This window comes from Myotis myotis, unplaced genomic scaffold, assembly GCF_014108235.1.
Source record: "Myotis myotis isolate mMyoMyo1 unplaced genomic scaffold, mMyoMyo1.p scaffold_m19_p_10, whole genome shotgun sequence".
In the NCBI taxonomy this organism is placed as follows: domain Eukaryota; kingdom Metazoa; phylum Chordata; class Mammalia; order Chiroptera; family Vespertilionidae; genus Myotis; species Myotis myotis.
In genome coordinates, this window is record NW_023416314.1 from 40,222,450 (window position 1) to 40,361,401 (window position 138,952).

At 53.8% G+C, this 138,952-nt stretch overlaps 3 protein-coding genes and 1 pseudogene across 13 annotated transcripts in view; 3 read left to right on the plus strand and 1 right to left on the minus strand.

The window, feature by feature from the left end:
* Positions 1-2,747: 2,747 nt before the first annotated feature.
* Positions 2,748-25,518, plus strand: STARD10 (StAR related lipid transfer domain containing 10). Of its 2 annotated transcripts, none has more exons than XM_036325078.1 (7): positions 2,748-3,001; positions 3,371-3,681; positions 22,024-22,171; positions 22,789-22,892; positions 23,455-23,572; positions 24,824-24,876; positions 25,112-25,518. In XM_036325078.1, the coding sequence occupies exons 2-7, from the start codon at positions 3,475-3,477 to the stop codon at positions 25,355-25,357; spliced, it is 876 nt and encodes a 291-aa protein (XP_036180971.1). In that variant the 5' UTR covers positions 2,748-3,001; positions 3,371-3,474; the 3' UTR covers positions 25,358-25,518. The 2 variants fall into 2 exon arrangements, with proteins under 2 accessions (XP_036180971.1, XP_036180970.1); XM_036325077.1 differs by having other exon boundaries at positions 2,755-2,792.
* A 1,418-nt stretch (positions 25,519-26,936) lies between these two features.
* On the plus strand, positions 26,937-97,051 carry ARAP1 (ArfGAP with RhoGAP domain, ankyrin repeat and PH domain 1). 7 transcript variants are annotated; one of them, XM_036325079.1, is made up of 35 exons: positions 26,937-27,061; positions 52,451-52,522; positions 58,067-58,616; positions 69,834-69,997; positions 70,600-70,667; positions 71,276-71,403; positions 71,517-71,672; positions 72,041-72,110; positions 72,401-72,521; positions 72,926-73,128; positions 73,608-73,714; positions 75,572-75,771; positions 77,488-77,573; positions 78,827-79,009; positions 80,125-80,299; positions 81,480-81,614; positions 83,756-83,891; positions 84,161-84,263; positions 85,072-85,267; positions 85,482-85,533; positions 85,628-85,791; positions 85,925-86,137; positions 86,471-86,576; positions 86,961-87,108; positions 87,197-87,283; positions 87,366-87,434; positions 87,749-87,866; positions 89,242-89,355; positions 89,588-89,733; positions 90,221-90,253; positions 93,818-93,900; positions 94,647-94,697; positions 94,883-94,946; positions 96,054-96,203; positions 96,444-97,051. In XM_036325079.1, exons 3-35 carry the CDS (start codon positions 58,096-58,098, stop codon positions 96,459-96,461), a joined length of 4,368 nt encoding a protein of 1,455 aa, XP_036180972.1. In that variant the 5' UTR covers positions 26,937-27,061; positions 52,451-52,522; positions 58,067-58,095; the 3' UTR covers positions 96,462-97,051. The 7 variants fall into 7 exon arrangements, 6 of the variants coding, with proteins under 6 accessions (XP_036180972.1, XP_036180974.1, XP_036180975.1 ...); XM_036325080.1 differs by lacking the exon at positions 26,937-27,061 and adding an exon at positions 48,097-48,126; XM_036325081.1 differs by lacking the exon at positions 90,221-90,253.
* LOC118664082 lies at positions 73,995-74,993 on the minus strand (annotated as a pseudogene).
* Positions 97,052-106,825: 9,774 nt separating the features above from the next.
* PDE2A (phosphodiesterase 2A) overlaps positions 106,826-138,952 on the plus strand; it is an 87,949-nt gene continuing 55,822 nt past the window's right edge. For 2 of the 4 annotated variants that reach the window (XM_036325088.1, XM_036325086.1), the window contains exons 1-2: positions 106,826-107,114; positions 132,916-132,982. In XM_036325088.1, coding sequence (XP_036180981.1) covers positions 132,964-132,982 — 19 coding nt within the window. In that variant the 5' untranslated portion in view covers positions 106,826-107,114; positions 132,916-132,963. Of the gene's footprint in view, positions 107,115-132,829; positions 132,983-137,673; positions 137,817-138,952 lie in introns of those variants that run through there. The other 2 variants (XM_036325085.1, XM_036325087.1) reach the window with 2 other exon arrangements.

The following is a 138,952-nucleotide window of genomic DNA, read 5'->3' on the forward strand; positions in this document are numbered from 1 at the left end:
GGTCTGTGGCTGTGACAGAGTCACCAGGAGTGAGGATGTGGGTAACTGACTGTGTATCTCTCTGTGACTCTCTCAGGCTCTAGCAGTGCTCCCTCAAGGCAGCGTTAGGGCTGTGGGCTGTTTGCTGAGGGAGGCCCAGCAGGGGTAGGAGGCCCGCCCTGGGCAAACACTTAGATCCGGCTCCAGAAGGGACTGGATGCAGAGCCTGTGGCCACCAGATTGTAAAGGACATGTCCTCCTCAAGGCCAAGCCAGCCCTGGGGGCCTTAGAGTACTCTGCCCTGGGCCTTTCAGAGAGGCCTCTGGAACCACCTCTCTACTCTGCTACTTCCTGGTGACATCACACAGGTCATTGCACAATCTTCTAGAACAGTGCCCCCAGAATACTGCCTTGTTGCCCTAGGCAACCTGGAAAATTTCTCCACCCAAACTGGCAGGCCCAGTTACCCTGAGGAGGTGGTGAGGGTGGGGAGGAGTCAGGGGGGGCCTTCTCCTCATGTCCCAGAGGGAGATCCAGGCAGCCATCCATATGTCTGACTAGATGGTGAGTAGGAGGGGGTACACAGGAGCAAGTCAAGACTGGGTTGGGGCCCAGGGTGGGGGCTGAATCTTGAGGCAGAGAGGGAGTGGGGACTGTGCCAAGGTCACCCCCAGGGTAGTGAAAGGGGTGTCATATAATGGGGGACAGGAACAGAGTCTTGAGTTAAGAGCTGGGAAACCAAGATTATTATTTTTTAATATATCTTTTTATTGTTGACTAGAGGCCCGGTGGGGCAGTCCCTCAGCCCGGCTTGCACCCTCTCGCAGTCTGGGAACAGCGCTTTCCCTGTGGGAGCGCACTGACCACCAGGGGGAAGCTCCTGCGTTGAGCGTCTGCCCCCTGATGGTCAGTGTGCATCATAGCAACCGGTTGTTCCACCATTCGGTCGATTTGCACATTAGGGTTTTTTGTGTGTTTTTTTCACATTAGGGTTTATTATATAGGATAGTAGAGACCAGGATTCTTATATCTACTTTGTCCCTCCTGGCTGGGCTGGGCCTTTATTTCTCTGTCTGTACAGTGAGGGGCTGGGGCCAAATGACAGTAGTCTAAGGTATTAGTTCAACCCAGTGGGGGAGATGAAGGAAATGTTAGGGACCAGGTCTTGGGTGACTCCAGGCCAGGGCTCTGCCCCTGCTCCACTGCCTTTCAGGGACCAGTAAGCAAAGTCTGATGTGAATTTCTCCAAATGACCCCTGGGCCCCATTCACAGACCTGAGGTCCCCATATGGGCTCTGACTTGCTGTGTGATTTGGGAATGTCCCTGTGCCTCTAGGGGCCTCAGTTTCTCTCTGTGCGAGGGGCACATGTAAGACCCAGATTCCTCACTGCCAGACTGTGGGAAGCAGGGGTGGCTGAGTCCTAGACTCCTCCCCCACCTACCCCCTCCCAGCCTTTCTGGGTTCACTCCTCTGCCCTCGAGCAGACAGGACCCTTTTCTCTGCTGCTTGGGGGTGCTTGAGACAGCATATGAATATACTTAGGTGAGGATTAAATAATCATAATAATAATATATATTTTTAAAATCTCAAAGTCCTAAGCATGTCAGGACTATATTTGTGAACCCACAGAGACAATTCCTCGTCTTTCTCTAGTGACTTTAGGAGAAGCTGTTCCATCCCAGAGCTCTAGGATGGTGAGGCTAGGAGGTTATACATTCTGATTTCCTCATTTTACAGATAGGAAACTAAGGCCCAGAGAGGATAGGAAGCCAGAGCAGAGAAAGGAACCCTGGGATGCGAGGAGGTTGAGACCTGGGTTTGGACAGGATGCCCATGTACTCACTGTGTGACACTGGGCAAGTAGTGGGCACTTGTGGACCCTGTTAGCTGCCCACCCAGGGGAGCTCACCACGGGCCCTCCCTCCTGCTCTGTGGTCAAGGGCCAGTCCCCGGGGTCAGTGAATGTTCAGTCTTGTGCCCTCTGCCACACATACTGTCCTGGCCTCAGGGAAGTTGAACTATTGGCCTCAGTGCACACAGAGCAACTGGAGGCAGAGCTGGCACCAGGACCCAGAGGGAAGGTGGCAGCCTCTGGGGGCTGGAAGGGGTGATTGGGGTGCTGGTGGACATATCTCCCCACGGCCATGGAGCCTGGCCAGCTCTGCTTAGGAAGGGACAGGGAGCCCCAGTGCTGTGGAGCCAGATGCTTTAGAGAGCCAGATCTAGTCCATGGGAGATGTGTGGACACACACATGGGTGCTCAGAGTGGGTGGTGACGGACAAGAGCCAGAGTCTAGGGCTTGGGGGGGGGGGGAGGGGGGGAGGGGGGGCGGTGTCGGGCGGGAGCCTTGTTACAGCTCCCAGCTGGGAGTGGAGATTTTGCCCAAATCTGGCCAGCCTGTGAACCCTGCGGCTAGTGGGTGGTCAGGGGTGCAAGCTGCAGGCAACTCTGAGTTGCTCTTGATTGTGGTGGGGTGTGTGTGCCCATCTTCGGGTCTCTGGGGTGTCGTTTGTGCGTAAGTAGGTTGTTGCAGAGGTGCGTACCTGTGAGTGTGGGAGGGGGTGGAGAGGCGGGGTTCACAGTTAACTTCCAGAAGGACTGTTCTAGCAACCCCTCGCCCCTCCAATCAGAGCCCACTCCATCTCCGGGCCTCTCCCCGCCCGGTCCCGAGCGCTGCCTGGAGACTGGTCCCTCCCGGGCCAGGTCCCTTCCCGGCGGGCGGGGCGGGCGCTAGGACCCTGCGGGCGGGGCGGGGCGGGGCTGGGAGCCGGTCGGCGGTCCCTCCGCAGCCTGGAAAATACCGAGCCCAGGCGAGCGGTGCCCCCGCGCCCCCAGCCTGCCCGGAGGGAGGGAGACAGGGCGCGCGGGGCGGGGGCACGGGGCGGCCCGGCCGCGGGACCCACTGTCCTTCCCCTCGGAGCCCCCGCGCGGCCCGGTCGGCGGGGCAGCGGCAGCGCGGCGGCGGCGGCGGCGGCGCTCGCACCCCGGCCCGGCGGCCCCGGCGGAGCAGTGGGCACAGGTGAGCGGCGGCCCGGCGGCGTCCGCCCCGCGCCCCGCGCTCTTCCCGCGCCGGCGCCGCCGCCCGAGTGAGTTGAGCGGGTCCGGCCAGCTCTGCGCGGACACCGCCCGACTCTCCTCACTTCGGGTCCCGGCCTCCCCGGGACCCCTCGGGCTCGCGCGCGCCCCCCACCCCCGGCGCGCAGCCCGCACCCCCCGCCCCCGGGAGGTCCGGGGCGCCCCTGGGGGATGCCCCGTGACCGCCCCAGGCCGGGGGACCTCACCGGGGGCCAGCCCCCGCCTCTCTCGAACTCCGCACCCGCCCAGGACCCCGGACAGCCCCACCCGCGCCCCCAGCGCACTGACTCCGGTCCCCAAACCGGTCTTGCAGGTCCCGGGAAGGTGGCGTCAGCATCGGCAGCCGCGTCGACGTTGTCAGAGCCTCCGCGGAGGACCCAGGAGAGCCAGACGAGGACCAGGGCCCCGGGCCTCTCCATGGAGAAGTCTGCGGCCTCCACAGAGCCCCAGGGGCCTCGGCCAGTCCTGGGCCGCGACAGCGTCCAGGTGCCCGACGACCAGGACTTCCGCAGCTTCCGGTCAGAGTGTGAGGCCGAGGCGGGCTGGAACCTGACCTACAGCAAGGCCGGCGTGTCTGTGTGGGTGCAGGCTGTGGAGATGGATCGGACCCTGCACAAGATCAAGGTAGGGCTGGGCACCGCACATGCAGCCTCACCGCCTCGGACAGGGGTCTCCTGGTGCTCCCGCCGAGCCCCTGCCACCTGGTTGTGCATTTCAGTCTCTTGCCAGGAACTAGGTAGAGGCACAGTTTGTCCTGCAAGCCCCATTACACAGATGGGCCAACTGAGGCCTGGAGAAGGTGTGTGACTCTGGCTCACTCTTCTGCATGCCCCTGCCTGCTCCAGGGAGGTGGTCTCCCCTCAGGGACCCTTCTGCCCCCACAAGCCTTCCCCTCCTAACTGATTTGAGTCACTCAAGGTGGGGGATTGAGCCCTTCTCTTCCTAATTCCTGGTTCTCGCAGCCTGAGCCGGGTCTCTTTCCCACTCTCTGCACACTTGGGTGGCAGGGACCTGATCCCTTCCTGCCTGGTGCCCTGCTCTTCCCCCCTTCTGTCCCTGGCTGCTCCCTGAGTCTGCTGCAGGGACTCAGGATTGTGGCTGGCAGATCTCGAAGGCAGGGCGTGGATGTCCCTGCCTTACGCAGGGCCAGGCTGGTGGTGGGTTGGGAGAGGAGGAGGCCAAGGGAAGCACATCAACCCCTTGACAGCCCTCAACTCCATTCATTATAGCCCCATGATTTTTCTTTCTCTGCCTTGTCAGGGCAGGCTAAGGGTGTGGGACCCCATGAGCTCATCTCCGTTGGGGGCCTAGATAGAGCAGAGGCTGGTGAAGACTCTGGTCTAGAGGCATCAGTAGCTACCCCTAGCACCTCGGGCATTGTGTGAGTGCCACAGTTCCAGGGGGTAGGGCTCCCTTCAGTGAGCTCCTGGCAGTAGGCTGTGCCCTTTCCCCTCCCTTCCCTTTCTCTTGCCTTCTCCTTCTGCTGTCCTTCTGGAACTGTGCAGATGTGGATTCCTGTTGCAAGGGTTGGTGGATCAGGGCACTGGACTCAGAGGGCCACCTGCCCGCTCCCTCCCCCCCCCCCCCCCCTTGCCTAGGCCCTGCTCTCAGACTTAGCTCAGGCACCTTGGCCTCACACCAGACAGAGCCAGAGATGTCTGACGTTCCGTCTCTGGCCATGTACCTTTCTGCTTCCCTTTGTCTTAGTCATGTACAGCTTCGTCCATCTGTTCCCATGTGGCCTTCTGGCTCACCCTTTCTGCCCTCTATCACTCTCTGCATCCTGCCTATCTGACTTTCGTTTTCTCTCAGAGTTTCCATGTGTCTCCCCCACTGGGACTCTGCCCAGACCTGAGGACAGTGGGCTAGGGGGCTTCCGTGGGGGCCTGACCTGTGTCTAGCCTGAGGTGCAGGGAAGGGAAGGGCAGCTGGTATGTCCAAGCTTGGTGTTCCCCTGCACCCAACACAGACAGAGCAGGGATGTTAGTTGAATGAAGGTTGTGAGAACAAGTTTGTTTCCCTGACTGTGACCTGGGAAAGGCTTAAGGATGGCTGCACAGTGGGGTGGGAAAGTGTAGTTTCCCTACTGAGCTGGCCCTCCAGAAGGAAGGGAGGGAAAGATCTGAACGGAGGCTAGTACGCCCATCTTCTGTCAACAGGGTGGAGCTGCCTCCTCCATCTGGCTTGGTTAATGGATAAACTAGCCCTGTCCAGGACTGGGGTTGGTGGGTCTGGGGGCCAGACTGCCACAACAGACTTCTTGTGGCCACATCAGACTTGTCTTGTCTGATAGTCTTCCTTGGGAGTGGAAGGGACTTGGAAAAAATGGGCTTGTGGGCTATGGTTAGGGCATACACTCTCCCTGGCAGCCGGGACCCTGCCCCTTCTTCCCTCTCAGACTGAGCTGATATTGGAAGTGCCAAAGGGCTCCTGGCAATTCCTATTTCATATTCTCCCCCCCACCCCCTCACTGAGGCGCTAATGAGGACACTGAGACCCAGAGAGGGACAGGGGCTAGTCCAGGGTCACCCAGCCAGGTGCCAACAGAGTGGAGCTTGGAACCTAGCTTTCTAGCCTCCCAGCCTCACCCTCTCTGTCTTATGTTTCTCCCTATTGCTGCCCTCCGGGTCTGCTCCCCGCAGTGGAGTGAAGGTTGGGGATAGTAGGTGAGCAGAGCTGGGGCCCAGGGAAAGTCTGGGGCCTTGATTATAGGCATCCTGTACCCCACTCCTGGTCCCCTCAGCACAAGCTCTGGGAGATGGGCAGAGGCCTCTGAGCTGCCCACCCCTCAAATTTCAGGAATACCATTTCTAAGAGCCCCTGCTTTGAACCAAGCATTTACCTCCATCATCTAACTTACCCTCAGGCTAGTCTTGGGCAGTAGTAGGCTTGTCTCCATGCTACACACAAAGAAACTGAGGCTGAGGGCAGTGATATTACTTGCCTAAGGTCACAGGGCAGCTGCGTGGAACCCAGGCCAGCCTGGCTCCAGAGTCCCTGCCCCTCTCCACTCGGGCTCACATTTTGGTCAGTGTTATGGCTTGGACCCCATCAATAACTCTTTGATGCCTTGGTGGTTCAGTTGGTTGGAGCATTGTTCTGTACTGGTCAGGACACATACCTAGATTTCGGGTTCATTCCCGGTAAGGATGCGAATGGGAGGCAACCAAAGGATATTTCTCTTTCACATCGATGTTTCTCTCTCTCTGTAAAAATCAATAAAAACATATCCTCAGGTAAAGATAAAAAAAAAAACTCAAAACACTCTTTGAAGGACATGGTGTTCTCATCATCCCATTCTCCTTTGATGCATGAGAAAGCTGAGGCCAGAAAGGGGCGTGGCTTATTAAGGGGCACAGCAGGGCTGAAGCCAGAGTCCCAGAGGTGATTGGGTCACTCCTGGAGGCAGGAACTCAAGCACAGGTGTTTGTTGAACTTCCCCCTCCCCCACTCCTGCCCCAGCCTTCTGAGCCTGCCCCCTGAGGAAAGGCCAGCTGCCCCCTGGACATGCCCTGTGCTTGTGATCACAGGGTGGGGGTATGGATCCGGATCCGCCTATCTGTCTACCTGATTGATTTTCTCCGCCTCGTCTCCCTTCCCCCTGACTTATCTTCTCCCGCCTCTGTGTCCAGAGGTCCCTGATAGCCACTGTGGCACTGGGCCCAGCATTTGGTGCCAGGACAAAGGGAAGGGGCTGCTGGAGGCCACCTCCCCCCTTTCCCTCCCTCCTGGCCTCCAGCCCAGCCTGGCCCCAAGCCTGCATTATAATGCTCTGGGTACTGGAGAGGAGGCAGACAGTGCCTCCTGAGAGGATAAGTCCTGTCCCAGAGGCAGATGCTGAACATGCATCCTGGTCCAAGGCAGAGGGCAGCTTGGAACCGGAACCCAGGCCGCTCAGTGTCCAGGCCAGGCTTCCCTGTGACGCCTATGTGATGTGAGGAATGGGAACCCAGAAGGGCTGTCAGTCGTTCAAGCAGTGCCAGCTGGGCAAGAGGCTGGGGTGTCCCTGGCTATGGTGCCCTCTTCTGTGTGTGTGATCGTGGGCACAGTCCTGCCCCTCTCTGAGCTGTTTCTCTATCTGTGTCATGGAGCTCTCTTGGCTCCAAGAGCCTCTGGACTCAGTGCTTGTGCTGGGGCCCATGGGAACAGAATAAGGATCGGGCGACAGAAAGCAGGAGATGACATGGCCTGCGCAGCCCTTCCCTGGATGCTCATGTGCTTAGGTTCTCCAGTGCTGCTGAGTGTCTAGCCTGGTGCTTGGCTAGCCATGTGAGAGGCAGAGGAGGAGGCCTGGCCCGTGTCCGCAGAGGCTTCCAGACCCAGGTGGAGAGAGGATTGACAATTCCAGGTGGCCCCTGTCTACTCATGGGACAGATGTTCATAGGCAGACCACTGTGAAGGGGCCTTGAGGGGCTTGGTGGCTGGAGTAAGGCAGGGAGATCTCTTGGGGGAGTGTCTCTGAGAACCTGAGGTTTCTTTTGCCACAGGAAGCTGGGGGTGGCAGTGGGGACCTGTTTTCTCTGACTTCCTGCCCTATGGCTCCTCCCCTTTCCCTTTGGGGGAAAGCTCTAGTGGCCCCCCACTGCCCTATCTCACTGTCCACCTGCTTCCACACCGCAGCCCTCCACCTCCCCTCCCTGGGTTCCAAGCTCTCAAGCCAGTGCTCAGGCCTGTCCCCTCTCAGCACCTCATTCTCTCCCCCTTTGAAGAGGGATCAGGGAGGGGATCATCTCAGGGATTTCCAAGGGCCCTTTTCACTCTTAACAGTCTGAGGGACTCAGAAGGTCATGGGGAAGGTGGGGCAGGGCAGGGCCAGGTGTTTTGCCTTCCCACTGTGTCTTCACAACTGTCCTGTGGCATGAGTCTTACTAAGCCCATCCGAACAGATGTAGAAACTGAGGCTCAGAGCAGGAACTTACTTGTGTAAGGCCAAACAGGAAGTGGTAGAAGCAGGATTAGAACACAGGTCCTTGGGTTCAAGGCTGAGACCTCTAAGGCTGGGATCTCTCTGCCCCCTTGGGCCCGTCTGTCTCCAGGACCCCATGGCTACTCATAACTTACCTCTCTCTGCTGACTTGGGTCTTGCTGTGCTGTTTCATTGTGGGAGGGCACCCTGGAGGGGGTCCAGCCGGGCAAGAGGCCAGTCCTTGCTATGTGACCTTGGGGGTCATTTCACCTTTTAGAGTCTGTTTTCTTATCTGTGGTGGCAGGGGTGGAAGTTAATTGGTTTTAGGGCTTTGGATTGGGTGAGTTCAGGTGCAGGGTGGGCCTTTGTCCCTTCTGGGGCTCCATTTCCCCATTTCTACAGGAAGTTGCTGGGAAGGTGGTTTGTAGAGGCTGTGCTGGTCTTAGGCCATGGTGGTAGGGGATCTGGACACAGAGTAAGGGCAGATAACTAAGGCCTTGCCAACCTTCAGGTGGGGGTGCTCAGAGAAGGGAATGGTCAGAAGTGGCTGGAGGCTTTAGGGAAGGCTTCCTGGAGGAGGTGCCTGGGTTGGCCTGAGGCTGTAGGTGAGAGAGTATAGGGTCCAGAGTGGCCATAGGTAGGTTGCTGTCCCTGCCTGGGCTTTAGCTTCCTCATCTGTCAAATGTGGATGGTGGTGCTGCCCTGCCTGTCTCAGGCACTTGATTCATTCACTCACACATTTAGTGGTCGTTCACTGATAGCCTCTCTGCCTGGCTCTGTGCTGGAGGTTGGGGACAGAGAGGGGAATTAAACTTGAGCCCTGCACTCAAGGAGCTCCCAGTTGGGTGCTGAGACAGACACTTGTTTCAGGAGCTGTGGAGACCCGGAGGGAGACTCTGAACCAGCTGTGGAGGCCAGGGGAGGCTTCACAGAGGAGGAATGCGTAGGTGATGCCTTTTGAACTGGTTAGAGAATGAGGCATACAAGTTTGATAGTGTTGGGAGCTGTCCTTGGGGAAGAACAGCTGTGCAAAGGCCCTGGGGCAGGAAACAGGGCAGTGCATTAGGAGAACTGTAGGTGTTCAGTGTGGGGCTTGGAGCTCAGGGGGCTGGAGGTGTTTAAGGAGCTCGACTAAAAGCCTTAGGACTTGGGTCCTGGAGGTCTTGAGGTGTCAGGGGAGGGTTTTAGATAATGCAGATGGCAGGAGGAGGCTTTTGCTATATTGTCTGGACTGAAGGACGGAGGCCTGCAGTAAAGGAGGGACTGTGAGGAATGGAGCAAGGAGTTGTATGGATAATGACTGGGACATGGTGATTACAGAATAACCCTTTGCAATGTGCAAATTGTGGTGTGTTATTCAGGTTGGGGTGTGGATGTGCAGCCCCCTTGGTGCCTGCCCTGAGGATAAGGAACCTTGTGAGTGGGAGTGGGGTGGGGTAGGGTGGGGTGGGTGCCTCCAGTTAGTGTGTCCCTATGGTTAAAAGAGCCCCCAGCTCCCAAGCTGGCTCTGTGCCCTCCACGCCCAGCTCCCCAGGCTCTGGCTTTTAAACTTTAACGAGTCCGAGCCCCAGCTCAGTTTCCAGTCGAGAGTCTTTAAAGTTTCAGGAGATGAGAGAAAGGAAGGAGTCCTGGAGACAGATGGGTTTTATTTCTTCCCCCGCGTCCCCACGCCTGGCTAGGCCACCTGGAGCCAGGCCCCAGGCACCATGACCCCACACACCTGGCACTCTTCAGGGATCTGAGACCTCCCTGGGTCGCACTAGCCAGTTCCTGAGGGACCAGTGGCCACAGGCCTGTGCGCCAGGTGCCACCGAGATAGACAGGGATAGAAACCCTATTGAGCCATGACCCCTGACCTGGGCAGATCAGCATAATCCAGCAACAGGTGGGAGGAAAAATGCTCAGGCCAGGGGTCAGGCTTGAGGTGCCTGCCCTTACCTCCTCTGGCGTGCTTGGGCTGGCCCCTGGAGCTTCAGAAGCACAGGCAGTGGAAGAAAGTAGTAGGCCCAGAATTTAGTGGTGGGTCCCACGCCCAATGCAGGCTCCTCTTACTTGTCATTAAAGAGAGCCTGGGGCAGGTGGCACAGGGCAGCTGGAGCAGTTCTCTGTGGCTATAGCCTGTTGCCTCCCTGCCTCTCAGCCTGGGCTCCCTGGAGGCAGGTACTTGCTACCTCTGATGTCTCCAGAATCCTTATGTCCTGGGGCAGGTGAACAATGCCTGCACATGTGCACCCCCAGCCCTGCCCCCATAACAGGGAAGTAGGGGGAGTGAGTACCCATGCAGTGTCCAGGCCTTTTAATCTCATCCTGCATCTTCCCCTGATTCCCCGAGGTTCCCCTCTACCATTTCCTGGAGTCGCCTCTCTGTCTTTGGACCCTTTCAGATTGCCTGGGATCTGGTACTAGACCAGGGAGGTGATGACTCTTAAGGCACAGGCAGAGGGGATGGTGTTCCCTGGTATGTCTCCAATATTCAGTCATTCGACACATATTTATTAAGCACATCCTATATGCCAAGGTTTGTGTTATATCCAGGAATTTAGTGGTAAAACAGATTAGGCCCTGTTGTCATGGGTTTATATCTTGAGGGGGAGATAAGCAAAATAGAAGCAAGCAAATAAGTAAATAAGATACCGATGGTGGTTGTGTGTTATGAGGACAGGATAATATGTTGGGGTTGTCTGGCCTTCTATGTGTGGGCCTTCTGCATGGAGCTGGATTGTGGGTGAATGCATGTGGATGCGCCTTTAAGGTTGTGTGTGTGCCTCTGAGTGTGAAACTGTATGCATGTTTCTGTGTCTGGTGTTACTCTGTGTGTGTGAGTCACTCCCCCTCACTGTAGCAGAGTTGTCTCTGATCCAATTATGTCTCCTCAGCTGTCTCCTGGCGCCTCCTGCCTCCTGCCCCCTGCCCCCTGCTCAGCTCCGGCTCTGCCATGGTTTTCCCTCTCTGCCTCCATCCAGCCTCCTGGCCTGGCCTCTGGGCCTATCTCCAGGTCTCAGAGTCTCCCCTTAGGGTGTGTTTCCTATTCCTGTCTCAGATGGTTACTGAGCCTGCCTTAATGTTGCTACTTGTCTCTTTTCCTCAATTTTTTTTTCCTGTCCCAATTATTTATTCATTCAACAAACTTCTCATGCCTCCTACTTACTCTGTCAACCACTGTGCTGCTGCTGGGGACCAGAGATGGATCAGACCCAGGACCTGCTCTCAAGTCCTAGGGGGAGACTGATGGAGACAGTGACAGCCCTCTGTGAGAACCCAGGCTGAGGGAGGCCAGGGCTGGCAGCATGGGGGGGCGGGGGCCGGGTGGCAGTGTCTGGGGGGCCAGCAGGAGTCAGGCACCAAGCTGAGAAGGTCTTGGCGAGTCCCTCAGGGAAGCAGAGGGATGGGCTGAGAGTGAGAAAGGAGTGGAGGCAGAGCCTGAGTGAGGAGGACGTTGGAGTTAGGATTTGCTGAAGGCAGAGAGAGAGGCAGCAGTCTCTCCCAAGCTGGTCAGGGCTGTCATTAGCTCTGGGTTTCTGAAAGCTCCCTGGCTCAGGGGACAGCTTGTCCTGGGAACCATGAGCTGAGGATGTGGCTGCAGTACTCGAAGCAAAGGTGGTGAGGCCTGCCTGGGATTGGTGAAGAGGAGCTGTTGGGAAGGTCCTGGCTGAGCGGAGTCCCAGGGTTGACAGTGAGGGATGAGTCCAGACCTTGCCTGGTTCTAGGCACAGGAGCGGAGCAGAGGGGAGTGGGCATTGAGGCGACAGTGGTGGCCGTGGTGCGTATGCAGGTGTGTGGGCTGCCCAGGGGTGATGCCCAGCAGGCTGTTGAAGATGCATTGTGGAGTTTATCGGAGGCCGCTGTGGTCGGTGAAGCCCAGGGGGGCGTTTATCCAATTTGCCTTTGTCTTGATGTCTGTGTGTCAGGCCTGGCCTTGTTTGGTCTCACTGGTCTCCCGTCACCCCCTCCCTTTTCCCAGGCCCACCCACACTCTGCTTCTCCTTCTCAGCGCCCCCTCCTCTGTCTGGCTCCTCCATCTCCCCCAGGGCTGGAACAGAGTGGCGGGAGCTCCAGACCAGGAGGTCAGCTTCTGAGATGTCAGCAGGATGTTCCTGCGGCTGCAGAGCTGGGGCCTGCTGCTCCTGAGCCTGGGGGTGGGGGTCCAGAGAGGCTGCTGGAGACTGGGGGGAGGGAGGAGGGAGGAGGCGAGCAGCCATGAGTCATTTAGCCCTGGATGGAGAGCAGCAGAGGGCCCAGCGTGGTCTGCCTGAGCAGACTCGGAGCTCTGTCTAGGGGAGGCGTCACAGCACCTCCACTCTCCACCACACTCTCAGGGGGGCCCCTCTTTTGGGAGAAGATGGGTTGGGCGTATCTGGTTTTAGAACCCCTTCTCTTCAGAAGAGAGAGCACAGGATTCGTCTGTCATTTTGCAGGTGGGAATACTGAGCCTGAAGGTGGGGGAGGGGGACCCTGTGTTGGGCGCACCACCCCCACGTGCTCTCTGTGTCCCTCCAGCTCCCCTTGCTGCAGGCAGAGCCAACAGCCACAGCTCCTAGTGTGGATGCCCAGGGACGGTCCTCCCCTGGCCAGGTGCTGGCCCACCTGGCAGCCCTTGGGTCCTCCACAGAGCAGAGCCAGGTTCTTGGGGAACAGCCTTGGGGGTGGACTTTGGGTCACAGTGGGTTCCAGGTTAGTTCCTTCACTTTACCTTTCTGAGTCACCATTTACAAATGGACATAATCTTCCCTGCTAGGTAACTGAGAGGATAGGGTTAGACGAATTTGCTAAATCCCTAGCACAGAGCATGGCACAGAGCTGGCCTACCATTCACATTTGTTGAATGGATGAATGAACGAACAGGCTGAGGTACCCAAGGGACAGCTCCATTTCCTCCGCCTCCATCCTGCTCACTCAGGTTACCTCATGGAATTGCATGAGCCCTCTCCTTCCTTCAGCCCTTCCAGGCCGTTTCCAGTCCCCAGGCTCATACCAGCACCTCTACCAGGAGCCTCTTCCCCATCCTTACATCTGGGTGCCATCTACTTTCTGTTCATCCATTAGGACTCCACTTAGGTGCCCCTCCCTGTACCTTCGTCCCCAGCTTCCCTCTGTCCCTCCCTGACTGCCCGGGGTTCTCATGCCTATGCCGCAGCCCGAGGCAAGGGTGGAAGGGCCCTGAGTGTCCTCTGGCTCCACTCCCAGCACGGCCACACGGCTGGAGCATTTCCAAGGTAACTCAGCACCAGCATGGGCAACCTCAGACCCCATCCCAGCTGAGTCCCGGCTTCCATGTCCAGGGAACAAGAACCTTGGGATTCTGGACAACACTCTTAACTTAGAAAAAAAATAGATATAGTTTCTATATCTTATAGAAACTGTATTATATCAACAGTCACAAGAACCCAAAATGAAAAATCTATCACCCAGCGCCTCAATTCCTGAGTAAAACTTTTCTTTGGTTCCTTCCAGCTCTCATTCACAGGTATAGATAATTTATGCTACGTTTAGACCAGCGATTTCCAACCGGTGAGCCACAGGAATTCTTAAAACATGCAATACATGACTATTTAGTCAGGGGCACGACCTCTTTTCCCTTAGATTGTCAAATAAAAAATATGACAACAGTCAATACAACAATAGCCCTCCGGTGCGAATGACTAAAAATTATACTTTTTTTTTTTTTTTTGTCAGATCAGCAAAAAAATACACATTTGTTGCAGAATTTTAGTAATTAGTTATTTGTGCCATGAGATGAAAAAGGCTGAAAATCGCTGGTTTAGACTATGGCACTGGTAGAAGTTAATATCCTCCTTTGTTCATTTAACATTGCATCCGTGGAAGTAGCTCATATTGCTACAGGATTATTAATTCACAAACATTTCCGGCAGCTGCTCCCTGCCAGGCCTATTCTGGGTTTTGAGGCCTGTTCTGGGTTTTGAGGGTTCAGAGCCAGCTCAGCCCCTGCCCCTGGCCCGGGGGAGCCCACAGGTCTCCGTAACTGGCAGTCATTATCAAGGTGAGATGTCATTCTTAACCCAACCCGGTCCTGCTGTTGGTGGTGGTCCAGGTTGTTCTCCAATATATTTTGCTAATTACAAATGCAATAATATAGTCATGAATATTGTAACAGGACTTTTTTCTTACTTTGTATTTTTTTTCCTGAGTATAAATTTCTGGTCCTGAGTAACAGGAACTAAGTTGAAAGATACATTTTTATGATTTTGAAAATATTTGCCAGCCAGGAGGAGCTCCCACAGCCCCTTTGTTGGCTCACCCATCCTGCTGTTCCGGCAACAGGCCTTTACTAAGCTGTGCCAGGCCCAGGGGATGCCAAGGTGAACGAGGGGCCACAGCATTGCAGACAAATCGATGCACGGCAGTGCGTGCTGATGGAGGGAGGCACTGGGGGCTGAAGGGTAGACCCCAGCCCAACCTGAAGAATTTAGGGACGGGGTCAGCCAGGCTGAAGTTTGAAGACAAAATAGAAAAGGAGCCGGCCGAGGGAGGTCCTGGGGGGGCCAATCAGATCTCTTTCCTGGACCCCTGTGTCAGAATGTCCTGACACTTGTGCTGCTATTGGGATTTCGGGGAACATGGAGGAAGGTCTTAGGGGGTCTCCCTTCTGGCGGCCCCGGAAACCCAGATGCAAGGGCAGAGGGGCTCTACCAGCTTGTCTCAACACTGGCCCTGTGGGCTTTGGGAGGGGTAGAGGGGAGGGCCCTGAAGACAGCAAGCTGGGGCGTGAGCAGGCCCTGGGAGGAGGGCCTGGTCTGACATGAGGGCAGCATCTGGCTGTGGTTTGAGGGTGGTGTGTGTGTCTGGGGGCATTCGTGTAGGGTCCTGGTGTAAGGGCCACCTGCCCCTCCCGTCCATCTACCCTGTGGAGAGACAGAGGGCATTTTTGTTTTTCTAAATGTTGTTCCTTGTCCCTGTATATCTTGCATGACCTTTGGGGACTAGCAGGAAGGTGCTCCCCTGGGCCGGGCCTGAGAAGTCAGGGAAAGCTGCTGGGCTTTATGTACGAGTCTCATATAATCCTCACAGTTCCACTCTGAGGGGAGGATTACCCTGTTTGACAGATGAAGATACTGGGCCTCAGAGCTGACATCCTTTGCCCAAGCCAAGGCCACACCGGTAGGATGTGGCCAGGGCAGAGGCCTGTCTGACCCAGACAGCCCCTGGAACTGCTGAGTCAGCTGTAAGCCTGCGGGGCCTGGCTGGGTCTGGCAGGGCAATGCAGGACCGAAAGGTGCTCCGAGGGGGCTTCTGGGTGCAGAGCCCCAGTGCTGGGTTTTGGGCAAGTGTGACCCTGCCTTTGAGTCCAGTGAGATCTGAGGATGCAGTCAGTGACCTCATTCAGAGGAAGAACCTCTGAGCTTTGCCTCTCTGGTCAGCAAGCCCTCTGAATCCATTGAAGGCTGCATACTAACCATCAATTAACTAAGACAGTCTCCAGCATGTTTGTTTTAGCTGGGCCAGTCTGCTTCCTTGATGAAAGTAGCAGAGTGTCCTGACACTTTGGGGTCAGGCACACCCAGGCTCTGTTCCTCTGCTTCACCACTGTTTAGCCATGTGGCCTGGGTCAATCATTATAACTCTCTAGGCCTCACTTTCTGCATCTCTAAGTGGCGATGATGATACCAATTGGGGGTTGGGAAGGTAAGAGTCCATTTCTGCACAGGATGCAGTTTGGTGTCCTTGACTATTGGCAGAGTCGGTTTGACCTAAATTTTAGCCCTGGGGTTCCATGGTCTGGGTGCTGCTATCTCCTTCATGGGATAATAAATTAGTGATTTGAGCAGATGATAATGGTTATTGAGGTGGTGGCTACTGTTTGGGGCTATGACTGATTTGATACTTAGTGCCTAGGAGTAATTCCTCTGATTTGAATGTGGTTCTATTGAGAAAGGGCCGTTTGCTTAACAGTTATTCCCTTTACGGAACTACTAGAATGCAACATGGTGAGAAGGCGGCACAGCCTGAGGGATTGAACCCAAGTGGGCCTCAGTTTCCCCAGAGGTAATCTGAAGAGTAGTGGTGAAAGAGATCATCTCTTGGGCCCCACAAATCCTGTGGGCAAGGATATTGGAGACCTGCTGAGTGAGGTCTTGGGGCGAGGGCCAAACTTGGGTTCACCCGTCTGTGTCTCAGTTTGCTTGTTACTGCTCTGGTCTTTGCCATCAAGGCCGTACCACAGCTCTGTGCAGGCGGCCTGATTTCTTTTCCCTTGTCTCAGGGAAAAGGGTCCTGGGAGACACTGCTGCTCCCCCCTGCTGGGCCCCCCCCCCCCAACACTTCCCTCCTTCCATGGAGATTCCTCCTCTAATTGCTGAGCAATGGGAAGGACTGAGAAGCACAGGCAAGGGGTAGGAGAGAGGAGAAGGGGAGAGTGAGACACAGTCTGGACTCTGTGCATATTTAGTTAAGCCTCCAGGCCGTTGAACCCACCGGTCTGGCTGCCTGAAATGCCCCATCTCCCCTTGTGGCAGTTGGGCTTCCTCTCCTTTTGGGCTCCGTCACCCTCTGCGCCCACAGTTCCTTTACTTTCACTCCCCGTGCCCCAACACTGCTCACTCTCTGCTGGGATTCTGTGTCCCTGTCTTTCCTACCACCCACTGGATGGGGCTCTTTTGGGGCAGGGCCCAGGTCTGAGTTGCCCCTGGGTCCCTGCTGCCCAGTTGCAGGCCTGGAACACAGCAGACTCCAGAAAGTGGCGAATGGATGGGCAAAAGGGCAGGGCCAGGGTGAGGGAAGAGCGGTGCCCAGGGCACAAAATCTAAGGAAGCACTTGCAAATGGACCTAGTCCTGGCCTGTGGAAGGGTGAATGGCAGCTGGAGGAAGCCTGCGGGAGTAACGACAGCTACTGTTTTTTGAGTATTTGCTATGTGCCAGGCATATTGTATACGTTACCTCATTGAATGTAATCACAGCATCTCCATTCAATAGGTACTATTAGTATCCGCATTTTTCTTTTTAAAATTTATTGATTTGAGAAAGAGAGAAAAAAACATTGATTTGTTGTTCCAGTTATTTATGCATTCATCGGTTGATTCTTGTATGTGCCCTGACCAGGGATCAAAACCACAACCTTAGCATATCAGGATGATGCTCTAACCAACGAGCTACCTGGCCAGGGCAGTATCCCCGTTTTTCGTATGAGGAAACAGACTCAGGAGAGTTAAATCTTGTGCCCAAGGAGAGGATTGGAATCCGGGATTGCAGGAGTCTTTCCTGATGGCTTTCCTTAATTGTCCAGTCCTTTCTGATCATGGCTCTGTGGAACTCAGGGTGTTGGGGGGTGGTGTTGGACCCAGGAGTTTTGGGCAATCCCAGTTCTCCCTGTCATGGGGTCTGGCGGGGTCGTAGTCTGTATTTACCCTGGGCCTCAGTTTTCTCAGCTGTGAAATGGCTGCATATCAGGCTCCCTGTGGTAACCAGGATTTAAGGGCATTGTAGCCCAATTTAGCTCCTTCCCTTCAGTTCTGGGAGCTCCCAGATATTCACTGAAGTGACTGACTCACCCAGGGCCCAATGAATATGGGTTCCAGTCACAGACCCGCCCACTAGGTATTCTCCAACGACATACCCCTACCCCTCTCAAAGCCTCTTAGTATTACACCTTGCTGATGTGGCCCCTGGCCCTGCAGGCAAGAACATTGCTAGATGTAATTTACCGGTCTTGGCGAAGCCATACTGCCTCCTGGGGGCGGTGGAAAGAGCTGGGCTGGGAGCCAGGCCAGTCGCTGTGGGTGCTATGGGCCATGAGGCCCATAGATGCTCTCTGTTCTCCAGATCACCACCCAGACCTGTTTTCTCACCTGGAGGGTCACCACAGCCAGGGTTCTTACCTTCCCAGTGCCCTCCTCCCAACCGGGCCCTGCTGATGGCCTTCTTCCCTAAGAGTCTGCTAAGCTGGGAAGCCTTTGAAGTTTCCAGCTGTATCTGGAAGATAAAATGGTATGCAGAGTTTGCACTGTGTTGGGGCTCTGTGTGCTCCGCCCACTGTCTGCTGTCTCGAGGGCGGCCTTTGGTTCTGAAGCCACAACAGTCCTGATCCAAAAGGCTGAGGGAGTATGGGCAAGGTCTGGGCAATGTGAGCCCCTTCCAGTGTGGCCCCTCCATACACTCACTGTCTATACACACATTTGAGGACTTGCAAAGCCAAACCAGCTTCCACACGTGGATTTAGAGAAGTTCTAGTTTCTTCAGAAGCCACACTTCAGTGCTCCTTGATGGTTAGGACTACAGCAAGACCTGGTTTTGTTTTGAATCCCTGCCAGGCTGCTTTCTGGCTGCCTGATTTGGGCAGGTTGCTTACTCTGCTGAGCCTCAGTTTTCTATTTTGCAGCACAGGCATGACACCAGCTCTAAATCTGGGTTGAAGAGAGTGTGTGTGTTGAATATCTGGTGCAGCACCTGGATCTCCCTATGGCTGCTGAATAGAAAGCTGTTTGGATGTTCCTGGTGATGGCAGATCTCGTGTCTGCCATCTCCTCCCACCCCCTTTCTCATTGTCACATCCCTCCCTCCCATCATGTTGTTCACTCACTCATTCATTCACTCATGTTTCATTAGTCTCCTTCAGTCTGATATAGTTCTTGAGTCTTTTCTTGACTTTCATGACCCTGACACTTAAAGGCTAGTTATTTTGTGAAAGTTCCTCATTTTGGCTTTGTCTGATTTTCCTAATGATTAGATTTAGGTTATACATCTTTGGCAGAAATACCACATAAGTGGTGCCTGTATTCTTTGGTTTTTTTAAATATGTTTTTACTGATTGGAAAGAAGTGGGGAGGCAGAGGGATAGACAGACAGAAACATCGATTGGCTGCCTCTTGCTCTCCCCCCTCCTGGGGATCAAGTCCACACCCCAGGCATGTGTCCCTACCAGCAATTGAACCAGCATCCTTTTGGTGCATAGGAAGACGTCCAGCCAGCTGAGCAACACCAGCCAGGGCATGCCTGTATTTTTTTAATTTTGTCCTATCAGGCAGCACTCAGTTGTAAATTGTTCCATTACTAATGATGTTCACTTTGATGGCTTGATTAAGGTGGGACCTGCCAGGCTTCTCTACCATGGAGTTACTCATTTTCCTTTTGTAATAAGTATTTGATGGGAAGATACTTTGAAACTATGCAAATACCCTTATTAAAATTCAATTTATTTATTCATACCTGTATATACCTATTTTACTCAGTGGAATAGAACTTGTTACTTTCATTATTTGTATTAATCACAGGTTGTCCCAGCTTTAGCCCATGGTAGGTGGCCAGCTGCCCTAGTTTGCCCAGGTCAGAGGGGTTTTCTGGGATGTGGATTTCAGTGCTAAAACTGGGGAACACTTCAGGTAAACACTGATGAGTTGGTCAACCAAAGCAAACCAGTGGAAGCTCATGGCGCTGGCTCCTGTGTTCTCTGGGCAAGTTCCCTAGCATTCTGTGGTAGGTCCTTTTTTGTGTGCAATAAGATGTTCCAGGCTCACCTATACTTACTCTGACCTAGTCCCGAATCACCTATTTCTCCAGGGAGATCTGGAACCAGGACCTTTTAAGTATTAGGCTGTACCACACCCTGGGAACTGGAGCAAATGGAACTCATTCAGCTTTCTACAGGCCACACTCTCATCTCCTTGGTGCCTGTTCCCTGGCGGTTCTTTCTCCCAAGGCCACTTGGCAGACACCTACCTTCCAGACGGAGCTTCTCCATGGAGCCTGACTCCTCACCCACATCACAGAGCTGACCTCCTCTGTGCCCCCACTGGGCAGTTTAGGGCACCTTCTTATTTTCAAGTCGGTCTCCTCTCTCAACTGGAAGAAGCCTTTCAAGGACAGGCCCCAGGTTCATCTCTGACTCTTGTGAGCTCCACGCGGGGCTGGAACCGGGGGTTGTTAAATGATTGGATCTAGTCATACCCCCTCCTGAAGCAGGAAAGCAAACAGAGGGAGAGTGACATGTTCGGGGTCACATGAGTCCGCAGGCTGGAGTCTGTCCTTGAACTTCGGTTTTCCTAATTCTGAAATGGGGCTGATACCTCAGACTGTGGCTGTGAGAATAAAATACTGTAATATGTATAAAGCACTTAGACTAGTACCTGGCATGTGGTAAGTGCACCTCTCAATATCTCTGGGGGAACTTTAAAATATATAATATATATAATTGATTCCACAGAGAGGAAGGGAGAGAGAGAGAAAAAAAAAACAAACATCAATGATGACAGAGAATCTTTGATCGGCTGCCTCCTGCACGCCCCCCACTGGGGATCGGTAGGTAACTGGGGCATGTGACCTGACCAGGAATTGGATCCTAACTTCCTGGTGCATGGATCAGCCCTCAACCACTGAGCCACACTGGCCGGGCATGTGGGGGAACTTTTTATTTAATTTTTTTCATTGTTATAGAAGCAGTACTATACATTTTAGAAAATTAGAAATACAAACAGCAAAAAAAAAAAAAAAAAAACTCAACCAATAACAACCAAAGCCCACCATATTCTCATCATTCAGAGATCACCACTGCTAACACCTTAGTGACTGTGCTTCCTGAGCTTTTTCTGTGCACGTATCCCCCCCACCCCGAATGAGAGTACACCATGCATTCTATTTTGTAATCTGCTTTTTTGTTTTCAGGCAGCTATCTTCACCATTTGGATTCAGCACATTTTCGGCACATCTAACACTCAGTTCATATTCATATTTCTCCAGCTGTCCCAAATGTCCTTTATAGTTGTTGTGTCCAAGCCAGTGTGCAATCCAGGAACACACTTTCCATCTGGTGGTTGTGTCCTATAAGTCTCTCAGTCTAGCCTAGTTCCTTATGTCATTAATCTGTAGAAGAGACTGGACCAGTAACTCTGCAGAATCTCGCACCCTCTGGCTTTGTCTGGTTGTATTCTCATGGTAACACTTAGCTTCTCATGGTAATACTTAGCTTGTTCCTCTGTCCTCTTTATTTTCTGCAAAGTAGGGCTTGATGACTTCACTGGTTCCTAAAATACCCAATAGGTAGTGATGTGTCCTTCCTGTGGCCTCTCATATGGTTAGGAGCCCCACAGCCTAACCCAAGATTAGGGGGAAGGCAATGTGACGCCGCCCTCATATGGTTGCATGTATCCCCTTTTCAGTAGAAAGCAATGTGTGTGCCTCCCTTGGCACCGTCTGAACACCAGTTCTGGGAGACCTTTATAAACGATGCAAGAAAATTTGTTCACTTGCTGAGAGGAACTTGATCCTGGGGATTGGGCTCTTGGGTGAGAAAAAAAAAAAATCACAGGACAAGGCTATGGACTAAGTTTCATCTTGCTGAGTGAAAATCTGGCGAAACCTCATTCTGTTTTTACTGGCTTTCCAGACATGTGATCTGGGTTAAATCCCATATCTCTGCTACTTTCCAGCTCAGTGACCTTGGGCAAGTTACTTTACTTAATCTTTCTGAACCTCAATTTCCTCCTTGGATTTCTTGTGTGGCAGAGTTATTGTAAGGGTTAAATTTTTAAAAAGGTATCTTTGGCGGCTCTTGTCTCTGCTGGACAGAAAGCTCTTTGAAGACAAGGCTAATAAATAATAAGAGATCCAAAGATGCTTGTTGGATTAAAAAAAAAAGTGGTATGGCCTGGTGATAAGGTCCCATGGAGGAAAGAAATCATCTACTTAGGCATTTGTTCGTTCATGCTTTCGTGTCAACATGTAACCATACCAGGTTCTGTGTTGAAACAGTTGTGAGCCTGCGACCATGAAGTTCAAGGGTCTGAGAGGGCACAGATCTAGAGACTCAACATATGGCTGGATAATTCAGGAAGGCCTCCTTGAGAAGGAAACAGGGTCAAATGGGGAGGTTTGTTGGGAGTTAAGGTGGGGGGATAGTCTTTGGATATAGGGGCTGCTGTCTCCTGGCACAGGTGGCTTCTGGGAGGGCTGGACAGGACTCGTGGCAAGTGGCGAGTCCATGTTGGCTTTAGAAGTCGCTGTTCCTTTCTGTCCTCCTCCTTCTCCTCCCCCCTTTGCCTGTTTGCCCTCCGGACCCCTGGTACCAAGGCTTTGAACCCTGTGTGACCCTGACAACCCATGTGTCTATCTGCAGTGCCGGATGGAGTGCCGCGATGTGCCAGCCGAGACACTCTACGATGTCCTACATGACATTGAATACCGAAAGAAGTGGGACAGCAACGTCATTGAGACTTTCGACATCGCTCGCTTGACAGTCAATGCTGACGTGGGCTATTATTCTTGTGAGCAAGCCCAAGCACACTCCCCTAGCCTCCTGCAGGCCTCTACCAGGCTTCCAGCTGAGGCTCCTCCTCCCGTCTTCCCTCCCTGTGGTCACTCCCACGCCAACGTGCTCAGAGACCTGAGTGCTGAGATGTTGGGCTGCCCTTCCTGACATCCCTGTCCACTCCCAGACAGTTGTGAACACACACACACATACACTAAAACACATTATGCACTCCCATGTTCATGTATGCACATTCCACACAAACACGTGTACACATGTATACAACCCACAGCCATATGCCACGTATTCACAGTCACATGTTTTCATGTACCTACATCAAGTAATACCGTGATTTTCCCATACACTCACATATACAAACAAGCCAGGCCAGCAAGGTAAGGGCTGTGTGAGGTTGTGAGGAGCAGGGGTGGCTGGAGACAGGAGGGGAGAGGGTTGTGCTCTGTCTCTTTCCTAGTTTCAGTTCTGGGACTGTGGTGTTGTGGGTACCTGTTTGGTTCAGGGGGAGCTGGCAGTTAACTAGGCATCCCTGTGTTGCTAGCCTCTGCCATGCCCTCCCTTGCAGTCAGTCAGGCAGGCCAGTGGTCTGGCTGAACTGTCCCTTGCCCTCCACAGGGAGGTGTCCAAAGCCCCTGAAGAACCGTGATGTCATCACCCTTCGCTCCTGGCTCCCCATGGGCACTGATTACATCATTATGAACTACTCAGTCAAACATCCCGTGAGTTGACCTGCCTTCCCTGCTGGGTGGGCAGGGAAGGTGCCAGGTAGGGCTGGGCTGGCAGGCCTAGCCTAGGGAAAGGACCCTGGTTGCTATCGTGACTTCCCTGTGACTTCAAGCCAGACATGAAATCTATTGGCCCTCAGATATGCTGAATTCCATTGGTTGGGCTCTGCATGGTCTGACTAGGAAAGGGGGGAGTGAGGTCAGGGTTCCCTGACCTTCCTTGAGGCTGGGCCACTTTGATCTCCATGACAGGTAGGACAAGCAGGTACAGCTGGCCTGGGCAAGGACAAGTGCACGCGTATGTGTGTGTAGGTATGTGTGTGCTCGCCTGTGTGTGCTCATGAACCCTGACCCTAAAAAGGGTAAAGATAGCCTAGTCTGACTCTTCCTTTTCTCCTTACCCCAGCAGCAGGCCTGGCCTGGAGTGGACACCAGGAGATATGAACTAACTCTGTGTGTGTGTGTGTGTGTGTGTGTGTGTGTGTGTGTGTACTCACAGAGACACCTCCTTTTCTCCCACCCTGAATCTTAACCTCCCTGTGCCTTCTGTCCCCAGAAATACCCGCCTCGGAAAGACTTGGTCCGAGCTGTGTCCATCCAGACGGGCTACCTCATCCAGAGCACGGGGCCCAAGAGCTGCGTCATCACCTACCTGGCCCAGGTGGACCCCAAAGGTGAGAGCTTGGCCCTGGAGCCTACCATGGGATCCTCTCCTATTTCCCAGGGGATGGGACTTGATTTACTCAGAATCCAGAAGGGTTTTTGTTAGGAGTTGTTTTATATTTTGGGGCATATTCATCGAAAACATATTCATCATTTGACCCATGGTTTGAGACGTCACAGCGGTTTGAAAAGCAAGGGCCAAGGTGGTAGCCACTGTCCCATGATGAAGCTTAGAGCTCCCTTCCTAGTGCTCACACTCCTATACTCTGACTTGCTCCCTGCTCACTGGCCGCTCTTACACATTCCCACCTCCCTGTCTAGGCATCCTAGAAACACCTCTTCTCCCTTACTCGTCCCTCCAGATGTCATCACCTCTATCCAGAGGAGTCGCTGGCTCCCTGCTCTGTGGGCCCATTCCCCTCTAGCAGAGCACTTGGCACACTGTTGGGCCCCCCCGACAGTGAGTTCCTTTCTGGGTCCCCGAGGGTGGGCATCACTGAGCGAATGTGGAGTGCGTGAATGAATGGATGGATGACTCAAGGATGGGTAAGCCCCAAGCACCTTTACCTGGGAATGCCCTGAACCCCACTGAGGGCCCAGTGGCCAAGGCCCTGGGCTCCCCAGCATCTCACTGAGTGAATGTGTTGAGTGTCAAAGGCAGAGCAGACACTTGGGAATGAGACAGGGTGGAGAGCTGGGCTGTGGATTCCAAGTCAGGCCAGGCTGGAGTGTCCAGCCAAGAGGGATGTGCAGCAGCTAGGCTTTCTGGGGTACAGGCAGAGGAGGGGCTAAGCATCAGGACTATTTATTCCCCATAGAGGGACTGGGTATGAGAAGGGATGTTAGTGTGAGTGGAGGGCAGGCAGCAGGCAGGAGCTTGCTGGGTCAGCGGTTCAGTCCATCTGTAGCCTGTAATCACCTAGGACCCTGCAGTTTTCTTCCCTGCAGCCAGCCCTCTGGGGCTTAGCAGGAGGGGGCAGGGACACAGAGGTAAGCCTAATGAATAGACACAAAGGGAATGGAATATGCCCATATATGGAGAAAAAGCTAACATTCCCCTCTAGCAGAGCACCTTGGTCTGAGATGGAAAGAGGGTAAGGATAATAAAGTCTTATGGGACTTATCTCACATCCCCCCCCCCCCCCCCCACTCCCATGGAGAAGTGAGTGGCCTCTCTGGAAACCTCAGACTGGAGGCAGGGGACTGGGTGCCTGAGGCTGCTGCTTCCCTTCTCTCCTCACTCCCCTTCCCTGCTCTCATAGGCTCCTTACCCAAGTGGGTGGTGAATAAATCTTCTCAGTTCCTGGCTCCCAAGGTGAGTGGCCTTGGGACTTTGGGGGTATGGAGGTTGGTGGAGAGGGTTCTGGGCTGAACGGGTGGAGTGGGATAGAGATGGGGAGTCAGGGCTGAGGGGCAGAGTTATGAACTTGGGGCAAGAACTCAGGATGCTGGGAGTGGGGGGCTGAGTGGCTGGAGAGCATGAGAGGGGATGTGGTAAGAAACTAGTCCTGTGCCTGCTCACTCCTGACTCTGGTGCTGCGGGTCCACAGGCCATGAAGAAGATGTACAAGGCGTGCGTCAAGTACCCTGAGTGGAAGCAGAAGCATCAGCCCCACTTTAAACCGTGGCTACACCCAGAGCAGAGCCTGTTGCCAAGCCTGGCGCTGTCGGAGCTGTCTGTGCAGCATGCGGACTCGCTGGAGAACATCGATGAGAGCGCGGTGGCAGAGAGTCGGGAGGAGCGTATGGGCGGTGCTGGCGGCGAGGGAAGTGACGATGATACCTCGTTCACCTGAGCGTGGAACCATAACAGGGACTGAGACAAGACAGGGCAGAGCCTGGGGGTGGCTTTCTCCCCTCCCACACCCCCTGTGCCTCCTGAGGACGTTGGGCTCAGACCCAGGTTGGCACTGTGGCCTTGCTGGATATAGCCCTAATAAACCATCCCACAGCCTCAGCCGGCTCACTGACTCCTCGCTGTACCTGCTTCCCACCTGTCCGGGGCACAACTGCCACTCTTGGTCCCCTTGCTCTACAGTTTATTTTGTTAATTTTATCGTTGATTGCCTGACCTTTATTTCTTTAGGCATCCTCTTTCCTCCCCATGGGTAGCTGGGGGGTTGGGTGGTTAGCTTTTTCTCCATTTATGGGTATGTTCCATTCCCTTTGTGTCTATTCATTAGTTCACTCTTCATCCACCCACCTGTTGGTGGTCATTCTGCCATTCTCTCCAGGCTATATGACTACCTTTCACTGCTCTAAGAGAAGGAGTAGCTCTGGCTAGAGGCCCTGGGTCAGGGGTCAGAGGGTGGGGTTTTTTGGTATGACCTTCAGCTCATTGGGGAAGTGGGTTTCTATTTTGTGACCTTCGGCCTCATAGCGTCCAATCTATGGATTGGGGGACTGATACTCTCTAGTCATCAGGGAAGGGAGATGGAGAGGTCCCTGGGTGTCAGGCCACAGGGCTGTGGGCCTCAGAACTGAGGTTGGGGGCCTCAGAACTGAGGTTGGGGCATCACGTTCTGGAGGAGGGAGGTTGGGGTTGAGGTGAGGGCCATCAGACTCCAGGGCACTGGAGGGAATGGGCCCTGTGATTTGAGCCCTCCCTAGGTCATTTTGAAGACCTCCAGTGAGGTGTTTGGCACTGGGCCTGGCATGTAGAAGGTGCTCAAATTAATAACTCCCAATCTCAGAGTAAACCCCCGTGCCCCACCCTGGTGAGAGCTGTTCTTTCAAATGACTCCACGGGGTATTTGGCGAAATGGAAGCATAAAAAAGCTAAGGTTTCTGCTTGGCTGACCCCAAAGGTGCCCTGGACACAGGAACCAGGAATGCCTGCCAGACTCTGGGCCTTCATCCGTGTGTGCTTGCAGGATGGTAGAGAACTCCCAGGTGCCGGAACCTTAGGCTGCAGCCTTCAGCCGAGGGATCTTTAACTGGGCAGGACTCCTCCCAACCACCCCGCCTCTGGGGGAAGTGGCTCTGGGGAGAAGTGGGCTAAACTCAGAGAATGGGGTGGGGAAGGACTTCCTAGAAGAGGAGGTCAGAGACCTTGGTCGTCCTGGTTTTTACACCCTGGGCGGTCTGGGCTCCTGGGGGCGTGTGGCTCATCCCTCTGGGCACAGTCACCAGAAGAAGAGTAGCAAGAGGCAGGGAGACTCCGCGGATGGGGGTGGTAGGCTCAGGAGACAGAAACGGACCTTCCAGCAGGCAGAGGAGCGGGAGACACAAACGGGAGGCACACAGACCCACCATCTGCACGGCGAACCCGAAGACTCTGACTGGGCGGGGTCACCGGGGGCGTGGCCACGTCACGCCCCCGCCCTCGGGCGTGGTCACGCGCAGACCCCGCCCTCCCCTCCCAGGGCGTCACGTGGGCGGGCGGAAGCGCCCGGTGGGGTGGGCGCGCCCGGCCTGAGGCTGCGAGTTCGCTGCTGCGGCGGGAGCGTGGCGGTGCCGGTGTCGGAACCGGGTCTCCTCGTGGTCTTGGCTCAGAGCAGGTCAGTGAGGCTGCCGGGGCATCCCCGTCCCCGCTCCTTCCCCAGGTGTGGCCCGGAGTTTTCCCATTCCGCAGAAGGGAACGCCGAGGCCCCGCGGCGATGCTGTGCCTGACACCTACTTCCGCGGGTGTTTCTGCAGGTTGTGTTATCTGTTCTCCGGTCTCGCGGTGGGGGTGGCGGTGGCTTCTCGACGGTGCGCCGTCGGGCCAGAGACCGTAGAGAGAAGGGCGAACCGGCGGGACAGGGCTTCCAGCCCTCACCCTCTGGCAGGAAGGCTCTCGGGATCGGAGCTAGCCCTGGTCGGACGCCTTGCTTTTCTCATCTGTGAAATGAAGGCTCGCACCTCGTTGACCGCGGAGACCCCGACAGCTCTGCACATTGCTACGACCCTATGCCCAGGACCTGGGCAGTGACCTTGGGAAGACTACTTCCGGTCTCTGCCCCAATTCCCCACCAGTAAATGGTGGCATGGCCTCCCAAGAGCCCCTACCTGGCCCAGTTGTTGGGGAAAGAAAGGAGGTTTGTGTTCACATTGAATGGGGTCACGCCTGGAGTGGGAAATTGGGCCTGGAGAGAGCAGACTTGGAGTGCAGCCTGGGGGGCATGGGGTGGGTGTTTGGTTTCAGATTGCCAGAGGTGTTTTTGTTGCTGGGGAGCTTAGGTCAAAAGCCATCACAACATGACTTCTGGCATATGCACCCCCTCCCCCAAAACTGTCCTGGAATCCTTCCCTGATCCCCAGGCTTGGGGGGTGGGGAGGGCTATAGGGTCCGATGTGTAGAGGTACTCAGGGAAGGATTTGACTGAGCACCCAGGTCCAGACAGGCACCCAGGACGCCTGTCTCAGAGAGCAGAGTGCCAGGCTAGGGGAGACCTCCCAGTAAGCTCATTACAGGGTAGAAGGATACCAGCAGAGTCACAAAGACAGGTCTAGACTGGCACTGAGATGGAATGAGGGACTGGAACTCTTGGAGGCCCAGGGGGAGATGACTGGAATGGGCCTCAGCAGTTGTGTCAATTCACAAGGATAAGGACCCCCCAGAGGAGGGCATAGCTTGTGCAAGGGCAGGAACTTGCATGGCATATTTGAGGAATGGTGAGGAGATGGGTATGGCACGAAGGGGTAGCAAGGGCAGGGTGTAGAGAGAACTCATGCCCGTGTCCCATGGGTTTGGGATTGTCCAGATTCTGACCTGGGAACTCTGCCTCCCCATTTGCCATTTGCTCACAGGAGTAGGGCAAGAGGGGGCTGATCCAGGCAGAGTACTGACAACTAGGGAGGTGGAAATTGGCAGAGGCCACCAGGGGCCCAGATTGTACCCAAGCTTCATTGGGGCATTCCCCACTTGACCCCAGCCTCACCTCCACCACCTGTCGGGTTCCAGTCATGCTTTTCCATACATCAAGCCTCAGCCCTTTGTTCAGGTTGCTTGTCTCCCCACCATCCTCCGTCCCCTAAGTTTTCACCCCTCCAAATCTCCTAGATCCTTTGGGACTTCACAGGTGGGCTGCTTATTGCTGCCCAGCCTTTTAGGCCTGTGTAGTGGCTCAGCTTAGCAAGGGCCTCCTTGGAGCTCTGTGGGGAAGGGGTTTGCAGAGATATGGGAATGTCAGGGATGTGAGGCAGCCCCTGTGCTGCCACCAAACCCTATGTTAATAAAGTAACAAGTCCCCAGACTTCTTAGTTCCTGGCTCAGTTCCTCAGAGCCTTCATTTCCCCATCTGTAGGATGGGGTGATAGCCCTGGTCCCATGCTCCAAAAAGAGCCTGGTCGTGGGCAAGAGCTGGGCCTGAGTCTAAATCCTGCCCCCAGCAGTGAGTGTTTGAATGAAGAAACGGCAGAACCTGGGGGAAGGGGTCAGTTTATAGGGGTAAGGGACCTCTGAGAGTCCTAGGGGCTAGTGATGGACTTGCCCATTGGCTGGAAGAAGGGAGTCCCCTCTGCTCTCCAGGGCCCTCTCCCCTCCCCACCCCAGTCTCCCTTTGGCCAAGCTCAAAGCCAGCCGGCTGATGCCCAAACAAGTAGCTTCTGTTCCCAGGGTAGGGGGAGGGGAGGCAGGCCCTGGGCTCCAGGCCTCTCCCTGCCTCTTCCCCACACCCCCCTTCACTCTGGATCTTAACCCTTGGAGGCCTCGAATGGGCCCTGGGCTACTTGAGGGCTGGTTCCCCATTGCCCACCAGCAGCCTCTTTAGGGCTCCAAGGGTTCTCTTTGCAGTAGGAGGGGATGTAGTGGACGTGAGCTGGAAATGGAGAGGGAAGGAGAGAATGGAGGGGAGAGGGAGGCTGGAGCACATATGGCCATGGACAGTCAGAGACCACTTGGCCCAGAAGCTTTTTTCACAGGTGGGGAGACTGAGGCCAAGGGCCAGAGACAGGACACAGAGAGCGCTGGTGGGGGTCAGTCTTGACTCGGATTCATAGTCTGGCTCCTCTCTGGGAAAGGAGAGAAAGGAAGGGTGCCCTCCTTGATTTAAGTACTACAGTGTGCCTGACACCACGCATTTGTTACTTTACCAGCTTTACATCATTCCACGAGACAAGCTCACTCTCCAGTAAAAGGGGAAGAAACTCAGAGCGAGCTGAGTAATGACATCAGCAAGGATGACAACGTCAGCAAACATGCACACAGCGCCGTTGCTGGCAAATTTATGTGTGTTAACCAGCCAGCCAACCTTAGGAGTTAGGTTCCAGTCTACAGATGAGGCCCAGAGAGGCAAAGTCACTTGCTCAAGGTTACAGCCAATCAGTGGTAGAAGCAGGATCAGGATCCAGGATCCCCTACTTCCAGCCCCCGCCCCCGTCTTCAGCCTGATTTCCCTTCCCATAGCCTGACCTCACTCCTTGAGCTCAGTCCAGGGTCCCAGTCAGGAAGGGGCTTTCCCCTGGTCGGTGTCCAAGGCAGCAGGGTATGACCTCAGCCAAGCAGACCTGGCCCCTCTCCCTCAGGAGCAGAGTCCAGTCCCTTGGGTGGCCACTTTCACCCCCTCCTCTGGTCTCGGGCAGGCTGGACTCATCCCTTCCAGAGCCCTGCACAGAGGAGTGTTTGATGTTTCAGGAAGGGGTTCTGCACTAAGGGTGGCTCCAAGGGTCTGAATAGGAGGATATGGGGGCCCTCAGCGATTCCCTATAAATGCACTCCCCATAAAACACAGGGCTTGCTGCTAACTCCTGAGTGCCCCCAGCCCTGATCAGAGAGGACATCTTGTCCATTTAGCCCACCCCTGTTAGATCCCCAGACCTGTACATTCCAACCAAGGCTCTGGGGAGGATAGTCCTAACCCAGGGAGACAGATGACCCCAGGTGTCAGGGACGGCCTGGGGGTGGGGGGCAGTACATGGTTGGTCTTCTGCGTGACCTTTCTGTGGAATTTCTCTCTGGCTCATCCTTTGGAATATGGTCAGAAGGGGGAAGTGTATTCTATAATCAGGACATCTATTCTAAACCATTGGGACAATCAGAGTAGCGGGGAGGGGATGTGGAGTTAAGTGACCAATTTAATAACCAAATTATTATTTAATAGTAGTAATGATAGTAGTGGTAGCTACTGTTTATAAGAAGCTTTGTGATGACCCACGTCCCGTATGGTTCAGGTTCGGGCTCTGGAAAAGGGCCATGTGCAAATGACAGAGACGAGACAAGAAATAATAATTTGGAAATTGGGGGGCCAGGCGGGAGCCCAACGCAAGAGGAAGGACTCCACTTGTGCTCAGGTCTTGCCATCCTTTTATTCAGTTTGGGATACTCCTATACCCCTTAAGCAGGCAGTTCTAGTAACAGGCAGACTATCTTATCAGTAAGGATTTATATGACTATCTGGTCGGGAAATTGCTTCAGCTACCATTGTCTTGACTTTGCCAGGGCTCAAGGTTCACCAGCTTTCTGGGCTCCTGGTCCACACCTCTCTGCTAGTGAAGACAATGGGCAGCTTTCAACATCTCCCCCTTTTCTTTTCCTTAATAAGTCTTAAAAAGTGAATGCCGCCTAAAGGGTTCGAGTCCTTTTAAGGCTCTTCATTCTGCATCTGCAGGCTAGAAATAAACATGAGAACAAAAATGAGACAAGCAACAGTGGTTATGCTGAGAGGCTAATGCAGGGCTATCCAGTGGAAGGGGTTAAATTCTTTCATGTCCTTTTTAAATTACTGCCAGGTATCCAAGGAATTAGTTTGTAAGTTTGCCTGGGATAATTGTACAATATGCTGCTGTAATTCTAAAATATCAAGGGTTGTGTTACCTTTACGCCAAGCACCAAGAAGGTGATTTTTTATTGATTCCCAAGGGTGCAAGGTATTATTATAGGGAATGGGGGTAACACAAATCTGGGAAAAATTATAATGACACTGCAAGGATATTCTTTGCTCTAAGCTATGGATTTTATCACCCATTCATAAGACTGTAGAGTTTAGTGCCGACAATTCAATCTCAAACTGGCTGTTAATTCTTTTTTGCATAGACAAGGTCTTAGTTACATTTTCCTTAACATGTAGTACAAACTGAGAAGGTTGAACAGTTTGTACCATGGATGAAGCAGCAATGCCCACAGAAGTAAGTAAAATTACGAGGGCAAAGATTCTTGCAATTAACATTCCAAGAAATCTTTTTTGTCTTTTTAATATTTTTACCAGATCATGTATCAGTTGGTAGGTTTAATGAGATTCCCAAGGCTCGGTTAGGTTAGTAGGAACCCAAGCGAAAGCTGGTTGTTTTAAAATCATGAGGAAATACAATGGGATAGTATACAGCCTGTGCATGACACCTCGTACAGATGGCTTGTAGCATTAAGGCACATCTGGATGGGGCCTGAGAGGAGTACAAACGGATCAAACACACAGGCGGTGGCAAATACTCTCTTATTGGGAGTTCCCCATAAGGTACGAATGGAATTATCTGAGCTATAATTAAAACTATACCATTTAATAGGTGCAAGTGCAGCAGCTAATTTCCATTGCGTATTTTGTAGGGGCCAGTTGTCATGTTGTAATTGGGATCCAACAAGTCCTCCTCCATGCCATGAGATGGAGTGATTTGCATCAACATATAGATAGGATGCATTTCCCTTCCATTTTAGGGTGCAATTGTTACTATACGAAGACCCATAGGGGCTCTAATCCACAAAGGAAAACCTGTTACTAAGTTTGCTGGTGGTAGGGTAATCACTGTAACAGTCTTGCCAATTAATTTCTTCCTCGGTGGGGTCCCATTCACAAGACTTTTTACATAATGGCTTAGTCTGGGGGTGGTGGTGTCTTAGTACAGTTACATTTTCTGCACCTCTCCCTGGAGCAAGTAGTGATAGTAGACGTATTTGGGCTTTTGCCTCCCCATCCTTTGGTGTCCATGCAAGCCAGAAGCCTCTCTTTAATTTTACACACAAAGGAGCAGTGGTTTGATTCTGTGTCATACAAAAGGGAAGCACCCACGTAATTATACTTTGCCCATATACTTTCTTGCCCCACCCATGGTCCTCCTGGATGACCAAGGTGTTTGGTATTATTGGTGACTACATTAGGCAGGGGTCTTACCCATGGAGGGTCAGGAACATAAGTCCAAAATACTTCCCCATTTGCCCCTGGTAAAATTACCGCACAGCATGGCAAGGAAGACTTTCTCAGGTGTTCTTGGGTTTTGGTCTCCTCACAAATTCGCTCAGCTTTCTGGACCGTTGTCTTCAACATGCTCCAGGTGACCTCTGGACTGTTTGCCCTCCGCCTCGTCGTCCTCCCACTCCTTATCTTCAGAGGGTTGCCCGGGGTTGCTGTTATCTGTGGCTGAGATTGTCGGAAGCTACAAGGTGTGGCTCCAGGTGCAGGGTCCTCATTAACCTGGCTAGTCCCTCCCTCGGATCCATGTTGAAGTTTAATATTTCTTGCGGGAGTCCACACAGGCTTGGAGGGGTTTTTTGGAAATATACAAGCATATTCTCAACCAAAGGTTAATAAAGGAATCTTTTCTATAAACTAGACTTGGGATCCTTTCCTTTCATTGTGCCCAAACCATTTTCCTTTGGCTTATTTTGACACCAAGTTTGTTTTCATGGGTGTCTTGTTTTCAGCATTACAAGTGAAAAATAATTTTCAAAGTAAAAAATTTTCTTGATGTAATTTACTCACAGGGGATTATTCCACTATCCCCCTTCTTCTTTTTTATTTTTTTTTTATTTAAATAATATTAAAAGGCTTTTGGAAATCCTGCAATGCAGTCTTGATAGCTTTTAATTGTATGCACAGAAATATGACTGGTTTGGATTCATTGCATATTAAGCAAGTTTACTATGAGATGAACCATCAATAAAAACCTAGTTAATGCTTAAGAACAGTTAGGAAACTAAATTTCGTGAATATTTATTTATTTAAATTTGCCAATTTAAATTAGTCTGAAATAAGGCTTATTTTTAAATTTTACTTGTCCTTGGCTGTGGACAATAAATGACACTACCTAAATTTCTGCTATTAGTCTTTGAGTAATTTTACATAAACTTTGTTTAGGGAGGCAAAAATACAAATATTTACTTTTCTTTTTGAGGCCCAATATATTTACTTTTAATTACAATTCTTCAGATATTTGAAGGGGACCTCTCTTTACTTCCTTCCAGAGTAATTTTTAGGCCACACTTAGAGAGTTTCTTTTAAAAATCTTTATCTTTCTTTTTTACACCAAACAACAAATATAACAAACATGGTTGCTTCTTGATGCTTACTAATACTGCCAGGCCATGTAGTCATTAAACGACTTCCCTTATAATCATGGTGACTACTAGTAATGATCAGATTTAGTGCTTGAATAACAATTTTCAGTTAACTCTGTAAATATTAGTGGAAGAGATTTCAAAATTTTAAAATTTCTCCGTTTTATTAAGCTTAGAATTTTACTTTTAAAGAGTATTCCCTTTGGCTTATTTGCATATACAGGGATTATGGGAGGTCTCAGTAACTTTCTTAGAAGACTTCACTAGGATCCAATTGCTTATAAAAATATTGGCTTCTCATTTAGCTGAAATTATATGAAACCTTGGTTATAATTTAAAAAGCTAATTTGTAAAGTAATTAAAGTAGGTATCTTTATTAAAAAGGCAAAGCAAGTAAATTTATATGTTTGATCCATGAGGCACATATGTCGCCCCACCCCCAACCTATTTAAAATGGAGGCTGCTAGGGGCTTTTTGTCTTAAAATTCTGTTTTAAAATTCTGCTGTTGAATTCTTTGGCTTTTACTTAAGAATTAATTTTGTTTTGCCCTTCCTCGGAGGCCAAAACCTTCATAACGTATAAAATATAGGTATATCAGTAAAATATATTTATTAATTTTTATTTGATAAAGCTTTCCACGTAATTTCAAGTATACTAAATTGGCTTAATTTAAAAATATTTCTTTTAAGAGAGAACAAACCTTTGAAAACATTTCAGGGCCCATGAAATGTCCGAAAGTTATTCTTGGTTAAAGTCTTAAAATTTAACTTGGAAAGATCATCAAATATATATATGTGTGTGTATATATATATATATATATATGTGTGTGTGTGTGTGTAATTTAAAGATTATATATTTTTATAATTATCTTAAAAGATATCAATTATATTTAAGCTGGTTTTTGTATTAAAAATTTGGTTCAGATCGCAGAATTAATCCTCTTTTTTTTTTAACTAGATTAGGTTGAAATTTTACCACAACTATATGGTTTCTCCCAATTTAAGTTGAATTTAAAATTTTTAGAAGTCTTAAATTTTATGGTGGCAAGTTAAATATTCAGATTAATAATAACTTCATATATTTTTTAAAAATACAAGACATATTTAATTAACAAATTCAATTCTATCCTCTACATTTTTCATGAGTCAAATTTAGATTAACATTTTAGTATTTTGTCATTTGAAAATACCTACATATTTAAAAATTTTATTATTTAATTAATTTAGTCAACTCCCAAAGTTTTTCTTTTTAATTAAATCTTTATTGTTCAGATTATTGCAGTTGTTCCTCTTTTTTCCCCCCATAGCTCCCCTCCACCCGGTTCCCACCCCACCCTCTGCACTCACCACCCCACCACTGTCCTCATCCATAGGTGCACGATTTTTGTCCAGTCTCTTCCCGCATCCTCCTCACCCCTTCCCCCCCCAAGAATAGTCAGTCCACTCCCTTTCTATGCCCCTGATTCTATTATAATCACCAGTTCATTCTGTTCATCAGATTCTTTATTCACTTGATTTTTAGATTCACTTGTTGATAGATGTGTATTTGTTGTTCATAATTTGTATCTTTACCTTTTTCTTCTTCTTCCTCTTCTTAAAAGATACCTTTCAGCATTTCATATAATACTGGTTTGGTGATGATGAACTCCTTTAGCTTTTTCTTACCTGTGAAGCTCTTTATCTGATCTTCAATTCTGAATGGTAGCTTTGCTGGATAAAGTAATCTTGATTGTAGGTTCTTGGTATTCATCACTTTGAATATTTCTTGCCACTCCCTTCTGGCCTGCAAAGTTTCTGTTGAGAAATCAGCTGACAGTCGTATGGGTACTCCCTTGTAGGTAATTGACTGTCTTTCTCTTGCTGCTTTTAAGATTCTCTCTTTGTCTTTTGCTCTTGGCATTTTAATTATGATGTGTCTTGGTGTGGTCCTCTTTGGATTCCTTTTGTTTGGGGTTCTCTGCGCTTCCTGGACTTGTAAGTCTATTTCTTTCACCAGGTAGGGGAAGTTTTCTGTCATTATTTCTTCAAATAGGTTTTCAATATCTTGCTCTCTCTCTTCTTCTGGCACCCCTATAATTCTGATGTTGGTACGCTTGAAGCTGTCCCAGAGGCTCCTTACACTATCTTCATATTTTTGGATTCTTTTTTCATTTTGCTTTTCTGGCTGGGTGTTTTTTGCTTCTTCGTATTTCAGATCTTTGACTTGATTCTTGCGATACTCTAGTCTGCTGTTGGAACTCTGCATAATATCCTTTATTTCAGTCAGTGTATGCTTAATTTCTAGTTGGTCCTTTTTCATAACCTTGAGGGTCTCACTAGATTTCTTGAGGGTCTCACTACATTTATCGGCGGTCTCACCAGACTTTTTGAGGGTCTTACTAAATTTATCGGCGGTTTCTAGAAAGTTCTTGAAAAACCTTAAAAGTGTGGTTTTGAACTCTATATCCAGTCGTTTGCTTTCCTCCATTTCTGTCATTTGTGACCTGTTTCTTTGTCTCCAGATTTTTTATGCTTCCCTGTGTTGGTAGAGTGGCTTTGTGTGCTAGGTGTCCTATAGGGCCCAGTGGCTCAGCCTCCCCAATTACTTGAGGTGGACACTCTTGGTGCACCCCTTTGTGGGCTTTGTGCACAGTCTTGTTGTAGTTAAGGCTTGATTGTTGTAGGTATCATTAAGAGGAATTGACCTCCAGACCAATTGGTTGTGAGAATCAGCTGTGTCTATTGTGGGAGAACTTCTGTGCTGGAGACACCCTTATGAGGCAATACTTCCTTCAGTGGAGCTTTGGTGCTCACTGACTCTGCCCCCTGAGTGTGCCCCTTGTGGATCTGAGGAGTTGTAATTGGATGGTCCCACTCTGACCACTGGGTACACTGGCTTTTGGATCTAAGGAGGTGCTAATTTAGCCTCTGCCTGAGGCTACCCAGCAGGAGCTACGAGGAGATCTGCAGATTCCCCTTCCTTGTTTTGGATTTGAAGGTGCCCAAATGAGGCCCAGCTGTGAAGCAATGCAAGCTGCTGTGGGGCCTTGGGCCTTGGGCCTTCTGTTGGAAGTTCTGGGTCTGTCTGGCCCAGCTGCAGTTTGTTAGGTAATTTTCAGATTGCAAAGGGCCAGGGCATTCATATGCAAAAGCCTCTGCTGCAGCCTGGGTGGGGCAGGGTCTCAGGCCGGAGCAAGCAGCTATGGCTGATCCTCAGCCCTTCCAACGGGCCTGCGTCTCAGTGTCCCGGTAATCGCTGCAAGCACCTCTGAGAGAAAGCCGCTCTCGAGTTCCGAGTTCTGCCTGCTGCCAGACAGTCCAGTTTCTCCCCGTATGAGTCTGGGTCCCCAGAGACTCACCCGGAATTGGAGTTCAGAGCAGTCAGGGGCTTGAGACTCCCTCCCAATTCAAAAAGACAACTGTGTCCTCAGTTGCCAGCCCTTGCCGTGTGCGCCTCCGTATCTCTGCACTTTGGCATCTCCTCTGAGTCTCAGTGTGCTTTTCTCTTTCCTTCTAGTTGTAGAATTTCCACTCAGCCAGCCTTCCTGTGGTGCTGAATGATGTCCGTTTTGTCTTTTAGTTGTATTTTTGAAGTTGTTGTGGGAGGCAGCAATTTCCGGTATTTACCTATGCCACCATCTTGGTTTCTCCCAACTCCCAAAGTTTTAAGCTGCCAAACAAGTTTGGAGGAAGTCTGTAGTCATTCAAATGCAAATTAGCTATATTCTTTCTGCTGGTTACTGCTGCGGGGAAACTAGTGCAATTTAAAACGACCACATTTTTTCTTTAAGAGGTCTCCACGGGGTGGGGGGTGGGGGGTGGGGGGTGGGGGGGCGGGCAGAAAGCTTTGTCCTTGGCTGGAGAAACAGGTTTGACCTAGCCTGGTCTATTTATTTATTTATTTTTATTTTTAAAAAAATATATTTTATTGATTTTTTTACAGAGAGGAAGGGAGAGGGATAGAGAGTTAGAAACATCGATGAGAGAGAAACATCGATCAGCTGCCTTTTGCACGCCCCCTACTGGGGATGTGCCCGCAATCAAGGTATATGCCCTTGACCAGAATGGAACCTGGGACCCTTCAGTCCACAGGCCGACACTTTGTCCACTGAGCCAAACCCGTTAGGGCTAGCCTGGTCTATTTAAATGTCAAAGAGCGAAGCTAGTTTCCCCCTGGGCTATTGGACCTTCATATTTATCTGTGTTTTAACAATTTTGAGTTCTAGAGCCAATTATAATTATTTAAGGCATTTTCTTTAGCAAGTTTTATAACAGATGATTTATTGATTTTTAGCAGTTTTAATGTTAACTTTTGAACGCGGTCCATTATTATTTAAATAAACTACTTTTTATTATGGAAATACCAATCTTGTTGCTAGAACCAGTTGGTATCTTTCTTTTGTGTCCTTTCCGCCATCTTTCTCTTGAGAAAAAACATTTTGGGTTTGATTCTGTACTATTGCAAAGAGAGTTAAGTTTAGCTCAAAAATCTATCTAATATCCGAAATTGGACGGTTGTGCACATTTGTTTTTAAGCTAGCCTTTCTCCTTACGAGCACAGAAATCCCAGACGCATTTCTAAATTTTGTAAAACTTTTCATGGCGAGAAGGAGACTTTTCCTAGCACACTCAGGAGTTTATGTTACAGGATCACCACGTGTTTCCCTTTCCCCACCTCCTGATTGCTTTGGGGGAAAATTCAGTAAGTGGTTCTGCCACGTTTCTCTTTCCAGTTAAACTAAAGGCATGTTTAATCAGTAAGCACATTAAACCAAATAAAATGACAGACTCTGAAATTTTTTTCTATTTTGCTTTCCAAAGTAATGACTAGCTCTTAGAATGATTTTTGCCAACATTTGCTTATCCCAACGCATTCTTCAGTAATTTTTAAACAAAGCATTAGAGAATTTTTTTGCGGGGAGAGCTGATAGCTCTGCCCTCTCCAGCCGCCTTTTAAATCAGAAGTGGTGGATCCCGCGGCTTTTTAGAAATTATAGATTTTCGATCCTCAAAACAAATTAGGTATTTTATGATTTGAACAAGAAACCACATTTTTAAATATGATAATGGTACTTTTTCCTGAGCCTGATTTTGCACATCAATATACTGTCCCAGTCCTGCCAGCATTTCATAAGTTATTTGAGCATTCAGCCTGCAGTTTGCATGGGCTTGCTCCTGACATTTCTCCAAAAATTCTCCCTTCCATAGTAAATAATCTCCTCCATCCAGAGTTGCACGAGCCAGAGAATACCAATCATAAGGAGCTAATAATGCTTCAGAAATGTTGTTCATCATTTCTCCTGTAAAAGGAGCTGTCGGACCGTTCTGAAGTATGCTTTCCCGTAAGGCCTTTATCATTTTAAAGTCAAGTTTTTCATGGTGTTTTATTATCTGATTTGGAAGCTGTGGGTCAACTACCTGTATAATAGGAAAAGCAAGTCTTTCTTCCACTGACATGTCCTTCAATCCTTCTCTGATGGCTCTTTGCATAGGTGATTCTATTAACAGCGAATTAAATGTTTCAGGATTAGGACAATGGAGGAGGGGGCCATGAAGGCCATTCCTCCAATTTTTCTTTTTGCTCTTCTTTAGGAGCAGAGGGTGCAAGGGGAGGAGGTTTATCCTCCTTAGCCTCTTTAAAAGGCTCTAGCAAATGCAATACCATGTTTCACAAGGAGAAACAGTTTGGAGGCAAAATTTTCCCCTGCTGCTGAGCTTTTTTCAAATTTTGACCCAGTCTTTGCCAACATTCAAGATCTAATGTACCTTCTTCAGAAAACGAAGGGTTATGTTCTATAACATCAAGCAAAAACTGTAAGAGAATACCTTCTGAAACTTTAATTCCTTAAGCATGCAAACCAAAAGTCTACAATGAAGTTTCTTACTTTTTAACCAAATTCTGCCCCATTAACCTGGCTCAAAAAAAGACGTTCCAAAAAAAAAAAAAAAAAAAAAAAAAAGACGTTCCCACCCTACTTACAGATCGCGACTTCTGCAGCTGACTGTGGGCTTTACATTCGGCAAATTTCCCCACCTATACGGTGAATTCTTTCCCACCTGTCTGGTGAAATCTTCCCCACCTTGCCGGTGAAACTTCATTCTTTGCTCTAGGCAAAAATCTTCTTCTCCAGAGGCCCCATGTTTCGTGCCAGATGTGATGACCATGTCCCGCATGGTTCAGGGTTTGGGCTTTGGAGAAGGGCCGCATGCAAATGACAGAGACAAGACAAGAAATAATAATTTGGAAACTGGGGGGCCAAGCAGGAGCCCAGTGTAAGAAGAAGGACTCCACTTGTGCTCAGGTCTTGCCATCCTTTTATTCAGTTTGGGATACACCTATAGCCCTTAGGCAGGCAATTCCAGTAAGGATTTACGTGACTATCTGGTCGGGAAATTGCTTCAGCTACCATTGTCTCAATTAAACAGTTGGTTCATAGATCTGACCTTTGCCAGGGCTCAAGGTTCACCAGCATTCTGGGCTCCTTGTCCACACCTCTCTGCTAGTGAAGACAATGGGCAACTTCCAACAAAGCTTACTTTGTGCCTAAATGTTTAGGCACTGTGCTAATAATATAATTATTTCATTTAATCCTCAACAATAGTCTTATGGGGTAGACTATTTTACAGATGAAGAAATTGAGGCCCAGAGAGGTTAACTGATTTGCCCAAGATTATCCATTCTGTAGTAGAGCTACGGTCTGAATTTCTATTTGTTCACAGTAAGAACCCTGAACACTCCTCTGCCAGAGGAGATCCAAACCCTGTTCTACCTTGGGAACTCCCAGTCGGGGTGACAGGCAGGGATTGGAGGGCCACCTGGTCAGGTGTCATTGCTGGGGCCGACTGTGGGGATGGGATGCCTGCAAGGGCATCCTGCTTGCAGACTGGACTGGTTGCTGCCAAGAAATGAACTCGCAAGGGCTCAGCTCTGGGATGAGCACCTCCTGAGGTCTACTCCCTGTTCTCATCCTGTCTGCTCGGCTTTGCTGAATACAGTAGTTCTCCCAGACCCCCTTTTGCGAATGAGGAAACTATCGTCAGTAGAAGTGACTTGCCTGTAGTCCTTTAGCCAAGGAAAGGGAGAGCTGGGACCGCACCCAGTCAAGGCCTCTGAGGTCTGCGTTCCACCTCCATGCCTCCTGGGACTTTGATACCCTAAGGTTCCTTCACACACTGCCCACCTGCCTTGTCATAGGGCCCAAGTCTTTCTCCCGGATTCCTCGAAAGGTGACTGAGATCAGCTATAGCTGGGTGTCAGTGACTAATTGAACAAACCTGGAAACAATGGTTCCAGAGCTAAGAGGGCAAGAAGCATAGACCAGCTGTGATCAAGAGTGTGGTGCTCAAGGTGAGAGGGATCCAGGGGAGGATTCAGGGTCAGAGAGCCCAACCCAGGCGGGAGGGATGTGGCCAAATCTTCCACCTTCTCATTATCTTCACTGTGAGGGTAAAGATTGTGAGCCAAAGGTGGGGAGGGAGAGGAGGATTGGGACCCCTCAGCCACTTCTTGTTTCCATTCTCAGGGGCAGGGAGCCGGAGGACACCTGGAATCTCACCTGCCCAAGCCCCTGGGGGAGCCTGACCTATACCCACTTCTGGCCATGCAGTGCTGGGGTGAATCAGTCCCCAGGACAGGGAGCTATAGCATATTTTCCACACGGGTGCCAGGGTCTCCTCTGGCACCTTCCCTACCACTCCAGAGGACATTGCCCTGCGCCTGGGTGTCCCCCCCTCCCCCTTCCTTCCTATCATAATTTGGAGCCAGGGCTCAGTCAGGCCTGGAGTCAGGAGCCCCTGGTATGTCAGTGAGAGGCCTTGGGCTGTCACTTACTTTCAGTGGACTCAGCTTCCCCAGAGCTTCAGGGAGGGAGCAGGAAGCAGCAGCTCCTGGGACCTCCCAGGTTTGGGTTTACCAGCCCCAGGTGTGAACAGCAACCAACCAACAGGGCAGGTGAGAGGTGAGGCAGATTGAGGTGGGGGGCTTCTCCACCCTCTCCACTTCTGCCCTCCCTCTCCCCACGTTGAGCAGCTGCAATTTTAGGATTCTGAATCTGAGGTCCTAGGCATTAAGGATTCAACCAATTCCCAGCTTCCAAATTTCCAAAAGTGGATCCTGAGTTTAGAGAAACAGAGATTCTGTGCCACACCTTGGCTGCTGGTGCCAGACAATGACTGGAGAGTTCCTCAGGGCTGCTTGGGGGTGAGTGGCCCAGGTGCTGCCAGGCTCCGTGTGCTCTCTGCACCCACCACCCCAGCATGCACACCCAACTGCCCCTTTCAAGAAGTCTGAGAACCAGGCCCTGCAACGGACTAGGAAGTAGCAGAAGAGACAGCCCCCTTGGTGGGGAGTGGGGAGAGGACAGACAGGGGCCTGGCCTCCTTTTCATTTGATGGTGGTGGGGCTGCCCTGGTTCCCAGGACAGGATTGATGGGAGGCCCCAGGAGGGCTGGTGGTTGGCTGGGTCACAGAGCAAGGTCTGGGCCACATTGCTGGGCAAAACAGGTACTCCAGGGACAGGATGTGGTTCAGCAGGCCCAGGGCCAGCCTTGGAGGGTTAGTGTAGCTAACAGACCTGAGCCTGGGATCCTGAAGGGGAGACATTGCTCCTCCTCGAGGGGCAGGGAAGCTGGGCCTTGGCTGGAGCCTTGGAGTGTTTCACAATGCCTTCCCCCACCTCCTTCTGGTACCCACCTGGGCCTGTGGGCACAACAGCTGCCCTGAAAGAGCCCTGGGCATAGAGCAGGACCTGCCCATGGGAATTTCCTTCCCATGAAGGAATCTGCCCCCTTCTGGAAGACTTCCTGGCTGGGTGAGCCCCTTCCAGCTCCGCATTCCTCTGGGGGTGCTATGAGTGTGCTTGCGTGTGTGTGCCTGTGTGCACATGGACCCAGATGCATCCTTGAAGGTCCTGTGCTTTTGCCTGTGTGTGGTGTGATCAGCATTCCATGTCTCACTGAGTTGGGGTAGGAGGTGCTTGGCTCTGCACCCCTTGATATGTAAGCTGGGTGAGGCTTTCCCCCACTTGAGTGGGGTCCTTCTTCCAGATAGGCCGCTTTGTGGGTCTGCAGCTAAAATTTGACAATTTGTCCCCAAAAGCTTCCCTAGCCTGGTGGGGGAAAAGGGGCCTCCGTGAGGGCAAGGTTGGGGACTGAGCTTTACCAGATGACAACAGAACAGCTCTGGAGTAGGGTCTCTTGCTTGGTGAAGGGGTGCCAGAGCCCCAGCTAAAGGCCTACCTCTCCCCTCAAATAGGCCTGTTCCTGCTCCTTCTGTCTTCTTAGAAGGTAGACCTGCTAAGCCTAGGGAGGCTGAAATCCAGGGAGTGTCTAGTGGTTCTGTTCCAGGACATGAACTAGGACACTCATCTGCCTCTACCGCTTGTGGCCTGAAAACCCACATTTCTCAGTGCAGGGCTGCCCTAGCCGGCTCACCTGGAGGAGGGGAGTTGCTCCAGCACCTCTGAGGTCACCTGAGAGGAACTCCTCCTCCCCGGGGTGGGGGCTCAGGCTGAGGGTTCCTGGGCCCTGGTCTTGACTTGTTGTGTGACCCTGCTTAGGTTCTTGAATCTCTCTGGGGCTCACTTCCCCTCTGGAAGTAGGAATGGTTGGTTGAGGTGATTCCTATATGCCTAGGGAGCAAGAGGTGGGGGGTTCCAGGCAGAGGGCACAGAATAATAAGTGAAGTCCTGGAGGTAAAGTGTCAGACAGTGGGGTTGGGGGGAATGAGACTGGAGAGGAGGAGTAAGCTTCAGGAACCAGAAGGTGGAGGCCTTTGAACCCCATTGGATAATGGGGAGCCATGGAAGGGGCAGACAAGCAGGGGAGAGGCACCTGCCTCGAATTGGGGGGCGGTGTTGGTCTCAGAGACTCCTGAAAGTCTGGGTGGTTCTGAACTCTGGGGAACAGTTGAGGGGTGGGCAGCTTGAGGGGGCCTGAGAGTCAGCACTTTCCTGTGTGGGTGAGGCCCCCCTCTCCCCCCCCCCCCCTGCCCCCCAGCAATGTTTATCGGCCAGCACAGCAGGAAGTGGCTGGGGCGGCCACAGAGGTGAAAAGAACTGTCAGGCCCAGCCATGGAGGGTGCCAAGGAGTCTCTGAGTTGAATCTTTGAGTCCTATTGCCTCAGCCAACTATTTCTCTCCCTACCCATGTCACAGGCCCCTGTCCCAAGCTCCTAACCTGGGTGAGCCAGGCCTTTGTAGATGTCCATCCATCCATTCCACCAGTGGCCGGACATGGCTAGTCACTGGGGATAGAGCTGTGAATGAGACAATATCCCGGTCCTCCCGTTGAGACGGACAGTGAACAGTGTTCAGTAGTGATACATGGGATGCTGGAAAATGATACAGGGTTAGGAGACTGATGGGGGTACTTTTTAGGTAGAATGGTCATGGAAGGAAGGCCTTGTATTTGAGCAGGTGCTGGGAAAGTATGGCAGTGAGTCCTGTAGATGTCTGGAAGAGCTTCCAGGCAGAGGGAGCTCCAGTGCGCAGCCCTGAGGTGGAGCACAAGGAGAGGGTGGAGGAACAGCAGGGAGGTGGGAGGTGGCAGGGAGAGAGCTAGTGGGCCGTGCATGCACTGTCTTTGACTTTCTGTCTGAGGGAGGTGGGAAGTCACCGGGGAGTGAGAACTGGTCAGACTTGGAATCTGTGTTGAAGGCATACATTTATTCCTCCCAAGCTTGCAAGGTGGAGCTGTTGTAACACCCATTGTACAGATGATGAAACTGAGACTCAGAAAAGTTGTCTGAATTTCCAATCTCACAGCAGTAGGAACCCCTGCCTGCCTACCTGTCTGCCTGTCTGCCGCCCTATACTTGGTCCCCAGAGGACCCTGCTGCCCTTCATGGCTTCCTGTTGTCTGAACAGTGAGGGCGAGTGTCTTAGCATGGCCTTCAAGGCCCTTCTCAGCCGGCACTCATCCTCCCTCTCTTGCTCCCTGCCTGTTTCTACACTGTCCCCTCTGAGGACATAGAGTGGAAGGAGGGGCCCAGGTAGCTCCTGGTTCAGATTCTGGCTCCTGTGTCATTTTGGGCAAGTTACTTCACCTCTCTGAGGCTCTGTTTCTTCCTCAACTGTAAAGTGGGCCAAAGCTATCCACTTTCTAGATTGTCTAGAGAATTATATGAAATAGTCCATGTAACATGTTTAGCACAATGGCTGGTGAGCCCTCCATATTCATGACCTTTAAGCAGGGATGGCTGGATCCGATAAGTGGATTAGAATGTTCCCTATGAGCTGGAGAGGAGAGGCCTAGGAAGGAACCTGTCCTATCTGTCATCTGATAATATAGTGGAGGACGCAGAGGTCACACAACAATTGCAGGCCTGAGCCTGTGGGGCTGGCCCCTCATCTCCTTCTCCCTTCTGGCCCCTGCCCCGCCCATCTGGTCACCTTCACCCCAGCAACAAAGGCAGCTTCCCCTTTCAGATGCCAGCAGCATTGGGCCGCTTATTTTCTGGTTTCTCCATTTCAGGGGGCACTAGTGAGGGGGCAGGTTTGGGTCCCTGTTCTCTTAGGCTGCTAGTTCTGGGGTGCAGAGGAACCCTCCTAATCTCTCCTCCTGGGTGAGCACATGTCAGGTTCCTGGTTAACTCAGAAAGGATGGAATCCAGCAGCCTTCTCTTCCCCTCCTCTGTCAGGGCTCAGGGCCAGGAGTGGCCCTCAACTCCTCTGGTGTGTGGTGAGGGTCTCAGCATGTGACTGGTTCTGTCCATTCCTGCTGCCTGGGAGTCTGTTGTCAGCCCTGTGGACTCCCACCCCCCTTGTGGTTAGCCTGTTTCTTCCTGTTTTTGCCTCATTTACAGTGTTAAGAGCCCCCCACCCATCTTCCCAAGGCGGTCAGTGGTCACAGAAGATCTTCCTGCAGTTACCTCTAGCATCTCAGGCCCCCCCTTGGCCAACATCTTACAATTTTTATTTTATTTTATTTTATTGATTTTTAGAAAGAGAGGAAGGGAGGGGGGTCAGAGAGACAGAAACATTGATGAGAGAGAAACATCATCGATTGGCTGCTTCCTGCATGCCCCTTATTGGGGATCGAGCCCGAAACCTGGGCATGTGCCCTGACCAGGAATCAAACTGTGACCTCCTGGTTCCTGGGTTGATGTTCAACCACTGAGCCGCGCCAGCTGGGCTTGGCCAGCACTTTCGATGGGGGAGACACTCGCTGCTCTGCCTGGGAAGTCCCCGGCCCAGTAGGATGTGTCTGTGACTGACGGGCAGGGGACCAGTCCAGAGACCCAGCGGGAATGCCCCAGGTCTCCACGGGTGCTGTGGGGCTGGTGGGTCACACATTAAAATGGGAGGGCCTGCATGAGGCCTGAAGAGTGGATGGGGGAGTAGGAAGGTGGATGTGTGTCAGGGCTGTGGGTTTAGGGTTCCGGCTAGGAGCTCTGCCTTGTGGCAGGTTAGAGGTATAGGCAAGAGGGTGCCCTGGCCACAGGTGAGGGAGGGGCAGGAGGCAGGGAGGAAAGCCCAGGGGTTCAGGCAGGCTGAGGAGGCCTGGGGTGATGGGGGTAATGAGGTTGGAGAGCAGGGTGATGTGTCAAAAACATAATGAGGAGGCAGTTGCGGGGAAGGGGAGGGCGAGGTCCAGTGTGATCCATTTGGAGGTGGGGATGCGTAATAGAGCCAAGGGGGATTCTTACGTCATGTTTGCTAATGGATCTCGGTCTGTTTCCCATCTGAAAGCCCATGGGCTGCTCCCCGTGGCTGCCCTCTGGGTCCCTGGTGAGGGGACCTCATCTGATAAGCTGTGTCTTAGATCTGTGGGAGGATAAGCCAGAGGGGGGAGGGAGCGAGCTTTGGGTCTCGGTTTCTCATTCTCTAGTCCAGATGGCCCAGGAAACGAGCAGTTTTGTACAGTCGTTCTCTTAGTAGTCTATCCGTGTTATATTTAAAATCATAAAGCTACCTTATAATTGACAGTTTGAGGAACAAGCTGGAACAAACTCAATTCTAATAGACTTAACTACTTTTATATATATTTTCCCTTCTAATTATACAAGTGATACACAACTGTAAAAACTTTAAAAAGTATAGACATGAAGGTTGTAGAAAGTGGCAGTCTTTCAAGAGTGGGGTGGGAGTTAAGGCTAGGCTGAAATTGAGGTCAGGGAGGTCCAGGGCCACTTAATCTTTAAGGTCCCTTGGTCATTAATAAAACGGGATTTACTGCTCCAAGGAGGTTGTTAAAATATTCCGCCCGTCACCAGTCCGCTGTGTGTGGGTGTGCACACTGCGTACTGCCTAAGGGCCCCTGGGGGGTGGGGACCAGTGGAGAGCTGGGAGAGGACTGAAACCCAGCTGTCCTCTTTGCTTAGCTGCAAGCCCTGACCTGGGGCTCCTCAGGGAGGAGGCATTTAAGTGTCATTTAAATTAGCCAGGGTGGGAAGAGGCATTTTTTATTTGCTCACAGTCCCCGTGTAAGTTGGAGGCAGCCTTACTTTATCCAAGAGAGGAGCTGGTGGGTTCATTGTGGGATGGGGAATGTGTGGTGCCCAGGGCCACCCCAAAGAAGTCCAGGGGCTAGTGGGGTGTCTAGTCTAGAGCCCTGCAGAGGGACATGGCTGGAGGCTGGGGGTGGTAGTCATTGGTATCAGAACTCCAAGGTGCAGGTTAGAGCCTGGCTACAAGACCATCACCAAGGGCCCCTTTTATCAGGAGCAGCAAGGCCTTGGTACTAAGGACTGGAAGTGTCTCTCTTCATAGCCCAGGAGTGAGCAGATGACCCATGTGGCCTCTAGTATGCATATGGTGACATGTCACAGTCATCTGGATGACAGCCATGCTTTGTGGAGGGAGAAACTGATGCTCAGAATGTGGCATGACTTGTCCAGGGCTTTAGGCAAGAAGTGGTGGAGCCAGGAACCTGGACTTGCTTTGTGTCCTGTAGGGAGGGGCTCTGGCCTGTGGCCCCAGCTCCCCAACAGGTGGCTGAAGTGGCTCTTTAGGCACCTAGGCCCTGGACCCTCCTACTCAGTCCTCACTGGCCTGAGGGCTGCTCCTTGGCAGCCCCCACCACTCCTGGGACACCAGAGCACAGACCACACCGCAGATGGGATGGGGCAGAAAATTGGTGGTAGGGTGAGTGACAGGGCAGAGATTCAGGGCTGGAGACTCCAGGGTGCCTCCTTGGTACCAGTATGCAGTGGCCACCACTCCCTGAGAGACAGAAAATAGGCCCCTGGGCCCAGGCGAGTGAGCTGTGCACCTGCTGCCTTGTCTGAGCTGGAGGGAGCTGGCTTCTGCAGGGGGGCGGGGGCCACTTCTGCACCCTCTGAGCTGGGAACCCAACCACCGCCCAGTTCCTCATATCTAAGGGAAGTGTCTCCAAGGCCTCTTGCCTCCATTAGTGGAGTCCTGAGAACGCCCTGCAGACCGAGGGTGGCCCTGCCCATAGGTATCCCCTGGTGACTGGGCTGGGGGGTGGGGGTGGGCTTAGAGGGTGAGGGGTATTGGGCATTGGGGGGCTCTGAGGCACTTGTACATAGCCGAGTTATTGGTGGGGAGTGTGGAGACTGAAGGCTGTGTGTGTGGTGGGGCAGATCTGTGTGTGGCTGCTAGGTCCGGTGGGAGGTATGTGTCCCTGGAGGTAGTGTGAGGTGTGCCTTTGTGGTATGGGTGGGGTGGTTTGTAGACCGGGCCTGTCCAAAGCTGGATGGGTGGGGTTCTTGGTTCCTGTGTCGGGAACTCTGAGGGGTTTCCTGGGGTCCGGACACAGGGGTCCCTGCCCAACCTGCCTTGTGTGGGGGGCTGTGCAGGGGAAGAGGAGGTAGGGTGGGTAAGCTCAGACCTGAGGTCTGGACACTGGGGTCCCTGCCCAACCTGCCTGGTGTGTGTGTGTGGTGGGGGGGAGGGCTATGCAGGAGGTGGGGAGGGGTAGGTAAGCTCAGGCCTCGTGTCTGGACCCCTGGGCCTGCCTTTTCCCTCTTCTGCTCTCCCACACCATTGGGTCTCCCTCTGCAGCTCTGTGTAGAGGGGGATCTGAAGATGCAATCAAGGAAGGGTCTTGGCTGAGGGGTAGGACCTTCAAAGGCTGCCCTGCCCTGGGCCTGACTAACTCATGCAAATGAGAGTGCAGTGGATGCTGACATCCGCATGGTCAGCAGCTCTGTGGCCACCCAAGGGAGGGTCCCCAAACCTCTCTGGGTGTCACTACTATCTTTTCACATTTCCTGTTCCTGCTCCACTGAAATCTCCCGTCTCTGCATCTGTCAGGTCCAGTCCCATCCCTTGGCCTTGCACACTCAGTTTCCTTTGCTTGGAAGGGCAACCTCCCATGTATCCTGCAAGGCCCAGTTCAGGAGTGCTCTCTGGAAGCCTTGCCGAATCCACCAGATAGAAGTGGTCACATCTCCTGAAGGCCCTGTTGGCCCTAGCAAGTGACCTGGGCAAGTTTCCACCTCACACAGCCTCCATGAAATGGGGTAAAAATACCAGGCCTTGGGATTGTTTGAGGAGACTGAGATGAAGGTGGGAAACTGGCAGGGGCTGGGCATGAAGTGGGCACTTAGAAAATGAAGGAGGCAGGAGTGTACCTGTCCTTGAGCTCTGGGCCACTTTCCTGCTAGATTGTCGGAATTGGTGCCCCTCGTCAGTAGTGGCCAGGGATGGCGCGGGGGAGATGCTGGGCTGGGTCAGAGAAGGAGCAGTGAGATTTTAACTCTGCCCTCGGGGGTTGAAATGGTAGAGGACAGAAGGGTCACAGCTTTTGCTTCAGTAAGAGGGACTCAGGCCAGACCTAAAAAAGGACTGGCCGCCAAGAATTAGAGATTCCAGATGACCCTTACTTACCTCTGGACTGAGTGCCCTGTGAACCTAGTTAGGTCATGAGCTCTATAGTGGAGGGCAAGGGGCACAAGAAGGGGTGTAGACTTACAAGGGCACCCCAGGTCAGGTTGTAGGTTGGGTGGAGATGGACCCCCACCAATGGAACAACCGAAGATAGAGCAGAAGCAGTTCTGAGCTGCATGGCCCAGTTTCCAAAGCCTAAGAGCCTGAGGGTGGTCTAGGAGCTTGGAGTGCAGAAGGCGTAGGACCTTCAAGGCTGTCCTGCCCTAGGTCTGACTAACTGCGGAGGAGGCAGTCTGGAATCAGTGCCTGAAAGTGGGGAAAATTTGGGGGGCTCCCAGTGCCAAGCTGGTGCCTGATGCAAAAAAGTGAAGTGGAGGCAGTTGTGGGCCAGCCCAGCTGGCTGGGGCTCAGGGCATGTCACGGGCAACTTGGGCAAGTCACTTCCTCCCTGTGGGTGTTTGTTTCTTCATCTGTAAACGTCAGGGCTGGAGTAGGTCCTATGACAGGCCAAGCAGCTGAACTTGAGGGCACGGGGAACACAGAAGGGCTCTGAGCAGGGGTGGGATGGGGGTTGGCACAGCAGAGAGGTGCTGGAGGGAGACAGGGAGAAGCAGGGGCAGGGTGGAGTGGTGGGGTGTTGAAACCTGAGTTGGGTCTTTGGGTGGGAAAGGAGGGGAACCCCCCAGCTTTTAGCTATGTTGTCGCAACAGGATGACGCTCCCCTCTGCCCTGGTCCCTGTTTCCTGGGGGTGGAAACTCAATGATTTGTCATATGTCATAGCAGCTGAAGGGCTTAAACCTGGGGCGGGGGATGTTTCAGGATTAGGGTGGAGCAAATGAGGCACTTGCCTTTAGTGCAAAATGAGGGGGGGTGCGTAAAAAGTTAAGAAATCAAGATAAATAATGTATTTTTAAAAAGCAATATTAGTGAAAAAGTCCAAGATAAAACAAATATCCAAATTTTATTAAGTATATTTTTATTGATTTCAGAGAGGAAAGAAGAGGGAGAAAGAGATAGAAACATCAATGATGAGAGAGAACCATTCATTGGCTGCCTCCTGCATGCCCCACACTGGGGACTGAGTCCGCAACCTGGACATGTGCCCTGACCTGCCCTGACTGGGAATCAAATTGTGACCTCCTGGTTCATAAATCAAGGCTCAAGCACTGAGCCATGCCAGCCGGGCAAAATATCCAAATTTTAAATAAAGAGGTTCAGTATTGGCGATTCTTTCTTTGCCTCAGGCTCTAGCATGGCTCAGCAAGGTACTGCTCTAAACTTTTTTTTTAAAAGGAGCTGCCTCCTCCAGGAAGCCTTCCGTGACCCCTGGCCTGGTGAGGGACATGTAAGCTGTTTCCACTGGCTGGGTGTTACCTGACCCCCTCCAGCCTGAGGTTCCTGTAGGGCAGGTTTGAGGTCTGGCTCATGCGTCCAGTGCCCTGAATGAAGCTGTCCTAGAAGGTTGTGAGTGTGAAGTCCTAGAGCCGGACCTTGATGTGAAGCCTTTAGTGTAGGAATAGGAACTTGAGAGAGGCCCAAGATGGGGTTGGGCCCTTTGCAGAGACAGAAGTGGGTTCCTGTTTTCCAGCCCTGGTCATTCCCTTAGGGTGGTTGGGATCATTACCAATCAATCCATGTTGAAGCCTTAGAATATGGCCCAACCTGTAGAGCAGGGGCTCAGTTAATGTTCATCATCACTTTGTGAGAGGCAGTGAGCAGCGAGGTGGAGAGTCTACAGCTGCACTATCCAACAGAAATATAATTTGAGCTATAAGTGCAATTTAACTTTTTCTGGTGCACATTAAAAAGAAACATGAAGTTAATAATATACTTTATTCAAATAACATGAAGTTAATAATATACTTTATTCAAATAGCCAAAATAGTATAGCAATCCTATTACGTAATAAATAGAAATTTATTGAGATATTTATATTCTTTAAAAAAAATCTTTATTGTTGAAAATATTACATAGGTTCCCCTTTCTCCCCGATGATATATTTATATTCTTGCTTTTTGTACTAAGTCTTCAAAACCCAGTGTGTATTTAATGCAGCACACTTCATTACGCAGCCACATCTTGAGTGTTCAGTAGCCATATGTGGCTGCTACCGGCTACTGTCTTGTCTATACTATATTCAAGCTGCCCTTTTCCTAGCTGTGTGACTTTGGGCAAGTTATTTAATTTCTCTGTGCCTCGTCCGCTTCTTCATCTTAAAGTATGAAGTATATATTTCATAAGGTTGCTGTGAGGATTAAGTAAGTTAATAAAAAGTGATTAGGGCTCTGGCTGGTGTTGCTAACTGGTTAGAGCATTGGCCTGGAGACCGAAGGATTCCGGTCAAGGGCACATACCTGGGTTGCAGGTTCGATCCCCAGCCAAGTGTGTGCAGGAGGCAACCAATTGATGTGTCTCTCTCACATCAGTGTTTCTCATCTCTCTCTCTCCTTCACTCCCTCCCTTCCACTCTCTAAAAAAGTCAATGGAAAAAATATCCTCAGGTGAGTATTAAAAGATAAAAAGTGATTCCCTCCTCTCCTTTCTCTTCTTCTACCCTCTTCTATGTCTTCCCATTTGTTCAGGTGTCCTTTTGCTTCTCAGGAATGCTCAATGTTTTCCCTCCTACTGATCTTGCACATTTCTCATGAAGTTTATTGGCGTTTTATATTTTGTGATACTATTGTAAATGGGGTCTTTCATTCTGGTTTTTATCTGGTTATTGCTTATAACTGTCGATTTCTGTTATATTACTTTTGAATCCAACTCACTTTCTTCCCTCTCTTTCCTTTTCCCTATCCCTCTCCCCTTCTTCCTCAGCCTTCTTCCCTTCATCCTCCGTTCCCTTCTCATCTCCCCCTCCTCCTTCTGGCATCCCTCTGTTCCACGTGGCCTAGCCTCATGACTTTCTCTTCTGTTCCTGTCCTTGCAGCTCCCACCTCAGGCCAAGATGAGCAGCTGTTCAGAGTAACTGGGAGGACCAGTGTCCTGGGCAGCCCAGCAGGTGAGCCGGGAAATGGGGAGGTGAAGGGGGCTGGGTGTGGCAGGCTGAGCCCCAATATTGAGGTCAGGGAGTAGGCTTCATGGAGGCAAGACCTGAGGTCCCATTGTCCATTTTGAAAACTGAGGTTGAGAGGCAGAGAGAGGGTGAGGCCCAGAGACCTTGAGAAGAGCCTCCCAGGAGGGCTGTGAAAGGTGGGGGCGGGGGGGGGGGGGGACAGGGACCAGCGGGTGGGGTGTGTGTGTGTGAGTGTGTGGGTGTGTGTATCTGTATATCTGCATATTGGATTCCCTTCTGTGCCTGGCGAGTTACCATCTTTCTCATTCCCAGATGATCACGTTATCTTTTAAACTGTATTCATATTTTTGAAAAATGGCACAAAATTAAAAAGATACAGAGGATTTAGTGAAAGGTAACTTTCCCTCTCTTGTCCTCCAAGCTGCCAGTACTCCTCTGCAAAGGCAGTTTCTTGCAAACACATCCAGAGGTATTTTTGTGTATATGGGTGCTATATAAATATGTGTTTCCTTTTTCTTAAACTTATTGAGGTAACATTGGTTAACTATATAATTAGTTTATAATTACTTAAATTTCAGGTGTACATTATGTTTTGATATCTATATACTCTATTGCATGCTCACCACCCATTACCATATATTTGACCCCGCTTTACCCAATTCACCCTCCCCACACCCTCTTCTCTGGTAACCACCATTCTGTTGTCTGTACCTATGACTTTGCTTTGTTAGTTCATGTGTTACGTTTTTTATGTTTCACATGAGTGAAATCGAACAGTTTTTGTGCTTTTTCTTCTGACTTTCTGCACTTAGCATAATACTCTCAAGATTCATCCATGTTGTCACAAATGGCATACTTCCTGTTTTTTATGATTGAGTGCTATTCCATTGTACATATCTACCACATCTTTATCCATTCATCCATGATGGACATATAGGTTGTTCCCATGTCTTGGCGATTGTAAACAATGCTGCAGTGAGCATAGGGGTACATATGCCTTCACGAATAAGTGTTTCCATATTTTTGGGTAAATACCCAGAAGAGGAATTGCTGGGTCATGTGGTAGTCTTATTTTTAACTTTTTAAGGAACCTCCATACTTTTTTCCATAGTGGCTGCACCAATTTACATTCCTACCAGTAGTGTACAGGGTTTCCCTTTTCTCCAGCACTTGTCATTTCTTGCCTTTTTAATAATAGCCATTCTACCAAGTGTGAGGTGATTATCTCATTATGGTTTTGATTTACATTTCCCTGATAACTAGTGATGTTGAGCACTTTTTCATATACATTTTCCTATGAAACAGTTTTACATTATAAAACACTTTTCTGCACCTTGCTTTTTCACTTAGCAATAAATTTTTGGTACCATTTTATATTAACTTTAGACTCTGGGTAATTTTAGTTGGGATTGTGCTAGCCATAGTGTAATTAATTCTGGACGAACCGATGTCTTTATAATGTTGAGAGCTGGCTTATCTAAGACATTGAATGTGTTTCTGTTTGTGTCTTTCTTTGGTCCCTCAGTAACCTTTAAAAAAATATTTGCATAGTTAAAACTTTAGGTGGGAGAAAAGTTGTGGTGTGGAAAGGCTCCCCATCAGCCAGAGGTGGGTCTCAGGGAGTTGATGGAACTTGATCTTCAGGCTCCTTCCAAGACCCAGGGCGGGGCCCAGGCAGTGTGTGCCCGTGGTCATGTGTTCTTGTACATTTTTACAAAAGTAAGATATTCTTGTTTTTTTTTTTTAATTAAAAGAAAATTTTAAATGGGATATAATTGACACACTACATTATATTAGGTTCAGGCATACAACAGTGTTTCAGTATTTATATATATTGTGAAATGATAAGTAAGATATTTTGTATTCTTAAAGAAAACATCTGGCCCTAGCCGGCTTGGCTCAGTGGATAGAGCGTCGGCCTGCGGACTGAAGGGTCCCAGGTTCGATTCCGGCCAAAGGCACATGCCTGGGTTGCGGGCTCGTTCCCCAGTGGGGGGTGTGCAGGAGGCAGCCAATCAATGATTCTCTCTCATCATTGATGTTTCTATCTCTCTCTCCTTCTCCCTTCCTCTCTGAAATCAATAAAGAAATATATTTAAAAAAAAAAAAAGTTCGAATCATTAAAAAAGCACCTTTAAAAAAAAAAAAAAGAAAAGAAAACATCTGAATTGGATAAGCGTCAGGTCCCGAGAAGTCTGGCTTTCGATCTGCTCCCTCCTTGCCTTTCAGCCTTCGGTTTTCTTTCTCAGAGGCAATCAGGCTTAGTGCAGAGGGTCTAGGCAACCCAGTCTCCTGTGTATCTTTTCAGAGATATTTTCTGCATTTACTAGTAGATGCAGACTGATCTGTTCCCTCGTTTTTCTTTCACATAAAAGGCAGAACATTATATATACTGTTTTATATTGTTCTTTCGTCACTTAACATATCTTGGAGGTCTCATATCGATAAGAAGGAGTTTCCTCTTTTTGTACAGTTGCTCGGTATTCTACTGTATGACTACAGCATAATTTAGTTAACCATTCTCTGGCTTATGGATGCTTTGGTTATTTCTAACCTTTTGTTATTTTTCACAGTGTATAGTCATAACCGTCTCTGTATGTCTTTGGATATGCGCCAGTAAGACTGCAGGATAAGTGTCTAAGAATGGCTGGATCAAGGGCAGCAGTACTTGGGGTTTCCACCCTGCTGTGGCCTTGCCCTTCCAGAGGCATTCTAGCCTGCCAGGAGAGGAATGCCTCACCTCTCACCACTGAGTATGGGGAGGTGTTCTCTTCACCTGTTTAAGAACCATTTATATTTCCCTTCCTGTGAATTTCTCTGTTCATATCCTTTGCCCATTTTTCTTTTTTAGGTTATTGATCTGTTTCTTTATTTTTAAAAAATATTTTTATTGATTTCAGAGAGGAAGGGAGAGAAAGATAGTAACATCAATGATGAGAGAAAATCATTGATTGGCTGCTTCCTGCACACTCCCTACTGGGGATAGAGGTCGCATGTGCCCTGCCAGAATCGAACCATGATCTCATGGTTCATAGGTTGACCTCAACCACTGAGCCATGGCGCCTGGGCCTGTCTCTTAATTTTAGGCGCTTTTTAGTTTTTAGGAAAGTTAGTCCTGTGTTTGGGATGTGAATGGCAGATATCTCCTAGTTTGCCATTTCTCTTTTGGCTTTGCTTAGGGTGTTTTTTTTTTTTTATCATGCAGGAATGTTTGATTTTTATATAGTAGAATATTTCACTTTTTTTTTTATTCTTCTAGGTCTGTATCATTTCCAAAAGGCTTTTGCTCTCTGCAATGATTTTTAAAATCCTTTTATGGTTTTATTTTTTTATAATCAAAACTTTGATCCTTTGTAATTAGTCCTATTGTAAGTAGTGAGGTAGGAGTCCAACTTAGTTTGTTTCTAGATTGCTCCCAACAACTTAATAATCCATCTAGTTTGAATTCCTTTTATTGTATACTAAATTCTTATATGTAGTTGGGTCTATTTTTAAATGTTCTGTTCTGTTTAATTGATCTGTCAAGATGCTGGTAACATGTACAGTCATCCCTCGGTATCCATGAGGAATGGGTCCCGTGGATACCAAAATCCACGGATGCGCTAGTCTCTTATTTAAAGTGGCATAGATTAATTAATGCATGTAGTCAGCTCTCTGCAACAGTGGATTGAAAATATGGAGGACTGACTGTACTATTTTAATAACCATGACTTTATATGTTTTAATATGTGGTGAGGCTGATTCTTACTCTTTACTCTTCCTTTCCCTCACCCTCTGCTTCCAAAATTTTTCTGGATCTTCCTGCTTGCTTGTTTTTCCACATGGACTTTCAAGTCAGCTTGTCTAGCTAAATAAAAGATCCCATGTGTACTTACAGGGTTGTGCATATTTATAAATGAGAGAGAGTTCTATCTTTATGCTGTCTTCTGTCTGGGAGCATACTGTATTTTTCCATTTGTCCAGGTCTTCTTTTCGCTTCTCAGTAACACTCCAAATTTTACCTCCTACAGATCATGCCCATTTCTCATGAAGTTTATTGGTGGTTTATATTTTGTGATGCTATTGTAAATGGGGTCTTTCATCCTGGTTTTAACCTGGTTATTGCTTATAAGTTTCGATTTCTGTTATATCACTTTTGAACCCAATCATATTACTAAATTCATTTATTTTTTGTAATAGTTTCTCAGTTGAGCTTCTTGGATTTTCCAACTCAGAATTCATATTATTGGTAACTAATAGGTTGTTTATATCTTCCCAGCTTTTATTTATTTATTTTAAAATTTTTATTTATTGATCTTAGGAAGGGAGAGAGAGAAACATCGATTTGTTGTTCCACTTATTTATGCATTCATTGGTTGCTTCTTGTGTGTGCCCTGACCAGGGATCTGAACCTGCAACCTTGGTATATCGGGACAACACTCTAGCTAACTGAGCTACCTGGCCAGGGCCTTCTTCCCAGTTTTTATTTATTTTTAGTCTCTAGAACTTGCAGAGCAATGTGATTAACAATAATAACAGTAGTAGTGAAATGGATATCATTGTCTCATTTCTGACTTTAAAGGAAGTTTTTCTATTGTTTTTCCATTAAGCAAGATGCTGGTGTCTGTTTTAGTTAAGTATCAATCTATTCTTATTTTAGTACGATTTTTATTTGTTTAAGTACCCTGAGTATTGAGTTTTATCATATGCCTCTTTTGTGTCTGTGGAGATAATCAGATGACTTTTCCTGTTTGATCTGTTAATCATCTCTTTGCGTCAAATATTTCTTGCTCTTACCTGGTCAGGAGCTCTTGAGTTCAGGGATGGGACCTGAGTCCCCATTGCCCAGTGCAAGACTATTTTGAATGAACAAATGAATGAATGGCCTTTCCTATATACATTACTCCTTTCCCCTTTGGTAGTGGGAGGACCCCACAGGCTGTGTGATGCTGGGTTGACTTGCCTCCTGGGCATTCTACTTCCTCCAGGGGCATGCAGATGGGGTGAGGCTCAACCCCTAGTCTAGGCCTGCTGGGGGACCAGTCCTTGGTATCCTTCAATCCCCCCATACTTGCTAAGCCCCTGGGCCTAGTCCTCAGCTGGGAACTGGTGCCTCAGAAGGAATTGGGCCTTTACCTAGGTCTTGCAGAGGGAGGAAGTGTGTGCATGTGTGTGTGTGTGTGTGTGTGTTGTGTGCGCTGTGCGTGCATGCGCAATCATTGGCCAGCCTCGCAGTTGTGGCGGAGGCTGTGGATGGGGTGAAGGGTGGTACCATTTCTGGAGGTCCTGGAAGGCCCCCTAGAGGAGACATGAACTTGGTGTTAGGCAGCCACAGGGGTGGGGTGCCTGGTTTCAGGTAGAGGGAAAAGCCTATGTGTTCAGAGACCTGGCAGTACCTGGCCTTGCCTGGCACATGCGGCATAGGGGAGAAAGCTCAAAGATAGAGCTCAACCCCGTGGCATGGGAGAGCCACAGAAGGAGGCTGGTTGGGGAGCTACACCTGGGCAGCCATGCTGCTGCCTCTGACCTGTGCCCATCTATCTATTCCAGGTCTGGACAGAGCCCTGCTGGCAGGAACCATGACAGAGGCTGGGGATGCAGCACTGTCAGTGGCTGAGTGGCTGCAGGCACTGCACCTGGAGCAGTACACCGTGCTCTTTGAGCATCATGGACTGGTGCGGGCCACAGATTGCCAAGGCCTCAGCGATGCCCGCCTGGTGGACATGGGTGTACAACTTCCTGGCCACCGCCGCCGCATCCTGGCTGGCCTGCTCCGTGCCCATGCACCTCCAGCCCCAGCACCTCGCCCTACCCCACGGCCCGTGCCCAGGAAGCGTAATGTCTTCCGCCCACTACCCTCACCCACCACTCCACCTGAGCCACTGCCCACGACCAGAGAGGATGAGGGACTACCCACTGCCCCACCTATCCCACCCCGGAGGAGCTGCCTTCCTCCTGCCTGCTTCTCTACCCCTTCCACAGCTGTCCCAGACCCTGCGCTGCCCCCTGTGCTGCCCCCGCTGCCTGCCAAGCGGCATTTGGCAGAGTTAAGTGTTCCACCTGTGCCCCCTCGCACTGGGCCCCCCCGTCCACCCGTGAGGTGAGTGGATGCTGTCCACGGAAGGAGGTACATGGGCAGAGGATCACAGAGGATCCCAGAGGGTGGAGGGGGAGTTTGTGGCTTTTTAAAAATATATATATTTTATTGATTTTTTACAGAGAGGAAGAGAGAGGGATAGAGAGTTAGAAACATCGATCAGCTGCCTCCTGCACACCCCCTACTGGGGATGTGCCTGCAACCCAGGTACATGCCCTTGACCGGAATCGAACCTGGGACCTTTCAGTCCGCAGGCCGAAGCTCTATCCACTGAGCCAAACCGGTTAGGGCAGTTTGTGGCTTTTGGCACTGCAGTAAGAAAGGCACTTCAGTGGAGGAACAGCATGTGCAAAACCCAGGTGGGAAGCACCTTCTAGGTTGCTCTGGGCAGACACTGTACTTAACTGTTGGGTGAGTGAGGGTGAGGCTTGTGGATGGTGCTGGTGGGATGTGCTGTGAAGGCCAGGTGGACAGCCAGGAAGGTTTGAAGCAGAATGATCTGATGAAAGCTGAATGCTAAAAGGATCTGGCTGCTGATGAGGTTGATGGGGGAGGAGGCACAGGGCCAGGTGAGGGCCCCCCCCCCCCCCCCCCCCCCCCCCCACTGACAGTGTGAGAGAAGTAGGCAGATTGGAGTGAGATGTTTCTGGAATGGACAGGACTTAAGGACAGCCAGGGTGTGAGTGGAGAGGACATGGGGAGCCACAACAGCATCCAGGTTTCCATCTTCGGTGGACAACGGTGCCATCACTATCTGGGGACCCAGGGACAGCAGTTAGTGTGGGAGGAAGTCTAGAATTCAGGGTGGGGCCTGGTAAGTATGAGATACTGTGTGTGTGTGGGGGGGTGTCAGGCTATGTTCTGGAGTCAGGAAGTAGTGTGTATAGGAAACGGGAGCCTCGGGTGACGAGCGTGTGGGGGAGCAGGGACGGCCCAGGGTCTGGTGCTTGTGCTCTGTCTCTCCCCTTGACACTGAGGGATGCTTCTTAGGCCTCATCCTACTTGCCCTTCCTCCTCAGAACTGTTTTCTCCCCTGGCTCCTGGTACTCCTTGTTTTCTTAAATTTCCTTCTATTTTTGTGGACGTTCCATTTAAATATTCTTCACATGTGCCCTTGCTTCCTGCCTTTGCTGGGGCGCCCAGCCTGAGGGAGCATTCCCAGCTGGGGCTGGATGTTTGTTTGTTCAGGGGTGTAATGGAGATTTATTGTAGCCCTCGGACCTAGCAGCCTAATCTGGGAAGGCTTCTTGGAGGAGGAAGAGATGCACAGAGAAAGGTCTCCTGGTCCCTATTATTGTTGGGCTCTGTGCTGGGTGTTTTGCTTACATGATCTCATTTGAGCTCTTCAGCAAGCCTGGGGGATTTGTGTCCCGTTTTCAAGCAGAGAAGCAGCCTCAGAGAAGGGAGGGGAAAACTGGCTGGATACATGCCAAGTACATTCTCAGGGAGCCCCTCTGAGGAGGGTCTGGGAAGTTTTCCCTGTCCAGAGAGAGTCACTGAATGAGGGGTCTTGAAGGCAAGCTAGGACTGTGCTGTTTTGAAGTCTGATTGGTAGAAGCATAAAAAGGGTTTGTGCCTTTCCTGGGTTCATACAGCTGGGGACACTACTAGGGTCCCCCAGGAGCCTGGCTTGGTGTTTCCTGGTGTCATTGCACCCTCTAGTGGCCCTCGTCCTCCATGCAGGAGTAATTTCTATTTTCTTTAATGCCGTCATCAGGGCGTGTGTGTGTTTCTGTCTGTCTGTCTGCCTGTCGGGGGTGGGGTGGGGGGGTGAGGGGGGTGGGGGGTGGAGGATAGGATTGGGTAAACAAGGACAGAAGATAGGTCCCTGTTTACAAGGAGCTCACAAAGGCTGAGGAGGCAAAACCCACAGTGGGAGAGTAGAGGTCAGGATTTTTGCTTGGGAGGCAGGCCTAGCTAGCTTTGTGACTCCCATTAGGAGCTGTTCTCTGTGTGTGTTTCCCCCTCCTTGGCTTTTAATGGTCCTTCTGGTGCTGACAGCTGAGTTCAGGAGACTTGCTGGGTAGAGCTAAAGCCTGTGCACTCCCCAGGGTAACAGCCCCTGCTCTCAGAGCCTGTCTGAACTTAACCCCTTAGCCAACCTCTGGGGGACGCCAGGCTTCCTTGGTTAGGAATCTGGCCCCTTGTAGTGAGCGGATCCGAATTGTGGGCATCTGTAGTCCTAGTGCTCCCAGGATGTACAAAGTCATTGAAGCCCATTAGTAGAAAAATTCACGACAGCTGAGCCTTAAGTATGTGTGCCAGGCGAAGGCCAGGCAGGGTAGGAACCAGGATGGGCCCTGATTGGCTACCCCATCCCCTCACAGCTCCTGTGAGAGGCATGGTGGGAGGCTTCTCAACCTGGCCTGTCCTGTCTCCCTTGCAGGAGTCCCCGCTTCCTGATCTTGCTTGCACCCTCCAGTGATGGGTATCTCACTCTCTCAATCTTAGGGCCTTTTATACCAGATCCTGTGAACATTTCTGGCCTGGTTCCAGCTCATCATCAGGCTCCCTGGCAGAACTTGGGGTTTTCTGCTGGGTCTGCATGTGTGTATTCTTGAGATGGTGACTCCTTTGTTCAAGGTTTCAGGGTGGTAGTGTGTCTGTATTTACACATCCGCACAGGTTCTAAGGGGGATGATGTGTGATCTTAATATGCCATTTCAGTGGTGACTTGCAAGTTCACCAGGGCCCTGTGCACATACATGTGCCTGTGCATGTTGTCGTGGTGGGGACTCCAGCATACCAAGTCCATTTTTGAGGGCTCATGCTGTGGGTGGCGAGTTGGCAAGTGTAGTATTAATGTACCGTTAGGTATGAGCCAGTGTGTGTACGTGTGCGCGGCTGATGTCAAGAAGAGTCCACTAGAATGTCAGCTGTAGGGCCGAGAGCCTTGTGGTTTTGTTTATCGCTGAATCCCTATCATCTGGAACAGTGCCAGGTGCCTAATTGGCCCTGAGAAAGCGTCTGTTGTGTGAGTGAATAGAAGCCGACATGAGCTTCTACTGTTGCCCTCAGTGCCCTGAGCTCACCACCCTAGATCCCTTCCCAACGCCCAACTCATGCCACCCCAGATGTCTTGGACAGGCAGAAAACCAGCAGGGATGGGGTCCCTTCTGCCTCGCCCCAGCTGGGCCAGGACTCTTAGAACCAGGCTCAGTATTCTGTTTGGCCTGGGAGGACCCCACTTTACCCCAAAGGGTCTGTACTCCTAACCTTATTTAAAACTGTAATAGGGAACCTCCTGATGAGTCCAGAGATACTGAGAGATTTGCTCAGAGTTACATAGCCCAGCAGATGGAAGCCGATATTCAGACTCAGCTCCTGGTCTGGGGCCCAGTCTACCGGGCTCCCCCCCAGTCTACCCAGCTCCAAGTCTCATAGATGTGAACCCTCTGAGCCTGCTTCCCTGAGAATGTCAGAGGGCTCATTTCTGATCCAGGGTTCCAGGGCCACGCCACCGAGTCTCTCCTGGACTGACCTGGGCCTCAGTTTCTTCCTCTGATACTCGGATGCCTGGAGATACCTTGGAAGATGGAATATTTGCCAAGAGAGGGCAGCTGCCAGCTGCAGTCACACTGCAAGGCCCCCTGCCTGTGCCCTGCAGCTCAGCCAATCCCCATCCTCCTGAAGGCTGATCACTTGTTGCCGTGGCAGAATTTGCTCCCTTCAAAGAGCCTCTTTCCCAGCTTCTCTGAGCTTCTTTGTGGGGTGGGGAGGGGCCAGCCAGGGCCAGGACTTCCTGGGTGTCCACACAGTAAGTCCCTGCTAGATGGCACTGGGGTGGTTTGTCTCATTCCAGCTTGGGATGGGGGTGTGGCGGGGGGGTGGGGGAGCACTGGGGCGGGGAGGAAGTGTCTGCCCCAGGGGATTCTGGGTGACTTTTCTTTCTTTCTCAGTTAGTGTTTTCAGGAAGTGTGTGTTTTGGCCAGGGCTGCAGGGGTGGGGAAGGCAGAGAGCAGGAAGCCAGGGCTGGATGCAGACACACACACACACACACACACACACACACACACACACACACACACACACACACAGGCACTCACTCCACAGTTATACACAGAAACACACACACAGACAAGTGATCAGAGATACAAATCACAGGCGCCATACCTGGACCCAGATTTAGCTTCAGACATACCCAGGGAACAGGTGCCAAGAACTCTGCGAGACCAGCCCAGGTTGGACACGGACTGGCTGGGCAGGCACACAGCACACTTGAGCATACGCTGGTCCCGCCTGGTCAGAGCTGTGGGAGTCCTCAGGCTCGGGACCGGCAGGCATCTGAGGGTGAGCAAGGGGCAGCCTTGGGCTGGGCTTGGGGGGAGAGGGGGGTGGTTAGGCTCCTCCTGAGGGCCTGGGAAGGCAGGAATCCCTGTTTGTCTGCCTGTCTCTTCTGGGCTGTTTTTTTCTGTTGTGTTCTCCTCCCAATTCCCCCCCCCCCCCCTCTTTCAAATTATTCTTTCACTTTTCCCACATTTTCTGGTGGTTTTTTTTTTTTTTTTTTGCACTTTCCTGCTCTCCTTTTTTCTCTTCCCTCCCTCTGCCTTGAGATTTCCAGTTTTCCATCTCCCCACGGGCCTCTCTCCTGGGTCCACCGGGTGCCCATGGTACCTGTTTGCTAGGCCACACGGACTGCTTCTCTATGGGGTCTCTGCCCTTTAGGTACCTGGTGCTGATCTCCTTAGTTCTAGCTCCCCACACCCCACTGAGGATTCTCTCAGGAGGCTTAGGTGGGCTTCTCTCAAGTTCTAGTTCAAGGGTGCTGTGACTCTGGACAGCTCCTACCTGAATACCCTTCTCCCCCCCCCACCCCCCGCCCACCCCGAGTCCAGGGTGATAGGGAGACCTGCCAAAGACTGGCATTTAGTTGCCTGGTTCTTATCCCTCCCTCTAGGACTGGTAGTGTGGTGGGTGCCTATGTTGTTGGGGGCAGGGCTGGCCTCCCCTCCCCCGAATTGTTGTGTTTTTCTTATGAACTCAACAACTCTGTGCTTGGGCCACTGGGGATGTAGAGATGCTTCTAACCAGGTCTTGTCCGTGCACCCAGCCCTGCCCTTTGTCCTCGACTCATCTTCCGTAGGGCTCAGCAGACATCTGCATTTTCTCCTGCCAGGCCAGCCCTGGGCTGGGCAGTTGGGGTCGGGGGAAAGGCTCAGTACAGTGTGAGCTCCCTGAGGGCTAAATTTCCTCCCCCTGCTCCCCTCTAGAGCCAGCACAGGGCCAGGCCTGGGAAGCGTGTACAGCTGCCATGGGACCCAGGCCTGTGTCTCCTCCTGCCCATACAGCAGGACTGGCCTATGAGGAAGCTCAGTGTTGACCTGGTGGTAGATGAGCCATGAAGGCACAATAGGCTGTGTGAGCTTAGAGAGGGGGGCAATTGGGTGGACTTCTTGGAGGAGGAGGTGTATCCCGAGCACAGTGGAGTTGATGATCTGGATCATTGTGGGGATTAAATGAAAAAAAGGCCCCCAGCAGAATGCCTGGCACATCGTGGGTACTTAGCAAGTGGTAGCTCTTGTTCCAGAAAGAAGTGTTAAGGGCTCGGTGAAGCCTTAGTTTTGAGGGTGGATGCCAGGTTAATTGGGCACTGCTCTGTGGAGGAGTGGGAAGCTGCCGACCTCCTCCAGTGACCTGGAAGTGAGAGGTGGTGGTTATTCAGTCACCCAGCACACTCACTGAAGTGCCCCTCCGTGTTGGGTGATGCCGTGGCACGGAGAGGGATTGGCCTGAGGGGCCTCACAGCATGTGCAAAAGCTAAAGATATTACATCTAAGCAAGTGAAATGCCAGGAAGGGCTTTCTGTGCTATGGCCTGAGCAGAAGTAACCAGAACAAACACAGACTGGAGGGGGTGACCTTTGTGTCTCAATGGAGAAGGAAGGACAGGAGCAGCTGTGGAGGAAGCAAAAGCATAGGACTGAAGCCTTGGCCTTGCATAGCCAACGAATGAGGAAGCGGGCAGCTGGGGAGGCCTTCTTGTGGGAAGGGGGTCAGGATAGGAGACAAATGTGTTCAGATTGCTGGGCCTGACCCTACTTCTTGGCCCTGCTGGTGAGAGTCCAGGAGCTGGGATTGGCCTGGATCCCTCCAAGGCCTGTGTGACACTCTAGGGGGAAGGTCCTGACTATAGGACTGGGTGTAGGCCTGGGTCCTTGGTTCTCTGTCATTCAGTGAAGCAGACATTGACAACTGCACTGAATGGTTAGAAGCGTGGAGGCTGGAGGAGCCCCATGGGGCCCCATCCCAGCTTGGGGCATAAGAAGAGTCACAAAGTGGAGGAGGAGGATGTATGATTTGGGTTTCTTGAAGGAGGAGTAGGAGGTGGCTGGATGGGAAAGGTATTCCAGGTGGAAGGAACAGCATATGTAGAGACCTGGAAGTATGCATTTATGGAATGCAGCTCAGTCAAGGGTGGCTGGAATGTGAGTGGGGGATGAATTCAAGGCCAGCCTGAGATATTCAGACTGCCCTGCTCTGCGGCCCACCTGCCCCTATGGGGAGACTTAGTTCCTTTTGCCAGAGACTGATGTAGACAGAAAGATATGAAGGGAGAGTCAAGGGCCACCCTGAGGGAGAAGGAGACTATGAAGCAGGTAGGTTTCTGGCCCAACCTGTAGGGCCTGAGCCTCCTTCAGCCATAGCCAGGGTGAGAGAGTTGTGCTGATGACATGTGGGGGTGGCTCTCCTTACTGAATGATCAGTAACCTCAGGAGCAGATCAGAGAGGAAACTGAAGCTCGGAGGTGAAGTGACCTGCTTTGTGAGGTCACAGACTGCTGAGTGGTCAAGCTGGGATTCCAGCCCAGGTCTGCTGGCTCCAAAGCGCTGTTAGCTAGAGCGACCACACACACATCTCATTTTCTGCTGCAGGCCCTGTTTACATCTGTTGGCATGACATAGTTAATAGTGCCTCTCGGAAATGTTCTGGTGTATGCAACTAATTATATGGTCCTCCTACTCTTACCCATTCTGGCTTGGGACCCTCACGTGTGTCCCAACCCCTACGTGTGAAGTAGGCTGTGTGTATTTGCCCTAATCCAGTAAGACAAACCTTAAACATAGACTGAGGGCCCAGGCTGGGGTGGATCAGCCCCTGCCCATGAGTGCCCAGTCTTGCTATGGGCATAGTGGGGAAAGCAGATGGGTCCACATGTCACTTGGATAGAGGAGAAAGGGGCTGACAGAGCAGGGGAGCCACGGGTGGGGGCCGGGGGAAAGCAGCTCTGCATCGGTATCTTGGAGGCTGCCTAGAGGCCAGGCCTGTTGAGCTGTGTTTGCGTTTTGTGTACAGATGGGCTTTCCATGGACAGAGATGGTAGGGAGAGGGCAGTGAGGAAGAGGGAGCCATTTGAGCAAAGGCGTACCAGTCGGACACTGAGCAAGAACATGCTTAGGGTTGGGGCTGATCTTCCGGTCTGTGGGTCAGCGGTCAGTGGGAAACATTCCAGCTGGGCTCAGCTGCAGATTGGAGCTGGGGCTGTTCTTGGGCCTGCAGGCACGGAGTGGCCAGGATTCCAGCTGGGGCTGGAGCACTCTATGGACTCTGTCCCTTCCCCTGGGGTTTTCCCACATGCTGTGCTTTCCTGGCACCACTTCTCCTTTTCTGGGCCCTGACTCAGCACAGCCTGGTTCCTGTGGTAGGCAGGCAGGGGTGAGCCAGGAGCTTCCTGGAGGAGGTGGCTAGAATGAAGTCTGGAGGTTCATGAGGGGCCCCCTTGCTTCTGCCTTCTTGGCACATAGTCCTTTTCCTGTGAAGGCTCTGCTGGAAGAAGAGCCCTTTGCACCTGTTACCTCTCCCTTCTTGCCGTGGTCACAACAAGTATCAGAGCTGTGATCACATTCTCTCTTTGACCAAACATCAGCTCCAGAGCTGCCTAGATTCTGAGTTGGGATGGAGCGTCAGGAGGTCAGCCTCAGAGAAGCCCTCAGATTCTGGCTGTGGCCTCATTTGCCTCACACTCGTGATTGAACTTGCAGGCTGTGATGCTAGACTACCTGGGTGTAAATCCCAGCTGTGGGATGGAAGTCAAATTACCTTGTGTCTCTGTGCCTCAGTTTCCTCAGTTGTAAAGTGGAGAGAACAGTAAGCCATACCTTGTAGAGCCCTTGTGATGAGTACCTGAATTAATTCATATGAAGTACTTTAAAGACTGTTGGGAATACATATACACACACAATAAGAATTAATCCAGGTGTTCACTTACTTCCTAATCCCTGCTGAGTGCTGGGCTCACCATAGTGCATAAAGTAGTGTGGCATTTGCCTCAAGGAGCCCACATGCTGGGGAGGCCTCAGATGGGCAGATGGGCAGGATGGTGATGGGGGAGAACTGGGGGCCAGAGGTGTTAGGACCGAGGCTGCTTGGGCTCTGAGGATGCTGTGTTGCCACCACCTTCCCCTCAGTGCTGGCTCTCAGTCCTGGGGGAGGCTGGGAAACCAGGCCCACTCAGCCCTGCTTGGCTGGAAGGGGTGGAACCTGTCCCCACCTCCTCTGGGCCAGTCTGACTGGTCCTGGCCTGACAGCTTGGAGTTCTGCTCTCAGCTAATCAGGCCAGGCCCTCAAGGGCCTCTTCTTAGAGTCTGGGAGGCTGTGTGTGACTTGCCTGTCGAGAGGTCAAGGGCATTGCACCCTTGGGCCTTTAAGGACTCACTCAGTCTCTTGGTCATCATTCGCCCTTTCATTTGCTTTCCTCCCAACCCTCACCCATCCATCCTACCTATTCACCCATCCATCCATTCACCCACTTACTCTGTTGTCCATTCATCGTCTGTCTGCTCACCCACCCACCCATTCAACATGTTCTTGTTGCTGACTCAGCCACGCCCTGTACTGGGCTGTGAGGATAAAGAAGTCCAATGCTGCCCCTGCCCTAAAGAGACTCAGGGTAAAGTTTGAGAGATGCCTGGTGCAGTACCCACAGGGCATCTTCTCAGGTCCAGCTGAACATTCATGCCCATAAGACTAACATAAGCCCCTGTGGCATCAGATTCCCTGAGAAGCATATAGGAAGGGAACAGCTAGCCACCAGGGCAGTGGCAGGTTTTCCTTTGCTGTGGGGTCCTCATGGCAGTCAGTGCCACTATTCACACAGCTGGATAGGAGCCATTCTCTGTGACCTTCTAAGGGACAGCTCAGGGGGCACTGAGACTCACAGTGGACAGGTGTGAGAGCCACTCTGGCTTAGAAAGTCTTGCCCCAAGGGGCTAGTATGTCTTGTAAAAACCCCACTGGTGCGGGTTTAGGTCTCTGCATGGGATGTGCCCAGTACAATCCACCACATTCAGAGGAGCCCAAAGCTCCTGTGTCTTCACCGTGGCGACCACTTACAGTTTCTCCCCATCCAGTGCGGCTCCTCACTCAGGCCACCTTCGCCAGCGGCAGCGTCACCTCAGAACAGGGCTGACATGCCACCTTTGGCAGGTTTCTAGGGGAGCAGAGTAAGGAAGGAAGCCAGCTGAAGGTCAGGTTCTCACACAGAAAGGAAGAGTTTCATTCATTCTTTGCTCACACATGGAGAAGAGACGGTTAGTGGTGATGCGGCAGTAGCCATGTGTCCTAAGAAGCACATAGACTGGAGATTCAGGGGTCAGTTCCTGGCTGAGATGCCAGCACGATGGTCTAAAGCTCATACAGAAGGAAACATGGGCAGGGATGGGGGGGAGCATGAAGGAGGCGTCAGGAAAACTTTCAGAGTTTGGAGTTAAAGGTTAAGTAGCTGTTCCCCAGGCAGAGACCAGGGAGAAGGATATTCTTGGAGGAGGCAACAGCAGGAGCAAAGGCTGACATCATGGTCACACCCCAGCCCTTCCTTGCTTTTGTAGTCAGTCACTGCCAGGAACGTTGGGCAATAGACCAGGCTGAAAATAACCCGTGGGGAAGGTTGCCCGCACTCTGTTGCTCCTCCTCGGCCCCTGCTGGACACTAGCAGAGGCAGTGGGTGGGGCCAGGGCTGTAAGGCTCAGGCATCTCGTTCCAACTGGTGGCCCCTGTACATCCTGTGTGTTGGCATCCGACTCTCCTTGTCTTGGTTAATCCTCCAACCACCCTGGCAGGTTGGAAATAGAGTCCCCACTCTACAGAAGAGGAAACAGGTTCACAGAGGCTAGTTGCTTACCCTGGGACACAGGACGTAACGCCGAGGCAAGGTTCTAACCCACATCTCTGGTGCCAGAGCCCTTTGGGAGACTTTCAGCCTGCAGGGAGCAGTCTGATCTGTGCCGAGACAGACAGACAGGAGGAGCACTGTGGCTGCGGGAGCCCAGGGGTCTGCGAAGGAGAGTCGGGGAAGGGTTCCTAGGGGAGCGATAGCAGAGGTGGGGAACTGGTGTGCTCTAAGAGGAGTGGGGTGGGGTCAGGTGAGTTTGCGAGGTCTGGGGCATCTGGGGTTGGTGAATATCTGTGTCTGGGACAAGAGAGGTCAGAGACCCACGACTTGGGGCCTCTGGACTCGGTTTCTGATTCTCTGATCTGCTCCCTTGGCCTCAACGCCCATTTCATTTCTCCCTCAACCATTTGCCAACATACGACTTCTTAATCCTTAGAAGCTCAGCTCAAGCCTCACCTCGTCCAGCCTTCCCTGACTCCCCAGGCTAGGATGTAAACCACCCACATGCCATTCTGGTCTTTTTTTAAAAAAAAATCCTCACCCAAGGATATTTTTCTGTTGACTTAGAGAGAGAGAAAGACAGAGAGAAATATTGATGTGAGAGAAACACATCGATTGGTTGCCTCCTGCACGAGGCCTGACCAGGGCCCAGGCCAGGTAGGAGCTTGCAACAGAACTATGTGCCCTTGACCGGGATCGAACCCAGGATTCTTCGGTCCACAGGCCTACACTCTATCCACTGAGCCAAACCGCTAGGGCACGCCATTCTGGTCTTCATTCCTCTCTTAGAGGGGTGCATGTGGCTAAAAGCTAGAGCTCTGGGACAGGTGACCGTGTCACAGCGTTGCAGCCAGGGGAGGTGCCTGCTTCCTTTAGGCTTTGGGGAGCTTGCAGGGTGTGTGTGTGTGGGGGGGCGGGGGGGGGGGGGAGTGTGGCAAGGAGGTCTGTGTGGAGGAGGGCTCCTGTCTGAGTTTTTGGAATGGATGAGTTTTGCTGAGCTCAGGTGAGCTGGGGCCCATGGGTTGAGTCCTGGCTCTGTCGCATGGTGATGTTGGCCCAGTGACAGCAGCACTGAGCTAACCCCTTACTGTCCAACTTTTGGTCTGTTTCTAGCCCTCCCTACAAAGAAGAGGAGTTACTGTCATCACCACTGTCAGCCTCTCCTCAGCCAGAACCTGAGGAGCCCCCGGCCACCTTCCCCCGGGAGCCTCCCCAGCCCCCGTCTCCCAGCCTCCCAGATATCCCCCCAAAGCCTCTTCATCGGTTCCCAGAGTTCGGTGAGTGCCATAGCCAGGCCTGGGGCTCTGAGTGGGTGCCCTGGGCTCTGGCCCTCAAGGAGCTGAAAGGATGCAAGGTTTGCATCCCCTGTTCTGTTGGGCCCTGCCACTGACCCCCAGTGTGCCCCTGGACAGGTAAGCATCATTTCCTTCATTCTCAAAATGGGGGCAGCACCCACTTATTTGACCTACTTATCTGACCAGGTGCAGGCACATGGCAAACTTTCTGAGTTGCCCATGGTTCGGGGAGGGAGGTTGTTTTCCATGGTCATGGTTGGTTTGCTCCTGAGGATTGTCCACTTCTCTTGATTCTCAATTCATGTTGCTTTTTTGAATAGTTCCCGCCCCTGATCCCCAAGCTTGCCACCTCTTCAGACCTCCCTGTAGTGGCCAGGCACCCCCTAGTGACGTCCTGTGAGGTCCCAAGAGTATAAATAGCACTTCCTGTCCCCTGTGCCTTCTTTTGAAAGCCAGGCCAGTTGGGGGTGGGGGTCTTCGGCTGAGGATGGCCTTTGTGAAGCCAGGCCCAGGGGCCTAGGGGCCCGGAACGGGAGGCCAGGCTCCTTGCATCTAAGTCTCCCCCCACCCATTTCTCTCCCCAGATGACCCTGACTACGATGAGACCCCAGAGGAGGGGCCAGGAGCCCCAGCTGGCGTGATGACCAAGAAGGTGGGGCAGGTGGTGGTTAGGGCTGTTTGCTGTCAGTGTGAGGCCAGGCTGCTCAGCTGCCTGCAGGCCCTGGGGACCACCAGATAGAGAATGGGCAGCTGTTCCAGGAGAGTTCCCTTCCCCCTTCATTGTCTTGCCATGCAAGGTCATGGGTCAGGCACAGGGTCCCAAATCCCAATGCTGGGCCAGAAATCTGGGGGGTCTGGTTTGTGGCTCCAGCTCCAGTCGTCAGCTGCATGTGGATGGCTGTGGTTGGCCTCTTCTCTCCTTGGTGCTTTGAGCATAGCTGTTGTAGAGATCTGTGCCTCTGTCTTTGTTTCACTTTCTGTGTTTCAGTGTCACCCTCCCTCTGAGTGTCTTAACTCTCCACCCCTGAGTCTTTCTATTTTTGTTTTGTTTTGTCTTTGATCTGTCTGGTGTGGCCCTGTCTCCCCTGGCCCCTGTGCAGTCTGCCAGTGGGAAGAGGGGAGTGTGAGGAAATGAGGAAGAGTGCTAAGTTGTGTGGGTCCAGAATGGAGTGGACAGAAGGGAGTGTGGCAGCCCCTGAGTAGGTGTTATCTGGGGCATAAAGGGAAACATGACACTGAGTGGGTCTGGGCCGGGGACAGGAGGAGCCTCCAGTGAGCCGAGTCCCACGTGCTGTGCGTGTGGCCAGTCTGCTGAGCGAGGGGGAGGAACTGTCGGACGACCAAGGGGATGAAGAAGAGGATGACCAGGCCTACGAGGGCATCCCCAAGTGAGTGTCCACTTTGTTCGGGTGGCTCGCCCATCCAGCTCCCCCATCTCTGAGCCCCTACCCCACTGGAGCCCCCACCTCGGCCCGCCTCATTCCCTTTCCTCTTCCTCCAGTGGTGGATGGCACACCAGCCACCTGAGCTCATCCTTGCCCAGCAGCCTCCTGAGCCCCCAGCTCCCACCCCATCCCATGGATCAACTGCCCGGGGGCCCCACCCCCATCGCACAGGTCATCAAGTCTGGCTGGTTGGACAAGAACCCACCGCAGGGGTGAGTGAGGCCTGTTGGGTCCTGCTGGTGCTTTGCATGGGGTGCATATTGTTCTATGCTGGTGTCATGGATCTGAAAATCAGAGGGATCAAGGTTATTAGAGTAGGACTCCCTCCATGCAGACTAACCACTGATGATCCCCCCAGACCTGTGTTTTATTACCCTTAATATTGGGAAGTCCTACTTTGAGTCCAACTCCAGCTGTAGGTAAAGTCCATGTTCTCAGTGACCACTTGGGATTTTTCCTCTTTTGGACCTGGCTGTACCTAACTTTGTACATGGCTGGTTGAGGGGGCTAGGATAATCCTAGAGCCCCTCTCCTAATCCCCAATCCTTTGCTCTGTTGCCCTCTGCCTCTGCCTCTCCAGATCTTATATATACCAGAAGCGATGGGTGAGACTGGATGTCGATTACCTGCGATACTTTGATAGTAACAAGGTAAGGCCCGTGTTGATCCTGATGCGACCTCCTGTTCCAGCCTGACCCGACAGGGGACCCAGGCAGAGTCCCTCCCCAGATGAGTCCTCCCCAGAGCTCTAGTCTGACTCCTTAAACCATGTTCTTCTGGCCCATCAGCCAGCTGTGGGCTGTGGTCAGGGTCAAGGTAGGGGTTGTCCCTGACCACCTGTGGGAAACGGGGCTATAGCCTTCATTTCAACTGAGGTTGAGGGAGTTAGGGGGTGCTGGGCCTCGGGACCCTCCACAGTACAGCTCCTCTCTCTTCCCAGGACGCCTACTCTAAGCGCTTTATCTCTGTGGCCTGCATCTCCCGCGTGGCTGCCATTGGGGACCAGAAGTTTGAAGTGATCACGAACAACCGGACCTTTGCCTTCCGGGCAGAGAGTGATGGTGGGGAGTGGGACCGGCAGAAGACTAGCAGTTTGGCTTGATAAGGGCAGGGAGGACCAGGGCACATCTGCTTCTCCCACATAAAACCCAGAGAGGAGTCAACCCTCTGTGAGATGGGGGACGAATGGGGGTACCCTCCGAGGCTCTGTGCGTGAGATACCCACCGAGTCCTCAGCATCAGATTCCATTTACAGGGGGAAATGGGCTCAGATAGGCAAAGCGGGCTTGCCCAGTTTAAGCCGTCACAGCTGGGATCGGAGCCTGAGGTTGGCTCCACGGGATTGGTCCAAGTCAGAGAACTCAGTATAATCAGAGCTAGGTGGCCAGTCTGGGCAGGCTTTCTTGTTCTTCGAGGGCCCCCTGCCAAGCTGAGCTCTGGCTTACTTCTTCCCGTTTGCCCACAGCGGAGCGGAAGGAGTGGATGCAGGCCCTGCAGCAGGCAGTGGCCGAGCAGCGTGCCCGGGCCCGGCTATCCAGTGCTTCTCTGTTGGGTGTTCAAGGCTCAGAGCTGCCTGACCGTGCTGGCAGCCTGGAGCTGCGTGGCATCAAGAATAAACTGTATGTGGCTGTGGTTGGGGACAAAGTGCAGCTTTACAAGAATCTGGAGGTACGAAGGGGTGGGCCAGGCTGCTAAATCTCTCCCCTGCTCCATGCCCGCTCTGGTCCTTTAGCCCCACCCCATGCCCACCTGGTCCCTCAGCCTCTCCCTTGTCTACCTGGTCCGTTAGCCTTGTCCCAAGTCCACCTGGTCCTTCAGCCTCTTTCTTACCCATCTGGCCATTTAGTTCTGTTTTTTTCCCCTCCTTTTTCTCTTTCTTGTCCAAGCCAGCCCTGTCTTCCTTTTTGCCTTTAGTTCTGATTCCATCCCCTGCCTGGTCTCTGAGTATTACCCTCCCATCCTATTGCTCTATGGCCTCCAAGCCTGAGTACCTTTACCCAGGCCCAGATCCCTGATCCCCCCACTTATCTCCTTTCTAGCCACTTTCTAATTCCTAAGGTACCACCTCCCCCTCCTCTCTACCCCTTCCTGGGCCTTGAGCTCCACCCTCCAGGCCTTGCCCTCATTCTTTCTCACTTGCCTGCCAGGAGTACCACCTGGGCATCGGCATCACCTTCATCGACATGAGCGTGGGCAATGTGAAGGAAGTGGACCGGCGTAGCTTCGATCTCACTACCCCGTACCGCATCTTCAGGTGAGCCTCCATTGCTCACCCGCGTCCTCACTCCCTCTCACTGTTTTCATCTTGTGAGAAGCTGCCCCTTCTTGTGGGGTGGATTTCTCTTCCCTTCCCTGCCCTGCCCACCCCTGCTGGACCTTGACCTTCACTTGCTAACCTGCTCTGACCTCTCCCTTTTAAGAAATCTCACTCTTGCCCTACCCACCTCTGGCTATCATTGTCCCCCTTCCCTGCCAACTGCTCTCAGAGTTGCCCATACTGACTTTCTGCACCACCCACTCACCCTGCTGTCCCTCTAGTCTGCCCTGCTCCCTCGAGAGTGTTCATCTGACATCGGTACGTGCTTGAGATAAAAGGCTGCTCTTCCCTCCTGTCTCCTGGGACCTGTCCTGGGGACTACTTCCTGAACCTCTAAGACTCTACCATCTTGATTTCTGGGACCTCAGCTGTCTCTCTGTGGTCTGTGTCTGTCCTCTGTCCCCTCCCTGATCGGGCCTAAACTGGCAGTCAGGCATCCCTCTCACAATCCTGGACCTCTGGCTCTTACTCGCTCACCTGCCTGCCTGGTCGCCCTAACTGCCTCCCACTGCTGGCCAGGTCACCCCCAACTGCCCCTTCCCTGCCGGACTGGTCACTCCTAACTGCCCACCCCGCTGGCCTAGTCGCCCCTCACTGCCACCCCTGCTAGCCTGGTCACCCCTCATGGCTCCCGCGCCCTCCCCCCCCCCCCCGGCCTGGTCGCCCCACGCAGCCTGCTCTGGTTGCCCCACGTAGCCTGCTTGTTCAGTCGTTTGGTCATCCCTCCCTAACTCCCCTGCCAGCCTGGTCGTAAGCAACCATCTTGTGAGGGTGTGAGGGTTAATTTGCATATTACCTCTTTATTATATAGGATTTCTTGCCTTTGAGGTAATTTTTGATGACATCCTTGGCCTGAGATTCTTACCATCATCCTTAATTACCACACAACTGCAACCACCCACTTTCCGGAGTTTTCCGTCTCTGTCGGTGTTACAGAGCCTGCCCATTCACCGAGTTCCTTGTCATCAGCCTTAATTCAGTTGATTTGGTGTTCAGCACCAAGGGTGTCCACCAACCTGGCATATGTAGGCTCATGCAGTTGGATGCAAGCACATGAAGACGGGCTTAGCACCTGGCTAAGGCCTTGGCGGCTTCGCAGATTCCACTGCTAGGCCTTCGTGGATGAGGGTGGCTGGTCTTCAGCGCCTCTCATAAAGCAGCATTAGCAATCCATTACATCTGCAGCAGCAACACCTTCTTGGGCCGTGGCGGTGGATTACGGGTGGAGCCAAATCGTGAATGTACACACTCGACTTCAGGGCGAAAGGGAAAGAAAGAGCCAGAGGGGAAGACATCTCCCCCTCCCCGCCACTGAAACCCTCCACTGCTTCTCCATTGTCCTCTGGGTTTGTGCCAGTCCCTATCTGTCTCCCAGCCTCCTCTCTGCCAGTCTGCCCATCCTGCCCACAGGTCCTAGAATCTCCCATGTGCCATCCTGCCCCTTTGCACATGGTGTTCCCTCTGTCTAGAGGGAACACCCTTCCACCGGTTTACCTGGCTACGCCCTTGTCATCTTTCAAGTCTTAGCCAGGTGTCATTTCTTCCCAGCAGCCTTCTCTACTCCCTGGGTGGGACAGAGCCCCTTGGGACTCCACCAGCCCTCACACATCTCAGGTTCACTGTCCTTGCCTTTGTCACACCCACCTTCCTCACTGACCCAGGATGACTCCCTCTTCTGACTATGAGCTCTCAACACCTTGCTCCTCCAACTTCATGCTGTGCCCTTTTATGCTGCCCCCAAATCCTTCTGAGCCCTTTCCACCAGCCTCCCTCCTCCCATTCCTTTGTCTCCAGCTTCTCAGCCGAAACAGAACTAGAGAAGGAGCAGTGGCTGGAGGCCATGCAGGGAGCCATTGCCGAGGCCCTGTCTACCTCAGAGGTGGCCGAGCGCATCTGGGCCGTGGCCCCCAACAGATTCTGTGCTGACTGCGGGGCTGCCCAGCCTGACTGGGCCTCCATCAACCTCTGTGTCGTCATCTGCAAGCGCTGTGCAGGTGTGTCTGGGGTGGAGCACTGGGCCAAGGCATGACAGGGCTGATATGTCTGGTGGTAGGAGGTCTGTCTGGCTGGAGGGACGAGTGAAGATAGCAGTCAGATTGTTTAAGGTGCACCTGTGTGCCAAGCCTCTGCCACTGGGATTGCAAGGCAGGCATTTAACTTCTCACATCATGGGTGGGGCACTGAGGCATCGACAGGGAAAATAACTCGTTGGGGGTCCTCGGGCAAGTAAGTGCATTTGAGCCCAGGCCTCTTGGGGTCCAGCACCCCTGCCCCCTCAGAAGAGTGGAAGGAGGCCATGTAGGAGCAGCTGGCAGGGGCCAGGTGGAGGGAGGAGCTGATGCTTCATCCAGAGGGGGATGGCAGGCAGCGGAGGGGAGGACTTGGTCAGATTTGTGCAACAGACTCTGGCAGGTTGGAAGCTGAGTTAGAGGGAGTGACACTGGAGACTAGTAAGGAGGCAGCTGCTGGAGCTGAGAGAGGAGGAGGAGGCCTGGTCTGGGGAAGCGATGGAGAGCATTCCAGAGATGGTTAGGATCTATGGTGTAAAATTTCCAGCGGCAGATGAGATGAGGAGGATGGGAAAGAAAGAGGTTGGAACTCAAAATTCATTCATCTACTCAGTCAGCATTTATTGAGGGTCTGTGATGTGCCAGGCACTGTGTCAGGTGCTGGGGACTTGGCCCCCGTAGGAGGTGACCATGCCCAGGTGGGGATCCGGGGGAGGAACAGTTTGGGAAAGTTTCCAAGCTCAGTGAAAAGCCCTGAAGCCTGTGGAACATCTAGGGCAGACGTCCAGGAGGCCTTGAGCTATGAGATCTGGGTGCAGAAAAGGAACGACTGGGTTGGAGACCAGCTTAGGAAAGCATCAGCTCATGGAGGTTGAGGGTGCCTGGGGTGCAGAAGCAGGTCTGAGCCAGGCAGTTCCAGGCACTCCTAGTGCCCCCAGCCCCCTCTCTTCTACACGGGTCCTTTGTGGGTCCTGTAGGGAGCAAGGTTGTATCCCCGACTCCCCCTCCCCTTTCACCCCACAGAGATTTATGAAGTGCTCACTATGTGCCCCTTTGTCCTGGGCTCTGAGGTTAGACCCTAAAGCAGACAATCAAGGTTCCTGCTCTCAGGCAGCTTACGTTCTAGAGGGGAGAGACCGAAAATACATACACAAACGAACAGAAGTGCTAGGCAGAAAATATGTGGTAAGCCCTCTCCCCATGTCAACTGAGATTTAAATGTCAGGAACAGGCCCTGGGGAGTTGGGGGAAGAGAATCCAGGCAAAAAGAACAGTGAGTGCAATGCCCTGAGGCAGGAAGGGGCTGGAAGATTAGAAGAGGGAAGAAAATGTGGCTGAGTGGGATAGAGGGAAACATGAGATGAAGTTGGAGGAGAAGCAGGTAAGGAATTTAGAACTAATTCTGGGAACCATTGGAGGGGTTTGCAGGGAGTCAAGACTGGCCAGAGGAAGCCAGCTGGGGGGCTTCTGCAGGAGCCCAGGTGATGACTGCTGGACTCAGTCCTGTGGTGCAGGGAGCAGTGGTCTGTAGCTGGATTCTGGAGCGGTGTGGGGTGGAGCTGCAGGCCTAGCCCCTGGGTCCTGCCTGTGGCCTCTCCCAGTCTGCCCCTGTATGAGCACTGGGGGTTGGAATGGGGAAGGAGGTGAGTGCTTTATGCAGGAAACAGCCCAGAGGACCCAAGTCTGGCCCTCTGTCTACAGGGGAGCACCGTGGCATGGGTGCTGGCGTCTCCAAGGTACGGAGCCTGAAGATGGACAGGAAGGTGTGGACAGAAACACTCATCGAGGTGGGAGGCCCCTGCTTTTCACCTGTATTGGGGATCTAGCTGCTGCCTGGGTCTCCCAATTCCATCTCCTCCATCTCCCAGACCCCAGCACTCTAGAGCTAGAAGAGACCTTTGGGATCATCTAGTGGGTGTGGATTTTGGAAAAGCTGATTTTTGGCAGGCAGCAAACTGAGCTAAGAATGTTTTTACAGTTTTAAAGGGTTGTTAAAAAAAAAAAAGACTATACAACCGACACTTTGTGTCCTGCAAAACCTAAACTATTTACTTCATTTCACCTCTCCTCACACGTGCCAGTGGATATGAGGTTGATGCTTAGGGGCACACACTCGCATGTACATTTGTGCCTGTGTACTTGGGGTTCCCAGGTACTGATGGTGGTAGTTACAGGGGAGAACCTGCAACAGAAGGCTGGACTGACAGCCCAGCTCAGCTGCAGGCTCCAGAGCAATTTGGGTGTCACGTCCCTTGTGAGTTAGGGTTAGAGCCTGCAGCTCATAGATGCAGAGATAGAAGCCCAGGGAGAGAAAACGACTTGCCTAAAGTCACAGAGTGAGTCAGCAGCAGCAGGGACTGTTTCTGCATTCTAGCACCCCACACAAGACCTGACAAAGAGGCAAGGGGAGGTGGGCAGGAAATGGCAGTGGAACAGAGAATCAGCAGAGCGAAAGAATGAAAAACTAGTATCCTGAATGCTAGACCCCTGCAATCCTCCAGAATCTGCCCTTGCCCCTCTTCCCCTGGAGGAGGCCAGGTGGTGATTGTAGGGCTCTGTCCCAGGAACGGGTGTGTCTGGATTCTGGAGCTATGTGGGGTGGAGCTGCAGACCCAGCCCCTGGGGAACGTCTAAGGATATTGGACAGGATATGGTCCCAGAATCCCTGTTCACCCCATTGGCTGTCAGCTTAGCCAGCCCTCCCCCAGCTGTGATAGCCTCAGGAATGCAGAGTTCCAGATGTGGGACTGGGTGGGGAAGTAGCAAGGCCCCCAACCAGAAGCCAGGCCTGGGATGTTTACCTTCAGACTGTCTGCCTCTTGTCCTTTCACTGAGCTGAGGAGTTGGGCTCAGGCCCAGGGTTGGTGAGGGAGCACCCCAGGCCACCAACAAGCAGCCTGCCCCTCAGCTTCCCTGTTGGGAGAGTGGGTGGGTGGCCTGGCTCTCCCAGCCATAAGCCTGACAACCTCAAAACCAAGATTTTGCAGGTTACGGGGCCCCTGGTCATAGGCTGTCTCTAACCTCTTGTCCACACCTGTAGCTCTTCTTACAGCTGGGCAATGGCGCCGGGAACTGCTTCTGGGCAGCCAGTGTGCCTCCCAGTGAGGCCCTGCAGCCCCACAGCAGCTCCAGTGCCCGGCGGTGCCACCTGGAGGCCAAATACCTCGAGGGCAAGTACCGCCGTTACCATCCACTCTTTGGCAACCAGGAGGAGCTGGACAAGGTCAGGTCACTGGGCTTCTGGGGCCCCTTAAGAGCAACCCCTTTTCCCTATACTGTCAGGGCCCCTTGAGACCACCCCCTTTCTTCTTGTCCACACATTTCTCACCATCATAGCCCATCTTTTCCACCAGCTCTCAGTGATGAGCTGGCCTATGGAGAAACTAAGGCCCAGAGGGCAGATGGGCTGTACCTAAGCTACAGGGAGAGTTGAGGCAAAGAAAGGAGGAGCCAGGCCTGACCCTTGGACTAAGACCACATCCCAGCATCTGTCTGCCTCCCTCCCCTGCCGATTCCTCTGTCTCCCGCACCCTGTCCTGCTCCTTCTGTATCCTGCCAAAAGGAGTGAACTTGATGGGGATGCTATTTCCTGTCAGGCTCATGAAAAACAGCTGGTCGCTCTGACCACCCCCATCCACACCCCACTCAAGATGAGGCCCCCGTATGGGCCCCAGGCCCTGACAGGCTAGGAGCCAAGCCCTGGGTCCTGCTGGCTCTGCCTGAGTGGGAGGTAGTCTGCTGCAAGGCAGGGGGATGCCACTTGTGACCTCTTGTGGGCCTGCAGCCCCTCCCCCAAGAAGCCCCACCCCAGAGGCTCAGTCCAGCTAGAAGCCCAGTGGGAGCCAGGCCTTTACCTCCCAGGCACCCAGGCGTCCAGCCCCCAGTCCAGCCCAGTCTGACTTGCCAGCTAGGAGGGGCGGCAACTCCCATTGGTCCGGAGGGATGGGCAGGCGGTGAGGAATTCAAATGTGGGAGGAATTAGCTACAAAGCAACCCCCTCTGCCCTTCCACAAGGCAGAGGGAGCTTGAGCTCCTCCTGAGAGCAGGCCTGGCAGCTGACAGGGTCCTGGGGCTGCAGCAGGGGTGAGCCCTGGGTGCTGGGATCCTGGTCTCTGCTGGGAAGCCCCTGTCCACCCTCTCTCCCTGGGCTTTTCTCTTCCTCCTCCTCTCTTCTGTTTTTCTTCCTCCGTCTTCTCTCTTCCAACTTGCGGATGGGTCCCCCAAGACCTGGGTGCCTCCTTCCTCATCCTTCCTATCTCTTCCCCCCATACTCTCTTTCCCCACTGGCCCCACACTCCTGCTGGGACTGACCCTTTCCTCCCTCCTCGCCCCTCCCAGGCCCTGTGTGCCGCAGTCACTACCACAGACCTGGCCGAGACCCAGGCGCTCCTGGGCTGTGGAGCTGGGGTCAATTGCTTCTCGGGGGACCCAGAGGCTCCCACACCCCTAGCTCTTGCTGAGCAGGCGGGGCAGACACTGCAGATGGAATTCCTTCGGAACAACCGGACCACAGGTGAGCAACTGGTGGGGCAGTCCTTGAGGGATGGAGCCTCCCTGCTGCTGGGATCTGGGCCTTTGGAAGGGATGCCAGTGGGGTCTGGGGGCTGTGTGTCTCCTTGTGAGGTTTGATTACATACCACTCCAGCTGTAATTGCAGCTCCTTGAGGGTCCTGATATAACAGTGTGTGTGGTTTTGGGGTGTGTTTGGGTTTGCATGTCAGTGTCTGTGCGTCTGGCTTCTTTATACATGTGTCCCTTTGTGTCTCTGTCTCTGCGTCTTTGTGTCTTTGTGGGTCTCTCCCTGATCTGTAGTGTGAGCCTTCAGCACTGCATCTGTGTGCCCGCATCTGTGCGTCTCTGAGTTGCTGTGGATCTGTTTCTGTGCACCTGGGGGTGTTGAGGGCTTTGGGGTTTGTGCAGACTATGTCTGTTTTGCTATGTCGGTTTTGCTGTTTGGGGCGGGGGGGGGGGCGGGGGGTATTGCATTTCTCCATGTGCAGGTGACCTACAATAGCAGCCCTGTCCACTGCTCTGGGTCTCTGTCACAGACAGGTTGGGTTCCATTTGGCTTCTGCTCTTGGGGTGGATGAGGAGGAGACAGTGGGATTGAGGGCTGCTGGTCATGGCCCAGCGCTGGCCTCTGGGGCCACATCCTAGGACTGAGGGTGGGGCTCCTCGGCCAAGGCTCCGGGCTCAGGGCCACGGGTGGGTGGGGCGCGCTGGGCTGGAGAGAGCCCAGGTGTCCAGGGAGACACAGGAGACCACCCAGCTGGCTCGGGCTTTGGGACTGAAGCAGCCAGGCTGCTTCCTTAGGCTTTGCATCATCAGGGATAAACCTCCCTTTGGGAATTGTTATCGAGTTTGCCCAAGGCCCCCCTCATTCTAGTGTGCTGGCCCTTTGCCTCAACAGGCAACAGGGAGGGTGGGGTGGGACGGGCTGGGGAGTCAGGGAGACTTCCTGGTACTGGAGCTGGGCCTTGGGAGCAGGGTGGAATTTGCACATGAGGGGGAGAATTGGAGAACGGCTGGGGCAAAACCCTGGATGTGGCAGTGAGATCCTGAGTGCTAGTCAGGGATCCGGGTCTGGTGACTTAAAGGCGAGCTTGGATGCCCAACCCAGGTGTGGGTGATGGGCTGCCCCTTGGATGGCAAGTATGACCAGCCTTTCTACACCCCCACCCCCTTCCCCAAAGAGGTACCTCGGCTGGATTTGATGAAGCCCCTGGAAAAGCACTACTCTGTTGTCCTGCCAACTGTGAGCCACAGTGGCTTCCTCTACAAGACCGCTTCTGCTGCCAAGCTGCTGCAGGACCGCCGTGCCCGGGAAGGTGGGTGCCTGGGAAGGTGCCATTCTGGTATGGCAGCAAGGCCAGAAAAGCCAGTGCTGGACAGGTTGGTGGGCCCATGAGGGTGCCATGTGCACCCTGGCAGAGTCAACCTGGAGGGCTTCCCAGATGTGGTCTCTGGTACACAGTAGGTGCTTAATAAATGGCACGATCAGGATGTAAGTAGGGCACAGCTCTGTAGAGCCCAGCACTGCCTGTTTCCTTTGGACTAAAGAAGCCTTTATTGAATACCTACTGGTATGGGCCCTGTGCTGGGCATCTGGCATTTGGAGTCGGTGGATATTAGGAAGTTTGAGGACTAAGCTTAAAGCACCGTCCCTCTCTTATCTCAGTCTTCCATTTGCTCACCAACTCTGAGTATATACACGGTCCTTACACTCCCTACAAGCACCTCCATGGCATGCTCCATTACCTCCCTGACCTCGCTCCTCTCCTCACTCTACTCCAGCCTTACTGGCCTTGCTGGTTCTCAGACATGCACACTCACGCCCACCAGGGCCTTTGCACTCACTAGCCCTCTGCCCAAAATGCTTTTCTCCAAGTATCTGCATGGTCAGTCCCTCACTTCGTTCGGGTCTCTGTTTAAATGTCACTCCTTAGAGACTTCATCCTGAACCATTTTATCCAAAATAGCCCTCCCTATTTACCCTGCTTTCAACCTACTTTCCTACCATTTATCTGACATTAATCTGTTTATAGGTCTGTATATTGATTCTCTGTGCCCCACTGAAACATCAGCTCCTCTTGGTCACCACTGTAGCCCCGAGCCTAGAACAGTGCCTTGTACCCAGTGGGCACTTACTTGGCAAATGTCTGCAGGCTGAAGGGTGACTGAGACAAGGCTGGTCCTCTTAGAGGGAGCTCAGCCTTGGGGGGCAGGTTCTGGGACACATCACCCTCAGAGGGCATGCCATGCTCTTGTAGGTAGGATGAGAGACAGAGTCCACGGTGGGAACACCGTCAAGACTGTTGCTCACCGCGTCCCTCAGCATCCCCTATTGAGGCCCTCCACCTCCCAGAGAGATTTGTTTGGAGTCTGTGCTGCACATCACTTCACTCTCCCTGAGGCACTGTCCAGTCTACCTCTCTCTGCCTGAGGGTGTCATTTATGTAGCTGCCTGAGTCATCCTTTTTTGTCCTGGGTTCCAGGAAGCCCTGAGCCAGTGTGAAGTTCAATGCTTCATGAGTCTGAATGACCTTGACATTCTGTTCTTTCTCCTGCCTTTCCTGGCCCAGATTCCTATTCCTGTTCCTTTATGGAATCTTGTCAGAGTCCTTGGAGCAATTATAAGGGGAGGCAGAGTATAGAGTAATGGGTGCTGCTGGCAAAGGAAGGTGGGTGCAGGAGAGGGAGGGGCACATGGAAGGCTTCTTATGGCGTTTGAACTGGCTTTGAAGGATGATGGGTGCAGGGAGGGAACAAGATGAGAAAAGAAGGGAGGTGGGTTATGTGCCCAGAAAGGGGGCTGGAGAGGTGGGAACAGGCAGACCCAGCAGGGCCTTGAATACCAGGCCGAGGGCCACAGACTTTGTTCTGAGGACAAGGGGGTGGGATGGGTAATGGAAGAGTTTTGAGCTGAGGAAGGACAGAATCTAGTTTTGCTAGAGCACTTTTTTTTTTAATTAATCTTCACCCAAGGATATTTTTTCCATTGATTTTTAGACAGTGGAAGAAGGAGGTTGGGGAGAGAGAAAGGGAGTCAATGCTGTGAGAGACACATCAATTGGTTGCCTCCCACATGCGCCTCAACTAGGGCTGGGGATTGAACCTGCAACCCAGGTACATGCCCTTGACTAGGAATTGAACCCAAGACCCTTCGGTGTGCAGGGCAGCACTCTAACCACTGAGCACACTAGCCAAGTCTAGATCACTTTTGACTCTTGGAAGAAGCGAGGCTGGAAGAGCAGTGACGAGGCCACTGCAGTGGTCCCGGGGGGAGGCTGGGCTGGGCTGGGCTGGGTCACAGGGCTGCAGAGAGGAGGGTGGGATTGGGGGAAGCTTGTGAGTTAGAATGAAGAGGACATGGACCAGGTAGGTGTGGGAGCCCAGGGAGGATGCAGAGGTGGTTTTTAGGTGAGGGTGGGTGGCTCTCTCATGGTTCCCCTGACCAATTTCTCCCCAGAGTTCAGCCGACGCTGGTGTGTCCTTAGTGACGGGGTCCTGAGCTACTATGAGAATGAGCGGGCAGTGACCCCCAACGGGGAGATTCGGGCCAGCGAGATTGTGTGCCTGGCAGTGCCCCCTCCTGACACCCACGGGTGAGCACCCCTGGGCAGAATCACAGGCTATTATTCCTATAAGATCTAACCCCCCCACCATTACCCCCTTGGGAAGAAGCCCAGGGAGGGGCAGGACCTCCTCAGAGTCACACAGCCCCCTGAGGCCCCACCTTTGGGCGTTCCCACCAACTCTTAGGGGACCAGGTGAAGGGCACTCACAAGGGCAGTCATGGGGTGGGGCAGAGAGTAGCAGTGATGGGGGGCTGGGCTGGGGGGTGGGGGCTGAATCCTGGCCTGTGTATCTACAGCTTTGAGCACACCTTTGAGGTGTACACGGAGGGAGAGCGACTATATCTGTTTGGACTGGAGAGTGCGGACCTGGCTCGTGAGTGGGTCAAGTGCATTGCTAAGGTGGGCCTGGGTAGCAGGAGGTGGGAGGGAGTCCTACAGGGCATATCGTGGGACCTCCTGGTGGATCCCATATATGCCAGCTCCTCCAGGATGGAGGGCAGCTGACACAGGGAAGGCTCTCAGGCCCAGGGCCTAGCATAATCTGCAGCACTCCGGGGGTGGTCAAGAAACCTGTCTCAACTATGTGCGCCTTGTACTCCATAGGTGCTCAATATATGTGTAATAATGAATGGAGGCAGAGCCGTCTTAGGATGGACAGTGCTGACTCCCGTGGTCTCCTTGTCCTGGAGGAAGGAGGCAGGGAGCCTGCAGAGGAGATCTCTGCCCTGGGGACTCCAGCAGGCTCCTCTGGGGTCCCCGTGCTATGAGGGCTGGTGACTTTTATCATTCCCTTGGTCATTGCTCAGTCGTCTGTGGGGCTCCTGATGGTCATTCCTCAGAACCCTGGGGACCCAGATGAATGTCTTGGTCCTGGCTCTGCAGGTGCTCCATGCTGATGGGGAAGACAGATGGGGTCTGGATAGCAATGACAGTATAATCAGTGCCACAGCAGAGGGTAGGGAAGCTTTGGCGCCCTGGGGCACAGAGAAGGACATCCTTCTCTCGTGTCGGGATGTTTTCCAGAGGAGGGCACATCTGAGTGGGTCTGATATGGGGCATAATACACCTGAGTCCATCCACTCTGCTGGGTTCTGCCCTGGGGAAGACAGAGGAGGCAGCTGGGTGGGCAGTGGGCATGCACCCACAGGCCAGGGTGTCTGGGCAGGTAGTGCTGATGGCCGAAGCAGTTTCTGGTCTTCCCCAACAGGCGTTCGTGCCTCCCCTGGCTGAGGATCTGCTGGCCCGGGATTTTGAGCGGCTTGGGCGCCTACCCTACAAAGCTGGCCTGAGCCTGCAGCGGGCCCAGGAGGGCTGGTTCTCTCTCACCGGCTCCGAGCTCCATGCCATCTTCCCAGAGGGGCCTTGCGAGGAGCCATTGCAACTGCGGAAACTGCAGGAGCTTTGTGCGTGGATCCAGCCCTGGGGCCCCAACCTGCAGGGCACCGGATCCTGGGCTCCCAGGCTCCCAGCCCCTCCCTGGAAGTCTGAATGCTACCCTGTGACCCCATATGCTGGCGGGTGGGTCCTGGGGGGGTGTGTGTTCAGAGAGCCTCAGAAGGGAGCAAGTTGGGGACCATGAACAAGGCCCAGGCCTCACTTCTACTGGCTCCTCCACAGCCGTCCAAGGGGACAGCGAGAACCAGGTGTTGGTGCTGGTGGAGAGAAGGAGGTGAGCCCTGGCCTCCCTGAGGGGCTCTGAGAAGCCTGGGAGGGCGGGGCAGGGTTAGACCCCAAGTGACTGACTGTCCCTGTGAAATATACAGGACACTGTATATCCAGGGAGAACGGCGACTGGACTTTGCGGGCTGGCTGGGGTCCATCCAGAAAGCAGCGGCCAGCTCAGGGGATACGCTGTCGGAGCAGCAGCTGGGAGACTCGGACATTCCTGTGATAGTGTACCGCTGCGTGGACTACATCACGCAGTGTGGTGAGCCCTGTCCCAGAGGCCAAGCCGCCCCTTCCCAGAGTCCCCGTGAAAGTAGCTGGGAGGCCCCACCCCATGACCAATGCCTTAGGCCCTCAGTTTTGTCCACTCCCAGCTCAGCCCCACCCCTCTCCAGGCCTGACCTCCGAGGGAATCTACCGCAAGAGTGGACAGACTTCGAAGACACAGCAGCTGCTGGAGAGCCTGCGGCAGGATGCTCGCTCTGTGCGCCTCAAGGAGGGCGAGCAACATGTGGACAACGTCTCCTCGGCACTCAAACGCTTCCTGCGAGACCTGCCTGATGGGCTCTTCACTCGAGCCCAGCGCCTGTTCTGGCTGGAGGCTTCAGGTGGGCTCTACATCCGTGCCTATTGAGATCCAGGCCAGTGCTGCTGACTTGTCCATTCCTGTCTCAGGATTCCAGCCCCTCCCCAGTATGCACTTGGGCTAAACGTGCCCCAGCAGGCAGCCTCCAGTCCCTCTCCCTCCTGTTTCTCATTCCTATTGTCACTCTATACTTTGCTGGCAACTCCTGAGTGCCTGGTAGGATTTGCCCTGGAGGGGGCAGGGAGTACTGTTTCCTGGGGTAAGAGGCAGAGCAGCCAGAGGGTTGGGATGGGGGGGTGGTTACGGTTGGAGGGGGCAGGGAGGGTCCTGACCTCATCTATCTTCCCCAACCCAGAGATTGAGGATGAGGAGGAGAAGATCTCCAGGTACCGAGGGCTCCTGGCACGTCTGCCACCCGTCAACCGGGCCACAGTGAAGGCCCTTATCAGCCATCTGTACTGGTGAGGAGCACTATTATTGCAAGGCTCGGGGGGAATGAGGTAGAGAAGATTCTTCTATCCCAGCCCTGTTGACTGCCCTCCCCTGGGAACCAGGTAGGCCTGGGAACTGAGTGTTGACTTATGAGGTTCCCTAATCTTGGACACTTTGTCTCCCAACTTCCTGCAGTTGGGAGAATAGAGACCTTGGCCAGGTCTCCAGCTTCCCAGCCCTACTCTTCCCAAGGACCCAAGACATGGCCAAAAAGATTGTCCCCACTTCCCTTTAATTAGCTCTGCTCCGACCAGGATCTTTCCTGGGCTCTCTCCAGTCATAGTCCTGTCAGGAATTGGGAAGGTGAGGTGGGCCGGACTCCTCATTCAAAGCCTCCGTCCTTCCCTGTGCAGCGTCCAGTGCTTCTCCGACACGAACCAGATGAACACACACAACCTGGCCATCGTGTTTGGGCCCACACTCTTCCAGACGGATGGGCAGGACTACAAGGCTGGCCACGTGGTGGAAGACCTCATCAACCACTATGTGGTGGTGTTCAGTGTGCGTCCCTAGCCTGTGGGGGTGGAGGGCAGGGCTGAGCCTCCCGTGCAGCAGTGACCATCTGTCTCTGCCCCTGCCCTCTTCCCAGGTGGACGAGGAGGAGCTGAGGAAGCAGCGGGAAGAGATCACCGCCATTGTAAAGATGCGTGTGGCTGGCACTGCCAGTGGGACACAGGTGACGGACAGGACCTGGGGTGGGGGGCCCAGGCCATCCACCTGCACCCACACCCCAGGCATCCAGCCCTTTCTCCTTACAGCACGCCGGTGACTTCATCTGCACTGTGTACCTGGAGGAGAAGAAGGCAGAAGCTGAGCAGCATATCAAGGTGGGGGCCCGGGACCTAGAAGCCAAGTGACCAGAAGAGTCAGGCTGGGCCAGGCACAGGCTCAGATGGCTGGGGGAGCAGGGCTTCTATCCCAAAGGGAGCCCCGGTTTTGGACCTGCATCTGGGTGGTGCTTGGCCTGTCTCTTCCCTACCTCCCCACCCAGCTCATCAGGATGACTCAGAGACACCCCCCCCACCCCACCCCCCCGAATCTCCGGCCTCCAGAGGGCCCTGAGAGGGGAGGGCTGAATCGTACAGCCAGGTTGTGGTGGGGCAGGGGATAGGGTAGGCTGATCTCCTCTCGGTCTCTACAGATCCCAGCATCCATGACAGCTGAGGAGCTGACCCTGGAGATCCTGGATCGCAGGAATGTGAGCATCAGGGAGAAGGACTATTGGACCTGCTTTGAGGTCAATGAGAGGGAGGAGACAGGTGGGTGACCACCAGGATATGGTGCCAGCGTGTCCTTGTCCGGGCTGCAGCCCCAGTGTGTCTTCCCTTACCCTGAAGTGTGGGGACAGTGGTGGTGAAGGGGGTTTGGGATGACAGATTGTTGTCACCTATGATCTCAGTAATGGTGGTAACGGTGCTGGTGGGACTTGAGGTCATGGTTATAGTGCTGCTGATGGGAGGGACAGTAAAGGGGTATATGGTGTTAGCTAAGACGATGTTTTCTCAGGTCTCAATGAGAATAGTGTTGCTTGCAATGGTAATGGAGCTGAATTTGATCATGGGATTGATCATGTGACCTTGTTGGTGGTGAAGGGGACAGTGGGTGGTGATGACTGTGGGGTGGGTGGGGTGGTGGTGTAGGTAAGGATAGTTGTTTGGTATTATGAAGAGGCTATGGTAGTGAAGGGGGGGGTGATAAAGGCATTTTAGGGTGAAGGGTGATCTTGATGGCTGTGGATGGTGAGGGTATCTCTGTTCATTTTTACTGTTATTTGTGGAGTTTTAGGTCGACATACAGTCTCTACCTCCTACGGGTTAGTCTGGTATGGAACAGAGATATTAATCCTGTGAGCATATCAGTAAATGTACAACTACAGCTGTGTCGCTGCTGTTCAGGAAAGGGCCACCACACCACCAGAACTTATAACAGGGTCTCTGGCTTTGGGGTCCCTGAACTAGGATGTGAAGAAAAGGGGTTACTTGGTGAAGAGGGGGAACAGCATGGGCAAAGGCCCTGTGATGGCCAGAGACAGCGCCCTTTCAGTGAGCTTGAGATAAGGGCCGTGAGGGGTGGTGGCACTGGTGGGCTGTGATACAGGTGGAGAGGTGGCCACTCGGGGCCTGACGACAGTGCGAGGCCAGCGAAGGGTAGTGACTGGGAGTTTGAAAAGCTGTCTCCTTGCTGCTGGGTGGAGAGAGCTGGGGGAGATGGGAGTGAGAGCTCATGCAGGGGACCAGTTCGAAGGCCACAGTAGGAGTCTGAGGAGAAGATGGTAACATGGCCAGGAGACAGCAATGGAGCTGGACAAAAGCAGGGAGACTTGTCTGTGGAGGGAGGCTGAGAAGGAGGAGGGGTGGTTTTGGCTGGGCTGCCTGGCGGGTGAGGCTGTTTCCTCACGAGGACAATAGGAAAGCTCACCGCTTGGGTTTGGACACGTTGGGTCGAGCAGCTGTGGTGCCAGCAGGATGTGTCATGCCTGAAGCTCGGGTGTGGGAGGAGGTCATGGTGATTGTGGTGGTGCTAGGCGGCGGTGAGGGGGAACAGCATGGGCAAAGGTGATGTGTGTCCATGTGCCAGCCCTCAGTGCTGTCACGCCACGTGACTCTGGTGACAGTGGGTGTGCCCTCTCCCCAGAGCGCCCCCTGCACTTTTCGGAGAAGGTGCTGCCAATCCTGCACGGGCTGGGCATAGACAGCTACCTGGTGGTGAAGAAGTACCAGTCCATGGAGGCCATGTTGCTGTACCTGGGTAGGTGGTGTACCTGGATGGGTGTAGCTGGGTGGGTGGTATCTACAGGGCCGGGCAGGACCTGGCAATGTGATGTGTGGTGTTGCTCAGGCAGCAGGCACCAGACGGGCAGGCCTCTTCAGAGGCTGGGGTAGGATGGAGCACTTTCCTTCATCTTGGGACCCTACCCTGGGTGTCTGGACCCATGGGTAGGAGGTTTGTGTAGTCCATGCCCACTCCAGTCCTTCCCCAGCCAGCCATGTGGGTGACACCAAGCATGGCATGATGAAGTTCCGCGAGGACCGCAGCCTCCTGGGCCTGGGCCTGCCCTCAGGTGGCTTCCACGATCGCTACTTCATCCTCAACAGCAGCTGCCTGCGGCTCTACAAGGAGATCCGGGTGAGTGGCCCTGCTGGGCCCTGCCTTGTGAAGGGCCCTGCACCAGAGTGTGCACAGACACCCATGCACAGGTGTTCCCTTGGGTTTACCAGTGGGAGCGTCTCTATTGAGGCGTCTTGGGCCAATATAGCAGTGGCCCTGGGGAGGCTACTCTGCTCTGTTCTATAGCCCCACTAGGCCCTGGAACCTGGATGCCATTATATCAGACCTGTGCCTGTGCCTTGTTATGATATACACAGGCACATGCTATATGGTGAGAGCCCAACTTGTGGCCTAGGCATGTCTTGTTGCTGCACAGGTCATGTCCCCTGTGGGCCCACCCTGTCCACATGCTGGGTGTCTTCCCAGACCACACCCTATCCTGACAACCTTTCCCCCAACGTCTTTTGCACATACATGCTACACCCCACCACGCACCACAACACACACCGTCCTGGCTCTGGACCTGGGCCTCCTTCTTCTGTAACCCTGATCCTCTATCAAACAGAGCCAGAGGCCGTGGAGCGGGGCCCCTGAGACCGTGAGTAGCTGTGGGCCAACTGCCAGCTGCCTTACAACACCTGGGGGCCGAGTGAGCCTGGGGGGAGCATGAGGACAAGCCAGAGTTCCTGGCCGTCTCTAGGCATGGTTCCCTGCCCCCTCGCCTGTCAGCACTGGCCCCACCCTGGGCTTGTGGCCTAGGTTCCTGCCCTTCATCCCCAAACCTCTCCCAGAGTCCTCTTCCTAAAGTAGGAATCCCCCATTAATGTGATGCTCTAGAATTTTCCAGATGACTCAGTGTAGAGGCGGAGGAGCCAATAACAGAGGCCCCTAGATTTGAATTAGAGTACTGGTCCTCATCTCCTGTCACCTCTGGAGCCACCCTCTTTTTAACCCTAGAGAGGGTTCCGGGGCTGTCAGAAGGGCCTTGCTACTGTCCTGATCCTAAAACACGAGGGAGGGGCTACAGAGGCTTGTGACCTATGGTAGGAGTTTCCACCTCCTGGCCCAGTTGCCAGCCCTTGTTTGCACACCCCTGGGAGAGGAGAGCTCATCTAGTCCTCCCACAGGGCTGCTCTAGACCTAAAGGGGTACTTCTGCCTGGGTACTTTCCCAGATTCAGCGAGAATATGTCTTGTGACACCTCTCTGGGTCCCAGTTGTGCCTTGGGGGCCACAGAACATAGATGCCCTGCAGAGACAGGCAGCAGAAATGTGTTCCCAGCCGAGGGGACTAACCTGAGCTCCCACACCACCCCCACCAGTGTCTCCAGCCCTTCCTGCCACTTCATCTCTTGAGAACATCCGGAAAGGCCTAGCTGCCATAGAGGAAGCAGAGTAGATGGAGCAGGACCCTCACCTCCCTTTCTTTGCATATTATATCTCTATTAATGCAGCCTGGGCTCCTGCCAAGCCTTGTGGGGAATGCCTCCTCTTCTTTACCTCCTTCTATGATCGCATCCTTAACTTCTGGGCCTGTCCACTTCTTCAGTCAGTCCCCCTTGGTTCCGGGATGTTATTTCCCTGGCCTCTTGCCTCTAAGGACAGTAGCCCCTTGGAGCAGACCAAGCCCATCAGTATGGACAGTGTGGCTGAGGCACCTGGAAAAGCAATGGCTGATCCCTTGGCATCGAGGGGAGAAGACAGGGGAGCTAGGAAGAGGGAACAGATGCAACGTTTGTCAAACCCTTCACATTCTGGGACATGTGATCTCATGCTGCCCTGGGAGGAAGGGTCCTGTCCCCATTCCACAGGTGGGAGACAGGTTTTGAGTGACTTGCCTCAGGCCATCTCTAGGTGGTAGATAGGTAGATTCATGCCCAGATTTGTTAGCATCAAAGCTTGAGCTTCTTATTCCTTGAAGCATAGGAGTCAAGGACTCTGCAGCCAGGGGCTGACGAGTGCACGGGTGAGTGGTGCTCTCCCCAGTGGTTGCCAGCGCCTCGGCCTGACAGAAGCCCCAGGGAGGTGTGTTTTGGCTACCGAGGTGCTGGTAATTTTGGTGTTTGCTCATTTATGGAGCAACAGGACAGAATATTTGGGACAATCCCTGGGATTTGATATGTGAACCCTTTCCTTGTCCTAGGAAACCTTTGTTAAAGACCCCAAGGCACCTGAGAAAGGCACATTCTAGAAAGATCTTGGTTCCAGAGATGTCTATGAGCATCAAGGGATGAAATTCCTTCTCTGCTAGTGACCTCAGACCTCAGAGATGCTGGAAACATGAGCTGGTTGATTAGAAATGAACTCCTTGGGAACCAATGATTACATTGACTGCGACTCCCCTTGCCTGCCCCCAGCCCTCCTCAACCCTCCTGTGTCAGCCATGCACATGCCACCCATGCACCATGCACACCGGAGCTCGAGGCAGCCGAGGCCTGAGGCGGTTTTTCAGATTCTCATGGAGCCACAGCCTGGGCTGAATTCCTCAATTCCTATAATTCTCTCCACGCCCTGACTGGAATCATCATGCCTGTCATACCCACAGCCCTGTCCCTTTCCCTCTTTGCTTCCACTTCACTTCCTCTCATGCCCACAGCCTGACTTCTGAGCCTGCTTTCCATTCCCTCAACCTGATGCCTTCCGTACCTGCAGCCCAGTTTCTCCACATCCTTTCCTCTGTGAGGCCCAGCGCCCACGGCGCAGCTACGGCTGCAGCCCAGTTTCTCCACATCCTTTCCTCTGTGAGGCCCAGTGCCCACGGCGCAGCTACGGCTGCAGCCCAGTTTCTCCACATCCTTTCCTCTGTGAGGCCCAGCGCCCACGGCGCAGCTACGGCTGCAGCCCAGCTTCTTTTACAGCCTGTCCCAGTCTCCAGTCCTGCCACCTGCTTTCTTTCAACCTGCAGTCTGATGTTTCCAGCTCTCTCCGCTCGTGCATGTAGGTTTCCTCCTCGTACCCTTCCCACACCTTGTTTCTCCCATATCCGCAGTCCAATTTCCCTTCCCCTGCCCGGCTTCCTCCGTGCCTGCAGCTCGGATCGTCTTGTGCCCGGCCCAGTTTGTCCCAGGCTGTCTTGGGCCGGTGCTGTGTGTAGGAGACATGGGGCTTCTCCATCAAGGCCTCGGTCATCAGGGCGAGAGGGTGAAAGCTGGGTAAAGGGTCCTAGTGAGCTGCTCTTAAGCCACGACTTACGACAGCACTGAAGCCTCCACTAATCCCTAGGCAACCCATCCTTTAGTGACCTCACAAGGAACCCGCCAATTTCTGAAATTTTCTCTCTCCCTGGCCATTCCTTAGTTCCCTCTTTTCTTGCAGAGGAGCCATGCCTGGGGGTGCCTAGAAGCAATGGTGGGAAACATAGTGGGGTTGGCTCAATCTCTGACCCCCAGTTTTGGTTGTAAGTGAGTCCATCCCCCCTGCCATTCACCCTGGTGCCACTGCTGACTCCAGGGGTGCCTGGTGGGGACAGAGCTTCAAGTAAGTGGCTCCCAGAGCAGGAGAAAGACTCATTAGCTTGACCTCCAACCAACCTCTTCCTTGGGGGGGTTATTGCTCCCATCCCCCTGCCTCCGAGCCAGCCTGCTCCTTCCACGTCCAGACCCATATGCAGAGGTGGGGGCCAGAGGTGAGCCTGTCGATGTCCTGGTGCCCCTCCCCAGTACATCGGTCTCTCGCTTCCTGACATAGACCATTGGGAAGTTCTTCCTTTGGTCTACTGAACAGGTGTTCTGCTTCAGCTTGAGTCATCAGCAGCGATAGCTGCTGGCCCCACGGCCTTCTGTTCACACTGTCAACCCTGGAGCCTCCATGGGGCAGCTAGGGGTGAGGGATAAATAACCTGAGACAAACAGGGGCAACTAAGCAGCCGGAGCTCCCAGAGCACACACGCTTGTTCAGTTTGGTGCTGGAGGGCGGTGTGCAGACATCTCTCTCTGGGACTGGGACTCACTGCTCTGGATCCCACTGGAACGGCTGCCTAGGGGACTGAGGGTTGACTGTCTGATGCCGCTGCAGGGAGAGAGGCCTGGGGGGCTTCATTGTGCTGATTGTGAACAGGGAGGGGCTGGGTGAGGGAGGAGGGAGGTACCTAGTGGGGAGAAGTCCCCCAATGTCCACCCCGACTGACTGAAGTACCCTCTGCCTCTGCCCTCCCCCATCCCCAGAGTCACAGACCTGAGAAGGAGTGGCCCGTGAAGAGCCTCAGAGTCTACTTGGGAGTGAAGAAGAAACTCCGGCCACCCACCTGGTGAGCTGGACCTGGGGAGATGGGTCTGTAGCTGGGGCCTGTGGGGGCTCAGAACAGATGTGGGGGAGGTACATCTGGGGGCTTTGAACTTGACAGGTGGCTTCGGTGGTTCTGAAGGTGTCCAGCAGCATCAGCATCACCTGGAAACACATTAGTAACTCCACTTCTGGGGTCCCACCCAGACCTGCTGGCGGGTGGATCCCGGGGTTGGGGCCAGCAGTCTGTGCTGTAACCAGTGTTCAGGGAACTCTGATCCTTGCTCATATTTGAGAACTACTGGCCTGGATTGAAACCCTTTTACTGACTATCTGTGGGACCTTTCTGTGCCTCACTTTGTACATCTGTAGAATGGGGAAAATAATACGACAGTTGGTTCAAAGGGTGGCTGTATGTTTTCAACAATTGAAAAGTGATGCGTAGCCATAAGTATTGTTATTAATTTAAGAAGCCACCAGGCTTGGTGTTCTGACTTTCTTGACTCTTCTGCTGGCTGTGCCTGGCTTTATCTGAGGGACTAGGGCAGGTCTAGGGCGGGGTAGGGCTGAGGATGGGGGAGCCAAGCGCCTGGGAGGCGGTGAGGAAGGTAGGGGCTGTGAGAGGAGAGGCAGTAGCTAGGATATGCTACCCTTGCAAGAAGGCCCTGAACTCTGCTCCCAGCTCTGGCCCATGCTTCTGGGCTCTATGCTGGGAGCCTGGGCTGTGAGGCCGCTGCGGGCTGTGAACTGACCCCACTCACCCCTCTGCAGCTGGGGCTTCACTGTGGTGCACGAGACAGAGAAACACGAGAAGCAGCAGTGGTGAGCGAGGGCCCTGTCTTGAGACCCCAGGCCGAGGAGAGATGGTAGCCTGTCCCCCTTGAGTGGGTCCCCCTCACTGTCCAGATCTGTGCCCTACCCTGAGACCCTGGGCTGGGGAGATGGGCAGGGTGTTCCCTGCTTAGCCCAGCCCTTGGCAGCATCCAGACCTGTGCCCCGCCCTACAGGTACCTCTGCTGTGAGACACAGATGGAGCTCCGGGAGTGGTTCGCCACCTTTCTCTTTGTGCAGGTACCAGGTGCAGAGGGTAGGACTGGGTGTTGGGGGAAGGGGGTCCCGAGGAGGAATTCAGTGTGGTGAATGGGATGTTTGCTTCTTCACTATTCAGTTTACCAATTGTTCAAGGAAATTTCGAGTTGTTTTTAATTCATGTTGTTTGTTCCTTTACTCATTAAACCCTTCCCAGTGCCTGCTCTGGTCCGTCCTGGAGCCAGGCATGCTAGAGACAAAGGGTGCAGACCCCTGTCCTTGGGTGGGTGTGTGGGGAAGGCAGCAGGGAGAGGGGGTCACGGGAGCTGAGTCTTTGTGGATGAGGGAACATTCAAGCAAAGGTAGGGGGTTGGGGGTGGCTTCTAGGCAAAGGGAACAGTTTACGCAAAGAGAGCTACAGACTGTCCAGCGAGGTGTAGAGGGAGAAGCTAGGAGTGCCAGACGCTGGCACTAGAAAGGGAATCGAGCAAAGCCTCAAAGACCCTTGAAGGCCACAGAAGCTGAAGTTGACCTAGTCGGCAGTTTTAAGGGAGAGTGTTAAGCAAGAAAGAGTGGTGTGGGTTTGAGTTTCAGAGGGCTTATTCTGGATGTGGCATACAGGGGAGGATGGACTACAGGGCGGCCTGGAGGTGAGGTGACCAGGGAGGTGGCTGCTGCAGCGGGCCAGGTGGGAGCAGGCTGGGGACTTGGAGCAGGGCCAGAGGGGTTGGGCCAGAGGTTTTAGCTGAGAGCTCAGAATTGTTTAGGAAGAAGACAGACAAAACTGTACCAGGACCTGGGCTGAGTTCTTTTAGTAGTCAAGGTCTAAAGGGAAACGGTAGACGCTGTAGTTTTCTTGGTTCCTGGTGAGAGGAGGCAAACTGTTTTATTGGTGCTGCGTTCCCAGAGCAGCTTGTTTGTGGACCGGGAGATGAGAGTTGTTGGGTAACATAATTGGCTGGGCTTTGCCAGGAATACAGTCATGTTCTCCTAACAGCTGCTTCTCATATCGGCTGGGATCAAAGCTGAGGGTGTCACCTCAGATCACAGCTGGAGTCATTTCTGGGAAGGGTGGGCGGATCTGACGCTGAGTGTCTGGGCCAAAGCTGAGCCCGGGTCTCAGCATCCCCCTCCTCCCCTGCTCCCCAGCACGACGGCCTGGTGTGGCCCTCAGAGCCCTCACGCGTGTCCCGGGTGGTCCCCGAGGTCCGGATGGGCAGCGTATCGCTGATCCCCCTGCGTGGCAATGAGAACGAAATGCGCCGGAGCGTGGCTGCCTTTGCCGCGGACCCCCTTTCTGTGAGTGGCTCTCCATCCCTGTGGGCAGGGCTGGGGTCTTGGCTGGATGCTGCCTTCCACCTGACTTACCTCTTTTGCTTCTCCTTTCTGAGTGCCCTGGGGCTCTGTTCCTCTGTCCTCAGGAGGAGTCCTGACAGGCCCCTTCGGTTCACTTGGTTCGTGGGAGCCCTCTCTCCACCTCGGCCCCTGTGAGCCTTCACAAGGTGCTTATGAAATCTGGGCTTCTGTGTCTTTCCGCAGCTCCTGAGAAACATGTGAGTGCAGGAGCCAGTCCCTGGCTCTGGGATTCTTGCTGCCTGGAAGCCTTCCTGTTCAGACACCCTCATGCCCTGCGTGCCTGCCGTGAGCCAGCAGAGGGCGCATGAGGAAGCTGCACCCCCACATTCCACATCCAGACTGCAGCATGGGGATCCCTGCCTGGGGTGGGGACAGCAGGGCCTATCTGAAGAGGAACCCCGCACCTGCTCTGTCCAGGTGCTCAGCCCTCCTGGCCTGGTCTGCTCTCCCCCAGGGTCACCCACCCTGAGTTTGAGAGGTTGGAGAGATAGGCATCAATCAGGAACTCTGGAGGGACACCATCCTTCCAGAGGCTCGAGGCTTTGGGGCCCCCGCTGGAAGGGAGCCTGCCGCCTTGCACCAACAACAGAAAGCTGATACTCTAAGGAACACTCAACTGGGGGGAGGCGGGGGGAGCTCTTGGGTAAGTTTCTATAGGGCCGAGAGGTGGACTTGGGGGTCTTCAGCCCCTCTTCTGGTCTGGGCTGCCTGGGAGGGCCCAGGTTGCCTGGTGCCTCTTCCCCACTTTGGGGACCTTTTGATACTATAAATATATATATCTGTGTATTTTATTCTGTGTGGTGCTGAGGCCTGTGATTCGTTGGGGGATTTCTGGTGTTCCGGTGTAGGAGGAGACAGGGGCCCAGGAGCCCAGAGGTGAGTGCTGGAGCCCTGAGGCCCGGGCCTGGGCTCTGCTCTCTCGGCCCTGCAGCCACTCTCCCCTGCCCCAGGCAGAGCCACAGCCTGGCTCCATGCCATCCCCACTGTACTTCTGTGCAGCCAGGGTGGGCAGCGCTGGTGCCGATCCTGGCCAGGACAGACCCCCATCCAGACTGGCCCCTATTCCTGAGCAGGAGCCTGTGTGTGGCGTGTGTGTGACTCAGGGAAGTCTCCCACCAGCTCCTCTGAGACAAGGTCACAGGGTCACAGGAGTTTTATTAAATTAGGAAGACGGGCCTCAGGGTACTCTTGGCCCCTGTGCATAGCCCTCCAGAGGTAGGCCTTGTCTTGCACAGGGAAGCTGCCCTCACTAGGCACTGCTGGGTCATTTCCTCCAAGAAGACAAGGCCCTGGCAAGTGCAGGAGATAATGAGCTGTTCAGAGATGGATTTGGGACTCCCTGGGAAGATGCCAGACACCACATTCCCGCCTCTGCCTAGTCTCATTACCGGCCTCTCTCCAGAGGCCCAGCGGGCAGACAGGCTGACCTCTCAGCCTCAGTCTCAAACACTGGGGCTAGGCAGAGAGGTGGAAGATGGGTCACATGACCTCTGACTCATGTGATTTAGCTCCATGGGGAGGCCTGGGTTTGGGTAGGAATCTTGGGAACCTGGACTCCAGGTTCCTTGTTCCTTGCAAATGGGAGGTGGATGCCAGGAGACTGGAATGGTTCCAAGGCTGGGGCTGGACTCTTATCTTGCCCCCAGTGAGCTTCTCCAGGCCAGGCTGACCATTCCACTTACAGCCAGGACAGACCCTTGTCCAGGTGTTAAGGGGCTGGAATCTTCCCTGGATCTGACCTTGGACTGAGGCTCAGAGAGAGGATGGATGAGACTGGAGTCTGCCCTTTCCTAAGTTGCCAATGTCCCTGCCCTGGCCAAGGGGCCTGGCTGCAGTGACTGCATGGGGCCACCAGGGAGCAGCCACAGCTCAACATTGGGTCTCAGAACAGGCTTGGTAGATAGGTCTCTAGTGTGACCATCCTGGCCCAGGCCTTGCTCTTTTGGAGTGTGGGGTGGGACCTGTCTCTAACTTTGACTCCCAGACTGGTGATATTCTGGGAGGCAGCACAGTGCAGGGATGTGCTTTGGACTCCTGGGGTCTAGAGGGCAGGAGGAGGAGGAGGGAACAGCCCTTTACCAAGCACCTGTCGTGTTTCAGCGCCTGTGCTCTGTGCACTATCTCCTGGCAGAGGAAGAAGGCAAGGCTCCAAGAGGGGAGGCAACTGGCCCAAGGTCACACAGCTCTCCTGGGTCTGGGCTGAGGTCCATTTCCACGGAGTGGTCTCCCTCCTGCACTCCTCTCTTTATTCCAACTCTGCTCTCTCTCATAAGTGGCCCCACTTATTCTCTGAGGAAGAGGACCTGAACTGTCAGGAGTTTAATGTACTTTTGCTTGGAATCGCGAGCCATTAGGGCCTCAGTCTTAATGAATTATGGTAATGACAGCAGTGTTGGGTGGACTAGGAAACTCTGCTGGTCTTTGTCACAAGGATTCCTAGAAATGGGACGTCTGGAGAGGTTTGTCCACATATTATTTGAGGTTGGGTTGGGGGTGGTGGCTGAGGAGCTCAAAGCTAGACCTGCTGAGGAGGGGAGCAGCTCCTGGAGAGGGAGGGCCTCTTGTAAAAGAAGGTACCTCTGAACTGGCCTTGAAGACCGGTGCACATGGGGTATGTGGGACTTGGAGTGGGGATGGGTTGAATTGTTGGGGGAGGAGGACAGGCCTTCAAGAGTCAACCCAAGTCTGGGCCTAATTTCAAGGGACCACAGGGAGCCCTGGGAGAGAAAGCTGTGGCAAGTCCGAGAGCATTGTGAATGGAAAGGTGGCTGAGAGGAGAGATGGGGGAGGTCTGGGAGTGGGTGGTGGGTGAGATGTCTGTCTCTTCCTTCTCCTTGCTCAACTAACTTACCCACTCTACAAAGCACTCAGCAGCTATCAAGAGCCTCTGGTCCTCAGGAGACCCTTGGGCTCCACAGGAAATCAGTGGGGGAGGGGAGGGGAAGATGGGCCCTACCCCCTCCCCTCTTCCCTCTGAGCTGGATTGGAAGGAGGGCCTGAAGCTGAGGTCTTCTGTCCTGGGCCCATGCTCTGGTGGCTCCCAGGCCCCTGACCACAGCTGGTTGTTTTGGAAAAGCATGGATGTGGATGCCAGCTGGGTGGGGCCGAGGCTCCCATCTACAAGCTGTGGAGCTTTGGATTTCTAAGGTTTCTGATCCTCGATGTTCTCATCATCTGTACTTTGGAGATATTAATAGTACTGACATGCCTCACTTTATTGTGCTTCACAGATATTGTGTTTTTTACAAAGTAAAGACAGCCTCCACCAACAAAAAGATGACAATTCGCTTTATTGTATTGGCTTGGAACCAAATTCACAGTATCTCCGAGGCATGCCTGTACCTACTAATGGGAGGATAAATGAGCCAATAAGTGGAAGTACTTAGCACTTTCCTCAGTAATCCCCTTCCCAAATATGTCTGGGGGTCATCATGGCATCCAGAATCCTCTCCAGGCCCCATGTATTGTCATTCAATGAGCATTTCTTGAACATCTACTGTGTGCAGAGCTTTACTGAACACTGAGTGGGAGCAGATGAGTAAATGGTGTGGGGGAAGGAGAGAGCCCTTCTGTTGGGAGTATTGATCAGGAAAGACTCCACGGATGAGGTGAGGCTGGAAAACAAGTGTATGACTGCAGATGGAGTTGGGGGGAAGGCATCTCCAGGAGAGGGAATGGCAGAGCCAAAAGCAAAGTGATGTCACAGCAGTGAGCAGCCTGTTGCAATTGGTGCTTAGTGCCCAGGGAGCCCTCCAGCCCCCAGCCCCCATGCCTCTGGTGTTGGGACTTTTACCTGTATTATCTGTTTCTTAACAGATGACCAGAACCCAGTCAGATGGGCTCCTTGAAGTCTTCCCCCCACTAGAAAAATGAATAGTTTCCATTCCTTTAGCCAGCTCTGTGACCTAAGTGACCCAAACCTGATCTTGAGAATGTCTGTCTGTCTGTCTGTCTGTCTCTTACATGTAAGTACAGCTTGCATGAACCTCCCACTCTCTCTTCCAATATGACATCTCCTTCAGGAAGCCCTTCTGGATTGCTCTTTGTTCCTACTGTACAGAGTGCACTTAAGGTGTGTGTGTGTCTGCCCAGGTCACTTGCACCCAGCTAGGAACTGGCCCAGGAAAGATCTGTCAGGGACAGTTTCCTAGTCATCCCCAGCTGGTCCAGCCCTAGTGTGTCCCCTCTCCCATGCACTTTCAGCCTGTGGAAATGTATGCACTTTCTCTGCCCTGGTTACAGCTCCTATTACTGTATTTATCACCCTGGAGACACAGTGGTACAGATACACACATGGCACACACACTTTCCCTGCACACACGTGTCTGCACACCTCAGCTGCACTCTCACACACACACACACACGCACACTGCACGTGTATGTACTCCCACACACACAAAGCTCTCTAGGAAAATTGTCCCTTTCCTTCCTGCTGCTCCTCCTCCACTCTGTCCTCCCACCACCACCCACCTCCAAACATTGAGACCAAAGAGATGGGCTGGACGGCACCTCCCACCACCTGTCAGCCTGGGAGGCACTTCCCCCTCCTTGACTATAGTGTGTTCTCCTTCCTCACCGCCTGCCTTTCCCCTCCAGCCTGTCTCCCCAGCGTTCTGCCCTTCCCCACTCTGCCACTTTCTGTATATCTCTTCCTCCACCTTGGTCACTCTGAGTCCTCTCTCTGCCAGTCTGTTGCCCCTCTGAAGTGGAACCTGTCGTTCCTCCTTGTTCTCCCTCCTCAGGGGCTCAGGGACCTCACAGGGGCTGATGGACACAGAGGGGCAGGCAGAGGGGTCCTGTCACTTTCTGTTACTCCTCCTGAGCGAAGGGAAGGCTGTGTGCCTGGCACCATGGAGACCAGTGTCATGGTAACACAGCCTGGGTGGGCACAGCCTTCCTTCTCCTGCGAGGAGCCCCATAGTCCCCTCCACAGGTCTCGAGGAGGTGGGCCTTGTGCTGCTGCCCAGCACTGGCTGCCACGCCTGCCTCCAGCTCCTATCACCACCTCGGGCGGAACACCCCCACCCTGACCAATTCTACTTGCACTGTAGCTCCTAATGCCTTAACTCACTAATGGGAGAGAGGGGGCGAATCCTCTCCAAACACCCGAGAGCTCATTTATAGACTAAGGGCCAGAGAGAGCAGAGGCTTGTCTAGGGGCACACAGCTAGTCTGGACTGGCTCAGAGAGGTCAGTCCAACCTGGGACCCTGCTCCCTGGGAGGTCTCCAGCCAGTCCTTAGTGTCATAATAATAATGATGCAATGGTCATGTTGATAAGCCATCTGGAAGCACCCACCACATACTACTGGGCTAAGGCTTTGCATGTGTCGTCGTTTCATCCTTATAACCAGCCCTATGAGGGAGATACTCCTTTTGTTTCCACTTTATAGGTGAAGGAAACTGAGGCACGGACTTCCCACTGTCAGCTGACTAATAGGTCGTGTGGTTGGGCCAGGAACACAGGTCCTTCCCAGATGCTGCAGGTGAGCCAAGGCTTCAGGCCTGGTGCCCTCCCCCGCAGGCAGTCTTTTTCTGTGTGAGTGGCAAATCGTCTTTCAGCTCTGTCATCCCTTCTGGAGGGAGTTCCCGGGGAGGGGAGGTCTGGGGCTCAGCCTCGGTCTGGCCTTAGGGTTTCTGGAAGCCAGGAGGTTATTTTTCTAAGAAGACAAAGGGGGAACAGGCCTTCCTAGTGTGATTAGTCCTAAGGAAGGCCTCCCTTGCAGTCTGGCCAGGCAGAAACTAGCTCATAACCTCCAGGACCTTTTGGGACCATGTCTAAGCCCAGGCTGGAGCCTGGGGGTGGAACGAGGAGACCCTGCCTCCCAGGCCCAGCTTCTCCTTGCCACCTGACCTTGATGGAGTCACACGTCAGCTGCTCGCTCCTGGCTTATGTAATTATTCAAATATAGTAGCTGCCTTTATTTCACTGAGTCACCCCCCTCCCCCCCCGCAGGTGCAGAGAGTTAAGGGGGAGGAGGTAATTTTGGGTGAGTGGGTGGCTCAGGGTCTCCTGGCAAGGAGGATGCTGCTGTTCGGGGTTGGAGAGTGGTGGTAGTGGGGCTGGGGTGGGGGCCGAGGGAGAATAAAACCGTCCCCGGAGTATGCAGCCACAGGGGCCACTTTTGCCCTGACCTATCCTTTTGAAATCCCACATTCCTGGGGCTTCCTTCCCAGGGTCAGCAGCTGTATTCACAGCCTTTTCTGGGCCTTTGCGCAGCTGGAGGAGGGGGTAGGAGGAGAGAGGTGGATTAGGAAGAGGAGAAAGTAGGCTGGTGGGGCCATGGCTAAAAGTCCCTGGTCCTAAGCCCAGCCCTGCCCTTTACTCTGCCCGCTCTCACCTCAGTTTCCCCATCTGGAGCATGAGGGATTGAAGTCTGCTGCATCTTATGCTGCCTGATTCCTATCCCTGGAGAAGACCTTGCCCTTACGGAGAAGGCATTTCCAAGTGTCTGGTTGACTTACTTCTCCTCTTCCTTTTCCCTGCCCACCCCAAGTCCGTCCATCCTCGCTGGTCCCGTCCATCCTCGCTGGTCCCGTTCAGCCTCCCCACCCACCCACAGGGCAGTGTAGGCAGGAAGGGCCACTGGATTCTGGGCTGAGGAGCTGAGCTGCTGCTGCCTCTCCCCTCCTTAAATTTGCCATCTGTTCTACCACTTCATCCGCCTGCCCAGCAGGCACAGGAGCTCACTACCCCCACGTGGGGGCACTCCTTCTCACAGGGCCGCTCTGGCTGGTCCGGAACCTCAAGCACACAGTGCCTGGGCCCTGGGTTCCGGTCCCCAAAGCCGCCTTCCTGCGGCGCTGAAGAAGCTGCTCCGCCTTAGAGCTGTTCTGGAGGTTGGGTCGCCTTTGTTTCTTTGTTAGCAAAGGCTTTGCCAGCCATGATGTAACGGGGGGTGCTTAGTGTGGGAATGCAGGGAACCATGCCAGTCCCTTGCCAAGGACGTGGTTCTCCAGCCGTTGTCCTTGGAGCTACAGGTGGCAGCTTCCTAGGCAAGGAGGAGATGGAGAAGCACTGTGAGATGGCTCCTCGAGCCCCCCCTCCCTCCACACACACACCCCGTTGCCAAGACCCAGATGTGGGCCCATCCTGGTCCCCAGCCAGAGGGAGTCACCCAAGGGTTTTCAGCCCAACCCTCCGTGAAAATCATGTTCTGCCAATTACCAGCCTCCCCTGGAGAGCTGAGGGCTGTTTCAAGCTTTAGGACCTCAGTCTGCCCCGGGTGTGTGTGTGGATCCCCACAGAGCAGGTCCGTGAGGCCCCTCCACATCACCTGTTCCCCCACATCCACCTGCAGCCTCTTAGGGCTTGCTCCCTTCTGATCCTGGATTGAGCTCTGAAGTACGCCATGTCATTTCCACACTCGGCTGTGTCTCCTTCCTGCTCTCCTCTGTCCGCATTTCTCACTTGTACCTGGTGAGGCTGCTCCCTGGGGAGCCAAGGGTGGGAGGGCCAGTCAGGGTTGATCATGAGAGACCTCAGTGCCTGGCTAAGGTGCATGGCTTTATCCTGAGGGACCCAGGGAGCCATGCATGGGTTTTGAGGAGTCACATGAACAGCTAGATGTCTTAGCAAGGTGGCAATCGGTGCAGGGTGGAGGTGGAGGTGGGGTTGAACTGGGAAGGGGGCTGGAGAATGCCCAGTTGAGGAGAAGGAAGCTGGGGCTCCGGGAATGAAGGGAGTGGGTAGATGTGAGAACTGCAGAGGGAGAATTGCCAGGCCTTTGTGACAGATTTGATACAAGAAGTGGAAAGGGAAGAAGCAAAGCGACTTTGAAGTTTCCAGACTGGGGATTAGAAGTTTGCTGATGTCTTTGATAGAGACAAAGCAGTGTTGGATGTTGAATATTTCAGCGTGAGGGGCCTGTTGGATGTCCCCAGAAGAGATGTCCAGGAGGCAGCACATCTGGCGCTCCAGAGCGAGGGCTGGGCCAGAGGGCACTCACAGTTGGTATGTTGGAAAGCTCCATGCCCCGTGGGGTAGCAGGGAGAATGAGGAGCGACAGGCCTGGTGCTCCTGTAGGGGGCGCCCATCCATACGGAGGGGGTGAAGATAGGATGAGGCAGTGAGCAAGACAGAGTAAGTGCCGTCTGGAAGGTGGGAGGGGGGCAGCCTCGTAGGAGGGAGGGGGAGGGCGCTGAGAAGCCGCCTTCGGTCAAGAGGAGGTAGCTGGAGCCTGTGAATCCTGGGCGGAGGCTGATCCTCCAGTCGCTTTGGGCAGCCACCCGCCTTCCAGAAGCATCCTGCTTCCTCCCACCTCCCTCCACTTCCCCAACTAGCAGGAAAAAAAGGAAAGAAAAAAAGCAAAAAACAAAAACCCGAGTGCGGGATCTTGGGGGGAAGGCGGGGGAGGGTGAGTGGGTGAGAGGTAACCGGCCAAAGACCTTGTATGCATGTATGTATAACCCATGGACACAGACAATGGGGTGGTGAAGGCCTGGGTGCAGGTGGCTGGAGGGAGTCAATGGGGGAAAGAAAGGTGACATGTAATATTTTCAACAATAAAGGTTTTAAACATACCACCACCACCACCCCACCCCACCCCCAAAACCGGTGTCTGCTGACCTGCTGCAGGATGTGTGAACCGGACCTATCCGGATCAGCACCGTGGAGAGCGTCCTGGGCGGGACCTGAGGCAGGGCGGGGCTTCGCCGTTTTTTGCCTCTACCAGGCCTTGGTTCCTGCACCCGCTGGTCTTGCAGGCCAGTCCCAGGTAGAGAGGGAGGAGCAGGCCTGGGTAGTCCCAGGCTCTCCCCTTTCTGCGCCGACCTCCTCCCAGCGTTACCCTACAGGGCTGTTACTCTCTCAGCCCCATCAATTCAACCTCTTCAGGGGAGGGATTGGAGGAAAGGAACAGGAACCTTTCAGACATTCCACAAACCTCTGAGCTTGGAATTTTTGCCCTCTTTCAGATGGGAAAACTAAGGTAAAGCTCAGCGAGGTTAAATGACTTGCCCAGGACACATGGCAGAGCTGGGACGTGAACTTCCACCTGCTAACTCTATGTTCTGGAGTAGCCAGTAGTCCTGGATCTTGCACCTCCTTCCTGCAGACACCTGACTTCTGGGGCAGCTGTGGGGTTTGGTGTGACAGTGGGATGGGGAGGAGATCCTCCCTCCCACCTGACTTGCTTGAGTGTATTCTCAGGTGGTTTCCAAGGTTGAGGCCTCCACCCTCGTTTCCTGAGTGGAGGGAGGGCAGAAAGGGGCCGAGAGCCAGGTGATGCCTCAATGCACCTGCTCCCCCTCACCGAGAGCCCAGGAGGAGCCCTCCTTTGAACTCCTCTGACTCAGCTTCTTACCGCCAGGCGCCTCAGGGCGTGGAGGGGAGCTGTGAGCACCAAGACTGGCCGCGGTCCAGGGCTTTGGCTTTCTGAGACCGCAGAATGCCTTCCCAGCCAGCAGGCATGGAGCAGCGAGGTCCCATGATGGGTCAGGCTGAGAAAACAGTTTGCCCAGAGCTCTCAGAGATGAAACACTCTACCTTCTGGGGCCGCAGCGGGAAGCAAAAGCTCCCTCCCATTTTCTTTCTTGACACTTCCTAAGCCAGCTGCTTCTATAGCACTCAGCCTGGCCAGGGCTCCTAAACAAGCTTGGCATTTCTGTCCACCCCCCACAACTGTGCACCCCATGCCCTTGAGCATGGGTCAGGTTTCCACTGGTCTCGTGGGCTTCTGTCTGGAGCCTGATGTGTGCAGGGGGGGGGGGGGGCGGTATTCGCCCCACAGCTCAGCGAGGAGGGATTACTGGTGAGCGTTACATGTAGCTCCTCCAGCCTGCAATACACCCCCTTCTCCTGGGGTCCCCTCCTTGCCTTTAAAGATCCTCTCTTCCAGAAATGTTCGCCAATCTCTGACTGGGTCAGGGCCCCCCTCTGAGCACAACAGACTCAATGCTTCCCTCTGCCACACTGCAAGTTCCCCCTCCCCTTGTCTGGGTGCTTCTCCGGGGCAAGAAGCAGTTTGAGTCATATCCGATGACGTTGGCCAGTCATAGGTGTTTGAATGAATGAATGAGTGTGTAAGTGGTGGAGCCAGGACTCAAACCCCAACCTCCTGCCTCAAGCTGTGGAGCTTTTCCTCCTGTGGCCAATGGGAGACTTGCTGAGACAGCTCCCTGCCCGTTTCATTGTCTAATTGCCCCATTCCTTTGGGTGAGGTCATCCTCCCGAGGAGTCCTCTCGGGGGACGGGGCAGCGTGTGGCAGGCCCTCCTGGCTGTAGTCCATTGGTGATGAAGGCTGTGTGGGGAGGCTGCGGCTTGGATGCCCACAGCGCCTAGTAGGGGCTCATACTGAAGCATCTTGATCGCTCTTGGGCTCTGATCCCTCTCTCCTCTCCTTCACGTGTTTCTGGCCCTTTCCTCTCTGTTACTCAGTCTCTTCCGCTGTGTGTATTTCTTGTCCTCTTCCAGCCAGAGTTTCTCTCTGCCTTCCCCTCTCTCTCTCTCTCTCTCTCTCTCTCTCTCTCTCTCTCTCTCTCTCTGCCTCTCTGCGCCTCCTCCTTCTCCCCTCCCCCTTCTGCATTATCAGAACTCCAACCTCCTCCCAGAGCCAGCCAGCCAGCCTAGCGGCAGAGGCAGTGGCAGCGGGAGAGGCGAGAGCAGCTGGGAGAAGCCAGGGCAGCAGAGCTGGATTGGGGTGCTGAGTCCAGGCTGAGTCGGGGACAGGCTGCTGCTCTTGGTCCCCGTGCTTGCTGGACCAGGCGCCCTGCCTGGAGCCCCGGGCAGGGTGGGAAGGGCAAAGTGCCACCTTAGTCTGGCTGGGGAGGCAGATGATGAGTGATGGGGCAGGCATGCGGCCACTCCATCCTCTGCAGGAGCCAGCAGTACCCGGCAGCGCGACCGGCTGAGCCGTGAGTACTGTTGAGGGCTTGGGGTCTGTGTGAGTGGCTGCAAGAGGTGCCATGGACGGGGTCCTGAGAGTCCCTCCAAGGAGCTGGGTTTTGTATGGAGCTGAGCCACGTGGGGTGATCGATCCGGCTCCTGGGCACCTGGTTGCTGGACTATGGAATCGCAGGGAGGGGGGGCTTTGTATAGGGCAGGGATGCCTGGTGTCAATCTAGGGGGTGGTGTGGCTGGGGTCCCACAGAAGAGCTGGTGGTTGGGGGATGGTTTGGTAATAAACCGGAATCATGCCTTCAGGGGCTGGGGTTGGGGGAGGTCTGCAGTGGGTGGGGGGTGGGGTGAGGGGTTCCAAGGAGCTCGGGTGGCGGATAGATTAATTCAGGACCTTGGAGAGGGACTGTCCAGACACCAGGTGTGTGTGTGTGTGTGTGTGTGTGTGTGTGTGTGTGTGTGTGTGTGTGTGTTGGGGGGGCGGTTACACAAAAATGAATGAGTGGCTCTGGAGCAGGAGAGAGTCTGGAGCAACTGCCCTCCATGGAACTGGGATTGGGATTGAGAGCCGCCAGTTTAGGCAAATTTACCCCAAATCACCTGTCCCAGTCAGAGCACAGTGTTCATTGGAATGAGGCCCCTGTGCACCAGCCTCGTGTTTGCCCACGTGCAGGGGATGCACGTGCAGGTGAGTGGAGGAGGTGCCCCTCCCCCGTCTGAGGGTTGCTGAGGCGGCAGGTCCATGCCAGGCTACCTGAGGGTATATGTATGTTTGTACATGTGTGGGGTGCAAGGGGACACGCGGGGTATACAGGGGCCTGTGAGTTCTGGGGTCTTTGGTGATTGTGAAGAGCAGGGTGTGAGCATCCCAGTGTGATTGTGAGAGATTGAGTGCAGATTGGTGTCGGTGTGTAGGTGTGTGCATGTGTGTTTGTTTGAATGTGTATGTAGGCATGCATGTTAATATGTGTGCTGTGTCTACAAAATAGACAACTCAATATTGAGCATGTTGTTTGATTCCATGTGCATTCATGTGTGTGGGTTTATTTGTTAGTGTGTGAATATTAGTGTGTGTGTGTGTGTGTGTGTGTGTGTGTGTATGACTGTTAGCCTAAATGTCCTGATGTGGGTGTATAATCAGGGTGCTAGTGTGCATGAGTGGGTTTGTTGGTCCTTGTGTGGCTGGTGCATGTGTGTGACTATATGTGTGTGTTTAACTGAGTGTGCGTGGATGGCTGTTTTCTTTCTCAGGTTGTTGAGGACACAGCTGGGACACTGGCCCACTGAAGCAGGGTGGGGGTGCCTGAACATGTGGCCGCCTCCGTGAGTCCAGGACAGTTCATTTTACGCCCTGTAGGGAGATGCAGAAAGACAGGCAAGAATGCCTCTGCCCTCTGGGGCCTTCTAAGCTCCCTAGACAAATGGCTTGAGAATAGTTACGCTGTGAAGACCAGGATCAAGCTAACAGGTGGAGGGTGGAGTGGGTACAGCATGAGCAAAGGCCCTGGGTTGGGATGGGGCATGTGCAGCAGAAGGCTGGAGGGTAGGCAGCAACCACATGCTGCAGCACTTTGAGCCCCAGGCCTCTTGGGCTTTACCCTGAGGGCCCTGGGGAGTCCGGGAAGCTATGATGCAGTGGAGAGGCATCATCAAATTTGGGTTTTAAAAAGCTGCCTCGATGGTGCTGTCAGAGTTAAACTGGGAGAGAGATGGCCAGGAGGCCAGTGTGGAGGCCAGACCAATGCAGGCATCATGAGGTCTGGGTCTGAGTGGGCCAAGGTGCAGATGAAACCAAGGCTTCCTGAAGGGAGAGCCTGGAGGGCTTGGAAGAGCATGGGGAAGGGAGCATGAGGCAGCTCAGGCTTGGAGGTGCAGGATAGCTGGAAGCCTCAGACATGTAAAGTAGTGGGGAGACCCCTGCAAGGTCTCTGGCCAGGATGCAGAGGGTCAGAGATCACAGGGCCATTGTTTCTCAAACAGGGAAACTGAGGCTGTGGCATTGTCATCCTCCTCTGGCTGCAAGGCTGGGGCTGAAGCTCTTCAGCAAACCTGAGCCTCAGTCTCCTCCTTCAAGCCCCACATGGGACCTCTTGTTTGCTTCAGTTGGGTCGACTCAGTGAGGGTTAACTGCCTTTAGGCTCCCCACACCCCCCAGCTCCCCCTGCCCACCAAGAAACTCCTGCCACTCTTCCTGCTTCCCACTCCAGCCTCCTGTCTCCAGGGACTACTGATGGCTTGGCTGGGACCTAGCCAAATGGGGGAGGCAGAACTCCTGGCGGTACCCCCTTCAGTTTTAATGGACTGGGAGTCTCACCCTCAGCGTGCTGCTGTGTGGTCGGGCCTGCACGCCTCAGGCTTCTGCTGCTTGCCGTTACAGTCTACCCTCTCAGCACGCTTCCATTCCCGCATGCGTCCATTCATTTATTCAGTCACTTATCCAACAGGGACTCCCCAGTGCCTGCTTGGTGCTGACTGGGCTGGTCACTCGGGACACAGAGAGGACACCAACCCAGACCCTGCTCTGAGGGAGTGCCCAGTCTGATGAGGGAGGCAGAGTGGAAACTTAGAACCTGCCGTGTGGACAGTGCTTGCAGAGGTAAGCCCCAGAACTATGGGGGCCACACCCAGCCAGGGGTCCAGAGGAAGAGACCTTAGAACTGAATCTTGAAGAGTGGATAGGAATTGCCCAAGCAGGGAAGAGCAGAGGGGACAGCATGTAAAGGTGGGGAGATGTGAGAAAGTGTGGCATGTTCCAGGGGCAGTAAGAGTTTGGGTTGGCAGGAACATTGAAAAGAAGAGAGAGCAGAAAGGGCCAGACTCTGTGGGGTCTCAAGTGCCAGGTAAAGGGGTTTGGACTTTTCCTTCTGGGTTTAGGGAGCTGGGGAAAGGCTTTTGAATAGGAAGCCTCCCCTAGGAAGCCCTCCTTGGTTCTCTCACCCTCTGACTCACCCTGAAGTCTCTTTCTCTGATGCCACAGGATCAAAAATACAGCCGAGTGAGACTTCCCCTGTGATGTCCTGTGTGTGAGCTCCTCACCCAGGCGGCCAAGGAGTTCCTCAAAGGCAGGAGCCACCTTCTTGTGCTCCCCTACTCACAGCACAGGGCTGGGCCCCCAGGCTCAGTGCAGCCTCTGGTGGGAGAGGACATGATGAGCATCTGGGCCACCTTCTAGAAGTTGCTTCATTCCTCCCTGCAGTTCACTCGCAGGTCTGTCCAGCCCAGCTTACATACCCCAAGGGACAGGATGCTCATCCCTTCCCTCTCGGGCAGCCTTTCCCTTGCAGTGGTTACATCTGCCCTGGGCTCATCACAGGGCCTGGCTGCTCCAGGAGACCTGCCTGGCCTGGTGTCGTTGCTCTATCCTGGTCACTGTCCTTCCTCCTAAGCAAGGCCAGGCTGAGGCATAATGGTTCAGGAGTAGAATGAATACCTCCTGGGCAGAGAGAGATGAACAGATGGTAGAACTAAAATCAGACAGCCCCTGACCCTTCTCTAAAAATAATGATAACGAAGGCGGCATGGCCAGAGAAGGGAGTGAGCATAGACGACAGCAAGACCTTCCTACCAGCACAGAGGGGCTGTGGGACCTCCTGGCTTTCCAGGTGAGTGATGGCCTCCAGGGAGAGGGGCCCAGAGGGATTCAGAGAGACATGGGGGATGGGATTCATTCATTCCTTGGTTCGTTCAGCCGCCATTCACTGGGTTGCTGCTCAACCAACATGGCGGCCCCACAGAGCCAGGGACCATGCGGAGGGAAGCCATGGCCTTTCCTACCTCTGCCCATGTCAGGGGCAGGTATTTAAGAGGGGAGGGCTTTGGGGCTGGCCTTAGAAGGAAGGGTCACTGCTCTAGGCAGCATTGAGGGCTAGCTCCAGGAAGAAGGAAGGCCACGTGCAAGGTGTTGAGGAGAGCTATGCGTGTGTGGGAACTGTGGGAGTTCAGTGACCTAGGCGTGAAGGGCAATGGGAGTGGGGAACTGAGGGTCGATCATAGGAAGCATTTTCTGTCTACAACTTCTTGGTCTCTCCTAATGCCCCCAGCAGTTCTGCTGAGGGGCTCCTCCTTGCCTGAGAATGGGGTGTTCAGTGAAAAAAAAAGGGGGGACCCTGGAAATGGGGGAAGGGTGGTGGGCCTCTTCCAGAAAGTGCCATGCAAATGAATGCAAAGTAATATGTAAATCAGCCAGCTCGGGCTTGGCAGCTTTGACCTGGAAGATGAGACAGCACCCCTTTAGTGCTGGCCTCATACCCCCTCAGCTTCAGCCACCAGGAGAGCAAGAGCAGCCTTTGCTGCTCTGAGCACCCAGCTTGTCTGAGCCTCAAGATCATGGCCTCTAGGGTTTGGGCCACGGGCTCCCTTTCAGCACCCCCATCCTCTCAGGAGTTGATATATTTAGTAACAGGGATGTTTCCACACATTTATCTCCCATTGTTCAGCTGCCCACTCCCTGGGAAAGGCCAGGTCCCCAGTGACGTGACCCAGTTTTTGAAGTCCCTGAAGTCACCCTTCTCATTGCCCGCCCTGAAAAACAGGAGGCAACTGGGGCTTGGTGCAGCAGAAGAGATTTAGATCGGACATTTGGGAGGACTTCCCAACAGTGTGGTTGATGAGATATGTGGACCCTGGGGCTCCTGAGTCTCACTCTGGATGGCAACCCTGGGTTCAGAAGAGGCTTTGAAAATAGGATAGAGAAGGTGGCAGACAGGCAAAGGTTCAAATTGCAGCACCATTATTTTGTAGTTGTATGGTCCTGGGCAACTTACTTAACTTCTCTGACCCCCATGTGAGCAGTGGCTTGGGAATAATAAGACTTTCCTGAAGAATCTGCAAGTGGAGAGCAGAGTGCCAAGCATGGATCAGGTGCTTATAAAGGTTAGCTGCTGCCATGATGAACCGCCCACATGCACCTACAGTTTTAGAAAGACTCAGTGGGGCCCGGAGTGGGAGAGGCAAGCGCTGAGAGCCCAGAAGCTGTCGTTGTGTGGGAGACAGGAGGTCTGAAATGGAGCTGTGGTGGGGGGAATGGTGAGAAGTGTGGGTGCTCTGTGGGAGGGGTCCAGGGGCCTCAGAGACATGTGACCGCTTCCTCGCCCGGTCAGGTCTGGTCTGAGACTAATCCTCAGAGAATACAAAGGAGGAAAGGGCTTGGTTAGAAAGGGTTTAAACCTGAGGCCACGCCCATGGCAGTCTGTGGGTCATGCTGGGAGTTGTAGTCCAGTGTGAATTTGCAGTAAGAACACTTAGTCCTGCCCCTTCTTGGATCCAGCTCCACGGCTGAGTCTGGCTGGGGATGGGCCCTGGGGAGTGCTGCGGGGCGTGGGGCCCAAAGGTGAAGCAGCCTCACTCCCTTCCCTCAGGAGTCCCTCAGCCTGCTGTGTGTTGGGAGTGCAGGTGGGGGCAGGGATAAAAGGATTAAGCCATAATTATCACTCTTCACCAATTCACACAAAAGTTTACAGCCTCCAGAGCACTGTTTTCACATCCATGATCTCATTTAATCCTCACCACAAACACAAGAGACTGCTGCTTTCTGGATGAACAACAGAGGATCTGAGAGGGGAAGTCATTTGCCCAGAGGTATTCAGCCAGTGACTGATGGGGCCAGGCCTGGAGCACAGGTCTGCCTGTCCCCAAAGCCCCTGCTCTTTCCGTGGATTATCCTCCAGGCGGCAAGGGCCCAGCCTTGAAGGACAGGCAAGATATGGACAATTAGATCTCTCAGCAGAGGAGCAGCTGAGCTAAGACCAGCTCAAGGGACAAAGGCAAGGGCTGGGCTCCGTGGGACGTGAGGCTAAGAGATTGATTCCAGGCTCAGGGTTTGGACTTGTCGCTGCCCAAGGGTTTTGAGCAGGAGCAGGGCCTGATTAGAGCTGGGCTTTGGGAAGATTGATCTCGCAGCCTGGGCTGCATGGATTGGAGTGGAGAACCACAAGACAGGCTAAAGCTTCTAAACCCCATCCTTGGTGCTCCCAGCATTTTGCTCCTTCTCCTCCTCCACACTTCTTCCTCCTCTTCCTCCTCTTCCTCCTCTTCCTCTCCCTTTCACCCTACTCCCTTCCACTCCAGCCTGGGGAGTGATGGCCATGTACCATAGAGCTGTTCCGTAATGCCACATGTCTCCAGCAGGGGTTGCTGTCACATACCATCCCTTCCAGCCTGGATCTTCCTTACGTGTGAAAGGCCGGAGAGAGGGAGGGCCAAAGCTGGACAAGGAGCAGAGATGAAGGGAGGAGAGAGGACAGCCCATTTTTCTTCACTTCCACTGGGCCAGGGGTGGGAGGGCCTTGCTGAAATTGATTGGGGTGGGGGGCAGGGAGGAAGGCTGAGGAAAGGCTGGACCTCAGCACAGCAGGGACAGACACACTGGAAGGATTAAGCCAGCAGACAAGAAAGTTTCTCCTCACAGTTCTGGGACAGGCTGATTTGGACATGGATTTAGAATGACATTGCAGCTGGGGTCTGGGTTTCTATTAGATTGTGAATTACTGAGATGAGGGTGAGATTGGTTGGCTTATTTGTGTTTCTTTGTATCTGTGTGTGTGTGCGCTCCTGAATGTGAGCTTCCAGTTGTGCATGTATGTATATAGGTCTGAGAGGGTGAGAGCATGTGCATCAGTGTTTGTATAAAAGTGTGGACATATTCATATGTGTGAACATGTGAGCGTCTGTTTTTATGCCTGATTTATTGGTAAATGGTTATTATGTACATGCAAATGTGGCTTGTGTGTGTATACCTGGGTGTAGTGTTATGTGCATGTGTCCTGGTAAAACTGTGTGTGGGTGTGATGTCTGGGCATATGGTGTCCATGTATGAGTATGAGGGCGTGGGGGAGTGAATGTGTGTGAAGGCACAGGCACCTGCTCTGCTGGCCCAGCAAGGCCAGGTCCCAGGTCTGGCGACTCAACACTTTCTCTCCTGGGTCCTACCTGCCTGAAGGGAGCGATAAGATGTGTGTGGACTTGGGCTGAAGGGTTGTCATGTATGGGGCTGGCATTTCCTCCGGGGAATCTGGGCAACCCCTGCCCCCATCAGTGAGGACCCCGAGAGGGTCAGGTGGTCTTTGTGTTCGGGCTCAGGTTGAATCAGCGGGATCTGGGGCTGTTAGGTTGAGATGCTAGACATGGCTGAGGGGTGTCTAGGTTTCATGCTCCTAAGAACTCTTAATGGTCCCACCAGCACCCCACTAGAGTTTCAGGGACTCCCAGCCCAGTCTTTTTGTTGTATAGATGCAAATATTGAAGCCCAGAGAGGGGTAGTGATTAATCCAGGGTCACACAGCCAGGTCCAGGGCCAGATGGCAGGGCTTGGAGCAGAGAGAAGGGTGTGTCTAGCCTCCCTCCCTTCCTCCCTCCCTGCCTCCCTGCCTCCCTGCCTCCCTGCCTCCCTGCCTCCCTGCCTCCCTCTCTCCCTCTCTCCCTCCAGGCTCTTGAGCAAATGGGGAGCTCAGAGTAGAGATCTAAGTCTTGGCATGAGGCCACCTCCCATACCTGGGCATTTCCACTCCTCCCAGGCCTCAGATGCAGCCTTTGAAATTTGGACCAGAGCTTCTGCCTGCTGTGAGATTCCTCCTGGGAACTTGTGAAGTCTGTCATTTCAGGGAGCATGGAGACTCCATGGAGAGGAGCCAGTAGTGGGGTAGGACCAGGGGAGGGGCCTCCTTAGAAACCTCAATTTCCTCATCTTTGCATCAGATGCTTTTTCAGGTTTCTATTATCCTAAGGCTTTTCCTATAATCTCTCCTTGAACTCAATACTGAGGCAGCACTGGGGTGGTGGGAGAGGCCTGGAGGCCCAGCTTGGCTCAGTGCAAGGGTGGCAGGCAGTCCCCTAGGGAAGGGGCTGCCTTGGGAGGATGGGATGAACTTGCTGTCTGGGGTGGGAGGTATGAGTGAGCACTGGGCAGCCTGGTTAGGGAGCCTGCAGGTGAGACTCCTGCCCTAGCAGGAAAGTTGGGTGCAAGCTCTCCGAGGTCTGTAGCTGCCACGGAGGGGCCAGAGAGGGACATGCCTCAGCCCACTCAGCATGGGGAGGTTTGAGCCCAGAGTGCCCCCCCCCCCGCCCCCACACACACACAGCTTGGGCAGTGGGAATGTGTAGGTTAGCCAGTCCATCTGGAAACAGGGAGCCCCCTTCCCTGGGAAACTGGAGAGGAATGTGTCTTCCTGGAAGTTGGAACTGGAGGCAGGGCTGGATGTGGGGACGCGCTGGTGGAGATGGTGGGGGCGGTGAGAGCTAGGACCGGGCCACTCCACAGCTTTGCCGGGTCGGTGCTGGTGCAGCAGAGCAGACAGGCAGACGGACAGCTTGCTTTGTGCTGAGCTGTGGGGGGCTCTGAGGTGGGAGCCCATGGCTGGGGGCACAGACGTTGGCTCTGGATGTGCAGGGGTGGGAGCTTCCTGTGCAGGCAGCTGGGCGGGCATTGGGTGGGAGAGGAGAGAAGCAGGTGGCTTGGTATTGCATCCTCCCCACACCAGAGAACTCAGTTAGCTGACAGCTTTATGTGGGGCGGCGTTTGGGGGCTGGATGGAGAGAGCTAAGGCTTACAGATGCCCTTTATATTTTAAAACCACCTGTTTAATCACCTCAACTATCCTCCAAGGAGTTAGCCCTACTTTGTAGAGGGGAGATGGATGACACCCTCACATGGTTTAATTGAAGGCAGTTTGATGAAGCAACTATTACTGAGGTGGGGCAAGGTAAGGGAACCAGCTGAGCATGTCAGGGTGCTTAGGACTAGCATCTGAGAGCCAGAGGGGCAAGAAGAGTGCTCCAGATCAGAGCAGGTGGGGTGGGTGAGGGTGTAAATACCCCAGGTGTGAATGCTCTCTGCTCTCCCACCCATTGGCAGAACCCAACTGAGGCCAGAGGGCAAGGGTGTGGGGGACATGAAGCCTGACTGGAAGCCAGCCTCCAGAGCAGAGCACAGCGAAAGGGCGGATATCTGGAAGATCTGGAGGGACCAGTGGTTGATGGGAAACTGAAGCCCAGAGACAGTGCCAACCTGCCCAAGGTCACACAGCTGGTGGGTCTCGGAGCAGAAGCCAGGCCCTGCCTGTGAATACCCACTTTGTCGGCGGTGTTGCCCTGGAGCTCCTTCCTGCCGTGCCAGCCCTGCTCCCTGTCTGGGCAGCACTGGGGCAGCTGGAGAGGGCCATTCGGGCCGTGGGGACCTTTGGGTTTAGGAAGCTCCGAGCGAAGGGTTAGAGGAGCCAGCGGGGAGGCTGGTGTTGAGACTCAGGTGAGAAGCAAGAGGGCTGCGTGGGGGGTGGCTGAGGACAGGTGAGCTACATAAACAGGCCAGAGAAACAGGGGCAGCCCCCACCCGCTAGCTCACCCACCTGAGCTGTGGCCCTAGCTCCCCAGTGTCCACCCACCAGTGCAGGGAGGTGTGGCCATGTAGACCCCCTCCAGGAGCACCCCTCCCTGCCTCGTGGGGCCTGTGGCTTCCACACTCCAGAGCGCCATCCATGGCATCAGAAGTCACCCCCTCAGACCACAGCCCCAAGAGCAGAGCTGTGTCATCCCTTATCACCTGTCCACTGCCAAGTCTAATGAAAATCCTCCTCTTTAAGACCTTCGTCCTGGAGTTTGAGCTCAATCCTTCTTTCTGTTTAGAGCCTAGGCCTTGGCCTCCCTGGGAGACAGTTAGTGAGATGGTCCCCTCCTGGTGCTGGGTGGTTAGAGGCCTTGGCCCAGCCAGCTCATCCGAGTTATGTGCCAGTGGGAATCCACTTACAGCCTCCACGGGCCCCAGGCCGCTGACTCAGTATCAGTGTTAATTAGCATCTCCCGGTGTAGCTTCACCCCCACTAAGTGCTCTACGGTCATTAGGTGCTATTGTGTGCAACTGGATCCCAGCTCCATCAGCCCCTGCCCCAGGCTTCTCCTCTGCCCACCTCCCCACCACCACCACCTGAGCTCAGGGATCAAATGTCCTGGCCACAAACATACAGCTTCAGGCATGAGGATACAAATACATATAAACAGAAAAACTCAACAGACACAGGAATGCACACACAATGAAGCAGACAACAGCACACACACACAACACATATCAATACACACTGAGAAACAGGCAAGGATGAGTCTAAAAACTGACCTAGAAACAATGAACTGCAGCACCTGTGCACACAGCCCAGGTGTACACACCCAGGTGGGCAACACAGACGTGACTCAGCACACACATGGGGCACACCCGCAGTACATGGACACGCAGCATAGGCCCATCAGGTAGCCAGGCCCCGTGAGCTTTGGTTCCCCACCTGTGCAGCATCTCTCACCTCTGGGCCGTTGCATATGCTGTTCTCTTTGCCTGGAACACCCTTCCTCGATGCCCCTCCCTTCACCGGGCTGGTTTCTATCATCTTCAGGTCTTGGTTTTCCTTCCATACGCCTCAACCTTGGAGCACTCCCCAGCCTTCGACAAGTTTGGGGATGAAGGCTTTTGCCTGTGCTTGGTGAAGTGGTGACTGTGGTTGTGGGTAGGCAATTAGGGCCAAGAAACTGGGAAGAGACAAATTTGGGGGAATGAGTCAGGAATAGCAGTAAGAAGCCCTGGCTGCTCAGGGACTGAGCAGGCATTTAACCCACAGGCTGGCGTAGCTGGCTGCCCTCTGCCTCTTTTCTTCTGTGTTTCTTCCCCGCTTGCTGCCTGACCCAGTTCCCTCCTTCCCAAAGCCGCCCTCCCTCTGGCCCCCTCTCTGAGCTCACACACGCTCACTCACCTTCTTTGCTTGGGTGTACCCTGCCTCTACTTCTAAGCCTAGTGAAGACCTCACTATTCGGGGCCTGGGGTCAGAGGCACAGCCTCCGGGCATGGCTTCCTGAGCCATGCCATCTAGTAGTAGAGGTGAGTGATTATGAACACAAGCCTTGGGGAATGCCTCCTGGTGCAAACCTCAGCTCCCCCACTTCCTGGCTGTGGGACCTTTGTTCCCCGGCCGGAAAAGGGGATGATAGTAGAGCTCACCTTATTAGGGCGGCAGTGAGGATTAAATGAGACAAAGTTTGTAGTGCACCTGGTGCACAGCTCGGCCCCTCTCCGGCTGGGCTGCGCGAGAGAGAACACGGGAAGAGCTAACGAGATCAAGGAGGTGTAAGTAGCCCCAGGAGGTGCCCAGTGAGCTCTTGCTAATTGGAGCTGTATTCGGTGTGGCACCTACTACGTGCCCCCCACAGCTGGTTCTTTCCCCCCTCCCCTCGGTTTCTGCATGGCTGCCGATTCTGCACAGCTGTTATGCGACGGGAGCCCGGAAGGTGGGGGTGTGACTTCGTTTTTAAATTTTATTTTTCGTATCCATTTTATTAAGGTATAATTTACATACCATAAAATCACCAATTTAAAGTGGATGGTTCGATGAGTTTTGGTAAATACATACAGTCATATAACCACCCTTTTAGTCAAGAAAGGAATATTTCATTATCCCCCCTCCTGCCGCCCACCAACTTCCCTTATGCCCTTTGCAGTCAGTCCCGTTGGGGGCGTGACTTCTCACAGGGCTGAGAGAGGTGCTGGGTTTTCCTTGAGCCGACAAGCTGGGCACAGAGAGTGGAGGTGCCTCTGAGAAGCGGGGAGGTGCCAAGGAGCTGCTCGCCCTTTCTGGGCCTGGTTCCTGTGGGCAGGCAGAGGCGGTGAGGTGTGGAGGGGAGGGTGCTCAGGACATGGGCTCCTGAGGGTAAGCTTTTGGTCTGAGGGCTCGGGCAGCTGGGAGTGGTGGCCTCAGGAACCCACAGAGTGGGTGACAGAGTGGAGAGTCGGGGTTCCCACAGCCTGCCTCTCCTAGGATCAGGTGCACCCCATGACCCTGGTGGGCATGGTCATAGGTTGGTCCAGACTAGAGCAGGGGCTGGTCCAAGATGCCTCCACTTCCCTCCCTATCTCCCCACGTGGGGCCTTACACCCCTCTGTGGATTAGGAAGTCCCTGAAAAGAAGGGGAGCACTTTTGTTCCCCAGTTCTGGAACCAAATATTAAAGCAATTATGTAACTAGCAATAAATTACTTAAAGTGACTCACTCAGTTTAATGAGAGCACAAGCAGGGAGGGATTAAGGTATTTTTAGAATACACCTCACTCCCTCCTGTGGGGGAGGCCTCTGTGCAGGCTGGGGGTGGAGAAGGGTCTGGGAGCTCAGGGAGGCACCCCAGGCGTCGGCAAGGAGAGGGCAGCTGATCCTCCGCCCCCCTGAGGCCCCAACACGGAGAGGCTGAGTCAGAGCGCAGCAGGAAGGACTCAGATCAGACTCAGGGAGCACTTCCCAGTGGTGCTTATTGGAGACCTGGCGGGGAAACTAGACTCGGAACTCCTGAGGGCAGGGACTAGGTCTGTGACCCCCCTGCCCCACCAGGAACTTAACAAGCATGAGAGGTGGGGTCAGACACCTCTGGGTTTGCATCCTGCCTTTACTGGTTGCTAGCCGTGTGGCCCTGGGCAAGTTCCTGTCACTCTAATCTTCAGTTTTCTTCACTGTAAAATGGGCATAATAATACCAACCTCATACATATTACAAGAATCGAGCACTAGTCGGTGTGTGTAAAGCAGACTCTGGGGCTGAGCTTACAGGATCCAAATCTCCAAAAGGGCAGGACTGTTTCCTTTTGTTCACTGTTGTGTCTTGAGATCCATTCACAGGCCACTCATCACTAAGTGTTCAGTAAACACGTGGTGAGTGAATGCCATTAGTTTCATCCCCACTCTCCTGCTCCAAGTGGATTCCTTGTTTCAAGGTTCCGGGAATGAAGGAACTGGGTCAGAGGAGGACAGGGGTGCCTGGCAGGTGGAGTCTGGCCTTTCTGCCCCCTGAGGGACAGGTGACTTCCAACAGAAAAAACACACAATCTTTGAGTCCTTCACAGGCCAAGGTGATGAAGGAGGAGCCAGCAGTCAGTCTGACTGGGGAGACCAGGACCCGCACCCACCAGCACTGGGAGTTTAGAGGAGGGGGAATGGGGTGGGCAGCCTGGAAGTCTTCCTGGAGGAGGAGGTGCAGGCAGGATTGGCTGGGAGGATTTAGGCAGAAAGAACATGCAGGCATCTGTACAATGGAGTACAAATTCCAATCTTGGAGGTTTTCTGGGAGGATTGAATGGGTTACTTTTTAGGAATATCTGGCACATGCCTGCCTGGAGGGGGCACAAGATGGACTTACTTCCTCCATCTTCCCCCCACCCCTTCTCAGCACCTGTGACATTAGAGGGACATCCCCCTGCCCTATTGGGGACAGTAGGGCATGGACACATGCTCACAGACACTGGGGTGGGGGACTTTCTATTCTGGCATTCACCGACCCCCATCTCTGTGGTTGGACTGAGCTGGACACACAGTAGGTGCACAGGACAGACTGGGAAGAAGTCTGTGTCTCTCCTCCCAGGGCTTAGGAGACTGAGGGAGGACACAGCTGGATGGAGAAATGGAACTTAATCCCTGACCCTCCCCCAGGCCACAGCCCCAAGACTCTGGCTCCCACTGGCTGCTCTCATCAGCTCTGACCAGTTCTCCTCACACCTCCCTGGCCTCCCAGGGCCAGGGTGATGAATTAGTGATGACAGCATCGCAGCATCGCTATGACGACCAGGCATGTTCTTAGCCTCCATTCAGGGTGCAGGCAGAGGCCAGTGACCCCTTTGGCTCTGGGCCTTTGTTCAAATGTGTGTGACAAGAGCTGGGGCCCAAAGGGGAGTGGGGGTGAGGTGAGCAGGGGGTGGGGTATGGGAGCTCCATCTGGAGTGAACTAGAGTTCATTCAGATTGTTAGATCCAAATGGACCTTGGGGACAATTGTCTCCCTTCCTCCCTCCCTCCTTTCTTATCGCTTTCTTCTCATTTCTCCCTCCCTTCTTTCTCCTTTCCTTCCTTTCATTTGCTCTGAGCGCCATCCCCCTTGGAGGCCCTGAGCTGCCCACCTCTTCCCGCACCCTGGGAATCAGGTCAGCCTGGCCTCACCCTGAGAGCTCAGTGAGATGGGGACCCAGACACTCCCGGGAAGGCGTGTGGTGCCTCTGGCCCTGTTGAGTGAGGAGACTCTCCAGGGGAGAGACGGAGGTCAGAGGCGGAGGTCAGAGGCGGGCACACAAGAGGGATGGGGGCTGACAAAGCCCAGGGCAGCCTAAGTGTAGGATGGAAGCGGGTTCCTGGGAGGGAGTGGACGCAGTGAGTTTGCAGTGGGAGGGCCCATGCCCTCAGTTTTTGTTTGTAGGTTGTTGTTTTTTTTAATATATATATTTTTTATTGATTTCACAGAGGAAGGGAGAGGGAGAGAGAGAGAGATAGAAACTTCAATGATGAGAGAGAATCATTGATCAGCTGCCTCCTGCACACCCCACACTTGGGATGGAGCCTGCAACCCAGGCATGTGCCCCGACCGATCAAACCTGTGACCTCCTGGTTCATAGGTCCATGCTCAACCACTGAGCCTCGTCTGCCAGGCTTTGCCCTCAGTTTGAATGAAATTTGCACGGGCCTTGCTAATGGCCCTTCACTCCTCTGTCTGACACTGAGCATGCGTGTGGTAACGGAAGTGGGGGAGGGCATTCAGGGACAGACCTGAAAAGTCAGGGGCTCGGCCAAGGTCAGCAAGGGCTTAGGGTCATAAATTGATTCAAACGTGGGTCTTTGGGCTCTCGGCCCAGACACTGTGCCACGTCCCCTTACTCTGCACCCCCCGAGATCTTTGGCTGCATTGGGCACCCAGGAGGTAAGAGCATCTCTGAAGCCCTCACGCCCTCCCCAGGCTCCTCTTGTCCCTGGGCCCGATACTGGATCTGCTGTGGCTGGAACTTATCTGGGCAGAGACAGGAGGAAGAAGCTGCGGCCCGAGGTTACAGCGACTCACTCGGGGCTACTGAAAGGGTCAGTGCTGGGCTGAGCCTGGCTGCCCGGCCCTTCGCTGGCCCGCACTCCCCCCACCTCACAGCTGTCCCCTTCCTCTCTTCCATCTCGCTGTACAGCTTTGCTGGGCCTGCCAGCTCTGATGGATGGCCCCACAGTTCAGCCTCCCTCCCATTCCTTTCCGGATGCGGGGCTGTTAGTCTCCTAATCACCAGTCCTGCCTGGTGGCCACCAAGCCATCCATCTCCCTCACACAGCCTCGCCCAGCCAGGTGGTGTATTTAGGGAGGTGCCGTAGGTCTCCCTTCTCTGAGACCAAGCTGAGAGTGAGGCTGCAGCCCCTACTCTAGAGCAGTTGAGGGTCAGGGAGCAGCCTATACCCCCTTGCTGGAGTGCCAGAATCACTCCTGGATCTTCCAAGGATACACACACACACACACCTCACAGTAACAGTAATAAAAGCTTTCATGTATCAAAAACTACTGTGAGCCATGCCCTGTGCCAGAATTCTGCCTGTATAATCTCATTCTCCCTATTAGCTGGTGATTATTGGTAACCCCACTGTACAGATACGGAAACTGCGGCTCAGAGGGGTTGTGACTTGCACAAGGTTCCATAGCCAGGAAATGGAGGAGCTGGGATTTGAACCCAGGTTGTATGGTTCACATCTTGTATTTACAACTCATCTGCCCTACTGACCTATTTATGCATGCACACATGCACACATATGCGTGCACACACGTGCACACACACACATGTGCATGCATGAACATGAACCTAGATGTCAGCCCTTGCACTTCCCACCCACCTGGACCAGGTTCCTGAGGAGGAGGAAGAGCTGAGGGGTCACTGCTCACTGTCCCTGGGCTGCTCCTAGACTCTCACCCTGGCAGGGACACCAATCAGCTGGGAGGCTGCATGGAGGTGGCAGCCTCCAGGCAGCGGGAAGAGGAGGCTGGGAGGCAGATCAATAGTTCCTGCAGTGCCGCCTTCCAGGAACTGGGGCTCGAGGGAGTATGGCGCCGCGGGTCGATCTTCTGGGCTGTGGCCCAGGCCCAGCGTGCAGGGTGTGTGTGTGTGTGTGTGTGTGTGTGTGTGTGTGTGTGTGTAGTGAGGCTGGTGTGCAGCAGCCTGCTGTCCCCTGACCCTCCCCCGCTCTTCCTTCCCTCTTTCTCTCACCTTCCACCTGCCCACCCTACACCTTCCCCCTTCTTCTCCCACTGCCTCCCACCATGGGCACTGCAGCTGAGAATCAAACAACCAGTTCCCAGGCACCTGTGTGCACCTACTGGCGCTGTGAGGTGGGGGGAGGGTGGGCAGGGAGGCCAGGCGCCAGGAGCTGCAAAAGGCGAGTGAACTCTCAGAGCTCCCTGTGGACAATTTAATGAGATAATGAATGTCAGGGCTTCACATCACCAGGGTCACGTAGTAGGTGCTTGCTTAGTCTTTGTCTTGTTCCTCCCTCAGGAGTTTGGGGAGCGCAAGGCTCTGGGGGCAGATGGGGTGCCTCTAAGGGCACATGAGCTCCCAAAGTGCCTGTCAGGTGCTGCTGACAGTGTTAACAATTAGGAGAGATATGAGGGAGAGGGAAAGGGAGAGGGAGACCTGACACCTGACAGAGTCTAAGGCAAACCTTGTCACCCATTTTGACATGAAGCGGGGGATGTCTGGTGTTGGGAGGAATGGTGGCCAGGGCAGGGCCTGGGACCCAACCCCACTTCTCTCTGGGAAGGGCCCCTGAGCAGGCTGGGATTGCTCCCCTTCCTGGAGCAGCTGTCTCTACCCTGGCATGGGGCCCTCCAACTTGCACTGGCCCCTAGAGACCTGGATTTAAGTTCTGCTTCAGGCCCCTTAGGACAAGTCAATGTCCTCAAGGGGGCCTCAGTCTTCCCATCCAGAACAGGTGCCCTGAGGATTAACGATATGTCACCTTTCAAGTGCCTGCCACTTCCCTGCACCCGAGGGGTCGGCTGCCCTGGGTTCCCCCAAGCCGGCCTTCCCTAGACACAGCCCGAGAGGGACAGCTGTGGGCCACCTCTCCACGGATGCTGTCTGCTCCACCCTTGGGTCTGGGCTGACTGTTGAAGAAGAAGGGGGTTGCATCTTAGGCTCATTCCCTGTGGCAGGGGGACAAGTGTGCTGTCTGTACTGATGGTGCCTCCATGGTAACCAGGGAGTGGTCGGACCGGGTGAGGGTGGGGAAGCTCTGGGCGGATTCCCAAGGCCTGCTGACCTGTCCCCGGCGGGTAGGGAGACTTGGGATCTCTGACCAGTCCCTTTGCCACGAGTGAGTGCCTAGATGCCTCTGTGTTCCGGGCGGAGACTGGGTGGTGGGGTGTTTGTACAGGGCTGGTGAGGCCCATGCCACCGATGGGCAGACCCCTGAGTAGGGGCCCGGGACTGGGGCCAGCTCAGGGCTCCCGGGACCTTGCGCCCTGTCCTCAGACTGCCGCAGCCTTGCCCTGCCTCCCCATCTGCGTGCCCAGCCTGCCCCTCTGTTCCCAGTCCTCTCTTTATTATCTGCCTCTGTATTGCCTCCTGCCTCAGGCTTATCTCCTCCTGCCATGGGCCCATCCATCTCTGTCATTCCCCTGTGGCTTCCTCCTGCTCCCGGGCACACTCTCTCCCTGCCGGGGAGCCAGCCTGTCTGCGACTCAGTCCCTCCCTGCCAATTGTCTGTCTCAGTGGTCTCCCAGACTCTGACCAGCACTTGTCTTCTTCTACCTTCCGCGTCTCCCTCTTTCTGACTGTGTCTCTGCCGTTCACTGTCTCTGGATTCCCTTTGTTGGTCTCTGCAAGTCTCTCTCTGCCTGGCCCTGCCCCCTCTGCCTCCTTCCTCCCCTTGCAGCCCAGCCAGGGCGGCAGGCCCAGCCCTCCTCTCTTGCTGGCTGCCTCGGGAGCCCCTGACAATGCCCTCCGCCCCGCACCTCCCCACCCCACCCCACCCGGAGCCTTGTTGCTAGGCTTTGAGCTGGCAGCACCTGGCTTCCATAGCGACGGGTGCTTAGAAACGGAACGCCACATCTCCCGGTCCCATTAAGGAGTCTTTGTGGATCGAGCGCCTGTGGATCAATCAGGACAGGAAACGGGCTCTAAACTGCCTCCAGCTTGGGGCAGCGAGACAAGAGGGGACCACGGTCTCTGCCTTCCGGAGCTGGGGGGCCTCGCGGGTGAGAGGAGCTGCTCCAGGGTGGCCCCAACTTGGAGGAGGGACTGAGAAGGAGGCTCCCAGGCTCTTTTGGGGAGCTGGCCTGCTACTGGGAGACCCGGGTTTTCGGGGGCCAGGTTTGGGTTGCTGTCCCACTACTTCCGGCTGAGTGACAAATGACCACCTGTCCCCAGGACCTCCGTCTTTACCTCAGTTGTAAAGTTGGATTAAATGGCCCTCAGAAGGTAGTCACTGGTGGCAATGCCCTCCCTCCCCCGTTAAAGTTTGGATTTAATTAGCAGAGAGCAGGGTGTGGAACCCTAAGCATGGACAAGGGTGCGTGCAAAAAGGTGGAAGCTGGCATGCACCTCACATGAGCAGGGGTTCGCTGGGGCCCACTCTTACCTGGTATGCACAGAGGCTCAAGCCCACAGATCACCAGGTTCTGAGGGAAACCCTGGTGTTGGAATCGGGGAGTCCTGGCGTCTCAGGCAGTTAGGATAATAGGCTATTAGGATCTTGGGCACCTACCTCCTCCAGACCCTAACGCTCACCTTCATAGAATGTAGGAAGTACAGACGCTTCAAATCATGGGGCATTATGCCCTGGCCGGTGGCTCAGTGGTTAGAGCGCCAGCCTTCAGACTGAAGTGTTGAGGGTTTGATTCCCGGGCAAGGGCACATGCCTCGGTTGCAGGCTCCCCTGCCCCAGTAGGAACATGTGTGGGAGGCAGCCAATCCATGTGTCCCTCTTATCTCGAGATTTCTTTCTCTCTCCCCCTCCTCCCTCCCTTCTACTTATCCTCTGGTGAGAATTAAAAAAAAACAAGACACGGGGCGTTATAATAGAGGCTCTGGTTTTCTTAGAACACAAAATTCTGTGAGTTCTTGGAACCTCGAAGCCACACACTGGGGCCTCCCTAAATGAATTGGCAGGGAGTTTTAGAGCCTGGGGCCCTGGGTCCCTGTTGCTTAGGCTCCTTCTCTCTCTCTCTCTCTCTCTCTCTCTCTCTCTCTCTCTCTCTCTCTCTCTCTCTCTCTCTCAGAATTTTGTGCCTGGTAGCCCTTCTCATGGGCTCAGCTCTGAGCAGCCCTGGTGTGTGTGTGTGTGTGTGTGTGTGTGTACATGTGTGTGTGTGTGGGGGGCTGGGGCCAGTGGCTGACGGCAGACGGAGGCACCCCTTGGAACAGAGCCAGCCCAGGAATATTCAGTGGAGGGAAGCTGGGCAGCTTGGAGGCTGCAGCCGTCCAGGCAAGGCTGGACGGGACTCTGGGCAGCAACCCTGGGCCTGGATCAGGCCTGCCTTCCTCCACCCCACAGCTTGCTAGTCAAAGCTCAGGAGGAAACATCCTAGGGCTGAAACCAAAGCAGCACTACAGAATCCTACAGACTGGAAGTCCAGAGGCACTAGTGAGGGGAGACAATGGGGTGGGTAAGGGCATGGGCATGAGAGAAGGAGTGGGCTCAGTGAGGGGACGGGGCTCAGTGCGGGGACAAGGGGGCTCAGTGAGAGGACGGGGCTCAGTGAGGGGACGGGGCTCAGTGCGGGGACAAGGGGGCTCAGTGAGGGGACGGGGCTCAGTGAGGGGACGGGGCTCAGTGCGGGGACAAGGGGGCTCAGTGAGGGGACGGGGCTCAGTGAGGGGACGGGGCTCAGTGAGGGACGGGGCTCAGTGAGGGGACGGGGCTCAGTGCGGGGACAGGGGGGCTCAGTGAGGGACGGGGCTCAGTGAGGGGACAGGGCTCAGTGAGGGGATGGGGCTCAGTGAGGGGACGGGGGGCTCAGTGAGGGGACGGGGCTCAGTGAGGGACGGGGCTCAGTGAGGGGACGGGGCTCAGTGCGGGGACAGGGGGGCTCAGTGAGGGACGGGGCTCAGTGAGGGGACAGGGCTCAGTGAGGGGATGGGGCTCAGTGAGGGGACGGGGGGCTCAGTGAGGGGACGGGGCTCAGTGCGGGGACAAGGGGGCTCAGTGAGGGGACGGGGCTCAGTGAGGGGACAGGGCTCAGTGAGGGGATGGGGGGGCTCAGTGAGGGGACGGGGCTCAGTGAGGGGACGGGGTTCAGAGGACATTGCAGGAGGGTTTGGGGTTGGGGAGCTGAGCACCTGGGCCCACTGCCTGTCCCTGGCGTGGGGTGAGAGCCAAGAGCTGCCCAAAGCTGGGGAGGTAGTAGAGCTGCTGAGAAAGCTGGAATCTGTCTTTCCTTTTGCTCATCTTCCTTCCTGGTTTCCATGGGAATTATGGCTCAGAACCGATCAGAGTTTGACAGGACGGTGCTATGGGAGGAGTCAGCATCGGGGGTGGGAGGGAGGAGTGGGGTGAGGAGGTGAGGGTTAAGGGCATGAAGGCAGGACCAGGGCTCCAACTTCATCCTGTGGGCAAGGGTGTTAGTGATGGTGTGAGTGAGGCAGGCGGAGGCTTGGGTGAAGAAAAGATGATTCCAGCATCTATGGGCATCAGGAGAAGAAGGCACAGGGTCCCCAAAGGAGACACTGGGTAGACGTGCCACCTGTACCTCTCTGTGTAGGAGCATGTGATCATGCATGTAGGGATGTGTGTAGGAGTGTCTGTGTGTAGGAGTGAGGGGGGTGTATTGGTGGAAAGACAGTGAGCATGTATGTGACTGTGAGTGGCCTGGGGGAGCCTTGTGTAGTGGAAGGATCTCAGGGTTCATGGATGGTAAGAAGCAGATACCAAGGCCTAAGGTGTACTAAAGCCCAAATCCCATGGCCTCTTCAGAGCTGAAGTGCTGAGGGAAGGCTCTGGATGGACACAAACCCACAGAGATGTCAGCTTCCTCAGGGTGCTTCTTGGATTGTCCCCTTGCAGGCCCCCTCGGAGGGTGGAGGCCTCTTTAGTCTGTGGGTTCCACTCTAAGCCATGGAGAGACTGTGTCACACACACTCTCTCCTAAGGAGCTTCCTGTGTTGGGATCTGGTCCTTGCTCAGCCCTTGGGCCTGGAGGGCCTGCCTGCTCAGGAGAGCTGTCTTCTGCCCACCTAGGCTAGGCCTACCTGGATCCTGCCTCCCTCCACCTGAGCTGCCTGAGCCCTCAAAGAGAACCAGGCCAACCTTCACAGCTGCTGAGAAGTCTGAGGCCAGAGAGGGCCAGAGCCTTGCCCAAGGTTACTCAGCATGTCAGGGAAGGGCTAGGTTTGAACGGGGGGGTTCTGGAAGTCTGACCATGGTTAGCAGCAACAGGATAGATGCATGTCAGACACCAGGCAGGCTCATAGAAGCAGGACACATGGTATGGGGATGGGAGCAGATTTGTGGTCTATTGAGGATCTGCTGGTACAATGGTCTCAGATGAGAGAGGGTAAGGGGGAAAGTCTGCTCACCAGTCCTGGGTGAGGAAGTGGCCCACAGAGGTGCCATGATTAGGAACAAGGGAGGGTCGGCTCCTGGACAGGGCCTGAGGTCAAGTGACCCATTATCCAGACCCGTGGTTGGCAAACTGCGGCTCGAGAGCCACATGCGGCTCTTTGGCCCTTTGAGTGTGGCTCTTCCACAAAATACCACATGCGGGCGTGCACGTAGAGTGCGATTGAAACTTCGTGGCCCATGCTCAGAAGTCGGTATTTTGTGGAAGAGCCACACTCAAGGGGCCAAAGAGCCGCATGTGGCTCGCGAGCCGTGGTTTGCCGAGTCGCAGTTTGTCGACCACTGAAGACTCTTGGCTGAGTCACCTTCTCCAAAAATACCTACCCTGAGGTAGCTGAGTCACTGGGTACCTTAGAGTGGCCCATAAAGTGGGGAGATGAAAATGGGGGGGCTAGAGGGGCTGGGCCAGCTACTTCCATTGTTCAGTGACTGCACTGTTGGGGACAAAATAAGAGGTGGAGAAATCTTTCTCACATGCCTTTCCTCAGGGCTGGGGCGTGAATTTAAGGCACACAGTTAAGCCAGATCACCTGGATTTGGATTGTGGTTCCCTCCTCTCAGCTGTGTGACTGTGGGCACGTTCCTTAGTCATCCTGAACCTCAGTTTTCCTTATCTGTAAGATATGGCTAATAATAGATCCTACCTTATACTGTTGTTGAGAAGATGAAATGTGAGGCATACAGTAAGTGCTTAATAAATGTTAAAGCCCCTCAGACACAGAGCCCCAAGTCCTAGTAGGCCATCCCTGACCCTTAATTCCATGGTACTGAGATCAGCCAAGATGCATCTAATCCAGTGGTTCTCAACCTTGGCTGCACATTAGAATCACCTGGGAATCTTTTTAAAATCCTGATTTCTGGGCCTCATCCTCCGAAAATTCTGTTTCTTTGTTACTAACCGTTTGAGTGCCAACCAATATCCTAGGAACTATGCTAAAATTGCCAAGGCATTTTTGCTGATTTTACAGCAGTTTAGGGAAAAAATTATGAATTGCAAGTAAATGAAGTTACATATTCAAAAATTTAAGAAAACCTTTACTACATTGACATATTTAGCAACATCATCATCACTAATAAAAGCAGACTTAGAACTGGATGCTATTTCGAAGCTTTGATAGCGCTCCCGGCACTTTTGGCAAAAGACAGGAGAAGCGCGATCACGCTCCCTGGCACTCTAGGGGCTAATGTTGTGGCCTCACCCCAAAACAAAGAAACAGAATTTCCGGAGGATGAGGCCCAGAAATCAGGATTTAAAAAAAGATTCCCAGGTGATTCTAATGTGCAGCCAAGGTTGAGAACCACTGATCTAATCTATTTTTTAAAAAAGGGTTTGTAAACCTGGCAGCAAATTAGAAGCATCTGGGAGCATTTAAAAATATCTGGTATTGGTGGTGGTGGTGGTGAGGAAAGTGCCCCAGACATGAGCCTGGGCGAGAACCCAGGCCAGGATCACAGAATGTAGACTCGGGGAGTGGAGGAGTCCTGGCCTTGGAGCAAGGGTCACTTTCTGGCTGTGAGAGCCGGGGCAAGGCTTGTCACCTTGCCACCTCGAGGAGCCTCAGTTGCCTCTTCTGGGAGGGAGCTGGTGGGAGAATTTCAAGGATTACATGGAGGGGATCTTTGCGAAAGGACTATATCCTGCCAGGCATCAAAAGAAAGCAGTTTGTTTATTGAATCTAGCGTGTTACCGTTTCACAGACGAGGAAAATGAGGCCCACAGGAGTGCAGTGGCCTGCCCAGAGTCACACAGCAAGTCTGTGGCAGAGTTAGGACTCGAACCCTCTGAGGAATGACTGCATCTAAAGGACTGGCACTGGGGTCGCAGCTATTGAGCTGCAGTGTAAGAGACCAAGTAAGATTTCAGAAATAACTTCTCAGAAGGTGAGTGCTGCTCAGCCGGCGTGGCTCAGTGGTTGAGCGTCGACCTGTGAACCAGGAGGTCACGGTTCGGTTTCCAGTAGGGGCACAGGTCCCAGTAGCAGGCTTGATCCCTGGAGGGGGCCGTGCAGGAGGCAGCTGATCAATGATTCTCTCTCATTATTGATGTTTCCATCTCTCTCTCCCTCTCCATTCCTCTCTGAAATCAATAAAAAAAAATATATTTTTTAAAAAGGTGAGTGTGTGGAGGTCCTGCTTAGGACTGAGAGCCCAACAGATGGTAGCTGTGCCAGGCCAGGGTGGGCTCTTGGCTGTGGGATCTGAGATGGCCGGCCTCCCCTGAAGAACAAAAAGCTCTGGCCAGTGGCCATAACAGATACTTTCTGGGAACCTGTGTCCCGCCGAGGGCATCCAGAGCCTTGCACCGACCTGGTGACAGGTGCCCAGGATTTACCAACAGATTTGTGCACTGGGCTCAGACTCACTTCTTACAATAGCCCTTATATCAGTCACTCTCTTAACAGAGCAGGAAACTGAGGCCAAAAAGGGCAAAGGAGGGCCTTTTCTGGGCCAGAACCTTTACACATCTGAGCCCATGTAATGTTTTTTACAGTGTTAATAAGTAGGACAAATTGCCCCTAGTTTGAAGATGCAGAAAAATACTACTCCCCCTCCCCATGCCCCAGGACATGACTCCCAGGAAAGACACCAAGGGGAACCTGGAGGACTAAGGTAGCCTCCTGGGAGGGTGGGGGCTCTGTGGCGCCCCTGAATGATAAGCAGATTAGCAGGATCTGGAGGGCACTGGGGGTGGGGTGGCATGGGTGAAGGCTTGAAGGTGAGAATGAGTCATTCATCCATCCGAAAAGAACAGGAAGTATAGATTTAAGGAATGGCGCGGAAAGGGTCAAAGCTGGGAAAACAAGCCCGGGCTAAGTGACAGAGGGTCTGCCACGGCAGGCGGAGGGGGTGGGCTTTATTGTGCTGGTGGAAGGGTGTCACTCAGGTGTCTGAGCAGGGGAAGAAGCATGTCCAGAGCTCAGCCCCAGAAAGAGAGGTGGGGGAAATCCTGGCACAAAGGGCCTTTCCCTGGGCTGGTCGCACAGCCTGTGTGCCAGGTGCCTGGACCGAGTCCTGGAGGAGTAGGCTCAGTGACTCAACATGAATGAAATCACTCCCCTGGGAGAAAGGGCCCAGATGAATCAGCCCAGTGCGGTGGGGAGGCTGGGAGGCGGGGGGCTCACTGAGTCACCTTCCAAGGGGGGAGGGGAGAGATGCAGAGAGAGGGACCCACAGTGCAGTGGCAAGATTCAGGTCAGACCACAGCGAGGGCTGTCGGGACTCTGGCGGTCTTCCCACCATCATCGGCGTTGATTCTTCTGGCAGTCTTGTCAAGGAGATGAGAAAACTGAGGCCCCGAAATCGGGGAGGAGAATCTCACCAAGGTCATGCAGCAAGTTGTTGGCAAAGGCCAGGAGAGGCCCAAGCGCATCCTCTAGTCCAGACACGTCCCCCCGCCGCGGCTGATCTCACGCCAAGCGAAGGATAGGAACCGGGTGGGCTCCGGCGAGGAGCTAGCCGGGTGACCTCCGTACCCCATCCTCCCAGCCAGGCTGACCGCCAAGTAGGGCCCGGCTGCGCCGCCGCGATGGGACAGCAGGGGGCGCAGGCGCGTCGCGGCTGTCGCAGGCGTCCGAGTGCAGAGGCTCTGCGGAGAAGTGCGCTCCGCGACCGCGGGTCCCACCGCCGAACTGCGGCCCGCGTGCCCGGGGGCCCGCACCCTCTCCGGCTGCCGAGGACGCCGACGCAGACCGGCATGCCTGGTGCTGCCGGGGTTCCAGTGCTCCTACCCCCGCTCAGAAGCGGTGCGCCTGCCCGTATGTGCGCTCGTGTCTGTGCGCACGTGTCTCCTTCACAGATTTGCTCCTGCTCCCAGGGTCGGTCCGTCTTAGCGCATCCTCCAAAATCCTCCCTGACTTCACCATTATTTCCTGGAAGAGGAGCAAGCCCAGGCTCCTAGTAATTTGTCAGCGGCCCCTTCCCGCCTCTTTTACCCCCCCCCCCCCCCCCCCCGCCCCCGGCACTACCCTTCACTGCGCTCTGCCTCGTGGCGCTGGTCTGGCTCCGGGACTTCCTAGGTGGCGGGGAAGAGGATGTGATCCGACAGGAGAGGGGCTCCTAGAGAGAGGCGAGCCCTGCGAGGTAGTGAAAGGAGGGGCCAAGGGGCAGGAGACGGGAGCGAAGGCTGGACGCCGGCTCCCTGGCGGGGGCTCAAGTCCGAAAGACTTGAGAGCCGGCGGTCAGGGAGGCGAGAGTTGGTGGGGGTCTGGTTGGGGTCCTAAGATCGGACGAGCCGAGAGGTGCTGTCCAGGGTGGCGGGGGTGATGGGCGGGGCCGGGGCGGCGGGGGGCGGGGAGTGGGCGGTCCGGGGCGGGGCCCGGGAGGACCGAGCGCGGACCCGGCGGAGCTGTCGCGGACGCGCCGACCGAGCGCAGCGGCCGGGCCGGCAGGCGGGCGGGCGGGCAGCTGCGAGCATGGTCCTGGTGCTGCACCACATCCTCATCGCTGTTGTCCAATTCCTCAGGCGGGGCCAGCAGGTCTTCCTCAAGCCGGACGAGCCGCCGCCGCCGCCATGCGCCGACAGCCTGCAGGTAGGGGGGCCCTCCGCACCGGCACGAGGAGAAGCGGTGTCGGTCAGCGCCCGCCCGGGTCCCCCCGGAGCGTTCAGTCGCCGGCTCCGGGTCCACCCCGGCCCCGAGCCCTCCTCGGGGTGGAGACCCTCCCCTCGTTCCGAATCCCACTCCCGTGCTGCCTGCAGCCCATCCCCGGAGCCCATGAAGCCCCCGCTCACAGTCCAAACCTCACCCCAGACTCTGAACCCCTTTCGGATCCAGACCCCATCCAAGCACTGAACTCCCGATACACGGTGGGACCCCAGTCCACCCCGAAGGCTCTGCTCAAGCCTAGAACCACCTGCCTCCCAGATTAGTGGAGGAACCCAGCCCAAACCCCTAAACCGACGCCGTGTGTATCAGACTCCAGGCACACCCCGCACACCTGAGCCCGCAGCCCTCAGCCAGGACCCCAACTCAGGGCTGGGGCCTCACTCCCAGCCCCTGGGCCTCTACTCCACAGCCTCACCTGTGCCCCCACCCAGGTTCCCACTCAAACACCTGGACTTCAGTCCTCACTGGGACCCCACCCCAGGGTCCCAACGCCTCCTCCCAGAGCGCTCCTTCCTCCTCCTGCCCTGCTCCTGCTGTTCCTCCCTCCTGTATGGAAGGTCTTTTAGTCTCTTCCGGGCTGACTCCCCTCCTCCTGTTCATTTCTGAGTGTGATGGTCCCACTTTTTTCTGTTTCTCCTCTGGCTTCTCCACGTCTCTCTGGGCGTCCTCCCTCTCTCTCTCTGCTTCTCTCCTGTTTGGCCTCTTTTGCCCATGTGCCCACCTATCTTGGTCTGTCCATGACCCACCCTCCCCCACGTTCCCTCGGTCTCTCCCTTTGTTCTAGGGTCTTTCCCTGTGGTCACCCCTTATACCTGCCTCTGCTTTGGGGTGCGGAGGGGCAGGCTCAGAGTGCTGGGCTGGTTCCCCCAGGACCTCCATTTCCCCCATGTTGTCAGGCATGACATGGTGTGGGCACCGGTGGGAGGGCGTAAACATGGAATGTGTAGTCCTTGGACGGTGCCCAGGGATCTAAGGTGGGTGGGGGTGGTGCGATGGGGCACCGGGTTTATAACTTATAAACCCCCCTCGTCCCTGCTGTCCTGGTCTTGAGGTGGAACAGCTGGGGGCGTGGGATGGATTGCCATCTGGTGCCAGTCACCTGTGGTGGGGGGGTATCCAAGCCTGGGTGAGCTGGGGTGTGTGTTTGTGTAGGACAGGCTGAGTTGCATATGTTGGGTGTGCCTTGTGTTTGATCATGTGTGTTGTGTCATGTAGTATTGTGTGTGTCATCGTGAGTGGGATTGTTTGGAGGGATTCTCGGGGGGGTTGGTGAGTGTGACGATTGTGTCTGGCATGGCATGCTGTGTGTGGCTAGGATGGAGGCTGCATGGGGGGTATGGAGTGGCAGGCAGCTGTATATATGACTATTATGTGTGTAGGGAACTTCTGTGTATGTGGCTGTGTGTCTGTCATCGTGGGAGGAGTTGTAGGGGCAGCTTGCATGGGGCATTGCATGCGTGATTGTCTATGTTGTTGGTTGCTGTGTGTTGCCAAGAAGGGCCACTGTAGGGGCCTGAGGAAAGGTTTCATTAATGTCTTGGCGAGGGAGTGGGCATGGGGGGCAGAGGGTATGTAATGTGTGTGTGTGTCTGAGTGTGTTTGCAGCCTAGGTGACTGGCTTAGAGTCACTCTGTACAGCCTAGGCTTGCTTGGGAAATAGATTAGAACCTGTGTGTTGATGTCTGAGGGTCATGAGTCTGTGTGGCAGCTGTTGGAGCAACTCTGGGTGGGAAAGAATGCAGCATCGAGGGCTGAGGGGTTTAAGGCTGTGTGTGTGTGTGTGTGTGTGTGTTCACGTGCACACGCACACGCACCCATGTGTGCATAGTGGGTGTGCACACCCAGTGTGCAGGTAGGATTGTCTATGCTGAGGGGCTGTGTGTGGCCACAAACGTGACATTTTGGTGTGGCATTAGGTGTGCACATTATCTATGCAGGGTGTGTCTCTATGTCTGGTGTGTGTGTTGAATTTAATTGGATGTGTGTCTGTGGTTAGGGAGGTGAGTGTGGGGGGGGGTGAGGTGCATGGTGGGAGGTTGAGTGTGAGTGTGGTGTGAAGTGTGGGTGTGTGAGCTCTGTGACTTTTCAGTGTGACGTGTGGATTGTGTGATCTTTTCTCCCTGTGAGCTGTTTATGTGCGTGGTGAGGCGTATATGAGGGGTATCGAGGAAGTTAAGGGGTGTGTGGGGGTGTTGTGGGCTGTGGAATGTCCTGCAGGGGGTAAGAGAGTGTGTGCATAAGGTATGTGGGGTGAGGAACGAGGTATGCAGTGTTTGGGGTGTGCGGAATCCAGCAGGTGTCCCATAAATGTTTGTGGAGTGACATGTGCGCAGGGAGGGCTTGGCTGCCATCCTGTCCTTGCTTTCCTCCCGATTAGGTCCCCAGAGATGCCCAGTGACGTTCTCTCATGGCCCCCTCCGGCCAAGCTGCGTCCACCCTTTGCCCTTCATCCTCCTCGCTTTGACCAAGGCCTTTGTCTTGGGTTTCCGGCTGAGCAAGCTCTGGACAGGCCGGCGGCGGGCGATGTCGTGGTCCGGGAGCCTTTGTTCTTTTCCTCTTAGCCTGTCTCGTGTTTGGGCCGGGATTTGGAGGGTGGGGAGAGGATGCACGTGTCGCAGGGTCACTGTGTTTACTACCACCTCACAGTGCTCTGCAGAGAGCAGGGACCCGGCCGGGCAATGACGCCTGGGCGGGAGCCCGGATGACACGTCCTTGGCTCCAGAGCATCTCGGGCCAGGCTTGGAGTTGGGCGAGTTTGCCAACCAGGAGGTCTTCGTCCCCTGGGTGGCCCAGGGCCCTTCCTGGCTCCCATCACCTCCAGGGTGCTGAGCAGCAAGGGCCCCCTTCTGCTGGCCTATCCTCTTCCCTTCTCTGTGTGGCGCCCAGGGAGGGCCCTGGGCTGGGAGACAACCAGGCAGACCTTAGTCTGTCTCCACCTTTGTTGACCCTCCACCTGATGCGGGGAGTAGTCTCTGTCCCCACAGAGACCCTTCTCTGAAAAAGGAGGCCTGGTCAGACCTTTGGGGACCCTCTAGTCTAATGGGGGAGATCCTGTCAGTAGGAAGAGGCAGGTAACACCCGCCAGAGAAAACTGCGAAGAAGCATCACTGGGCAGCCTGCCAACAGGTATTGGAGAGCATGGAAGGACAGGACCTACGGTCGGAAGGCACAGAGACTGTCAGAGTTAGTCAGGGGAAGGGGCTGGGGGCCAGTGCCTGAGCCTCACATTCCAGAAGTTTCTCTGAAGTGAGTGGACTTGAGCTGGGCCTTGAAGACGGTGCTGGGTGAACAGAGAAATGTGGTTGAGGCTGAGGAAGATTCTGGCCCAACTAGAAAAAGGGATCTTGAAGGCCGCGGGCCCTTCCTGAGCAATACCGTATGGCTTTGGACGGCCATCCTGGGCTCCATCCTTCTCAAGTTTTCACATCCAAGCTTTTTGCCGCCCCGCCACCCCCCCCCCCCCGCCATTGTCTTTTGTCTGAATCATTGTCATTGTCATCGTCATGTTTTAGGTAGCTCTTTCCAAATTCCAAGCTCCTTTCATCACCTTCTCATTTAACAGACTCACTCATTCAGTTGTCTAAAAGCATTTCTTGAGCATCTGCTATGCACCAGGCAGACATAGTTTTAAGTGCTAAACTCATAGCAGTGACCAAGCAGGCCTCACAGGGCTCCCACCTTCTATGTCTGAGAAACTCTGTCTTCCTGGCCCAGCCACACTGTCAGCCTCCAGGCCCTGGGCAGATGGCCCTTCCGTCTGTGTATCCCCCAACCTTTTGTGTGCCTGGTTCCATGAGGCTCCCTCTTCAGATGCTGGGTCTGGACTGCCCATCCCATGCATTCTGAGCAGGGTTTGCCATAGTCCAGATGCTCATGTCAGTCATCAGATGTTGTAACCCTCTGTAGGGTCAGCAGCCCTATTGCCATCTAGGGAAACTGAGGCCCAAGCGGAGGGCAGGGAACTTTAGGCAGCCTCCTCTTGAGACCCTCCTTTTACCAGCATTACCAGAGGCCAAGAGGAGTTAGGTGACTTGCCCAGTTTCACAGCAAGGTGGCAGGGCCAGGCCCAGAATAGAGCTCTCCTGGCCATCAGGCTGGGCTCTGGCCCCGGCACCATGCTGCTCCCTGGCTGGCCTCCGTGATGCCTGTGGTGGGTAAATGATTATTAATGACCCCTCTGGCTAGGAGACAGGAAATGTTTCCCAGCCACAGCTGGGGACCTGCTCCCTGCCAGCCCCAGCCATCCATACCTGCCCTGGCCATGGTGTTGGTATTGATGTTATCTCCATTCGCCTTAGCCTTCTTCACTCCTGATCATCCACCTCCCTCTTCTCTCAGGGATAAAGGACAGACAGGGACAGAGCTTTCTCTTCCACATCTCTGTCTTTCTCCACTTTCTCCAACCTGATTCATCTCCATTTTCTTCCCTGCCACAAAACAGCCAGAAGCAGCTCCTCCTCCAGGAAGCCTTCCTTGAATGCACTGCCAGCCCCTCCAGCGTCTTATCCTGGCTCCTCGCCACTGAATCTCCTGGTCCTCTCTGGTGGTTTGCTCTGATGCTCCCCCAAGGGCTGGGCTGGGGACTTCCTGTGGCCTGTCCTCAATTTCTGTCGTAGAGCTGACATGGAGGATCCTCCCAGATGTTTCCTCCAGGAAGTCCCTAGCCCAGCCCAGGGACTCTCTCTTCCTCTGAGCACCCCAGCCCTGCCTGTCCGCGATTCATGCTGTGTACTTCCAGGCCTTCATAGGTGGACATTAAGTGAGTACCTACTATGTGCCCAACAGAGAGGATAGGTAGAGATGAGCACAGTGTGGGCCCTAACGTTCTGCCACACATTATCCCAAGTCTGAGTACCACGCATCTGCCCCATATCAGGTAGATAGACCCAGGTACCTGGCTGATGGTGGGCAGCTGATGGGATGCAGGAGGGGGTGCGGACACATATTGGTGCTGGTAGATCATGTGGCGAGGGCACTGCTGGAGAGAAACTAGGGGGCCATGGTGGGACAGAGCCAGGCCCCTAATTCAGCCCAGAGAGAAGGAGGGGCAAGTTGGGGATTTTCCAGGAGGAAACATATGTAAACTGGGAGCTAAGTGAGGGCCTGGAGAAAGTTCTGGGCAGAGAGAAGGAGAGAACGGTAAATGTGAAGGCTTGCTGGTGGCAGACAGAGAAAGGAAAGTGTGGCTCCGCAGTTCTGTGAAGCAGGATCCTGGGCTACCGGGGAGGCTGAGTAGGTGGGATGGGGGGTGAGGAAGTGGTGAAGCATCAAGAGAGGAGGAGGCTGGTGAGGCTGGCAGGGACCAGATTGTGCAGGGCTTATAAGGCATGTCAAGGAATTTGGACTTTCCCTAGAAGGATCCGGGCAGTGGGGGAAGAGTCCAGCGCAGGGCAGGGATGGCTCAGCCCTGTGCGTTGGGGAGCCCTGGGTGGAGAGAGACCGCGCTGAAGGAGTGAGGGGGGAGGTGGGGCTGCCTGTGTGGATACGGCATAGTGTGGTCCACACAAGGGATGAGGAAGCTGAGACAGGGAAATGTCAAGGATAGAGGGGAGGGGTGGGGAGGGGGGTCAGGGGTGGAAGAGGGAGTTGGTCAGCTGTAGAGGTGAAGGGCAAGAGAGAATGCTGCCCCTGGTATTTGGATGAGGAAGGACAGGGATTGAGGGCAGATGCCTGGGCCTGCGTCAGGGCCCTCTAAGGACAAGAAGGTCTCAGGAAGGCCTCCCATGTCAGCAGCTTTGAGGCTAAATGGAGCCAGGAGACCCAGCCCATGCTCGGGCTGCTGCACCCTCCCCTGTCGCGTGGGGACTCGGATCTGCCCTGGGCAAAGAGTGTTCAGAATGCAAAAACTAAAACAACCTGTGAAATGCAATACTTAATAAAATTCAAATCCAAAAA

Excerpts from the sequence above, each read along its gene's own strand:
- STARD10 (XM_036325078.1), top strand. The coding sequence starts at position 3,475 with ATGGAGAAGTCTGCGGCCTCCACAGAGCCCCAGGGGCCTCGGCCAGTC. Across the intron at positions 3,682-22,023 it reads GGACCCTGCACAAGATCAAG|TGCCGGATGGAGTGCCGCGA; the intron begins GTAGGGCTGGGC and ends GTCTATCTGCAG. Across the intron at positions 23,573-24,823 it reads GGCCCAGGTGGACCCCAAAG|GCTCCTTACCCAAGTGGGTG; the intron begins GTGAGAGCTTGG and ends CTGCTCTCATAG.
- ARAP1 (XM_036325079.1), top strand. The coding sequence starts at position 58,096 with ATGACAGAGGCTGGGGATGCAGCACTGTCAGTGGCTGAGTGGCTGCAG. Across the intron at positions 86,577-86,960 it reads CTTATCAGCCATCTGTACTG|CGTCCAGTGCTTCTCCGACA; the intron begins GTGAGGAGCACT and ends TTCCCTGTGCAG. Across the intron at positions 89,734-90,220 it reads GGCTCTACAAGGAGATCCGG|AGCCAGAGGCCGTGGAGCGG; the intron begins GTGAGTGGCCCT and ends TCTATCAAACAG.